Here is a 137540-nt window from a genome sequence, read left to right on the forward strand (position 1 = left end):
ATGAGCCCCATGTCAGGTTCTGCCCTGACAGTGCAGAACCTGCTTGGGATTCTCTGTCTCCCTCTCTCTCTGCCCCTCCTCTGCTTTTGTGTGTGCTCTCACTCCCTCTCTCTCTCTTTCTCTCAGAGTAAATAAACATTAAAAAAAAAAAGTTGCAGTCATCATCCCCAAGGGAAAGAAGGCTCTAGAATCTTCTCCTGGCAGTTGAAGGCACTGGCTTAGAAGCGATAAGTAATTACTTCCACTCTCAAGTCATTGGCCAGAATTAGTCACATTGCTCCATCCGAAAAAAAAGAGGAAGTACAATCCTCTTTTGTGCATTGGAAGAACAGAAATATTTGGTGAATTGCATAAATGATTAGCACACCACTTAATTAATTTACACCAGGAAGAAAAATGAAGATTCAGAGAGTAAAGAATTACCCCTCCCAGTGGCATTCACTAGCACAATGAAGCTTATTATGTTCCATTTTCTGGTGCTGCACAGACATGGGCAGATGCTAGAAACAAGGGGAACCTCTCCCCAGTTCAGATCGTGCGTTCGCTTTATTCACTCTCAGTTCTCCAAGTGGCTTGCCACCATGAATCCAAAATTACACAAATACGTGCTGAAGATGAAAAGGATACGATGAGTGTTTACCAGAGGGTACACTAAACGATGTACATGGCAGATGAGGGCATCAGAAGCCGAGCCAGGAATCTGAAAGGAACCATTGGAAGATGGAGACAGGCTGGGTGAGGATCATTGTTGCTGCTAGCTGCTAGCTTTCTGCATAAGGGGAGACAAAAAGGCCAACGTGACAATTATAACATCAATCTAACATGAAGCAATTAAGGCTTGGAGCAGAGTTTGAAGGAAAGAGACATGCGGTCTCAGAATTGGAGACTCCGGTGAAGGAACGCCAGACGTGATGAGATGATGGTGTGGGGAAGACGGAGACACTTGTTCTTGAATCCAGGAGAACTTCCGAGCTTTAGCAAGAACTCTGCAATGGTGGCAAGAAGCTGAGTTTCAGAAAATAGAAGGGCAGCAAACTCGTGTTCTTGTACCCTAGCAAATGCCACATATGTGCCCAGGGCAAAAACCAGCAAAGAAGTAAACCCCTAGTATGACCAATAATGCAGTCCTGAGACTCCATCTGAGCCTAAAGCAGGAGGGCGGAGGAATCTCAAAGATCGCTGTGCAGCTTGCACCAATTCCAGGGGAATAGGCCTGTGGGGTGATACCACATCCAGTCCCTCAGCAAATTCTATTGCCCTTACTTGCAAGATGTAACTTAAAGGGGACCACACTTTACCACCTCCACCTTCCTCCGAACACTCTAATCTCCTGCCTGGATTTCTGCAGTTGCCTTCCCAACTGGTCTCCTGTTTAAAGCCTTATCTCCCAATTGTCTATTTTCTGTGAAGCAGCCAGAAGGAACCTCTTGAAATGTAACCATTTCTCTGCTCAGCGCTTTCCAATGGCTTCCCATTCCATGCAGAGGATCCTAAGGCCTTCCCTTGACCTAGAAAGCCCTCTAGGATACCATCCTCTGAATCTCCTGGGACCTCTTCCCCCCCATCACCCCCTCCTCCAGCACTCAGCTTTGGTCACACTAGCATCACTGCTCCCTCTGCCAAGCCTCTGTCTCAGGGCATTTGCACAGGCTGTCCTCTCTGCCCGGAAGGCTCTTCCCTCAGAGATCTTCATTGGGCCTTGCTCTCAGACCTCCTTCAGATGCCACGACATCAGTAAGGTCTTTCTTACTGTTCCCAGCCCTGAAAGCCCAATCTCCTATCAACTATCTTTCCTTCACCAATTTTGTGTGAAATGGGTTGTCACAGGCAACATATTTTACATTCCACTTTTTGGTTCTAGTATAAGAGCCAAGAGGGCAGGAGGGTTTTTTGTTTGACTTGTTCACTGCTGTAACCCCAGCATCTAGAACAGGACTTGCCAGCAGTAGGAGCTCAATACATACATGTTCACTGAATAGACTGCAATTGATCACAACCTAACCACCACACTGACTTAAAGAGATATTCAAGGGACAGGCATTTCTTCTTCTTGAAATACCCTGTGAGGATTCAGGGCTGCCGCCTCCTCCTACCTGATGTCAGCTGCCATGGATACAGGTTTCTTAAAGGGGTCAAGGATGCGACAGATGCTTTACATTAGCTTTTATGTCCTCCATAAAATTAACAACAAGCAAACCTTGAGTAACGGAGCTATAATTCTGTCTTGCAATTCTGATCCAACACAGAGTGTAAGAGATTGGCTCTTGAGGCTAAAAGCTGTTTCCAGAACCCTCAATGGAATTATACCTCTGTAATTCATTTACTGTTATTCATTTTATATGTTTATAGATAGAGCCAAAAAAAAAAACCAAAAAATCACACAGCCAGCAAAACCAAAGCAAAGAAGAAAAGATAACCTAGTGGTTTTCATTTTTAAATTACAATCATTATGTAAGATACAGTATTTTGCCACACTATAGCACTTCTAGGCTAAATAAGAAATATACTTAACAACAGGTAAACCTAATAAGATAGCTTTTTGAAAAAATGAATAGTACCTTGCTCTGTCTTCAGGGATGCTATTTTCAATGGCAATATCAATTCACAAAGAAAAGTCAAGAGAATAATTATGGCTTTTTAGCCAATAGGACTGATATACGTAAATAGGATCTGTGAAAGTGTTGGATAATATCCTTGAAAGGCTCTAAAGTTATTGTCCCACTCCAGCTATTTGCAATACACGACCAAAAACAATCCAATAAGCCTTCATCACTTATGTCCAAGTTTCTAATGAAACAAGCCTCATGAAAAATAAACTAGCATACAGATGGGCTTGGAGAGATCTGGCAGCATATCTACCTTTTATATTTATTTTATTTTATTTTAAAGCCATTGAGGGTAACCAAAGTGGTTTGTTAGGAAGGAACATTGCAGGGGAAATTGCATTTTCCACTCACCAGACACAACCTAGATAAAGATACAACATAGACACTTTCTTCAGCCAATGAACTACCACTTCATTTGTGAAGGAACTGCAGGATGTAGCGGGTTTTCTTGGTGTGGATTTCTATCCACAGGACATTTGGCTGCCGCTTACAACCCATTGCATGTATAGGCTGCTGAACAGCCTCCAGATGGTGTGTATAAGGTTTTACAAATGTTTTTCTTGTTCCAATCAGACATGACCTTTCAAATATATAAAGCTGTACACACAAAAACTGCCACAAGACTTCTAGAAAAATTGAGCAAGTTCAATTCACAAATATCTTTGAGCACCTACTACGTGTGAAACATCATTCTAGGTACTAAGGGATATAGTTGTGAACAAAACAGATTTTAAAGCCCTGACTTAATGAAGCTTCTATTCCGGGGGGTGGGGGGGTGGTACACACACAGTGAACAAAATATATAAATTATATATTTTTAAGGTGATAACTGCTATGTGCTATAGAGAAAAATCAAATGGGGAAAATAAGGTGGGATGGGGGTGCAATTCTAAATAGAATTAAGGTAGGCTTTACCAAGAAGGAGACATCTAAGCAAATGAAGATGATGGATGCCAATATCTAGAAGAACCTTCCAAGCAGAGAAAACCACAAGTGCAAAGATCCTGAGGTGGAAACATGCCTGGCATGTGATTGGAGCAGAGTGAGCAACAGAAGAGCAGTGGATGAAGTCAGGGAGGTCATGGAGACTATATTCTGTAATGACTCAGGCTTCCCCCCCCAGACAGGACAACCATGGAGCAGGGTAGTAACATGATAGGACCAATGTCTTCAGAGCATCCATCTGGTTCTGTCCAGAATAGCTGTTGGGCTGGGAAGTAGGGAAGTGGATGGGAGGTGAGGGCAGAAGTGGAAGCAGGGGACGAGTTAAAAAGCCATAGCATTGCTGTCAGTATAAGAGGGAGGATACCACCCTTGGACCAAGGTGGTAGCCACGTGGATGATACAACGTGTTTGGATCCTGGATATATTTTGAAGATACATAAAATAGGATGGGGACAACAGGATTGGGCCACTCCCAAAGATTTCGTATGGCCACTTTAAGTATCTATGATCCTCTCCCAACTATGTCCTGGGCAGTGTTATTTACAACATCACTCACCCACCCAAAACTTCCTGGCATTAATGACAGTTTTGAAGGATAGTTCAGAAATGTGGATTCTTCGGGAAGTTTAAGAACCATGTTAGAATTAAAGGGTTCCCGAGTCAACAGAAGTGTCACGTCTCTGCTGCTCAGTCTGCACATGTGGGAGTGAGGGGGTTCACTCTGTCTCTTCTCTGGTTACCAGTTCTCTCCCTGCCTCATCGCTGTGCTGGGAGCTGAGAGTGACAGAGCCGTAGGGTGTTACCTGTGCACGCAATGAGTCCCAGACTAGCTGGGGAGATATGTGGAGGTATCGCCTCCTTTCTTGTTCTGCTCTTCACCTTCTCAGTTTCTCTCCTCCTGCTCTGCCCCTGTCAGATCTCTCTGGGTCCCTCAAGGCACCAAGCACCAAAGAGAAGCTGAATCACGCTCCTGACAATAGTGAACTCTACGGAGACTACCCTTATTTGCTTCTATGTTCTTGTCTGCTGTCTGATGCCTGTTTATGCACAGCTTCCCTCTCGGGAGTGGCGTGGCCCTGTCTCTGACTTTCTTCTGTGTTGTTGTTGTTGTTGTTAGCTCCAAGTTAAGAGAAAGCCGCCAAACCAAACAGGACCCAACCCTATCAACTCAAGAATCAGCTTAAGATGATTGAGACTGTGACTCTCCATGGGCCCTTTAACTTGGATGCTCGGAGATCTGCTCCTACCAGGTTAAGGCAAGAGTAGGGCATTCCTTTCTGTATAGCTGTGTTCCATCTTCCCAGTTACTTACTTGGACCTTTTAATAAATGAGCTCTCCCAGCTAGAGACCTATAGAAGGTCATTGTTGTTTTGGTTCCTGATGCCTTTGAAAATATAGCTAATGTTTTTTACTGGAGATGATGTGGGCTAGGAAACCAGAGTTTTACTGTCTATTTAATTTGTAAACCATGTCTTTTAAGCATATGCTGTGGCAGATGGTAGGTGATACCATGGTGTGTTTAGTTAGATGGGATCCTCACTAAAGTTCACCTGTCCCATCTGCATACTCTAGAGGCCAAGACATTCTAGTACCTGTGCTAGAAATCCATCAAAACCAAGAAGACTTTTTTAATGGTAAGTAATAGTAATGGGTCTGTGCTAATGAAAATTCAGAGCTTCTCCACCCAGAGTGGAAAAAACTGAACTGAACCCAGTATCAGCGATTTTCCAGCAAGGCTGTCACTGTGATCTGTGATGCGCTATCAAGATGAAATTGGAACCAAGTGTACTTTATTCAGGACATCTGCGAGATAAAAAATATAATGCTCCTTTTCTATCTTTGTGACATTGTTCGCAAAGATGTGATTTGGCTGTTAAAACCACTTGCGCTGTATCTCAAGGCTAAGGCTGACAATTCAAATAAAAGTCTCTCTCTCTCTTTGGTTTGTTATCTGAACCACAGTTAGCTGTCATGGCAATTCTATATACTGGGGCACTTGGGGAGGGGTGTGAGGTGTTTGACCTGCCACAGCTTCCCATCTGACTCTATGCTTCTGAGCATTTAATTTCCTGGAGTTCTAGGAAGTTGTTGTTTTTTGGTTTTTGGTGTATATTTTTTAATGCCTTCAATATCAGGTTCAGTGTTAAAAGACAAATAATGATGTTTAGTTTTTAATAATTTTATTATATGCACTTGGTAGAAAATTTAGAATACACATATTAGAAAATAGGATGCTACCACTTTAGATTAGTTCTGTGAATATTCCAATACATTTCCTTCCAGTCTTTTTTTTCTCTGTGTGTGTGTGTGTGTGTGTGTGTGTGTATGCATGTGTGTGCAATGTTGGCTTGTTTTGTTTAAAAAAAAGAGAGATGGGGAGAACTGAATGAATAATTTTGTGAACTCCTCATCAACAACTTATGACAAACATTTTTCCACTAACCTTTCATTCTTCACAGATGTGGACACACAATTTTTGGTTCTCATCATTAATGTGCAAGGAACACCATGAGTTCCTCCACTCAGATGAGTGTCTGTCTAAATTGTCATAAATCACTTTAGAATTTCCATCAAAAGAAACACTGTGAAATATCTCTCTGTCCTATAGGGATGCAATATTGCAAACAGAATCTTATCCAAAACATTCAGATTTACTGGCCCTGCTGCCTCTAGCTTGAGCAAGCTCTGTATTCTTGTTTGCTTAACCTCAAGCCTGCTCAGAACCTTGAGTCTACCTGATATGTGGGACCATCCTGGACTGCAAAGAGTCCCCCAAGATGTCCTACTTACTACCCCTTTTCTTACACGGGTGCCTCTGGCTTTCTGCAGAACCATTCATTCTTACAGCTAAATCCAAATCTCTATAAGAAGGCAACTTTCAGATAAATATATTTGTATATTTTCACTGGAGACACTAGGTTATAGAATTGGTGTTAGAAGTCCATTAGAGGCTTAAAGTACCAAGGGGAAGAAAGATGCACAGTTTAAATTCGAGAAAAGGAACATTAAAAAGCCATTCATCAGGATCTAGATTTGGCTGACAGCTATTCATGCAGCCCCAATATTTGGTATTCATTAGCTTGTGACATTGTCCTTTACTATGACACACTCCTATTAGGAATCCTCAGGGAAAACTGTAGTGGTTGAGGAGAAGGAGGGTGGCCTCCTTAAAAGAAATTTCACTTTTGGAACAAGAAAAGGTTTGCAGTGCACTCACTTGTGTTTTGTCCTCTGAGTTGACCTTGCACCAAATTCAGACCAACCAGAGTTTGGCCAAAATTTCCATCTTGAAGTCATAGAGGTTAGGACTAGCCAGGGGCTCCCATGTCAGCAGTGGGTACCAGAGACCCAACATTCACACTGAAACTTTCACTTGCCTATTTTCTTTTTTGTTTGTTTGTTTGTTTGTTTTTTGTTTGTTTGTTTCATTGGCTGTAGGCATCCATCTTCAATCACATACAAACTTTTCAATAACATACAAATCACATACAATCGTCATCAGCAGGGAATGAATAAAATCTGTTGTATTAAACTGTTACTAAATTCCTCATTCCTGGGTATTGGAAGATGAGGAAAAGGGATAGATAGTCAAACTTCGTTAGTACATTTAGTAAAAGTCTGGCTAACTGTGGTTCGATGGTTTCTCTTAGATGAAGCTACATATGTGTTCAATATAATATTTAATATGTGTTAAATAAGAAGACTGTAATAGTCTTCTTACTTAAGGGCAATCACAAGCCTGCATGGCCTTTTTGAGCCACCCAGGCACCCCTAGATAGCATAGCTTTCAACTATAAAAATATTAGGTTCAAGATCCAGGCACAAAAATGAAAGAAAATGAAGCAAAATTTTATTTTTACAGAACAGGTCAGGGTCAAGGGCACTTCCATTTAAAATAATATTCTCTAAATATGGAAATCAGCTGATTCTCAGGAAATGTTGGGAGATCTAGGACGAAACTTGCAGGTGTTGACATTTTCACCGGGCAACAAATGCTGACCACCAAGAAAATACACCAACAAATGTCTAACCTAGAAAAGAAGAAAAGGGGAACTCTAGAAGAGAAAGACTCATGTCCAGAGAGAAACCTGAGCAGTTCCTGGAAACTGAGGAAGGGAGAGGTCAGTGGGGAACTTGAGTAGAGAAGGAAATTGCAGAGTGATCATACCCAGCTAGGTGTGAAGGATAAAAGAAGTGGAGAACAGGAAAACTACGTGAAACGGACAAGCTCGCAAAACAGAAATCCCAAGGAATGCCTGTAATCAAGGGTGTTTAAAGGACAATTCGCGAAGGGAATTACCTGAGACACAAATGCAGGCACCTCTGCCATCACCTTGAGTGGAAGGCAGATTTTACACGATGGACTGGAATAGTCATTTTCATTTCATAAAGCCTACATCCCTGGAAAATTGGGTTCCATAAATTGAGATTTTTGTTACATTAAGCTTTATTACTAACTTTCCAGTAGTTTTAGAGATATAATTTATTTGAACTATTCAGAAGTATAGAAGTAAGATAAAAATGCGTCAAAAGCTTAAAACTTCATTGAATAAATCAATTGGATAAGTAGTCAAACAATACTGATTTTTCAGGAAAAACAAATTGCATATCAATTAATACACTTGAAATACAGTTTAATTTCTCTATAAGCAATTATCAATGCTTATAGAAAAAAGGCAGAAATGAGAAACAAGGTCCACAGAGAACTCTGAAATTTCATTCCCATTTCAATCTTTTCCCCCATCTCCATTTCAATCTTTCTGTTGAACTAACTTGGGTGTTAAGAAGCTTGTTTCCTTTCTAGTCATTAAATAAATATTTATTAATGGCCTATTCTATGCCAGACCTTCAACAGGGCATCTAGGAGAAAGGGACCAGGGTCAAGGGCTGACCAGGACCCTAATAATAACAGAGTTGATTTCAATTGTTTTCTGTTATCATCTCAGCAAAATGCATAGTATAAATTAAAATTAATTTTAAGATTCCCATAATAAATATGGGTATCCTTATCATAATCATGTCAAATAGTTTTTCACTAGCTCTCATTCTTAATTCTGATCTATGTAGGGACAAGAAAATGGCATCTAGGGAAAAACTGAGAAAGAATAGAAAATAGGAAAAAGCAAAATGAAAGTATATAAAAAATTAAGACACAAATAGAAAAGCAGAGTGTAATTCACTTACAAACAGTATTGAAGTTAATCCCAGTTTTTTCTGGTAGATGAAAAGTTGCAAAAAATGGATTTATAAATGTGAATGTCATGATTGACAAGCCAAAGACTTATGTGGAGAGGATGTAGGAGTGAGACAGAAATGGTGTCTATTCCAACAAATAGCTAGGAAAAAAAAAGGTAGCTGCAGAAATCAGTAAGCAGGAGCATTTGCTCCACATTCATTACAGAAATGACCAGTCAGGAAGTCTAGGATGCAAGGAGCCGGTCAGGGCCATTCAGGAGGAGCTCTTTCTACAAATCATTTTCTTACCTACTCATTCCACAAACATTTGAGGTGCATCTCATAAGTACTTTTTGAGCCAATAAACAATAGAAGAAAATAATGAATGATCAAGCCAATCCTTCAGAAAATCTACACATCTTTTAGCACCCGCAGCTTTCTGCTATTATGTACTTCCTTTTTTTATTATTTTTTTTTAATGTTTTTTAATTTATTTTTGAGACAGAGAGAGAGCATAATCAGGGGAGGGGCAGAGAGAGAGGGAGACACAGAATCCAAAGCGGGCTCCAGGCTCTGAGCTGTCAGCACAGAGCCTGACGCAGGGCTCGAACTCACGGAGTGTGAGATCATGACCTGAGCTGAAGTCGGACGCTTAACCCACTGAGCAACCCAGGCTATGTACTTCCTTAACCTTGGCTCCTGTTGGGCTCTTTCTCACCTACCTATAAATAAGGATTCTTAAATCACAGTTACCATGACTTCAGACTTTCATGGGCCACACCAACCAAATGATCTGGTCTATTAATTTTGAGGAATATGAATAAAGGCAGGCTGCAGAATTTCAAAAAACAAGATTAATGGTCTTCTTCCCAATTCTATCACTCATGGGCAAAATGGAAATATAAGCACTATGTTGCCAAATACCAAGGAGATGGCAGATGTCTTCATTGAGATAAAGAGATGCACCCCTAACTTGAACTCTCACACACAACACCATGCCTTTCTGCTGTAATAAGACATACACTATGCATGACATGATCTTGGCAGTGTTTACTAAGACATCCATGATGCTGGGTGGGATGACATTACAGGTCTTGACACAACTGCCTCCAGCTGTCTAATGGTGCAGCACAGGCTCATGCTAAAGTTTAGTATGTGATTCCACAGGTTGAGAAGAGAAGATGGGGAGCACTATGAGCTGAAAAATGTCATTCGAATACAAGCCGATGCCAACACCTGGGATAGAAGTAGCATGGACCCAACTTAACTACAGAAATCCAAAAGGAATTCTTCCAGAACCCAGTGCCTGATCATGCTGTCCCAGAAACCAGGGCTTAAGTAATAATAGTAAACTCTTGCATACTGACACTTGTACATATTTTGTCTTGTATTTATTTATTTACTTATTTACTCCAATATAATTAACATACAGTGTTATATTAGTTTCAGGTATACAATATAGTGATTCAACAATTCTCTACATTACTTGGTGCTCATTACGGTAAATCAACTCCTAATCCCCTTCATCTATTTCACCAACCCCTCCACCAACCTCCCCTCTGGTAAGCACCAGTTTGCTCTCTGTATTTAAAAATCTGATTTTTTGTGTGTCTCTTTTTTCCTGTGTTGGTTTGCCTGTTTCTTAAACTCCACATGTGAGTGAAATCATATGGCATTTGTCTTTCTGTGACTGACTTCTTTCACTTAACATTATACCCTCTAGATCCATCCATCTTGTTGCAAATGGCAAGATTTCATTCATTTTATGGCTGAATACTATTCCATTGTGTATGTATACCACACCCTCTTTATCCATTAATCTATCAGTGGACGCTTGGGTTTCTTCCATATTCTGGCTATTGTAAATAATGCTGCAATAAACATAGGGGTGCATGTATCTTTTCAAATTAGTGTTTTCATATTCTTTGGGTAAATACCCAAGAGTGGAATTATTGGATCATATGGTGATTCTATTTTTAATTTTTTGAGAAACATCCATACTGTTTTCCACCTTGGCTGTACTACTTACACAGTTTTTAAAGCTCCATAGGTGATTCTAATGAACAGCACCATTGCCATAGCATCACAAAAGCTTCTAATTCTTCTTTCTGCCTCCTCCATGTTCCATCATGAAAATGACAGGTTCTTAAAACATAAAAAAAAGTCACTAGATAAGGGTGTTTGAGAGTGTCACAAGACTTGCCTAAGACTAGATGTTTAGAGACATGCTTATCAATCTAAAATAAATGGGCGAATTTGCAGAGTAAAATTAAGTGGTTGACCGGCCAATGAAGTGGTGAAATATGGTCTATGCCTTAATGAAGAGAATAATGTGATCTCTTTGTTTTTATCCTAAGTTTTCCTAAGTTTTCCCCTACTGGGGAAAAAAAAACTTTTTTCCTTTATCCATCGTAGGTTCATTGACTAGGGCCCTACAAATTAGACTGAGAAAAAAAAAATTAAGAAGAGAAAACCAAGCAGAAGTATATTTTTTAAAATTTTTTCTTAATGTTTATTTTTTATAGAGACAAAGACAGAGTGTGAGTGGGGGAATGGGCAGAGAGAGAGAGAGGGAGACACAGAATCCGAAGCAGGCTCCAGGCTCTGAGCTGTCAGCACAGAGTCTGACGTGGGGCTCAAACCCACAAATCGCAAGATCGTGACCTAAGCCAAAGTTGAAGGCTTAACTGACTGAGCCACCCAGGCACCCCCCCAAGCAGAAGTTTATTAACATGTGCACTGCCCATACACATGGAAGTACTCAGCGATAAGTGAGTACTTATGGGGTAGTTAGAACTTGGGCTTATATAGCATCTTAACAAAAGAACAGTAAGTTTTGTAGAGAAGTGATAAGACAAAGGAAAAGGGCTTCAGGCTTTTAGGGGTGGCCACCTGTGGGAAGGTAACTATATGGAGACACTAATGGAAGATAAGCGTTGTTCTGGCAAGGTTTGTTGTATAGATTCCTCTGGTGCCTGCCATCTCTGGATTTAGGATTTGTAAGAGTCTAGAATTGTCTCCAATGATTCAGAATCATCTTACCCTTCCTGACAGAGAGGGAGAGGGCAGAGAGGTCTTTTGTGCCTGCTTTTTTTTTTCCTTCTTTAATGCCTTCAGCTCAAAATAATCCTTATGCAGAGTGGCATATTCTGGGATGGCATACTCTGAACTCCTAAACCCCTTTCAAAGCTGTTTGATGGGCTGGAAAGCCCTCTGTGAACTCCCCACTAAGTTACTCTCACTATATCATCACCCAGTTGATTTCTTCTTTGGCACTTGTCACTAAGTAACTTGTAATTACTTAGTATATTAGAAGTGATATTTTGAAAATTATTTAATTAGCTTTTCCTGTTTGCTTTTGTACTGCAGACCCAAGGTGTCCATCTGCCATTGGGGAGATTAGAATTTCTTATAGAGTGGTATTCACTTCTAACATGCAAAGTAGGATTATGCAGTAAAACAATAGCTTCGGTAGCCAGGCATTTGTGCTGAAAGGATTTTCCAAAGTCCTCTAATATCCACTTCATTAAGGGCCAGTAGTGGAGCTCTTCTGTTGTGGTGAGAAGCTATCCCTTTCTCCCTGTGACAGAAAAACTGGTGAGGTTTGTTGTTCAATATGGAGAGGATGTAGTGTAAGGGAGTAAAAAACAGGAACAAAAAAGCAAAAGCCTGGGAAAGACTCCGAGAGTGGAGAGAAAGAGAGAAAAGGAGAGAGAATCAAGAGACCAGCTTTAAACCCGAGGAGGGTAGTTACTGTAGATAAATGAGTATAATAAGAGTAACACCAAGGGCAAATAAAAACTCTTGCTCCAACTTCTCTTTGGGGCTCTGGAAAAGTTCACCCAAGTTAGCCCTGGGCTCCTGCAAATTAACCCAGCAGTGTCCTTAGGCACAGAAGGCGTATTGGTTAGTGTGCACAGGCTTTCTGCGGATACAGGTACCATTTCTGTCAGGTTTATTGAAATATTGAAAGTAGTTTTACAAAGTGAACTGTCGTGTCTGTACCCACTCCAGTCAATATTTTGCAGGATAATGAATTCTAGACACCTCAAGCAGGAATCAGGGGCCCTTTTCTATCAAGTAGCAACATTTCCCCAATCCCTAACACAGTGATTGTGAATCCGTTAAGTTTGCTTACTTATTAATCAGTCATTATTTATTGAGCACCACAATGCATCAGGTGCTGGGATAGATGCAGTCGACATGGAACTGTCTTCAAGGAGCTCACAATAAAGTAGGAAAAGGTGGTCATGTAAACACAAATTATAATACTGCTGTAAGTTGAATTGTGTCCCCCAGAAAGATAAGTTGAAGTCTTAACCACCAGTGCCTCAGAATGAAACCTTGTTTGAAAATAAGATCTTTGCAGATGTAATCAGGTGAGGGGTAGCAGAATATGCCACCCCAATATATGACTACAGGAGTTCAAGACATGCCACTTCAAAGTATGCCACTTTGGTTTGTCATATTGATTATTTTAAGCCACAGGCACTTGAAAAAAAGAGCAAATGCACGGAGAAGCTTTCTCTGAATTCCCTTTATCTACCTAAAGATGAATCCTCCAAAAAAGACTCAATCGCCATAAATCCCTTCCCAGGGAGCTGCATGAACCAGAGGAAACTGACTCTCATCATAGGAGACACAAAAAGTGCCCAGACAAACTTTGTCACGAACTACCATACCTCCCCTCTATGCCTCTAAGGGCTTGTTCACTAAAAACCCCTGACTCTCCCCTAAGAGATCAATATCAGCCTTCTCTTTTGTCTATTAAGATGGTATTTAATGCTGCATTCTAAGCCACCCCATGGAGTTACTCATTTTTTCTCTAGCTATCTCCCAAGTACACATGAAGTCTATATAAGAAACTTCTGTTTGCCTTCCTCCTGTGAACCTGTCTTTTATTAAGCAGTCTCTGCTGAGAACTCAGAACAGTGAGAGAAAATCATTTTTCCCTTCTGATGCCCTAATCCAGTGGGAGTGGTGTCCTTTTACAAAGAAGAGCATATGGGAGAGGACGCCATGTAAAGAATTAAACAAAGATTGGAGTTTTGGTGCCACAAGCCAAGGAAGACCAAGGATTTCTGGAAACCACTAGAACCTTGGAGACAGACGTGGAACCGATTCTCCTTCGGAACACCCAGTGGTTCTGAACCAACTCTGCCAACACCTTGATTTGGGACTTCCGGCCTTCAGGACTGTATAGGAATAAGTTTCTGTGGTTCAAAACCACCCAGTTTATTGTGATTTTTGACAGTGGCCCCAGGAAACTATCACAAGTACCGTGTGAGGAGTGCGTCAACCGGGCATCATATAGTACTGGGAAGCACAGAGGACTCTCACACAAAGAGTAGGATGTTCTGACTCACTGGAGTGGCACAGAAGAAGTTGGAGGCAGAAGCCACATGAAGTTTCTAGCTCAGCCAGAACAATGCAGGAGGCCTAGAAAAGAGACTCCTGCATACTCAAAAACTATTCAGTGGCTCTGAGAAGAAATGAAGCCCATGGTGGACCAAGGTGGAATTCAGTCTTAAACTGTAAGTTTTCCAATTGCATGGGTAAAGGAAATGAGGAATTCATGACAAAGCTTGAAAGCAGGCGATGGGGGGCGCCTGGGTGGCGCAGTCGGTTAAGCGTCCGACTTCAGCCAGGTCACGATCTCGCGGTCTGTGAGTTCGAGCCCCGCGTCGGGCTCTGGGCTGATGGCTCAGAGCCTGGAGCCTGTTTCCGATTCTGTGTCTCCCTCTCTCTCTGCCCCTCCCCCGTTCATGCTCTGTCTCTCTCTGTCCCAAAAAAATAAGTAAACGTTAAAAAAAAAAAAAAAAAAGAAAGCAGGCGATGGAACAATGCCTCTCCAAGTATGTGTGTGCTTTAGGGCCTTAAGTAAAGGAGCCCTAGGAAATGAGGCATCAGGGAGCAATGTAAATTCATAATCTGTAGATGCAGTACAGCCGGCCACTGGTGTTCTGTGGAAAAAAGGGAATGAAATGTTGCTCAATCTGTTTCTCAATGAGATATTATCATCTTTATTATTGTTACTTCCACCAAGTTGACACTTTATCTACCAAAGCTGATATTTCAAGAAAGGCTTTCTTCGTTGAAATGGGTTCCTATCTTTTTCTATCAGACTCCAAAAATAAATCCATACCCCCAAGACTATGTATTTGGAATTCCAAGGGGTTTTCTAGGTAAAAATCTACTCTGCCATCTTTTTAAACAAATGAGTTCGGTTGCACAAATACATTCATGCCAAACCATTTCTAAAAGAAATGTACTTCAAGTTCCATAGATCATGTTGAGTTTTTATTCCAGTATTAGATGTCATTGTAAATCACAGAAAGAGTAGAGGTGTAAAGGCTTGAGCTGTCATTGCACATGGAAGGAAATGTTATTTTCTCTTAATTCCAATTTAATTGAAATTATTTACCAAGGTAAATATATTTACCTTACAGGAAAATACAGAAAAATGTTTCAAGATACAGGTAGGAGGAGAACACATATATTTTTCTCAATCAGACTATTGAGCAGAATCTTTGGCAAGTCTTGTGGGGAAAAAAAAGATACTAACCTTCTATTTTTGGGGCGGCTGATTATCCAGGTCTATCTTCTTTCTTCTACTTTTAACTGATCAAAGCTGGGGAGAAATGATGGGTGAATCGGGAGCTTCCCATTTTCTTTTAAGTCCTTCCTTTTAGTACATTTACATTTTAAGCTTTACCTCTACTACAGAGTATTTCCTTCAGAAGGAGTTATTGCATGTGTCGTGGCCTAAAACCTCAGCACCCAGTAAGCAACATTCTCTTTCTCTTATGGATAAGGCCAGTTCTACAAATCCCAAACTGAAGTGGTGTTTAGAAAGAAAGAGAGAAGTGAAACAGAAAATGTACGTGCAATTAAGGACCCCAAGTCCAAATGGCTGGTTTTGATTAACATGTACCCTTTTCCTAATGCTAATTCATTTGTTCATTTATTGGATTTCAAAACTGCACCCTATGCCCTCCAGCCTCAGCAAACAAAGACATAATTTAAAATACCAAGACACAAATGTGCTATTTATTACTGAGTAAAAGAGCCATTATTACAGTGACTTATTTTTTTTCTTCAGGAAACTAGCTCTTTTCAAGTTATTTACCATGTTGTCAATTATTACCATCATTAATAATGATAATGATAATCACTGAGAACTAGCAATGTGTTGGGGGATAAATAGAGCACAGAGCTAGGCCTGGTCCCAACCCAGTGAAACAATGGGGATTTTGTTTCACCTCAGATTTCACAAAGTGAGGATGGTAAATATCAGGAAAGTCTTTACCCATAATCTTCCCTCATCTTTTTAGTTGCAAAGCTCCCCTTTTATAATTCCTTGTGCACACAGAGGGTGTGAATTCACAGTTGCCCTCTCATGCATGACCTGGCACGTGCACGCCCCAACACTTACAATTCTTCAGGCTGGCACTGATTGCCAGATTCTCCCAGCTGAGAGGGACTGCATGTTAGTACCACTGGATGCGCTATTAATGGAATCTGTTATCAAGTCACAAGACAAGATGCCAGTCTGGCACTATTCTACAAACTGGAAGTGCATGGGGGAAAACACAGACACCCTGTCTGTCGATGAATAGCTAAGCTGTGAAACCCAATGACTGGGCACCTACTAGAAATTAGCTTGTCAAAAGTGATTGCACTGTATGAGATGGAGCATCATGTGTTCGTGTGTCTGTCTGTCTATTTGCATGCATGTGCTTCCTTTGAAAATGCATGTGTAATTATAAGAGGAGAGTAATAACTGAAATTCTTGGGCAGTATCTTGCTTGGATTAATGTGTTCTGATCACATTCTGAATATAAATCTAAGTGAATTACTAGAGCAAGAGTAGAAGTTGTATAATAGCTCTTTTCTAAGGAGTAATCTCTTTGGAATAATTTATTCTCACTTTTTCATGTATGCTTAGAATGAAATATGTAATTTATTTTTATCATGTTATAGAGTTGACTTAATACAAACTTAAAGATAGACCCCTTCCCACTAATGTCAATGCTTTTCATTCCAAGTTTCTGAAGCTTTAATGCTTTAATTTAAACACGAGGAATAGGACTAGAAAAAAAGTCGTAGACCTTATTTTCCTTCTGCCCATTCCTTGGCTTCATAGAACCACTCCTTGTTCTGTAGCTGTCTACAGAACAGGGATCAGAAAGAAAACTAGGCAATGCTGGTGGAGGGAAGTACTGGTGGAATGTACCCTGGTTGCTGACATTTCTGTTTCATGGCCCCACTTCCTATTTATCCCACCTCTTGGCCACCTACAGATTACTAACTAATCAGAGGATCAGAAGAGAATCTCCACCTGCACGTGTATACACATAAACCCCTAAAACAAGCTTTTCTGAGAGCCACAGTAGAGATCATTTAGCAAAAAGGAGGTGAGTCCTCATCCTTTTAGCTCTAATTTCTACCTAGTTCTTGAAACGTTTCATAGGCAGTGGATAGAGACACAGAAACTACACACACAAACACTACATGTGGATACAGAACCATTCAGACATGCTTAAGACCACCTTCTTCTCTTGGGAAAACACATAGTATTCTGAGGTCCAAGTACAGCCCTCACTTTTGTATAATCATCTCAGCCAGAGTTATCTGTGTGTATCAAAGGGTGAAATTTGGTCTAGGCTATTTAAGTTTGTTTTCCTATTATCACTTAGATGCATAGAACAATATTTTCAAAATCTGTTTATCATGTTTTTAAGAAATAATTTTTCTCATAAACACTTATAAGTTAAAATTGCTCCGGTAAGGACTTAGTTGTCAATAGTCATCCATTTTTCCTTCATTTGCAGTTACAAACCAGCATCAGATTATTTCTGACAGAGAAGTTTCCTTCAGTTTTTTGAAGAGGGAGAAGGTGGGAGGAATATTGAGCTTTTTTATTTAAATGACCTGAGATTTGTGCCTTTAAACTTCCAATTACAGAGCCCAGATTTGCTGCTGAACCTTCTGTAAACCTATCAGTTAAAAGCCTGTGTAGTTTTATGGCACGTCACCTCTAGCCTCTGATTAGCAAATTGCAGGCCAAGCTAAAACACTTAAGCAGTGCTGCAGCTTGTCTCATTTTGGAGGACCAGATCATTACAGTTTAGTAATTTAGAGAAATCTTTGCAGTCTGTATGCCCTCCCTCTGTGGAGATCTGATGCACAAAGAAGGCACTCAGGGCCAAATTACACACTACATTTTCCTTATAAAAAAATACCAAAGAAATTTGCATCGGTGGAATTTATGAGGGGTTTATTGCATTCACTCTCTGAAATTATCTTGTTCACTTCCTCACATATGAGTTGTCTCCTCCTCCAAAATGTAAGCTCCATGAGATCACAGACCTCTTCTGTCTTGAGCACTGCTCTGCTGTATCTCCTGTATCTCCAGATTACTGCTCCGAGCTCAACGGATACTTGCTGAATGGATAGATTCATTCATTCATCCATTCCTCAAACATTACAGACGAGAAAAAATAAGTCCCCCACCTTTGAGAGATTCACAGTCTTTTAGAGGAGTCACAAACACTAAACCACTACAGAGCAAGTACATGAGCCAGGGAAGGGCATCAAACACTAGACATTACCTTTAAAAATACAAGCTACATATATGTTAACTAACTTGGATTTAAATAAATATAAAAAAATATATAAGCTACATATTACCTTTATGTTTCATATATATGCTATGATATGGATACAGACATATTCACTCTATTAGCCCCACTGCTTAGTTATTCATTCAGCAAATATTCTTTGAGCACTTGGGCAAGGATGCCATCCTTATAATTTGGAACCATGCCAGAGTATGAAGCTGGCAGTCACAGGCCAAGAGGAAGTCTGGAGTCAAAAGCAAGCCAGAGTAAAGTTGGGGCTGGTGAGCAGCTTACGGGGTCCCCACAGTCCATCTAATCATTGGCTGGAGTAGGCAACTAGCATTGGAATATTTGAAGTCAAGAGGGCAAAGTTCAATAAGTTCTATTAAGTTCTCAGATTTTGAATTCGACGCAAAGACCCTGATGTCTGAATCTCCCCAGGGATGCCCATGAAGGAAGGTTGTTCAGGAGATAATTCATCCATTTTTGACTTGTTATTTCCCAATTTAGGGCGTCTACTTTTCAGTAAAAAATTAGGACTTGGCCCAGAGCCCTGACATCAGAATGTCTTCAAGCCACCCCTGGCTTAAGTACATTTGGGACCAGAGACACAAGACTGGAGGTCCTTTAGATAATGAGCCACCTGGTACCAGAACAAGTAATCTCTATTTATTTATTATGTGCAAATTTATTTTAGCACGCAAATTAAATTACATCTGTGACTTTATTTGGACTCCAAATGATGACTCAATGCATGGTTGAAATAGTTGCTTTGTTGTTTAGTGGCTAATAAAAATAATAATACCTGTATTTATTGAGTGGTGATTATGTGCCAGGGCTCCAGACATTTTCCATTGACTAACTTATTTAATATTTATAACCACCATATAAGGTGGTTACTGTTACTATCCTATCTTAAAGATAAGGAAATAGGCCCAGAATTGTTGAGCTGAATTTGCCCCAGATCACACAACTCATAGAAGGTAAGATTAGACAAAACCCAGACAACCTAGCTCCAGAACCAGCAAGCCCCTAACCACTGATTATTGCTACTATTTATTAAATGCCAGCTATGTTCCAGAGGCTTTACATTTATTTTTATCTCTATAAATCTGTTTCATACAGCAACACGACAAGGTAGATGTTATCTTCCTCATTTGCAGACAAAGACACTTAACGGTTGGCCCAAATAAGTTCTGAAATCAGGATATGAACCCTGTCTGTTTGTCTGTCTCAAAGGCCTCTGCTCCATCCACTGTCCAGAGCTTCCTCTGCGACCTTGAATAGTCTCTTACCTGATTCTTACTTCTTCTATTCTTGCTTTATTTCATTTTCTCTGGTCAAAAACATCAAGAAGTTCTAATCAAGTGTTCATTAGGAGGTTCTGTGTTCCTTTCTTAGAGTTATAATCTTTTATATTAATATACCACTATGTATCTTTCCAATAATCTTCATTTACATGCCCTCATTCAATTATCGCAACAACTCTGAGCTATAAAAAGCCGGGGGGGGGCATTATTGTCCCTTATTTCTGAAATGAATAAGCCTTACAAGAGAGAGAGAGTGAATAACATGCCCAAGGGGCTTGCACCTGGCCCTGCTATACTTTCATTCACTTGCCTTTGTTTCTACTTTGTGCAAACATCCTGAAGCAAAGTTTGATAGGTGGGAGAATCAGACCAACAAAAGGAAATCTGGCTATCATCTCAGAGAGACCATATGGATTTTTACGAAACCATTCCTACCCACAATAAAATAAAAGTATCTGAAAAGCCGTTGGAAGGTTCCAGTTAAATTCAGAGAACTGGACACATGCATTTATTACTACATCTTGAAATTATATAAAAATGAAAGAAAATGTACTAAGAGAATAATCTCACAATAACAAAGACATTGAGAGAGAAGATCAATTTAGGACATGCAATATCTGCATAGTAGGAGCCCTGAAGAGAGAGAACAGAGGGAGATTACTAGAAAAATAATTCAAAATTTTTATCCATAACTGCAAGATATAAATTTTCAGATTGAGATAGTCAGTGGAATACCCAGCTGGAGAGATAAAAAAAAAGACCCATATATAGAGGCATTGTCATGAAATTTAAGAACACTAGGAATAAAGAGAAGATCCAAAAAGCATCAAAAGAGAAAAAAAAAACAGATGACATAAAAGGACTGAGAAGCAGAATGGCATAGAAGTTCTCAATGGTAACATTGAAAATGAGAACGGAACAATGTCTTTAAAAGTCTAAGTGAAGAAGAGAAAAAAATTCTGAAGGAAATTATTTCCAACCCGGAATTTTAAGTCCATCCAAATTATCAATCACATATGAGGTTAGAACAAATATGCTGTCAGATATTCATCTCAAGTATGTACTCCCAATATATCCTTTCTCAAGAAACTACTAGAAAATGTGCCTTATCAAAACAAGGAAATAAACCAAGAAAGAAGACATATCATGGGAATAAGGAAATAGAGCTCCTCCTACACATTCATAAGGTAGAGGGAATCCCCAGGGTGATGATAATAGGATTGTTCAGGAATACAGTTGTGTATCAGGACCAGAGAACAACCATCCAGGATCAGAAGAGGAAACAGTGAGTTCCAGAAGCAAGTCTCTAAAACAAAGATGAAACTGATAAACAAATACATGTTTGGCTGAATCGAAATGCAATTTATACGTAAAATCTTAGAAGTAAATTAAGGACATACAAAACTAAGCAAAGGAACAAATCATTCGGTGAAAATTAAAAATTTTAAAAAGAATATGTAACTGTAATATACTACATAACACAGCTTTGAATCATATTAACATGGCCCTAATAATATAAACATTGAGCATAGAGTGAATAAAATTATGACATAATTATGTTGGAAGAATGAGTGAAGAGAAGTGGTAGTGGTGTAGGCATAAGTGTACAAGAGAGGTAAATTTCTCATTTTCCATAATAAAATAAATAGATAGTATTTAAAACAAGAAAATACTTAGCAGCACAATGTTGTTGTTTTTGCCTAAATGTGAATGTTTGCCTGAATTCTAGGGAAAACAGATGAAATAGCTGAAAACAGTTTGCCTCTAGGAAGTGGGAATCGGGGTGAGAAGGAAGATGGCCCAGAGGACATAGTTCTTCTTAGAAATTTGGACAGAAATGTCGTTGCCTACCATTTTCCCCGTTTTTTTCTTGGTAATAGAATACTAAATTTATTCAGGAGAGCAGTATGCCCAGATAAAATGGCATGCTTCTCAATGACACTTACAGCTAGATGTAGCAATGTGACTTCATTCTGTCCAATGAGATGTAAGCAGAAGTTGTTGAGTATGACATGCCTTTTATCCTTCTTCTTTTTTTCTTTCTGCTGCCTGGAATGCAGACATGAAAGCCTGGACCTTACTGTGACTGAGGACAGAGAAGCAGAAAGCTAGAAGGAGATTATGTTTCTGATAATCTCAGACACTGTCAAACAAGCTCTGGACTATCTAGCACTAAATAGCTTTTACTAAGGGAGAATAAACCTTATATATTTAAGACATTGTCATTTTGGGTTTTTGCTAAATGCAGCTGAAACTAATTCTAACTAACACATATACTTTAATTATCTATCTTGTATATTAAACCATGTATGTGTACCTTGGATAAAAACTAGAAATGAAAGAAGGGAAGGTCAGCAAATGCATAAAGAGAAGAATTGCCAAATACTCATTTTGTAAAAGTTCTTTAGGACACTGATGTCCACCTGATAAGTAATGTTCCTTCCCTAATAAGCTTCATTGCCAAAGACAAAGCTGAGATGAAAAATACACTGGGTGGAGCCTGTGGCAGAACAGACATTATATAAAAAAAGATTAGCGAAATTAGTCAGGGAAAGACAAATAGCATATGACTTCCCTTATATGAGGACTTTATGATACAAAACAGATGAACATAATGGAAGGGAAGCAAAAATAATATAAAAACACGGAGGGGGACAAAACATAAGAGACTCTTAAATATGGAGAACAAACAGAGGGTTGCTGGAGGGGTTGTGGGAGAGGGGGGTGGGATAAATGGGTAATGGGCATTAAGGAATCTACTCCTGAAATCATTGTTGCACCACATGCTAACTAACTTGGATGTAAATTAAAAAAATAAATTAATAAAAAAAAAGATTAGTGACTTAAAGACATAGTAATAGGAATGATCTAAATAAAAAGGCCCAGAGAAAAAGGAAAGTTAAAAAACAAAAAGACCTTCAGTAGGCTGTGGGATATCTTTAAGAAACCTAATATTATAAAATGAGAGTCCCTGAAGGACAGAAATGGAAAAAAAGGAGGTGGACAAAAAAATATTTGAAGTTGAAAGTGGCTGAAAATTTTGCATATCTGGCAGAACCTATAAATCCACAGATCTTAGAAAAAAATTTCAAGAACAAAGCACATCAAATAAGATTGCTCAAAGTCAGGAGAAAGTGAAAATCTTAAAATTGGTCAGAAAGAAAAAAAAGATATGTTAGGTAGAGAAGAACAGTAAGGATTACAGCTGATTTCCTATAAGAAACAATGGAAGTGAGAAGACATTGGGAAAACATTTAAAGTAAAGGGATAAGAAAATATAATAATAAAGTAAAAGGATAAAAAACATGTGCAACCTAGAATTCCGAACTCAGAAAAAAAAAATCATTACATAATAAAGGCAAAATAAAGATGTTTTGTTTACATACAAATGCTGCAGTAATTCACCAGCAGCAGATCTAGACTGTAAAGAAAGTCCTTCAGGCAGAAGAAAAATGATAACAAGTGGAAATATATATCTACACAAAGGAGAAAGGGAGTGCTGGAACTGGTAAGCAATGGGCAAATATATAAAAACATATCTCCTCCTAAGAACAAAGCAAGTATGTACATTCTCACGACTTGTATTCAAAATTATCCTAGAAGTTCTAATTGATGCAATAAAGCAAAAATAAATAAATAAATAAATAAATAAATAAATAAGGCAACTGGATTTAAAAGGAAAAAGGAAAACTAATTTTATTTGAGACAATATAATTGTTCAGGTAGAAAACCTGATGAAATCTGCAACAAAGCCAATAAACTAATAAGTGACTTTCAGGAAGATTTGCAGAATACAGTATGCAAAAACTCAGTCATGTTTCTGTATCCTGGTGACAACCAAAAATTTAAATTTAAAAATAATACCACTCATTATAGCACCAAAAAAATGACATTCTTGAGGGTAAATCTGACAAAACTATGCCAGGCCTGAATACTGAAAACTGTAAAATGTTGCTGAGAAAAATTAAAGAACTAGATGAATTAAATAAGTCTTAATATTGTTAAATGTCAGCTCTCCCCAAATTGATCTATAGATTCAATGCAATCTCAATCAAAATCCCAGCAATGTTTTTATAGAAAATGACAAGCTGATTCTAAAATTTACATGGAAAATTCAAAGGACAAAACAACTTCGGGAGAGAAGAGCAAAGTTGTATAACTGACACTATTCAATTTCAAGTTTTATTTTAAAGCTACAATAATATAGTATTGTACTGGTAAAAAGATAAACCTATAAATCAGTAGAAAAGACTAGAGAATCCAGAAATAGGTCCGCACATATATGAACAACTGAGTTCTTCACAATGGCACAAAGGCAATTCGGTAGAGAAACTATAGTCTTTTCCACAAATGGTGCTGAAACAATTGAATGTCCATTTCAAAAGATAAGAACTTTGATCCACACCTTACACCAAACTCCAGAATTAACTCAGCATGTGTCATAGACCTGTAGATGACATGTAGGTGACATCTGACTTTCATTACATTGCCCTGAAAGGGGAGTGTGCAATGTGAGGAACCCATGCAGTTATAACAACTCTGCTTCTGACCCAGAAACCTCATGTTTGCTCTCAGGACAATGTATTTTATATATTAAAATATATAAAGAGACAGACATGAGCGGGGGTGGGGCAGAGAGAGAGGGAGACACAGAATCCCAAGCGGGCTCCAGGCTCCAAGCTGTCAGCACAGAGCCCAACACAGGGCTCAAATTCACGAACTGTGAGATCATAACCTGAGCTGAAGTCAGACGCTTAACTGCCGCTAACTGAGCCACCCAGGTGCCCCTATATTTACAACTTTTAAATCATACTATACACCCCAGCCCAGCTGATTTCATCATTTTCATGGTCCTAACCACCACATACCTTCTTAAGACTCCCAAATTCACGTTTTTCAGCCTAGACTTCTTGTTTTTCAGACTGGTATTTTCCACCAGCCCTCCATGTATCCACTTAGATGTCTCACTGACATCTCAAACTCAGTGTGGCCGAAACCACACTTGGTATCCTGTTCCCCACAACTGCTCATTTTCCTGTGGAGGCATCACCTCCCTGGAGTCACCCGTGCCAGAAGCCAGGCAATCACCAAACACACACGACAGTATAGGAGAGACAACTTTCATGTGTCATTTCAATGTTTGTGGCCAGAATGGCCGGGAGCACCGTTTTGATTAACAGAAAAAAAAGCCCAGAGAAGGAGCATGACGCTCAGAGGGGAGACGTTGTGGACATGTTGGCTTCAAAGTGCTGGCAGGGCATCCAGGTGGAGATTTCCAGCAGTCGGTTGGAAATGCCACTGTACATGACAGATTGCTGATCTTGGTTGCAGAAATGAAAGCTCAAGAGCTTTTCTGAAAAGTTTAAGCTGTGGTTTGACAGGAATCATACTGTTTCTAAGAGTGAAAACATTCAGAAGCATTCGGCTATGGAGGACAGACCACAGGGAGAGAGAGAAATGGAAGTATGCTGAGGAAAAGGGGAGCAGCGTTTGAAGCATGCTTTCTAGCCACCTAAAGGAGAGGCGGTACTGGTCAATATTTTTGTGGTAGGTCCTTTACTAGAGACTTCATGAATATATGACTTCTTTCTCCTTCTCTACCTGACAGAATCTCTTCCCTGTTTCCTGCTTCCTTTCTGACCCTATTTTTTTCTGGGCTAGGAATGCCTGCATGGGAGAATGCAGTGTGGAGGACAAGGGCCTGGCTGTAGGCTTCTCACTCCACTGCGTTAGGAAGGCAGACAGTAGGGAACAGGTTAGCAGGAAAAGTCTTAAGGCTCTGGCTGCCCTTTTTGATTTGTGCTTTAATGCTGGAGTTGACAGCTTGCCTGAGAGAGGCTGAAGGGACGTGTGTTCTGCATGTCTGGAATTTATTCCTTTGGCTCTGTAAGATGTGACACTGCATAATGGGCATGAAGAAGTAATTTTGATCCTGTGACTATCTTGGCAAAGGTTCCAGAAAGACATATGGACATAATCTTCTGGACATTTGTAGAAGAGCCCTCCCTTAGGGATTGTCTTTGCAGGCTTTCATTCACTTCCAGTCCTATGGCTTTCACCTCAGCTTTATTCTGTTTTTACTTAAGAGATAAAAAGCCAAATCACATTCAATTGAAAGAACTAAAAATATTAATGTAGAAGTAAGTCATCATTATGACACGTATCAATTTCTCACCTCTAAGGCAGTGCACAGAAGCAGGGCTCTGGTTATTAACCAGCCATGATTAGGGAAAAAAAAAAAAGGTCTGGGTAGATCTTGGTAGACACTGTGAAAATACGAATTTTCACCATGATAGGTTCTAGCATCTTCACCTACAAATTTGCAAAGGGTGACATAAACAGAAGAGTCTTCCTTAGAATGACAACCTGCTTAAATATCATTCTGCAACAAGCTGTTCTGTATCTAGGACCCTACATTCTTGGATGTTTCAGAAATGACTTATTTCTCATTGGAACAGATTTCAATCTATACACATTTCTGTTTTAAAATAGTTGAGATAGCGCAGTAAATCCAGCTAAGTGTACCCTAAGCTTCTGTGTGAGTGTGTTTGTGAACTACTTGTTCAATTTAAACTTCATCTACAGCCTTCATTTAATATTGATCATTGTTTCTTTCCTTGAAGAGTCTGACTAATACAGTGATAGAAAAAAATTCAGAAAAAACAAAAGCCAGACCCCAGTCCTAGGAAGATAACTGTGCCCTGGCCCTAAAGATACTCTTTAAAACTAGCTCCCAGAAGAAGAGGTCTTCCAGGAGCCAATATTTATTCATTTGCTAGTGTTTTTGTGAATCTTCTTTGAGAAAATTCTTTGGAGTTATACTACTGGGAAAAGGAGAGACTGAAATGTGGAGACAGATGTTCCCTGGGGTATGAGGTCTTCTTTGCTTAGACCTAAGTGATTTTCCCTCCAAGGGAGCACTCAAAATCACCTTGCTGCAAAATTGCCTTGGCTAATGGCCAGCCTTAAGGGAAAGGTTTTTTTCTATCTCAAGGAGTCACCATACTGTCAAGGTCTAAACAAATGGCTGTTCTATGAACCTCAACTGAGAAAAATGAGTAATCAGGAGATTTTCTGTATTTCTACTCATTATGGTTATAGAGGAAGTCAGCCTGATAGAATCTGATTATAGACCCAGAGAATTCTAGATCTTGAAAATGCTCAAGAGGTCATGTGATCCAACCTCTTGAAACTCAAGGCTAATGGATAGTAAGTAGCAGGGGTGCGGGGACACTATCAGGCCAACAGGACTTTAGATGATAACTTGCATATTTACAAAATTCTCCTGCACATGTCTGAGATAGGATGGAGGAATGTATGTTTAGCACATCAATGACTTTCTTCACATGGCTGGAAACAAGACTTCTGATAGGTGCTCAGTTTTAACCAATTAGGACAAACTTCTTCTCTTAGTTCTCTAGTTACAAAGAAACAAATAAAGCAGGAAAGGACTCTGATTGAACTTACTTGGGTCAGATATTCCTTTCCTCAGGTCAAATAAGCCGTAGCTGTGTGTGTATGTGTGTGTGTGTGTGTGTGTGTGTGTGTGTGTGTGTGTAGCAGGCCAGCTTCATGTGCATGCAGACTGTGCAGTGACACAGGGATCTGTGCTTAGAAGGATTCCATGCTTGGCTTAATGCTTTGATGTTTCCATCTATAAATTCCTAATAAGTTTTAATCAATGAATTCTACATTTTAATTTTGCACTGGATGCCCCAAATTATGTAGCCAGCCCTGACATGGAATTCTAGATCAGCTTGGCAATTCCTAACACAGTCATATGAATGGTGTGAGTGGGAAATAACCCTAGGATCAATGGGTAAATGGTGGCCAGTACAGCTAACAGAGTTCTGAGAACTTAAAGGGCATGAAACATGAAAGATATGGTCCTTTTACTCAAAAATCTCAGTCTAGTAGGACAGGTATGGAAATAACTTAAGTGTCCATGAATGGATAAAGGAAACACAGTTTGTATATATATGCACATACACACACACACACACACACACACACACACACACACACTGAAATATTATTCAACCATAAAACGAAAAGAATTGGATCTTGCCATTTGCAACAACGTGGATGAAACTGGAGGGCATTACGCTAAGTGTAGTAAACCAGACCAAAAAAAAAAAAAAAAAATGCTGTTTGATATAACTTAAATGTGGAATCTAAAAAAAAAAAAAAAAAAAAAAAAAAAAAGGTTGAACTCACAGCCACAGAGATAGAAAAGGGATTGCCAAGGGTTGGGTGGGATTGGAAATTGGGATAGGTTGGTAAAAGGCTACCAACTTTCAGTTACAATATGAACACAATCTGAGGATCTAATACATAACATGGTATATTATAGAATTTAAATTTGCTAAGAGTATAGAACTTAAATGTTCTCACCAAAAAAAGAAAAAAAAGGTAAATATGTGAGATGATGGGATGTGTTAATTAACTCAATTGTAGAAATCCTTTCACAGTGTATGTATCAAATCATCATGTCATACACTTTAAACATCTTACAATATTTTTGTTAATTAAACCTCAGTAAAGATGAAAATAATTTCAAAGAAAAAATGCAGGGAGAATGTCCACCTTCGCTTTCATTTCATAAAGACTGGTTTTATGAAACTATGAGTTCGTGTGTATGATTACAGATGGAATTAAGAGTCTCTTGTTCAACAACAGTGACACCATTATAGCAGCAATGACTTGCTACTACAGACTGCTAAAAATATTCTTTCTACAGGATCCATAAAGAATAGGACAAAGGAAGCCCTGGAATGATGCCTGTAGTCTTGTAAGGACTCAAGGAATACATGGAGAATAAATGAGAGAAGGAAGTTGAATAAAGAATAAAAGAAAGGAAGGGAAGAGAAGGAGGGAGTAAGTTGACCATGCTCAGTTTTTCCAGGTAGTCAGGCTGTCCAGGAAGACAGTAGTTGGAAACCATAAAAATAAAGGGTAAGCCATCTAGAGCAATAAATTTTATGAAATGTTAATTGGGTTTACTCTTAGCACTCTTCCTTTCATTATTATGTTTAACACCAAACACTAAAAAATTAATCAGGAAATTCCATCTGGCCAACAATTTTAATTTATGAAATTCCTTTTGCTTCTGAAGATTAAAAGCAATCTTCTGAGTGAGTTAGGCATTCTAAGAGAGCCCCAAACAGCCCTGAACAAAGACTCTAGAGTATCATTTCCTTTTATATTGTAACATCTTTGAATCACTTGCAATCTATAAATAAACTTGCATTTTACAGAAATGGCCCTACAAAAAGCAGTGCCATGCTGGAATTCAATAATACAAAGCTATTTTTAACAGAGTTTTGATTTTTAAAAATTAATTGTAGGCCCTAGATAACACAGGAGTTCTAACTTGACTTACTACAAGTTTTATGTTGTGTAACAACTCTTTAAAAATGATTCTCCTACATCTGTGCTTTAAGTGCAAGTCAATGCTAATTGAAAACTTTGTTGATTATGGCTTCCCTGTTCTATAGTGGGGAAAATGGAAGCACTGATATTCTGAAATCAGAAATTAATGCTCTTTACCTTTAAACATCTTCGGTGCTATGGTGCTCCTGTTTTTAGAGCTATTTAGTTTCCCCAGGTGCAATATAATAAGTTATCTGACATCAAAATAAATCTTTGAGACAAAAGCTGTCCTCCTAAAACCTGAAAGAAAAGGAAGGGGAATTTGGGGGCAACTTTTATCTTGGTAGAAAGGCATGTTCAACTGTAAATCTATGAAAACATAACATAATGAAATAATGAAAACTTAAGGCCTAGATATGTTTGTCTAACTGAGCTTATTAGTTTATTTTATATCAGAGGATAACAGAGAAGAAAGAATTCTTTTTTTTTTTAATTTTTTTTTTCAACGTTTATTTATTTTTGGGACAGAGAGAGACAGAGCATGAACGGGGGAGGGGCAGAGAGAGAGGGAGACACAGAATCGGAAACAGGCTCCAGGCTCTGAGCCATCAGCCCAGAGCCTGACGCGGGGCTCGAACTCACGGACCGCGAGATCGTGACGTGACCTGGCTGAAGTCGGACGCTTAACCGACTGCGCCACCCAGGCGCCCCAATGAGAAGAAAGAATTCTTGATGTGATGAGACATATATGAAACCACAAGCCTGGGGAACATTATAGCCTTTATCTTCTATCAAAAGGCATAGATCGTAGGAAATAGCAGTTGTAGTATTTGGAAATTTTAGGCCTCAGAAAGTAAATGATAACTTCTTTCAAGAGTCCGTGGTTTTAAAGTATAGGAAGAGGAGGAATTATTTCTGCCTCTATCTTAATTAACCAAGATTAAATGCCTAGGCCTCATCTGTTTTTTGCTTTAGAAAAAAAAAATCTTGGGTGGTTTTCTCCTAACATTTGCTTTGGAGAGGATCAGACATTAGCTATGGTATCTAGAGACAAAATAGGACCTCGGATACAGGACTCTTGTAATAAAAACTAATTGATTTTCCGTAATTTGACCTGTCTTGCAACATTATATTTCAGAGTGAAAATTATCACTTCCACACTTGCTGTTTTTTGACAAGCGAAAATAAATAACAGCACTTTTGAAAGAAGAAAGAGTAAATACAACATTTGAGTCAAAGGTGCCATAGAAATCTAACACAAGACATATAAATACTCAATTTTACTTTTCAACTCCATGGACAATGACTATTACACAGTAAGAAGCACAGTTCATGTGATCCACTGCACAATAGAACCAATTCAAATGGATATTATCACTTTGAAATAAGTGACACCTTAGATCTCTGTTGGGGAAAGAGAACACAGGAGCATAAGGAAAAGTCTAGTTGAAGTTTCTAAAAAAAAAAAAAAAAAAACAATAAACAATGTAGGCCAACAGCAAACTATTGGTTTTCCTTAGGGAAGTGAGCTACTATTCTAGAAAACAAAATTGCTCTAAGGGAGGTTGTTACATAGCAGAATGTCCTCTTGTCACAGATCCCAAGAGAAAGGCCCCAGGCACCTAAAATGGTTGCTAGTCTGGACAACTAAGCAAGACGAATTATTTTCTTTCCTAAACTCAAGAGTCTTCATTTTGGCGTCTGCTAAGGACACTAAACTCTGAGAGACTGTAAAATGTCAAACTGACCCCCATAAATTGTGAGAACATTTCAACAGATTATGTGAGTTTCAGTGTGGCAAATAGAAGGTAATGCATTTATTGAATAAATCTATACAAAGTTTTTAAAATCACAGGCTCTGAATCACTGCAAAATGTTTCCCAGAAATGCCGTATCAATGTTCTATGGCAGCCAAAATAAAGATAATAGCTTAGAGAAGGAACACAGAATATTAGGCTTGTTATTTGCTAGAGTGGCATTTTATATAATCTTGATTTCCTTTGCCTTGTGAAAAACGTGGCATCCAGCCCCATTTTTAGTATCATCTCTTTTCACTTTTACTACGTATGAAAGGGGTGAAAATACCTTTTAGTAACAAAGCTGGTCTAAGTGTGGAATCAGCATCAACCTGAAATCGCTGTTGGGTCAAATTATCAAATCTTACTGGTGAATTAAAATCTAGAGTCAGACTCCAAGGAGACAAGAATAATGTCTATGTTGGTCTTTCCCTCTTTAATTAGTATACATGAATCACTGGATTTTTTTTCTGTCTCTCTCTTTGCATTTATCTCAGTAGTTGTATCATTTGATTGCTAATGTGTTTGAATTGAGCTGCTTGATTTTAATTCAATCTGGCACCTCTTCATGGAGCACTAAATCTCCTCTCAACGGCCATACATTAAACCGTGGCGAGCCCTGAAGGCTCTGCCACCAACAAGACTTCAGCTTTTATTGCTTTGTGCAGCCCATCCATTCTTGGTTCAAGGGCAGCCTAGATGTAGAGATCCCAGTCCAGATACTCACAGGTAATGACACGGATTACCTGGCAGGATGTGTAAGATAAGCCTTTCTGTTCCCTTCTATACCACCCTGGTGGAGTCTGATACATCTTCCCTTCGATTAGCAAGCAGGATTTCATTCACTCAGGGAAAATTGTCATCAGAGCTCCTGTGTCTTTGGTGGAGTAGTTCTTAAAATTCATACTTTACTCCTTAAAATCTTCAGACTTAAAATCAAGAGAACCATCTGACATACAAAAAAAAATCATCTGTTTTGAAATTTAAAAGCTGTTCATCATTATAGGTACATGATCTGGAAATAAGATATTACTCAGAATGTGTGCGTGTGTGTGTGTGTGTGTGTGTGTGTGTGTGTGTGTGTGTAAGCTCTGCAACTTTGAAGGGTAAAGACCCAATTTCAAAACAGAAAAGAGACAGCTTCTTAGTGCATAGCAGGAATCTTACCACATGCCGAACATAGTTTACAGGGACACAGTGTTTAACATGTTCTACTACCCATTACTTGTGACTCAGGAGTCTCTTCTCTCAAGTAAATGGTGAGTCATGGGGATATGTAGAGGTGGAACTTCTTTCTTACACATAATTTCTCTTTGCTTCCAGGATTAGTCAGATTTCTAGAAAAGGACGGGGGAAACAGCAAACCGTCCCTTGAGACCAGAAACAAGGAAAGCCAGTGGTGAGATTACAGTTTATGGGCCAGGCAAGCCTATTAGCAGCTATGCTCTAGACTCATCTTCCCCAGATGGCACCTCATCTCTACAAAGACATTGGACAGGGTGTTCTATTTCCCTGCCTTGGAAAGGAAGAAAAAGTTATAGATTTCTTTGCCCTGAAGCAATCTTCTAGAGAAAGCAATTGTTCCCTTCACATCAGTATTTTATCAGAATCAAGACTTAATGGTAAAAATAAAAGGAAATGAATCCTGTTCTCCCAATTGTCCAGCATGTACCTATTCCCTGTCTTTCTTCTTCCCCTAATGACACCTAACTGGATCTTAAAATGTGGTTTTTCTAAGAAGGAAACTTCTATTTTCAGAATGGCTTTTCAAAAACAGGACTTCTTCCTTCTCGTGCCAGTGTTCTTCTTACATGAAAATAATGCTGTCAATTTCTGCCATATGTACATCATTCTAAGTTATATTTTTTTCCTTAGAGAATTTATACTTACCTAGCTACCCTTCCTCCTTACCACATAACACAAAATTTAAGAGAGCAGACTGGGCACTATAGCCATAGAACAGATAGAAACTAATAGTCCCACAGAGGAACTAAACTCACAACTGTGTTAAGAAATACTACAGCCAGCTCCATTAGACAACAAGGGGCATTTTGTTTATCAGTCTGCTAAACGTCTTTAAAGCACTGTTTTGTTTCCACAGGGAAAAGTAGTTATCAAAGAATAAATTGGTTAACACAACTTTAAGTTTCAAAATTATATACAAAGAAATTTTGAGATACATTGCCGTGACACATTATCAAAGTGAATAGTGAAAACTATCTCCTTTAAATTTTACTTGGATTTTAATGTTTCCATTAAAATCGTTTACTTCATTGTGAAAAATGATGCAAGTGGTTCTAAAAAATTAGAACCACTTGCACCATCCTCTCACATTGTACCCATGTTAGTCATGCAGTCATAAATCCTAGGACACCATGTTTTCACACCATTTCCCTCATCCCAAGCCAACAGAAGGATGAGAAAGGGAGTGATTACAGTCAAACACAACTTAGATTTGGGGGTGATGATTTGTGTGTAAAAAATCAATGTGTTTATATAGATACCTGGAGATTTTGAGTCAAACCCAGGGGTAAGCCAGTCTGATCCAACTCTGACATTCAAAGACTCTCTGAAGAATACTAAACAAAACCAAGCATGCTATTTTAGACATACTTTCTAACTATTGCCATTTATAAGTAACAACTCAAAAATCCTGCTCTGGCTTACATATCTTTTTTAAAACTTGTTCTAAATTTATTTGTACTGTGTCAATTATGTGAATAAAATAAGAGCTGAGAAACTCTCCCTAAGAAAATGTTTTTGCTAGAAACCCTGTCCTGCTACCTTCTGAGCTTCTTGAAAATGAAAATCTCTGTCTTCCAGATGACAGCCACCTTTTTGGTGGAACCAAAATAGCTCTCTCTGCTAGAGTGCTGTCAGTAAGAGTTCTGACAGATAACAGATTTGGCATGCAGGAGGAAGGTAAGAAATGGTCCCATGGTAGGGGGTTGGGTGGGAGCACCTACTAACTAAGGAGCACCTGACTAACAGGAGGGGTGCTTGGAAAACAGTGCCCTCCTAGACACCAGACCACGCTTGAGGAAACCAATGGGCACTTCTGGAAATGACACATAATCTTGGGGGAGAAGGGAACCATCGCTCTTGTAGGATTTTGAAAGGGCTATGTAATATGCATCCGACTGGAAGGTTTCCATTTGTGAAAGGAATCAAATATACTTGCATGCAGAGGATTTTCTCTCCCTCTAGTGGTAGGGCAGGAGCCTCTGAAGTGACATGCTATCACTGTATAATACTGCTTCCTAAACAAAGATGTGCATTTTGCCCATAAAATGAGTATTTTCACTAGTAGTGTGCTGCTCTCTCTTATGGTAGTTTTCAAAACACCCCCAACACTTCGTGTTAGGGAATGAATTGCCTAAGTATGCTCATTACCAGTGGTAAGGTAGCAAGGATCCCGCTGTTCTTTTGCTAAAAGATGCCTGTGCTCACTTCTGAGATACAGGATTCCCCTTTCCTCTACGTTCCTATCAAAGATGGAACCATGCTGTGATCAGAAGCAACTGCCCTGACACCCCATCTAGGCCAGAAAAATCTGAGGCACTAAATGAGAAAGAGAAAACAAACTTACCTAAAGAAAAGGTGGGCAATATGGAAATTCAAAGGAGAGATACTAATGAATCTGAAGAGTGATCTGAACCTGATAGGTCAATAATTAACCATGAATTTTGGAACAAATCTATTCCTCTACTTTGCAGTCTCTGTCATTTCTCTCATTTTCATTTTGGTCATGAATAAATACTTCCAGTGTAGCAATTTGGATCAATGATATGGGTGAAAAACAGAAAAGATGGAAAAAGTAAATAATGACATTTTGAAGAGAATGACTAAAATTGCCTCCAAAGAGGGATTAAACTGCATAAAATACCACAGTTGTACAAAAGTATTGGTGGAAATGGATCATAGATTAAAGCTGTCTAATCAATAGGTTATTTATCAATAACTGAAAATCTACCAGTGGGAGGTATGCAGAGTATGCAGCTTTTTCCCTGCTCCATACTCAAAGTCACGCATCCATGATGCCTACTTGACTTCTCCTCTTGTATGTCTCCAAGGCAACCAAAATCATGTTTTCCTGCAAACCTATTTCTTTTCTAGTTTCTTTATCTCAGTGAATAACTCCACCAGCCATCCGTTTTCACAAGCCAGAAATTCAGGAGTTACTTGACCCCACCTATTCTATCACCACCATATCTAATCCATCACCAAGTCCTTCAGTCTTACCTCCTAAATCTATCTCACATAGGTCAATTTCTCTTTGCCTCCACCACCACACTATTTCATCATCTCCCTCCTAAACAACTACTACTCTAAAGGGCATCCACTCCATTCTTTGTCAAACACATTTCCCACACTGCACTACTTTATTCAACAAATATTTTTAAGGGGTCTACTTTGTACTCTGAAAACACTTTGTTGAATAAGACAAATTCCCCATTCTCAAGGAGCTTGTGGAGACAGAAGATAAACATCAGATAGTCATAATAAGCACTATATAGAGAATTAAAATAGGGTGAATAATACAGAATGGCTGAATTGTGTGCTCAAACACAAGAAATCAGTGAGAGTTTCAGAAAGGGTTTGAGTTTCAAAGAAGTCCTTTGGGATGATGGTATCTATTAAGGCTTTTTCTCATGTAAGAAAAAGTGTTTCAAATACTCAGCAAGAACAAAAAGGAAAATAAAAATGTACCTGAAGGTACAATCTAGGTCTGTTTGTCTCTAAGCACCTCTCCTTAAATACAGCACTTATTACCTACATGAAAGTATCCTAGTTTCATTAACTTTTCTATATAGCTCCTCTCCCAATAACGTAAGTCCCACGAGAATAGTGGACGTAAATGTCTTCCTCGTTCCTTTATCGTCAGTGCCTAAGAACTGTGCCTGGCATATAAGTAGGCACCCAAGTGAGTATTCGTGGCATTAATGCACAAATTAGTGTGTGAACGGGCAGAGTAAATAGAGAAAATAACTGAGTGGTTTGGAACTTCAGGAAGTCTTCGCGGAGATGTCAAGTTCATTTACTTCAGCTGTTAAGGTTAACTGAGGTATAAGATCCCGCCAGGTTTCTTAGCTTTGGATCTCCGGCACCACCTGCTCTTACTCCAACTCATCTAGGCACTCCCAGCCACAAACCTCTCCAACTCCCCGCTAGGAGGAGTCACACCTCCCGACCCAGAAACCCTCCCACCCTCTCCTCTAGTTCTCCTTCCCTCCCCTCCCCGCCAGAGTTCCGGCAGCCTTCGAGTAGCAGTGCTCACTGGGAATAGTAGTCTTCCGGTGTGAGGCTAAGGAGTTTTATCCATTTCTAGAACTACGCTTCCCAGAGAGCCTCGCGGCAGAGGAAAGCTGTGTCACCTGACCAAGACTCTGGCGGGGCAATGGCGGCGCCCATGCTGCGCGGGTGCTGCCTTAGAAGGTGTTGGGCTTTTGCCTGCATTGACAGCGGTTCTTGCCACGGAAGAGGGGCTGCGACTGGGTTCACGTCCAGCGGGAAAAGGGGACAGAGCTTCGTGGCTCAGCAGCCCCTCCTCACGGCCCAGAAGTCAAGGAAAGGGTATACTATTTCATACCATTACTGCCCACTTAGGTGTGAGGTGGAACTGCCGGAGTGGGGAGGTGGTGACCACTACAGCCTGGCTTCAGTCTAGACGTTTTGTGGGCGGGGGGGTTGGACTGTAACCTGAAACCTAAATGAAAGAGCAACACGAGCCCTTTGTCAGCCTCGCCTCCGCACTAAATCATCAAATAGATAAGCATATTTGAGGAATTCGCGAGTGTAAAATCTCAGGTGTTTTCTTGAATGTAAAACTACACACACCGAAGTGTGGATTCAGTCACTTTACTAATAGCACTACCAGTGGGGTCCGTGACAATAAGCGGGATCTTATTTAGCTGACATTTATTTAGCGCTACTGTGGGAGAAGTGTTTTCAAAGTAGAGAGGGATCCTTTACCTACAAGCTCTGGATGGTGGTGGCTTAATATTGTCAGAAAACTCCACCTATCTGTGGAGGTGTTTAATGTTGAACGTTTTCTAGACCTAGGAGGATGCAGCCAATTCAAGAGATCTTCCTTCTGATTAGAGAGCTTTGCTTCGTTTGTTAAATAGCCTCTAAACAGCTGTTTATACTTTATAAGACTTAAGTAGTTTCTTTTTAAATACAGAAACAGAAGGCACGTGTTTGGTAATCACTATATCCTTTGAGACAGTTAAGTTGGCATTATATTTGCTTTTCTGTTGGAGCGACAGAAGGAAAATGTCCAGAAACGTTCAACTTCTATTCCTTTTATAAATTAGATCGTCCGACTGTAAATGGAAAGTATTTTTTCTGTCATGTAATGAAACTTAAAAAAAAAAAAAAACTTTTGAGTAATGTTTTAGCAAATGCAGACTTTCTGATGAGTTTTTCATTTAATTCCTCTCAGTAGCAGGCAGCGCTTCCAAACTTTAAAAGGAAGGACTTAATCTTCTCACAGTACTATAGATAGAGAACTTGTGTTGAAATGATTGGAACAAAACCCAATACATGCAAACAAAAACCTAGATAATATAGGAAATTGCATGGGAGCAAAGCAGAATAGGAACAGAACATGGGAGGAGTATGTGTAAACATGCATTGTCCAGGATGTATGATTTCAGAAGGAATAAGCACACTTACAAGAACCTGGAGAGATTTGTGTATGGAATGTTCATATAGACCCAATAGAGTAGGAGTGGCCAGATAGAGATTATTATAGCATTTAACAGCTTCTTAGATTTTGATAGCAATCAAGCATAAACAAACAGGAACCTGAAACTGTATCTGGGGAATTGAAAAAAAAACAAAGCCACATCTTACAGTTTAATGTTTTCATTTGCACAAAATTCCCAGGAAGAGTATGATTTAGTGATGATTTATTATATCTGTGTCACTCTTACCATTTTACTTGCAAGCCATTGCATGATGGAGAATTTCCTTTCCTTTTTAAATAAGATATACAACTATTTATTTATCATTATTTCTCTAGAAGTAAAAGCATAATGTTTATGTTAATTCTAAAATATTTGCAAGATCAGCTTTCATTTACTGAGTCATTAATTGGGGAAAGACAGTTAATGTAGAAAATGCTGCTTTTCACTGAAGTCAGCCAAGCAGATGTCACGTGATACCCATTTCTAAATTGTTTCAGGACGCCAAATTGTTTCTTCATCACCTTCCTTTGTACAATGAGTTTCCTTATGCCATGTTGTAAATGCATTTTATCTTGCTGGTCTTGTAGATGTTCACTATGGATTGCTTTTGATTCAGTGATCAATACAATATGACATATTTTTAAATATAAGGATCTAAAATTTTAATAAGTTAAAAAATATGAAATTAATACGTATGGTTTAGGGTTGTAGAAATTCATGCATAGTTGCAGATCCAACTACTTCTTAACCATTTTTTTTTTCTCTTTAGTGAACACAAATGGGCAGCTGTGGTAGGTTTGGAAATTCATGCCCAGATTGCCTCCAACTCTAAACTCTTCTCTGGATCTCAAGTCCACTTTGCAGCACCTCCAAATTCTTTGGTATCTTTTTTTGATGCATCTCTGCCTGGAACTCTGCCGGTAAGGTTTTTGTTTAATCATATTTCATTAGAAAATGCTTATGTTTTATTGGACGTAGATAACGATTTCCTTGTTTTAACATCTTGGCACAATTCTTAGAAAGTACTTGTTTAGAGATTTGGAGTGAAGTAGGATGAACTAAATGTTTTCTAAAGACCCATCTCTGTAATTCTGTTTCTAAATCTAAATGTCATCCATTTATTCATACATGTATTCACTCATTTCACACACATTTAAAAAAATTTTTTTTTCAATGTTTATTTATTTTTGGGACAGAGAGAGACAGAGCATGAACGGGGGAGGGGCAGAGAGAGAGGGAGACACAGAATCGGAAACAGGCTCCAGGATCTGAGCCATCAGCCCAGAGCCTGACGCAGGGCTCGAACTCACGGACCGCGAGATCGTCACACACATTTTTAAATGTCTACTAAATACCAGACCCTGTGCTATGAACTGGAACACAAAGATGAGGGGCATTCCTTGCCTTTGAGGAGTTTAAAGACTAGGTGGGGAGAAGTGTCTTACAAACAAGTAGAGTAGTGTGTGATTATGCCTGTGAAGGCGATATGAAGGACATGGTTTTGGAACCCAGAGTGGGGACATCTAATTTTGTAAGAGAAGGATTATTGTGAGAAATTGGGGTATGAGTATGATTGGAAAGCTTGTTGAAACAGGTGGTGTCTGAGGTATCTGAGAAGCCAGATAGGAGTTAGGTAAATGAAGGAGGAGAAGGACTCTGGTCACAGAAAACAACATATGTCACATGATATTATAGTGTAAGGTTCATAATGATTGTGATTATTGAAAATTAAGTGGTCAATAGTAGAAAAAGTCAACCACAGTATACATTGAATTAAGTACTTATTTACTCACTTTCACTTAAACCCAGGGAATGACTAGGTCCAGTGTACTCAGTCAGCAAGATTGTTATCATATAATTTCATACAGTTAAGTGGATTTTTAAGAAAAGGATGGAAGGAACAATATGAATATTTGAGGTAATCAATAAATCATAGTCTGTGCGGGATATACAATATCCACTGGGTGTGGGATTTCCTGCCATCCTTGGAGGGAGTGTGTATAGATAGATGGTGGGAACTGACAGGGAGAGGGAAGGATGGGTGAATTCTGCACTAACATGTGAATACAAGTGAAAGCTGGTTGATGTGACCATTGGCAGACTTGCAGAGATGGAGGTTTACTTTTCTCAGAGTCACTGTCCAGAGTAGAAGGTTATGGGCAATGCCTCCAATGTGCCTGCTATACCCTGGGCTTTGATTCTACTGGGCAGTGTCTCTTGTGCTTTTTGTTGTGGAGGACTCCCATCCCTGCAAACCCTATCCAGGCTCACCTTTGATTTGCTGTTGGGTCTTTCTGGAGGAAAGACAGATAAAGGGATGTCTGTCCCTCCCTCCCTCCGACTTAGAGTGTCTGTCTGTGGAAAAATAATTTTTGTTTGGGAAGAGACAATTTGTCAGTTACAAACGTATGAGTTCCTGTTTGGGCAGAGATGCAGATATAGTAGAAATAGAGTAATATCTGTTCAGACAAGTGAAATGGAAAGCAGTTCATCATAACACCTCTCCTTTTTTCCTTCTGAGCTCAAAACTTTTTTTCACCATATGGTAGTTCATTATCAAGAGGCTACACATAACCTCTGATTTCTTTCTAGGTTTTTGCAGCTGGGAATACAGAATCCAACAAAGTATTTATTATAGTGCACATTTAGAAATAGATCTATTTGCAGATAGGTATGTTTTCTATAAATAGGCTTTCATTTGTGGCTAAATGTGGTCAAATATTAGAGACAATTTAAAATAACTAAAATGTCAACATGCTTTGAAAGACTTCTTGCTATACACCAAAGAAGAAGGTGCTTGCCCAGTGATAAGCATAGCAAGAAAACAGTGAAGGTGTTTGGGACATTTAAGTGGGTGAAAGCAGACATGAAATCAAGGGCAAAATTTTTATTAGTCCTGTTTTTCTTAATATTGGAGAGATTTGAGAATACTTAAATATGTATGACTTATAGTCAACAATAAGATATTCCATACTTAAAAACTGTGTTAAGAAGGTAGATTTCATCATAAGTATTCTTACTGCAATAAAATAAAATTTTTAAAAATGCTGATGAGGAACCAATGAAGAAGAGCTAAAAACAGTTAGAGGCTTGAACATATGCATTGTAATCGGTCTCTCTCCCTACCCCAAAGAAACCCCACTGAAATTACAGTAAAAGAATTTAAAAGTTATAAACCTATAAGAGAGTGGGAGACCAGAATACATGAGAGATGGTAGATGGAGGAGGGACTGACTTAGCAGAGCTGAATTAAGTATAACCCAAGAAAGGGCCGCTAGTGAGGAGTGAGACGGCATGCCCTTCGTAGCCTCAGAAGTGGTCAGGATATGGGATCCTTAATTATTGTGGAAGGCCAGGGAGAGGTGGAAACAAGGGATTGATTCTGAGTCTGGATATGGAGCAGTTAGACTTAACGTCCTCTCCCCTGACCCTCTGTAGCTGCCCCACTCCCCACAGGAATCTATAGTTTTAGGAAAAATTCAACTGGTAACACATTCTCCCTGGGACCCCAGGCAGAGGAAAGACACTGATGTTAGAGATTGTCTACACTTTAGACTCCAGGGCCTGCCCAGTGCTTTTCTCTACACTGTTTGGGGACCTCAGGCAACCTTGTATAGCCATCACTCCCCTTCCCCAAGCAGGAATTTGCAGGAACTTGTTTGGAGATTACATGTCCCTGGAATGAAAAGCTTCAGATACTGAAATTTGGAGTGGTAGGGGTCTCTATAAACAAAACTGCCTGGTCACCTGATCGTCCTAGAATGCAGGCCACTGGTCAACAAGTCTTGGATACTTAGGTTGAACTTGTAATCAGCATTTTAGTACCCTACTTCAAAATACAGACCGATGGCCAAAAATCACTAGACTTTTGAGGAGATTCTCCTACATAATGGAGACAGCCCCAAATAAAAAGACTAAAAGAAATAAGAGGCAGCAGATAATGCACCAGGTAAAAGAATACCTTAAAAATTAAAAGCTTTTATAAATATCCTCAGATAAAAAAGGTAGCTGCACCTTTGAGATAAGAGCATGATAGTACTTTTTAAAAATAATCAGAACTAAAGCTCCAAGAAATTAAAATTATGATGACAAAAAAATCCAGAGGAGTTAGAAGATAAAGTTAAGAAAATCTTCCAAAAAGTGTAACACAAATACAGTGAACTGGACAGTTGGGGATAAAATTAGAAGATTAGAGAATCAGTCTAGGATGTCCAACATCTGATTCATAGAAGTTCCAGAAGACAGAAGAGAGACCATAGACAAGAAGAAACTATCAAATAACACAGATTAATTTCCCAGAACGGAAGGACCTGAATCTTCAAATGGGAAGGGCCTGCCAAGGACCCAGTGCGAGGAACAAAAAGAGTCTCACATATAGGCATGTCATCATGAAGTGTAGGAACGCCTGGAATAGAGGTAAGATACTGGAACTTACATAAAAAAGAAAAGAAAGGTCACGTGCAAAGGACTGGGAATCAGAAAGTCATCAGACTTCTATTTTTTTTTTTAATTTTTAAAGGTTTATTTATTTTGAGAGAGAGAGAAAGAGAATGAGTGGGAGAGGGGCAGAGAGAGAAGGAGAAAGAATTCTAAGCAGGCTCCTTGCTGTCAGCGTACAGCCCAAGGCAGGGCTCAAACTCACAAACCGTGGGATCATGATGTGAGCCAAGATCAAGAGTCAGATGCTTAACGGACTGGGCCACCCAGGCACCCCATAAAGTCATCAGAATTCTTAGAAGCAGTGCTTAAAACTGGAAGAGAATGAAATGGTATCTTAAAAAAAAAAATCTTAGAAAAAAATGGTTCTAATTTAGAATTCTGTATCCACTATCAACTGTGACAGTAGAATAATAATATTTTCAGACAGGTTCTCAAAAACTTGGCCTTTTACTATCATGAAAACCTACTGGAGTAATGGAGAGGTTCCAGATTGCCAGCCCTGCAGCAGGCCCCAGGGAATCTGGTGGGACAGCAGGATGGATGGCTCCAGAACAGAGCCATTTCGAGAAAGAATGGGTAGCTGGGTGGGAATAGCAAATATCTAATGTTTGTGTAGATACAAGATTTTACATATAGAGTCTTTGAGAATAATAAGCAATAAGTAAAGTGAAAAATATGAAGCAAATAATGAAATAAAGACTTGTCAACTCCAGAAAAAACACAGCGTTCAAGAAAGGAAATGTGATCATAGTACACTTACCAGCTTAGCCAAGAAACCCATTTACTTAATAATAATAGAAGAACCAACTACCGATTTAACAAAAGCTGATATAACTAGGATTTGGGGAAATAAAAGAACTAAATTCTTATCTACCATTATCAGAAGTCACATTCCAAATTGATAAGGCAAGAAAAAAATAAGAATATGCTCTAGGAACAGTTTTGGTCACAGATTCAGGGAGGCCCCTTTCTGCTTTCCAGGCCCTAAGTTGGTAGATTGGTTTTTGTTTTTGTTTTTTTGGCTTTTATTTATTTATTTTTTTAATTTTTACAAATAAGGCAATGAGTGAAAAATTTAGAGTTCTCAAGAGACAAATTAGTCAAAAGGGTTTTCAGTGACGTATTAAGAAATTTTATGTAAAAGTAATATTAAGTAATCAAATATTAACCTCTGCTGGTTTCTCAGCCTTCTGCTAGTGAAATATCTTTTTTTGTTCCCAAAGTCCAAATAGTGACAGACTCCCCCCCACACTCCCTACCTGTGATTCCCATCCTTACCATGCTTTTAGGAGGAACAGGCTCATCTATATTCTAGATTATTCATACCCAAATTTATGCATGTCGTGGGAGTATGTGCTTTCCTGGAGGTGAAGTGACCTACCTACCTACCTACCAGTTTGACTTTTTGGACTTTAACATTACTCAGCTCACCATGGGATTGGACTGAAGAGTGGCATATTTTGTTCCTGAATAGAAATGTAGTAAAATAGGAAGCATGGGTAAATTCTAAGAGGCAAAGTAAGATAAAAATACTGCAAAATATCTTGCCTTATAACTTTATTTAAATTATCTCCTGGGGGGCACCTGGGTGGTTCAGTCAGGCGTCCGACATTTGGTTTTGGCTCAGGTTTGTGGGTTTGAGCCCCATGTCGGGCCGCATGCTGACAGTGCAGAACCTGTTTGGGATTCTCCCTCCCTGTCCCTCTGCACCTCTCCTGCTTGCGCGCTCGCGCTCCGGCGCTCTCTCGCTCTCTCTCCCTCTCTCTCTCTCTCAAAATAAATAAACACTAAAAAAAAAAATTATCTTGTAGGAATGAAATTGGCCAAGTCTTGGGGCTCCATGTTCTAAAACAAGAACACCGTGTCATTAGGACAGCTATCAACTCTGTCTTTTCCCCAGATGAAGGAAGGATTGTCACTTGGCAAATGGCCAGCAGCCTTGGCCAGCAGGTGATGGATTTTTCCAAAGGTCCCCTGGCACTGCATATTACTTAAAAATAGGAAGATAAATATGACAAGACAGCTCAAAGATCTGAAAGTGGTGCTGCCAGGGAACAGGACTGGCGGGTGAGGGCAGCAAGAGCTGCTGGTTTTCATTATAAATTATTTCAAAATACCTGCCTGTAATAAATTGTTAAACAACTAAAAGTTAGTTGTAAAGGAGCAACATATAGATAAGAGGAAATTATTGATAGAATCAAGTTCCTGAGAAAGCAAGAAATATCTTCAGAGCACAGGAAGAAGGACAGCTTTCCGTCTGTAATCTCGCGGAAGATGGTCCCTCCAACCCATCTGTAAAGGCAACTTTTTAGTTTGGGTTGTGGAAGGTTGAGGAATCTCCCATCTGGTTTTTCCCTTTCCTAGCAAACACTGTTTCTTATATCTCACACTCCTTTTTGGAGCTCTTTCCTGCCTGAGTCAGTATCCCTTGCATTCTGGGTCTGTGGGTGATTCAGTCTCTCAGTTTTGCTGGGCCTCTAGTCGTTTCTAGCTCTTGAATGATAGCACAGAATTCTAAGTTGACAGTTATTTCCCCTCAGCACACTGAAGACATGATTCCATTGTCCTCAGGCATCTATTATTGCTGATGAGAAGTCTGCATCCTTTGTAAGTAATCTGATTTTTTTCTCTGATAGCTGTAGCCAGGACATGTCTAGGTGTGGATTTGTTTTTATTTATTCTGCTCAGTACCCAGTATGATTTTTCCACTTGAAGACTCTACCCTGGATTGTGGAGGTATCTCTGCGGGATGAATTCATGGCAGCCTCTACCAAGGCCCATTGGGCTTTATTAAACAAACTGTTTCCATGTTACTTTCTCAGCTCCTGAATATCACTCAGCTTGGATAGTGCCAACATTCAAGCCACACCCATGCTAGGTACAGGGCCAGGGGCCCTGATTTCTCAACACTTTCTTTTCACTTTGGCCTTGAGGCAGGTGGCCTGTTCCATATCCACTCCTATAGTTGGTGGCAGAACATTTTCTGCCTGGACCAGGATTTTGTGGTTCCCATCTCCCTGCCCCAGGTGTCTCACAACCTCGACTTTTGCTCCTAGGGCAGGGGTGGGGGTTAGGGGGGAGGGGCTTTAAGTGGCCAACATCTGGTATCCTCTCCGCCTGGTGAACAATAATGATAGTAGTAAAATCAACTGACATTTACCGAGTGCATGGTATGTGGCAGGGACTGTTCGAGGTGCTTTCTTCATATGTGTCAACCTTTTTTAATCTCATAATAACTATATCAGACAGTTCTCGTCATCATCCCAATTAGAAAGTAAGTGGAGAAGCTAGATACAAACCCAGTAGTCTGCCTTCCAGGTTCAAACCTGTAACCCCTTTGCCATCCTATCTCTTATAGTGACCCTTGGGTGATACATGGCTTTAAGCTCCACTACTGCCATGGAACCCCAGTTTCCTTTCTGGCTTTTGAACTTAGCTGTGTGTGTGTGTGTGTGTGTGTGTGTGTGTGTGTGTGTGTGTGTGTGTATTTATAAATTTGTACATTTATATAATGTCTGTGTGTATAGATACAGTACTTGTTTTCATCCACCATGTCCCCTCCAACCCCAGTGTATCTGTACTCCCAGCTATCTATCACTTAGGCTGCTATTTTGACCAGTGATTACAACCCCAGCCCCCTGCCCCTATTCTGATTGATGACTCTTCTGAATGTTTCTTAGGACCACAGGCATTTTATCTTCTTATTTTACCGTTAGTTTTAGAATTATATGGAATCCCATCATAAATCTTCAGACTGAAAAGGTCATTCAGCCCATTTTCTTGCTTATAGGCAGGATTACAGCTAAACTAAGGACAGCATTCTTTGTTTTTATTAGCAGGGATTCAGCCTCACTCATTACTTTGACCTAGTAAAACCTCTTACTCTGGTATAGAATCTTCCTTAACTTATTGAATAATTATTCACCTATAGAACTTAAGCGAATCTTAGGTTATCTGCCTAGAGTTTACTATTTCCTACTTATCAGTGTCATCTCGATTTCTCTACTTATAATACTTTTATGAGATGTGAAATGGGAAGAACAATAGGAAAGGAAACATACTTGTTTGAGAAAATGTCAAATTTACAACTCTTGTAATTTGCTAATGTTTCTAGTAAGGGTGAGATTTCATCAAGTTTGTTTGAAATTTGTGCTTGTGCAAACCTGCTTGGACACACACACACACCCACCCACCCTTCAGTCTGTTACTTGAAATGCTTGCCCCCTCCTAGTGTCAATCCCTATGCAGGAGAGAGCAAAGAGAACATTCTGCCTCTGTTGATGCCAGCTGGTAGGTTGCTCAGCTATGGCCAGTAGATAGCTACTTCTGATAATCAGGCTGCGCCACAGTTAGATTAATTAAGAACTAGTGACTCTGCTCTTGTTTTCCTTGTTTGAAAGCTCTTATCTGTACATAACACCGAGCCCCCTAGTAACTGTAAATGTCTATTGTTTCCAGAACAGGGGAAAGGGTTGTAAAAAACTGTTTTCCACACGTAGGCAAGAATATTCTCCTCTTTTCTCAGGATTAACCTGTCTAAAAAAGCATTTGAGGTTTTACATATCAAAGATGTTTGGAATTGGCTCTGGCAGCTGTGGAATGGAAACTGGAAGATTGTTTCCCATATTTTACAAAACTTTCTTTTATGCCTAAGAGTATATACAGTTGACCCCCAAACACAGGGGTTAGAGGCACAGAGTCAGAAATCCACATATAACTTTTGACTCCCCAAGAACATATCTACTAATAGCCTGCTGTAGACCAGAAACCATACTAATAACATAAATAGTCAAGTAACACATATTTTGTAGATTATATGTATTATGTGTTATTTGTATAATAAGTCTTCTAGAAAAGAAAATGTTAGTAAGAAAATTATAAGCAAAGGAAATTTATTTGTCATATTCTCCTGTATTTGTCGGAAAAATTCCACATGTAAGTGTACTTGCACAGTTCAAACCTATGTTGTTCAAGGGTTAACTGCATTACTATTAACAAGAAGAGAATGGAAGAGGGGGAAAGATATGATGTCAATATATCTGAGATGATGCCTGCCCTCTGGAAACTAACAAACGATGGAGAGATGATGCTTTATATTAGAGATTCATACTTGAACATGTATGCCACGTTGCACCATAAGGGATCTTGGCCCTTAAAGAAATGATGATGTGAATACTTTGTAAAATACTTTGAGATTAATTTAATTTTTAAATTTCTTATGGCATATTTATTTAAAGTTAGCTGTCAATATCCTAGCTCTCTGAACATAGCAGATACTAGTAATTACTTTTGTTTTGAAGGACCTAATAGATTTAGAAATACTTGACTAGTTCTAGAGAGCATTAGGCTGAAGTGCTTCCTGACTCTTAATTCTAAACGTAATTATAAAAGTTGTTAACTCAAAACTTCTAAACGAAATAGAAATTCAAGAACACAGCATTAGGGAAGTGTTTAAATGCATACATTTATAATCAGATCTATATTTACCTCTCTGTCCATTCATACTAGATTATGTTAAGTTATTTGACTAAGAAGACAAAATGTGACAGTTTTCTATTAAAATATTTTTCCATTTCAATGATTTGCTTTAATGTAATCTGTAGAACTTATAATTACATTATATTCTCAGTCTTTAATCTTGTCAGTCATTCTCAGAGTCACTTTGATGGTTTTCCTTCCTTCTTTTGTAAAATAGGGTGTTCCAGGGGTGAGGAGTTTTGCCCTATGACCCTTGTCCCTATAAAAGTGGTGTGTCTGTGAGTTCAGACACACAAATGTGGAAAAGTTCCCTTTCAGCTCCTAAACTCTTCTGATGGTCCAACACTTGCCTTATGATGTCAGTAACTGGCTATCTCCCATGAACTCAGATGACTCATGAGGGTGATGGACTCACATGTTCAGTAGGCAGTATGACCTCCTCTCCCCTCACGTCGGAATCATTTGACTCCTTCCCTGCCATGGATCTTTTCCCAGCTCTCTGTAGATTCTTGAAAGCCTCTCTCTTCACGACCATTTTCACCTCCCCTACCCTGTAGCAGTCTTACCTGCAGTATTCCCCACGTGAAGTCTGACTGTATTAATAATAAGGCTTCTACTTTGTATCAGTATATATTTGTTTTGTATAGTTGATTGACCATCCTTCTTGTGTATATTGTTTATAGCAATTTATGTGTTTGATTATAAGTTTCCAAAAAGCAGTTCATGGACCTTTCTTGGGATGCTTGACAGTACCTTGCATATAACATGTATATAACACCGTGAATAGATATTTCTCTATATAATTGCAGGCACATACATGAGGAGTCCATATGAAATAAAGTTCTAGGTGTCTAAAACCCTTTTGCCATTTTTTAACCTCTTTATGGGAATCTTTCTGAAGTATATTTTATACTTTCCCACTTTTGCATAGGGTATATTGAACATATAAGCTAACCTCTTGATTACTCAAGGTCATCAGCAACGTCAGTTATTGGTCAGTGTTGTAATATAATGCTGCCTTCAAAGGCTGTTGAGGTGTGTAAACCTATCTGATCCTACAGTAAATGGATCAGATACAGTAAAAGCCATCTTTTTAGGTTTCATATTGCGGTCTTTTTCCTTGCTATTATAGTTATCTACCCCTCACCTTTTTTTAAGCTGCTGTTAGTATATTTGACTCAAGGAGCCCCTTCTTGCTCATTTTCTGCTTGTCAATCATTGCTTCTCATCTGCTGTAGCCCAGAAAGCCTGATTATTCACTTGCTATTGTAAGTAAGAACAAGGCTCTACACAGAGATCTGTTCTACAATATAAACTACATGAGTGGTAAGAAGCTTGTTAGCTTCTTAAAGTTATAAACAGTAGGAGAATGGAATAGAAAGAGATCCTGGAAATTATTCAATTTAGTCCTTTTAATTTACAGATGAGAGAGCTGCTGTTGTGACTTGACCACAGTCACACAACTGCTTTGTGTCCCAGTCAGATTAGAACTCATGCTTAGCTTCCAGTCTATATTCCACCATTATCGGAATTGCTGGTAGGCATTGTTATTTTGCAGGTATTTGTATATTTCAAAACATAATACCATTGACAGATGTGTATGTAATATGTTTACATGTGCATCCACATGCTGATAGACAGAGAGGCATTGACTATTTAGCATTGACACTGATATTATGCACTGTTTCTAATGACAGTGTCCACTGGGTGAGAGATCTAAATCTGGAGAGAGAGAAAAGAGGGAAAGAGTGCTGATTCCGAAGAAGAAATGGAGAAAAGAAAATCTAACCTAATTAGTCTTTCTCCAGACCCACCATTAAGGGAGCAGCTGTAGCTCTGGGCAGCTCTCAGCTGTACATATCACCATGCAAATACTGATTATAATGAAACATTTTTTTAGGATCTTTACTATATGCTTCCTCCAGGAAAATTTTCTCTACATTTTCTTTTGGTTCACGAATTCCCTGTTATGTCTGCTCTGCTTTTCAATATATCCATTGAGGTTTTTTTTTTTTTTCTTCTGAGAGTATCTTCCATATATAGAAATTTGGTTTTTTCCTTTAAATGTCTCCTGACTTTTTAAAAAAATTTTTTAATCTTTATTTATTTTTGAGAGAGAGAGAGACAGACAGACCAACAGAGTGTGAGCGGGGGCAGGGGGTTGGACAGAGAGAGGGAGACACAGAATCCAAAGCAGGCTCCAGGCTGCGAGCTGTCAGCACAGAGCCCAACATGGGGCCCTAATGCACAAACCATGAGATCATGACCTGAGTCGAAGTTGGACGCTTAACCGACTGAGCCACCCAGGTGCCCAAATGTCTCCTTGTCTTTTAAAAAATACTGCCTTTTTTGTGTATTCAGTTTTTGAATTCTTTAGTAATTTCATGTATTTTTGAAAGGTTTTTTTTCCTTGGGAGAGAGAGAAAGAGAGCGCACATGTGCAGGAGAGGGAGCAGAGAATCCCAAGTAGGTTCTGTCAATGTAGAGCAGAGCCCAACACCGGGTTTGATCTTGCAAACTGAACTATGAGATCATGACCTAAGCTGAAACCAAGAGTCTCATAGTGTTCAGAGTACAGATCTTTCACCTCCTTGGTTACATTTATTCCTAGATATGTTATTCTTTTTGATGCAATTATAAATGGGATTGTTTTCTTATATTCTTTTTCTGGTATTTCATTCTAATAAAAACACAACCAATTTCCGTATATTAATTTTGTATCCCTCAATGACATTTGTTAATTCTAATAGTTTTTTGTTGGAGTCTTTAAGGTCTTCTATATATAGTATCATGTCATCTACAAATAGTGGCAGTTTTTCTTCTTTCTTTTTTTTTTTAAGTTTATTTATTTATTTATTTATTTATTTATTTATTTATTATTTTTTTTTTGTTTTGAGAGAGAGAGAGAATCCCAAGCAGGCTGAGTGCTGTCAGCACGGAGCCCGACTTGGGGCTCGATCTCATGAACCATCAGATCATGACCTGAGCCAAAATCAAGAATCGGACATTTAATGGACTGAGCCACCCAGGTGCCCCAGTTTTTCTTCTTACCAGTTTGGATGTCTTTTTTTTCCCTTGTCCCATTGCTATGACTAGGACTTCCGGTAATGTGTATTGATTATGATGTTAGCTGTGGGTTTGTCCTATATAGTCTTTATTATGTTGAGGTACATTGCCTATATACCCATTTGTTGTGAGAGTTTATCATAAATGGTGTTGAATTTTGTCAAATACTTTTTCTACATTTGTTGAAATGATCATATTGTTTTTATCCTTCATTTTGTTAATGTGGTATATCACGTTAATTGTTTTTTGCAGACATTGAACCATCCTTGCATCCTTGGAATAAATCCCATTTGATTGTGGTATGACCCATTAAATGTGTCATTGAATTTGGTTTGCTAACATTTTGTTGAGAATTTTTGAATCTATGTTCATGAAAGATATTGCCCTTTAATTTTCTTTCTTTCCTCTTTTTTTTTTTTTTTTTGTAGTATCTTTGGTTTGGTACTGAACTAATGCTGGACTCTCAGAATGAATTTGGAAGCATTCCTTCAGTTTTTTGGAATAGTTTGAAAAGGATAGGTGTTAACTGTTCTTTAAATGTTTGGTAGAATTTACCCACGAAGCTGTCTGGTTCTGGACTTTTGTTTCTTCGGGAGTTTTTGGTTACTGATTCAATTTCATTATTAATAATTGGTCTGTTCACATGTTCTATTTCTTCCTGATTCAGTTGTGGAAAGTTGTGTGTTTCTAGGAATTTATCCATTTCCTCCATGTTGTTCAGTTTGCAGGTGTATAATTGTAGTGGTCTGTCAAAATCTTTAGTATTTCTGTGATATAAGTTTCTCTTTCATTTCTGATTTTATTTGAGTCCTTTTTTTTTCTGGGTAAGTCTCACCAAAGGTTTATTAATTTTGTTTTATCTATTTTTTCTGTTTTTGTTTTTATTAAGACACATTTTTTTTCATAAATAATTTATTGTCAAGTTAACTAACATACAGAGTATGTAGTGTGCTCTTGGCTTCAGGAGTAGAGTCCCATGATTCATCACTTAAATGCAACACCCAGTGCTCATCCCAACAAGACCTCCTCCTCAATGCCCATCACCCACTTACCCCTCCTCCCCAACCCCCCCCCCCCCCCATTCCCCACATCAACTCTAAGTTTGTTCTCTGTATTTAAGAGTCTCTTATGGTTTGGGTCCCTCTCAGTTTGTAACTTTTTTTTTTTCCTTCCCTTCCTCTATGGTCTTCTGTTAAGTTTCTCAAATTCCACATATGGGTGAGAACATATGATATCTTTCTCTGACTGACTTCACTTAGCATAATATCCTGCAGTTCCATCCACATTGTTGCAGATGGCAAGATTTCATTGTTCACATAGCTGTTCAAGGCTAGCTGTGGGTGTGGCTGAGTGGGAGCAGTTTTGGAGGAGTATTAGTCTCAAATGAGCTACCTGCCAGTTATGGCAGGGTGGGAGCTGCTTTGGGGATTTGCTGGTCCTGACAGAGTCTGCCTATTGGGTATGGCAGAGTAGGAGCCATTATGGAGGGACATCTGTCAAGGCTAGCAGGTTGGGTGTGGCAGGTCCATGGAGGAACACAGGGGCAGGGTGAACAGTGCTCGCAAGAACTGGCTCTGGCCAGCAGTGGGCCAGCTAGGTAGAATCAGGGCAAGAAGAATAGTGCTTGCCAGTGCTTCTGTTCCTGGAGAATATTCCTACAGATCCCTGCCTCTTTCACATGCCCTAAAACTCATCATACATCTACTTCACATATGGCCCGGGTACTTTTCCATCTTCTGCCTCTGTGCTCAGTCTCCAAGCAAGTTAGCTTATGCATAGACCCTTTAAGAGAAGACACTTGGTTTCCTATATCTCTGGCTCCCTTGGAGGTAAGCCCCACTCATTTTCAAAACTCCTAGAGTTAAGCCCCACTGGTTTTCAAAGCTCAGCATTATGGGGGGCTCATCTTCCCAGTATAGTGCCCCAGGGTAGGGGGTGTCTGATGTGAATCTTTTTTTGTATTTATTTATTTATTTATTTATTTATTTATTTATTAAATATTTACTTAGAGAATCCCAAGCATACTCCATGCTGTCAGCACAGAGCCTGACGTGGAGCTTGATCTCATGAACTGTGAGATCATGACCTGAGCTGAAATCCAGTCAGATGCATAACCAGCTGAGCCACCCAGGCGCCCCCGGTGTGGATCTGGAACCCCTCACTCCTCAAGGAGGATCTCCACACGTGTGATATTACTCCCGCTTGTGGATCCCACATCAGTGGTGGAGGACCCAATACACATCTCTCCCCCTCCTACCCTTCTCGCTGTGGCTGTTTATAACTTTAGCTGTGGAAGAATGTTCTGCTGGTCTTCAGGCCTTTTTCAGAGAGGGCTGCTCTATGTAGCTGCATTCTTGGAGTGCCTATGGGAGGAGATGAGTACAGGATCCTCCTACTCCACGGTCTTGATCATCCATTTACCCATTGCTTTTAAAAGTTATCATTTTCCAAAAAGAATTTATCCTTTATCCTTTATCATTATCCAAAAAAAATTATTGAATAATTGCCTTCACCTTTGTATGGAAATGATGGTGCCATCTCATTCCTCTTAAGAAACAACAAAAAGTGGGGCACCTGAGTGGCTCAGTCAGTTAAGTAAGTGTCCGACTCTGGCTCAGGTCATGATCTCGCGGTTCGCAAGTTTGAGCCCCGCATTGGTCTCTGGGCTGACAGCTCAGAGCCTGAGGCCTGTTTCAGATTCTGTGTCTCCCTCTCTCTCTCTCTGCCCCTTCTCTGCTCACACACTCTCTCTCAAAAATAAATAAAACATTAAAAAAAATTTTTTTAGTAAATAAAAAAAGAGACAAAAAGCAATATGATAGAATTGAAAGGTTCAGCCAGCTATGGTGGGAGACCCATGAGGAAACTGAGGTTTTGTCTTGCCCTCCACCCCAACCTTGGGGAACCTGAGGAAAGTCACCTGGCCTTTTCCCCAGGTGACTCTCCTAGGCCTGCAAAGCATCTCTCTAACCCAGCCGTGTTTCCCTGCTGCTATCTGCTTTTTTCCTGATAAGGGAACATCTCTAGGCAGCATACTCGGTCTTCCCAGAGATTCATTCCTGAGGATGAAACCTTCAGCATTGTATTTGGAAAGGGATTTTCTCCCATTTCCACATTCCCTTATGCTGGTTTGTTTTCCCCTCAAAATATGTGCTTGGATGAGAGATTGCACACAGTAACAACGAACCCTTGTCAGAAAAGATGGTGCTATACTTAGAACACATAACTGTTTGTAATGAATTTGGTACACTACTGCACCAAAAAGTCTGTCATACTAGAAAGTGAGGCGGGGATATGTAGAAAATAAAATATAAACACATTACCAAAGATACCCAGGAGTATGAAAGCTTAGGGGTCTTTTGTTGATATAAATATATAGTAGTTAAAAAAATTACCTAACAGTGTTCTGTGACGCTATTTTTGTCTCTGACATTCAGGCAGCTCATACAGGCTTTGTACTGGTGATTTATACTAGCAGCCTGTAATAAAAATGCAGCCTGAAATCATGCAGCTGGGTACCATTCATTTTTCCTCCATGGACAGTACCAGAACTTAAAAAATTGCAGCAGACATGTAAAAGCTCTTCCCTCACAGGAAATGCATGCCCAGCCATGGCAGCTGGCCCTCCTGGGTTTCTTCTGCTTTATGGAGTCATTGGTGATGCTGTGCAGGTTTCTAGATTGGTTTTATGAGTATGAGAAAAGAATTTCCAGGAAGATATTATGTGGTTTTAGGGGGTCACTAAAAATAAGACCCCCTTCTCCTTTTGAATCAGAACCAGTGGAGAAATCAACACAGAAGTCAGATAGAGATGAGCATATCAGCTTTATTACAAATAATGACTTGATTGAAAAATGCAACCTGATACATAGCCAAATAACTTCTAACACTTTCTGCTTAAGTTGAACTGGCTCCCCAAAACTGTAGGCCTTTCACTTGTTGGGGAAGAGCCTGCTTCTACAGAAGACTTTTCAAGTGTCCACAGTGTACCAGAATATATCATCTCTGTGGGCATGCTGATCGGAAAGAGCTCATATAGCTTTGATGATTTATGCTAGAGGCCTGTAAAAAAATGTTCAGCCAGAGGGGCCAACTCCCATGTGCGTGCCTCCTTTTCCCAAAGTCACTATAGTCAAGTCACTCCTCTTTTGGGAGAACAAAGTATGGAGTAGAGAGCAAAATCTAGCTATGGTAACGTAGGAACAGGAGAATGGAGAATGCCCACTCTGCCTTCAAAAGCATGGGACAGTTTTATTGTGTCTGGCAGTAGATGTGAACTACTCTTTTTGGATAGGTTCTGTGGAATTCTTTCTCCATACCACAAGTACATATACACTTGTCATCTGATGCCATTGGGAGGGGTCTTTCTTACCTCGTCATTTCTGTGTGTATTTTCAGCTTTATATTAATATGGTGAGGGGGTGAGGTGGGGAATGGTTGGCTATTCTGTACACTGCAGCATCTTAGGGAATTTTTTTCCTTAGCTCTTTTTAAAATCTTGGCAAAGTTTGGAAGTCATTTTGCCATTGGCATCTCAGATGACAAACGTCAGCTTGGTGATGTTGGCATAGTTGGTGTAGTCAGGCTGGGCTTCTCTGAAGAGCATTCTGTTCCTTGTGGCAGAGCGTTCTTGCCAGTGAGCCTTCATGTTTTCCAGCCTTCCACCACTGGTTGCATCGTTATAACAGGCCTAGAGCTGGGACAGGAAGAGGAAGTGGGAATATCAAAAAGCATTTGCATTCCCAGGAATCTTAAAGTATTCTGTTCCAAATTCTGATGCATGAATCTTCTTTCACAAGTGTAAAAGCAAGAAGCATAATCAATCAAGGGTCTTTGTCATGCTCTGCAGCTTTCTTAGGAGATGCAGGCAGGAAATAATATGTGATTGTCAGTAGTGTCCTGAATTCTCAGTGATGTTTGCCAACTCATAGGCCACCCCAGTGAGCAAGGTCAGAGGCTCCAACCTCAGCCGATGGAAGAAGAAGCTGAGGGCTTTGCTGACTTGCCTTAGGGAGTCAGGGAGGTCAGGAGCCCAGTTAAAAATAGAAGTGAGAGAGTTGCCTGGGCCCCATTCTGCAGTATTTCTATTCTGCAGTATTTGCTAATTGTTCATTTCCAACACATAACAGGGATTTTTTTCCTTTATAGCTGGTTGTAAACTTTTAAGATGCCTGTCCTCACTCATAACCTGTGTTTTCTTATCATAGCTGGCTAGCTATCTTAGTTGCCTTCTTTGTCTCTTCCATTTTTACATCTATGAACATAGAGAGGTTAATGTATGTGAAAGCACTTCATGAACCCTCAAGGGGCATGTAAATGTTTTTGGTATTATTATGATACTCATATTCTTAACTTTGTGTCATTAAATTATAAATACTTGCATTTCATAGTGGCCAGTAGGTTTGGGCAAGGAATGGAGGTGGTTAAATATTTGTGTAATGCTCACTGAAATAGCGTAAGGTTGCACATGTCACAACAGCATGAATTTATTTAAGATGAGGTTCTTGACCATGGATGTCTTTCAGAGAAGCACACATTGAGAAATTTCATGTACATTTACATAGTGAAGCAACAGAATGGAAGCATCAACAGAAAATAAGATACCCACACAGCTTTGGGGGAAGCTGGAAGTATTTTCAACCAGAAAATATATAGTTGGGGAAAATAATTTACCTACCATGTAAAAAAACAATAAACAAGTTGTCTTTCCATATTCTTGATTGCAAACGTGTTGCCTATATGCAGGATTTATATACTTACATGTAGATGGTAGAGAATTCCCTGTCAACAGATTTTTCATGTTCCTGGAGGGTTGCACCATACTTCAGCACCTCTGTAGGGCCTTAGTATGTCCCACTTAATGTTGGCATAGGAAAGTTTTAGATAGATACAGTATCTAGAATGTTTTCCTTTCCACAGCTGATTTTCAGCAGCAGTGAATATAAGCCCCTGATACACACGTACAGTTTATGAGTTAGCATCAGTTTAAATAGCTCCTGTCTCCTCCAGGCTCTCTCTCCCTCTTATGGCTTGTAATATCTCACCATCCTCTCAGGTAGAATTATCTACTCCTTTCTCCTGCCCCCACACTTTTTATTTTGAAGAAATCCAAACTTATGAAAAAGTTGAAAAAATAGTACAGTGCACATCCATCCTGAACCTAGATTGTTTTTCCCTCTGGATGAGTCATTTGAGAGTAGATTGCAGACATCATGGCACTTTATCCCTAAATACCTTAGCATCTCTCTCCTAAGGAGCAAAACCCTCCTCTTCTCTGCTCACTGAGAACTGATCACAACTAACAGCGATACAACACTGTTCTCTAAAACACCGTTCATACTCAGGTTTCCACAGTTGCCTCAGCATTATCCTTTATTTTCTTCTCCCCAGGCCAGGATCCATTCAAAGATCACATACTGCAGGGGCGCCTGGGTGGCTTGGTTGGTTAAGCGTCCGACTTCAGCTCAGGTCATGATCTCACGGTCCGTGAGTTTGAGCCCCGTGTCGGGCTCTGTGCTGACAAGCTCAGAGCCCGGAGCCTGTTTCAGATTCTGTGTCTCCCTCTCTCTCTGCCCCTCCCCTGTTCATTCTCTGTCTCTCTCTGTCTCAAAAATAAATAAATGTTAAAAAAAAAATTTTTCAAAGATCACATACTGCGACTAGTTGTCTTGTCTCTTTGGTATCATTTCCTTCCTTTTTCTTTCTCCTTTCCCTTCCCTTCTTTTAAAAGTCCAGGCCAAGTTCTTTTGTAATCTATTCTTAAAGCAAACATGATTAAGGAAATGGGGTGTTTTGCCCTATGAAGGCTTGGCTTTTTTCTTTTTCTTTTACTTGTTAACTTCCAAGATTTCATGGCTTGCCATGAAGGCTCTAAGGAGATGTATTCCTGTTGGGTGCATAAAATTAAAGATAGTTTTTTCTTCCTAAAAATGTACATCCTGATAGACTCCTCCAAAGGCTCGCTCCTCAGGACACTCATCAGGGACTGATGAACGCAGCAGGTACATGTGCCTGTAGGAGTTTGCTTTTGGTATTCACAGGCCTTGTTCCACCAAATTCCCTATCCATCCCAGTAGTGAATACCCAGCTAGCATTTTTTTTTTTCCTCTTCAAATTTTTATTTAAATTCTAGTTAGGTAACATACAGTGCAATATTGCTTTCAGGAGTAGAACTCTGGGGTTCATCACTTACATACAGCACCCAGTGCTCACCACAAGTGGCCTCCTTAGTACCCATCACCAGCTAGCCCATCCCCCACCCACGTCCCTCCGCCAACCCTCACTTTGTTCTCTATCATTAAGAGTCTCTTATGGTTTGTTTCCTTCTCTCTTTTTTCCCCCTCCCATATGTTCATCTGCTTTGTTTGCGAAATCTTACGGTATTTGTCTTTCACTGACTGATTTATTTCACATAGCATAATACACTCTAGCTCCATCCATGTCACTGCAAATGACAAGGTTTCGTTCTTTTTGATGGCTGAGTAAAATTCCGTTGTGTATGTATACACATACCTATATATACCACTCCTTTATACACACACACACACACACACACACACACACACCCCATATCTCCTTTATCCATTCATCAGTTGATGAATATTTGGGCTCTTTGTTTTCATAGTTAGGCTATTGTAATAATGCTGCCATAAACATTGGGGTGCATGTACCCTGTATTTTTGTATCCTTTGGTAAATACCTAGTAGTGCCATTGCTGAATCACAGGGTACTTTTATTTTTAACTTTTTGAGGAACCTCCATACTGTTTTCCAGAGTGGCTGCGCCAGTTTGCATTCCCACCAACAATGCAGAGGGTTCTCCTTTTTCCACATCCTCACCAACACTTACTGTTTCTTATGTTGTTAATTTTAGCCATTTGACAGGTGTGAGGTGATGTCTCATTGTGGTTTTGATTTGTATTTCCCTGATGATGAGTAATGTTGATCATCTTTTCATGTGTCTGTTAGCTGTCTGGATGTCTTCTTTGGAAAAATGTCTAGTCATGTCTTCTGCCCATTAATTGGATTATTTGTTTTTTGGGTGTTGAGTTTGCTAAGTTCTTTATAGATTTTGGATACTAATGCTTTATCTGATATGTCATTTGCAGATATCTTCTTCCATTCTGTAGTCTGCCTTTTAGTTTTGTTGATTGTTTCCTTTGCTGTACAGAAGCTTTTCATCTTGATGAGGTCCCAGTTGTTCATATTTGCTTTTGTTTTCCTTGCCACCAGAGACATGTCTAGTAAGAAGTTGCTACAGCTGAAGTTAAAGCGGTTTGCCACCTGTATTCTCCTCTAGGATTTTGATGGTTTCCTGTCTCACATTTAGGTATTTCATCCATTTTGAGTTTATTTTTGTGTAAGAAAGTGGTCCAGATTAATTCTTCTGCATGTCGCTGTCCGGTTTTCCCAACACCATTTGTTGAAGAGACTGTCTTTTTTCCATTGGATATTCCTTCTTGCTTTGTTGAAGATTAGTTGACCATATAGTTGTGGGTCCATGTCTGGGTTTTCTATTCTGTCCCATTGATCTGTGTGTCTGTTTTTGTACCAGTACCATACTGTCTTGATGAATACAGCTTGAAGTCTGGAATCCTGATGCCTCCAGCTTTGCTTTGCTTTTCCGGGGTTGCTTTGGTTATTTGGGGTCTTTTGTGGTTCCATACAAATTTTAGAATTAGCTTTGTGAAAAATGCTGGTAGTATTTTGATAGGAATTGCGTTAAATGTGTAAATTTCTTTGGGTAGTATAGACATTTTAACAATGCTTGTTCTTCCAATCCATGAGCCTGGAATGTTTTTCCATTTCTTTGTGCCCTGTTCAGTTTCTTTCATAAGTGTTCAATAGTATTCAGCCCATAGATCTTTCATTCAGCATACAGACCGTTGGTTAGGTTTATTCCTAGGTATCTTACAGGTTTTGGTACAGCTGCAAATGGGATCAATTCCTTGATTTCTTTTTTCTGCTGCTTCATTATTAGTATATAGAAATGCAGCAGATTTCTGTACATTGATTTTATATCCTACGACTACTGAATTCATGTATTAGTTCTAAAAGTTTTTTGGTGGAGTCTTTCGGGTTTCCTCAGAGTATCTTGTCTGCAAATAGTGACAGTCTGAGTTCTTCCTTGCTGATTTGTATGCCTTTTATTTCTTTTTGTCGTCTGATTGCTGAGTCTAATACTTCCAGTACTATGTTAGATAGTAATTAGTGAGAGTGGACATTTGTCTTGTTCATGACTGTAGGGAAAAAGTTCTGTTTTTCTGCTTTGAGGGTGATATTAGGTGTGGGTCTTTCATATATGGCCTTTGTGATATTGAGGTATGTTCCATCTATCCCTACTTTGTTGGCAGTTTTTATCAAGAATGAAGGCTGAAATGCCTTTCTAGAGTTTAGTTGGTTCAGGCCAGTTGTTTCATTTCTCAGCAAGTCAGATCTGTCACCATAATACTATTCTTCTATACAAAGATGAAAGTAGATCTCATTCTGAATCATTAGAGCTTTTGACTCATGAACTTTCTTACCACTATCACTGATTACTCTCGAGATTTCAGTGATATGAAACAGTTTGTCATGCCACTAAATTTCTCCAGGTAGATAATCTTGTGAGTAAATTTTAGGATAGATTAGAAAAGACTCAGCAGTTTCGGTATGGGGTCAGTCTAAAATGAATGGGTTTGTGTGTTTTAGCCTTTTTGACATTAATATATTTATTCTTAAAAGTTATAAACAAGAGAAAGACAAATTTCAGAGTTAGCGGGGGGGGGGGGGGGGAACTTTCTCCAGTAAAGATTGTGTCCCCATCCCAAAGTTTTATTGAAAAAGAACAGTGATTTTTTTTCTTAAACATTATTCCTGTATCTACCTCATGCCTTCTTCATACATCTCTTCTCCCCAGCCTGTCTGCATTTCAAACATATTTACTGTCTCAGAAGACAGGAAGCCACAAATGTGTGGTGGACATCAATGAGATGACGGTAAAAATTGGCTCATTTAACTAATTTACAACTATTCAACTTGTTAGAAGGTAGCTCCTTTCATTTGAGAATGGGAGTTTTTTCCAGCCACAGGCATGCATGCAGTGTTATCCGGGAAAATTTTGGGTCACCATAAAACAGAGACAATGAAGTAATACAAGTTTCCTGAGGCATTAAGAAATATGGTCTCTGTTGCACTGGCGATAACACACTAATTATCACAAAAGGTGTTGGTTATCATTTAAGGGGGAAATAGCATGTTGACATAATACATAATTTCAGCATCTGTTGTGCCTTACTTTTGATTGTAAATCTAGAGTAATGGATCTATGGAGCTGTTTAGACCTTTTCTCATTAGAGTCTTTTGCCTCCTAGGAAAGCTTGCATATGAAAGATTCAAATGAGATGGGCATTCTGCCTTTAATAACACTTGAGTTCTGAAATCAGTATTTTCTAAATGTCTACCATGTGTTGAGTGATTTTGTTTAATTCACAGAACAACCCTGCAAAATTACTATTCTCTAACAGATAAGGAAACTGAGGCTGAGAGAGGTTAGGTAATTTGTGTAAGGTCACACAGCTAGTAACAGTAGAGATTAGATTCAGATCTTTCTGACTCCATTTTGTCCCAGATTGTCAATTAGTAAAAGTCTTCTCATAGATCAGTTTGACTGCAATGAGTAATGCCAAATTAACTAACTGTTGGAAATGTTGTGGGAAAGAGACCAGTTTAATGTATATACCCAATCTTGCTTTTTACTGGCTGTCAGTCCCTCTTAAGCCTTCCTGTCTGATTTGGCTAAGTGGCCAAGCTTGAGACTCCACAAATGAACATATAGTAGCTAGGCCATTGGCCTCCAACCCCAAAGGGAAGTCCAAGCAAACCAGGCTGTGCCCTGTGAGAAGTTTTAAGTAGGTTAGAGATGGGTCTAGAGTTGCCAAGGTTTTTTCTTCTTTTTCGTACGATCCACAGGTAAATGTCAGATCTTAGATGCCAGTGGTCTGTGGAAAAGCAAGAGAGGTTGCTCCAGCTCTAAAGACCAAGCTGGTCTAGGCTAGCCATAGCTGGTGGTGACTGTGGGCACCAGGTCCCCCTTGCCAGGTGGGCAGAGGCTAGAGGAGGATGGAATCCCACCTGAGGAGATTGGGCCTTCTGGCACTTTGGACCAACACAACATCCTTGCCTTTGATCTTGACCAGACGTCGGGAGTGGAATTGGTGCAAGAGGATGAAGAGGAACTTTGGAACTGAAGAACAGTCAAAACTGCCAAGCCACACCCTTCTTTGGAACAAGAATTGTTTCCTGTGAAGTGCATATTTGATATTTTTTCCCTTTTGTGAAAGAGGGATTTAAACAAAAGAAAATATAGCATTCTCTTTCTCCTTTTCCCTAGGCAGTGTCCATGTTTAGGCATAAATAATATATATTTATGTGGGTATATCCTTAGAAACATTGATATCTGCATAAAGCTAGTAACTTCTGATGGTAAAATTTCACTTTAAAAAAATTAACTGACCAGTTTTCACAAGCTTAATTTTCATAGCTCTCGTGAGTGTTTGTATTTGTTTTGGGTGATGATAAAAGGGCTTCGTGGTGAGAAGGGATGTGGAGATGCAGAAACGGGGGAACAGTTTTCTCTACCATAAGGAAAATTTATCTGTGTAGTAATTTTTTCCTTTGAATATGAATTAGAGGGAGTTCATGTTTTGAAATAAATTTATGGTTAGCAGTAAGATAAAGGCCCATTTTACTGCCTTATTTTTACTTAATAAATCTTAATTACTTTCTATCCATAAATTAAAGCATTTACCATGCTGTATCTTAATCATCAGTTTTGTCATATATAGCATTAATTTCACAGAATAATTGCCATTTGGGCTTTTTGTAAAACATCACCTTATAGTCTTCACTCCAAAAGAAGTGCTAACTAGAATTTCAGCGAGTACACAAGTCTTGTCATGTTACCTCCGTTTTTAAAGGAGGCACTGATACCAGTTGGACTAACTTCGGGGATCACCAGTTAAGGATGAAGTAGGAAGGGGAGAGAAGTGGTATGAATTACAGACTGTTATGAAAGGCAGTTTTATTTCTTTGAAGTGCATCACAAAATATTTCCTGGTATAGGTCCCAGGGACTGACTTCACTGAATAGACTTATTTATAATTACTAGAATTCCAGGAAATTCTAGTGAATATTATATTGACTTAAGTGCATTATATAATCTTCTTCATTCAGCTTATTTGCTTAGCAAATCCTTTCCTAATAGTTAGTATATAGACTTAGAGTTTGTTCCAGCCCAAGTTGAATTATCACAGATGTTCCTTAGAAATTAGTAGCATTTCATGATTTTTTGGCTCCCAGTCTGTGAAAAAGGAGTCCACGAAATTTTCAGTTTTATGTTGATTGGATAGACGTGAGAGTGGCATCAAATATTAGCTATTATCAAAAGTCACAGAAGTGAATATAAAAATGTGTGTATTTGCTGTGCAGTTGTGGCCCGTGTATCCCCATATCACACCTCACTGTTCCTCTGCTCTGCTGAGTATCACTGGGGAACTGCCCACACACACTTCTGTTTCTGGTGCCTCCGCTCAGCTGGTAAAAGACCAGAAGTGGGAGGAAAGGAGCCACAGGGTATTTCTCCTTCCCTAGCCTCCTCTGGCAACACCTCTGGTAGTGGCTGGGTCTCATCCCTGGCTCCACCTCCCAGGAGACAGGTCTGCTGTGTTTCTGGGGTCCTCTGGGTGCCCTATGCCCCGGATCCAGTGATGCTGCTTCTCCACACCCCCATCCCTCCATCAAGGGGTAGAAATGGCTTCCTGCTGTTGAGAGTCTCTTAAATTGCATTACTGCGCCCTCTGTGATGTCCCAGCTGTTTGTCATCTGTGTAATAAAGTCTCTTTTTTCAGGTGGTTCTGTTTTACATACTAAGGGTGGTTTCTTTTTCTTGACACATATATTTTATAGAACAATTTTGCTTTTATTTCATTGCTTATAGTCTTTTGGATGTTGATAAAGGGAATGTTAAATTATTCATTACCTCGGTTAATGTTTAATCAGCTTGGTATTGCATTTAGGTGGGGGGGGCGGAGCAAAGAGGAATAAGATAAAACGATTTGACTACCCTCAGGGAGCTCAGTCTGCTTGGAAGCTGGTGCTCTACCAGAGTGCATGGGTGCTGGAGAAGGAGTACCTAGACTGCAGTGGGGGCAGGACATCCAAGGCTTGCCAGGTGCTGAGATCTTGTTCAAGTGGATGAGAATACAGGGCATTACCAGCAGAAGCAGCAGTCTGCACAAAGGGTGTCAAATGCATGTTTGCATGAGGGTCTATGGGATTAGGGACAGTGGAAGAAGAGGAAGCTAGAAAGGTAGGGGTTAAATCATGAAGGAAATAGGAGACTCCCCCGAAGACTTGCACTTTATCTTTACAGTGATGAGAAGTGGTGAAGAAGGTTTTTAAGTAGGGGCATTGCATGGACACATTTCCTCTTTAGAAAGATTGCTTTTGAATGGGTGTGGAGGAGATGTTGAGAGCTGGAATGGAGGGAGACAAACTTGGCCAAGGTGGTTTGTGCAGAAATCTCAGTTGGAGGGGATGATGCTTGAATAGAGGCCTGAATTAAACCAGAGGATTTGAGAGGAAGGCGGGGTGGTGGGGAGGGGTGAGTCAGGATATACTGAGAAGGTGGAATATGTGCAGCTTGGTGAATTGGGGCGGTTGGGGGGGAAGATGTGTTGGTAGTTGTTATTAAATGATGATCCATTTTACTCAGAGATTAGGAAATGCTTGCTTAAAACTAGAAGACTGTTTCTCAAATTGGGGTCACAATGTGTCCTTGGAGGTCTGATGCATGTTTCTTCTACCTCTGCCTCTCTTATTTTCTGATTAAATAAAAGAGCCTCTCCACTTATTTTATAAATCATTTCGTGGGTACTTGTGTCTAAGGGTTTCAGAAACCTAGAAATAGAACATCCCCTGCTAAAGGTCCACTCATCACCAAATCTTCCACATGCCAGAGACTGTGTATTGTTTTACAAATTGAAAAGAACACAGTGCTTGCTCTCTAGGAGTTCAACCTCTGAAAACAAACCTAGAGAGAAAAAAACTGCTAAGAGAAAGATGTTAGAAACGATACCTGCCTGAACTTATCTACAGCGGAGTTTGGTTTAAGTTGCTGCTCCAGAGTTACAGCCAGGTATTTGCAGTTTACATAGCTATCAGTACGCTTTATTCTTTGAAGATTCAAAGTAGAGTGTCGTAATTGAGAGCCGGAGTTCCAGGGGTCTGACTTCCTGGCTCTGCCACTTATCATATGTGTCACCTTGGCCAAATTACTTTATCTCTAGAACCCCCTTCATTACCTGTAAGATGCCCTATGATTACTGAAAGGGTTAAATGGCTAACGTATGTGTTGTGCATGGCACACCTCCTGACACAATGCAGTGTGCAATAAATACTCACCGATGATCATTCGCGAAGCCTCTTCTAAGACTCAGTTGAGACCAGTGTGCTGTGTGAGTTCCAAGGATTGTTACTTTCCTTCTGCATTAAAGCTGTTGGGGCTAAACCTGAGATCCTTTGTAGTCACTTTATGTTAATTGTAAAGAAAATCCTGGGACATACTTTCTTCGGGAGAAGTTAACTCTTTGGATTTTTAAGTTACCTCTTTGATCCCATTATACATGATTGGTTTTTGCTTCAGGAAACTTCTAGAAACCAGTGTGAAGGCCTGGAGATTGAGACATCACTGCCTCTCTGAAACCTTGCCTTGATATGCATCACCTCCATCCTCATTGGAGTTCAACACACATTAATTGAGCACCGCTATTTTTCAATTCCTTATTAGGCTCCAGGGATGCAAGGATGAACTGATAATTCCCATCCTCGTGAAAATTAGTCTAATGGAAATATATGTAAATAAGGTCAGTCCACTGTATTACTAGCACAAATGGAAGTGTGTAGACGATCAAGAGGGGTACAAAGGGAAGATTAGTAAGGAGAGTTTCGCAGGTTTGGTGACATCTCAGTAGATTTTGAATGGAATGAGAAAAGGGAGAGTCCACAGGTCAGCGTGGTTTGTATAGGTGATGGACCATATGGGGTGGTGGGGAGCGGAATGTGACGGGAGATGAAATTGAAGATGGGGGGTGGGAACTGGATCTTATAAAAGCTTAGCCTGTGGGCGTTGGGAGCTATTGAGTGATTTTAAGCAATGGAATGCTGTAGGATTTACATTTTTAGCAAGATCTTCCCAGTATAGCAGGTGAACTTGAGAAGGATGTTGGAGATGCTGGCACGTTCATGTCCCCACTACAGATTCATTGAGGCCAGTGACAGAGTCCTATTTACCTTTGTATCTCTAAAATCTAGTACTTTATAGACACTTCAGAAGTTCCTCAGAATAAAGACAGCCCAAGTTGAATTTTCCAATTCTGCATCCCATTCTCGCAACATGCTGACCTGGACCTCCATCTGTCATAAGCAGCTTGACTAAGATCATAATAAATTCTTTTTTCTTGGCATTCTTTTAACTGGCACTCTCTGTTTACTAGCCCCTCTGTGCAGCTATAGTGTGGAGATGATTGATGCTTATAATTCTGACCCTGAAGTACTTCAAGTCTTCTAAATCATCAAAAAAAGATTAAAGTATATTCAATATTGCTGTAATGTTTATGTGTTTTCCTGCATTCTTATTCTTTGGAAATTGATGGTTTCTCAAATGCCTGCATCCTCTTGCGCACACAGGCACAGTGGGAGTCTGTGATCACCCACAACCCCTCACTCCCTCGCAGGGCCAGGTACAGGGAGTTTGTTAGCAATGCACGTGCAGAAATGAGCAAGCAAAACAAAGCTGGGTTCTCTTCATGTCTAGAAGGAGGAAGCAGGTTGGCCCCCCGAGGGGCAGACCGGACAGAGATGAGAGAGAAAACAGTGGGAATAATAAAGCAAGAACTGGTACAGATTAGCAAGACAGGCAGTTTACAGCAAGCCCCCACTACGGTAGAGCCCAGGAGGAGCAGGGCTCCGGGCTGGGACACGAGCTTCTCATTCTTGTGTGCCTTGACCCAAATCATCAGGCTGGGATTTGGCAGTGTTCTCTGCCATCTATATTTGTATTACAGTAACAACTGTTCAGTAAAATACCAAACATTAACAAGTGAAAACATCAATAATTAGAGAGCATCCTGTTCCCGGGCCCCCCCCCCCGCATCTCTTCATGAAAACCATTATTACTGCAGAGCTAACAATATTACTTGCCCCAGAATGAAGAAATCCAAATAGAAGTCCATTTTGTAACCTGGTTTCTGAAGAAAATGCATATAATGATGTTACTAGGAGGGAGATTCACTGTTTGAGTTCTCTTTAGGGGGTGGTATATTGCAGTGGGTAGAGACGCCTCTTACCTTTCTGTTGTACAGATTTGTCTTCAAAATCTGTGTTTGATCAAGTTCTGCCTGTGCTGGAGTGCCCCATTCATTATTCCAGCCTGGAGAACCGGTCCCTAAACCACAGGGATTCTGTTTGTCACTCACTAGGCAAGGGCTTGTGTGGACCTTAGAGCTGACTTTACCATTTGCCAACTCAGTGATTTGGGTGACTCTTAGGATCTCTGGGTCTTAGTTTTTTCTTTACTGAAATAAAATAATACAAATTCCTTCTTTACAGGGTTGCTGTGAAGCTGTGAAGCTGATGTGGAAAGCCCTATATAAATAAAAGTATACTAAATATACTAATGAACATCATAAATATTCTAATAAAGAGTAGAAGTATGTTTCATTAGCAAGTACAAAAATTTTTCATCTTCAAAAATTTTCCCGAAGCAGAGTGGGGAAATGAACTAACTAGATAGGGATTTCTTACTATGGAGTAGATGTTCTGTCTGTTACTTTATGCATTCTGCAAGATAGGTATTAAACCCTTATTTCAGAGATGAGGAAACTAAGTCTTCACACACTTATACATAGCAGAAGTGGGGTTTGGACCTGCTTACTCCAGAACTTAATGCTTTCACCTTATCTCTAGTTGCCAGTCTTATTCCTTACCCCACATCCCCACCCCCCGAAGTTCTTTAAAAAGCTGTTCATGTCCTTTTGGGCTGGGAAGTTTGCTAGCCATTTCTTGGTCGTTCACTCCTGAAAGTGGGGTAGGGTGGGATCTAGAAGGAACCTGTGAGGTACGACAGCCCCTGGAAGGACAAGAGGCTCAGGAAGAGTCGGGGTGCAGGGCACACTCGGTCTGTACCTCTAGCGAGTCCGCCAGGCCTGGACCGAAACTGAGGAGGCAGGCATGCCCCATTTCCCAGCCCTTGAGGAAATGGCTGTGGCCGTTTTTCCAGAAGATTTTTCCCGGAGTTTCCAGAAGTTCGTTCTTCCTCTGGCGAAGTGTTTTCCAACCTCGCTGAGGTGGCTTGGTGAGCTGCTTCTTGGCTCCTCCTCTTAGGAATCAGTGCCTCTCCTGTATTCTGACCAATTCCTCGTTCTGTTTTAGGATTAAGTTTATTCCATGTAACCCTGCTGGGCTTTTCTGGGTCCCTCCCTGTTAACTTTGATGTGGCAGTTCCTGAAGTTCCCCGTGGAACCCACCACCGCATGCATTTTCTTTTTTATATAAAGTTTTCCCGGTTCCAGAGGATCAGAGCCTACTTGCGAACTGGAGCTGCCCACACAGAGAACCAGAGATAATGCCTGTTGAAGGGCCAGATTGAATATTCAGGGAGGATGTCAGTGTGTGGGAGAAGCATTTGTTCAGACTGGATCATAGAGATGCTGTGCGTCGTGTCTCCATAGGTTCTCAACAGGAGATGCGTCGAAGCGGCGGTGATGACAGGCCTGGCACTGAACTGCCACATAAACAAGAAGTCCTTGTTTGACAGGAAGCACTACTTCTATGCAGACCTCCCTGTAAGTACGCTTGGCGGCCCGCCCTGTGTACGGCCTCAGAGCTGGGGGGCTTGACGCGAGGGAGGGGGGCCGCGCCTCTCATGTTTTCAGTCAGAGCTCTGTCCGTGTCAGCGGGAGGTTCTGCCTGGCCCTGATGAAGGCAGGTGCCCCCCGATGTTTACTAGATTGGATGCAGTTGTCCTGATTGCTGACTCCTTGCTTAGCCTCATGCTTCTGCCGGCTCCCTCGTAATTGAACAGGGAGTAGAAGCCAGCGTTCTCGGGCTCAGCCCAGCCGCGGTGTTTGGCGCTAATTGCCTGTTAGGTCAAATCTAACTCTGTGGCTGATGCAACAGTAAATGCATACTGTAGCTTTGCAGATGGAGTGATAGCTTCCCTCTTTGAAGTTGAAGTTACCAGTAATAGGACTGTCTCCTCCAGGGACATTTCTGTCATCTCACGAGGAGCACATAAGTGGACAATAGTGAGCGGAAACATGAACCAGAAGCCTCGGCTAACGACAGTAATTGTCTGTGCAGTAAACCCAATATTAACCTGCTTTTTCCTTAAAATTATAGTTTCTTCTTTAGGAGAAGCCAGGGTGAAGTAGAGCCAGTTTTTCATAATGTTGAACTGAACCGAAACTGTAACGTTGAGTGGGTTTCCCAAAATAGTATTTCATTTGATCTGAGCCTCTGATTAGTAAGTGTGCCCTTTCTTCAGATTTAGAAAAACGATAGCGAAGATATTGCTTCCCGTTATTCTCCTTGAACTGAAGATGAGGGTGAGCTGGTTGTTAGTGGGTGAGGGTGGAAGTGCGATTAAATACAAAATGCGACTGGAACCTTATTTCTCCAATTGCTTGCTTGCTGCTTTCCCCTCTGGCTGCCACCCGTTAGCAAATTCTATCGCTTGGTAGGACGAAGGGAATGAAACTGCATTTTTTTCCATCTTTTGAGAGTGCTAATCAGTTCGGTTAAGGTGGGAGACTTAGCATGCAACTAAAATGAGATGTTTTAATTATCTGTGGCTTTCTGTTCTTTCTGGCCCAGGTGGCTCAGATAACCAGAGTTTAGTCTTGCCAAATTTTACATGGAACATACTTCTGTAAAACGTCTTTGTTGTTTATCTGAATAAACAGTTCATTCAAATCCAAATATGACTGAGCATCCTGTATTTTACTCAACAACCCTATTCAGAGTTTAATTTTTATACATTGTGACTTGCTATTTCAGCACAGAGTTGACCCAGTGCAGTGGTTCTCAAAGGGCGGTCCCCGTGCCACTAGGATCAGCATCTCCTGGGGACTTGGTAGAAATATAAATCTCAGGTGCTGCCCCAGAGCTGCAGAATGAGAAACTCTTCGGGTGGGGCCAGTCTGTTTCGACCAGCCTGCCAGAGGACTCCTGATGCAGAGGAAGTGTGAAAAATGCCAGCCTGGTGGCTAAGAGCAGAGTGTGGAGCCAGACCATCCGGTGTTCAAATCCTGACATGGATACTTACTAGCCCTGTGGCTTAGGACAAGGCACTTAACTCCTTCCCTGCTCCGTATCTCCCTCATAGGGTTGTCGTGAGGATTAAATGGTATGAAGAACTCAGAACAGTGTCTGGGACCCCATAAGCACTGCGGGGGCTTCAGCTGCTACTCTCTGTTCTCCAGTTCTCCATATCAACCTCCTGTCTCTTTAATGTGTGCTGATGCATGTGTGCGTTTGGAAGTCCTTCCACCTCTACTTAGGAGGTGAGGGAATCCTTGCAACATCCATCAGTATTTTAGTACTACATGTTTTCTTAGCCGAGTGTGAGTGTCACAGCATTTTCTAGCGAGGGAAATGGGAAGTTGGGTCATGGAGGGCAGCTGGCATGATTGGTTCCCTTAAAGAGCAGGAACAAAACAAGCGTAAAGGCACTAGCAACTGCTGTCTCCCGCGCTGAGAGTAGATGGCAAAATGCTTAGCCAGCACTTCCTAATAAGGAGGGTCTGTCAAGAGCCCAGTAATCAGATGCAGGGTTTAGGCTAATGAGCTAAGTGGAAACAATAAATTCTTCTCTTAGAGGCCTCTGACAATGAGATTATTGTTATTCCCCAATTTGTAGGGAAGATGGGATTCGTGTTTATTGCATTATGATTGGGGGTTGGGGGAGGTTCAGGGAAGGTAAGGGAGGGGGGAAAGCCAGATGAGGCCAGGTTAAATTACAGCTAAATTGCCTAAACTAATTTTCTTCTCCTTTTCCTTTTTTTTTCTGTTTTTAAGTAAACCTCTAGTCTTAGTGACATAAAAAGAAATAGTGAACTGGACTCCCGCTCACATTTATGGCCTAATCACTGTGTAACTCATGTTGTGTGCAGGCAGGCTACCAAATTACTCAGCAGAGACTCCCGATTGCTGTGAATGGGAGCCTGGCATACAGTGTCTGTGTGGGGAAGAAATGGAGGCAGGTGATCACCAAGACCGTGAGGATCAAGCAGATCCAGCTGGAGCAAGACAGTGGCAAAAGCCTTCACGATGAGCTGCGGTCTCAGACACTCATCGATTTGAACAGGGCAGGTAGGCTTGGAGATTTTCTCTTGCCTTTCCTTCCAGCCAACCCTCTTCCCCCCTAGAGTTTTCCCAAATCAGTTGAGGAAATAGGCCCAAGAGTTTCACAGATCCAGATCAAATATCAGCGTTGGTATTGGCACAACTGACTCGAGAACTCAGCCTGAACTGTGATTACCATTGGGCTTGCTAATAACCCACCAATAACTGTGATTATCTTCAGGCTTGCTAATAACCTATCCCTAAAATGTGATAAATGTAGCCACCTCGTCACCGACCCCACAGCTCGATCTCTCAAGCAGACACTGAAAGAACCAAAGTTAAAAATCAAAATTTGAAGGGGAGGAGAAACCATTCAAAGGCTAGAACCCGTGTTGAGAGTCCATCAGTGATGCAGGGTTTTCCTGAGACTTCAGCCTGATTTATCTGGAGAGCTGCGGTCGGGCTGACCCTGCCTCTCTTTGGTAGGAGTTGGCCTTCTGGAAGTGGTGCTGGAGCCGGACATGTCCTGTGGAGAAGAGGCAGCAACAGCCGTCAGAGAGCTGCAGCTGATACTTCAAGCACTGGGGACCAGCCAGGCAAATATGGCAGGTAGAAGCCACAGAGGAGCTGTCGGTCGTGTCCCTCCTTCTTGTTCTTTTTCCGCTTCCCAGGTGTCTTCTCACTGGAGTGTTTTCTGCGTCAGCTGCATTGGGGTTGTTTACGTGTTTTGTCAGCCTTTAGACCTCTGGGGTTTTTTTCCTTAGAGTTTTCCTTGGGTTCCTTAATGAGCCCCTAGTCAAAACTAAACACACCAACAGCAACGGCACCAAGGCACTGAGCCCAAGAATATGAGATTAGGAGTTGTTAAAAAAAAAAAAAAAATTCAGCTGAGTAAATTTGAAGATGAGACTGGCTTTATTTAAAGATTCATGAATCAGGCAGCGTCTCATCTAGCTAATAGGAGGTAGCTCCAAGGAGTTGTACAAAATGGAAGACTTTTATAGAGAGAAAGGAGTTATAAAGGAAGTTTTTTAGCAGAGAGTGGATTGTTTCAGGTAAGGTCACCTTTCTTTGGGGGGCGGGGTCTGTCATGCAGATTACCTCTCTGGTGTTGATCAGGAACTTCCAGGTCAACTGGATAAAAGGTCACGGTCCTGGGAGAGGCTGAAACTGCACTTAAGTTTTGGTTTGCTATACTGGGGGTGAGAGACTTTTCTTTCTTTCTTTCTTTCTTTCTTTCTTTCTTTCTTTCTTTCTTTCACAAAGGACTAGATGCGACTAGATGCTTTCTTCTGGCTTCTTCTATCCAAATGTTTTGCACCAAAATTAGGGTCAGTGAAATAGTGTGTTTGAACAGTTTTATCTTTCTCAGAAGACATTATATTTTCCAGAATAGCTCTCAGTTTGTGAGTCTGTGCAGGTAGCACTTAGTTGCTACTTGATGATTTTTATGTGTGTCTTTCATTTTGTGGAATTTTCATCCAACTACAGCTGAAGCCCAATTACATCAAGTATAAGGCGAAGTTATGATTTCAAAATATTTGAACTTTGGGATAATATCAACTTCATTAGAAATGTAGTAGGAAATCAAACAAAAGAAACACCTGTGCCATTGGGACCAAGCAAAATGTATGTTTTAAGTGTTTGCAAATTGGATATAAAGATTACAAGTTTGGGGGGCACCTGGGTGGCTCAGTCAGTTAAGCGTCTGTCTCTTGATTTCAGCTCAGGTCATGATTGCAGGGTTGTGAGGTCCAGCCTAGCATCAGGCCCTGGGCTGGGCGTGGAACCTGCTTAAAATTCTCCCTCCACCTCTCCCCCTGCCCCTCCCCGCCTCACTGTCTGTCTGTCTGTCTCTCTCTCTCTCAGAAAAAATAAAGATTACAAATTTTGGTCAAACTCAATTTCTTAATGGTTCCTCTCATGGCCCCTTCCTAGCACTCCTTTTTTTTTTTTTTTTTTAAACTTTATTTATTTATTTTGAAAGAGAGGGAGAGAGAGGATGCATGCAAGCTGGGGGAAGGCAGAGAGAAAAGGAGAGTGAATCCCAAGCAGACTTCGTGCTGTCAGCATGGAGACTGATGTGGGGCTCAAACTCACACACTGTGAGATCATGACCTGAGCCGAAATCAAGAGTGGGATGCTGGATCAGCTGAACCACCCAGGTGCTCCTCCTGCCCTTAAGTCACCAAAAGCTAGCCTCGCCCATGATTGCCCTCTATTTTCTGTTCCCAGGGGCTTTAAACAAAACTCTTGCCACTCAGCATTCCTTGAGTAGAGAAAGGCAGGAGTGGAGAAAAGATACAGATTCTGCATATACAGTTGTTAATTCATAGTTCAGTAGTGTATTAGAGTACTCCAGTGAGACAGAACCAATAGGATGTGTGTATATGTGCACGTGAATGTCATATGTATGTATGTTTATATATGAAGAGATTTATTCTAAGGAACTGGCTGATGTGATTATGGAGGCCAGCAGTCCCATGATCTGTAGTCAGCAGGCTGCAGGAGGGCTGGTAGTATAGTTCCAGACCAAGTCTGAAGGCCCGAGAACCAGGAGAGCCGGTGGTGGAAGTTCCAGTGTGAGGCTGAATCCGAAGGCTGGAGGAGACCAGTACCCCAGCTCCACGACAGTCAGGCAGAGAGAGCAAGTTGCCCCCTCCTCTACCTTTTGTTCTCCTCAGGCCTCCAGCAGATTGAATGAGGCCTACCCACAATGGCAAAGGCAGTCTGCTTTATTCAGTCTACCAATTCAAATGTTCTCTCCTCCAGAAGCAGCCCACAGACACACCCAGAATACCGTTTAACCAAATATCTGGGCACTTCGTGACTCTGTCAAGTTGACCCATAAAATTAACCATCAGAAAGTGGTCACAGTGGATGCCAGTAAATACCATTTGAGGATGATGATTCATCTCCTTGTTGGTTTATAATACTATTTACCAACCTTTTGATGTCCCACATTATATTTGTGTGTTACAAAAGGACTTCTGAAATTGTAACGCCACATTTGTCACAGAGAACATGTTACAAGCAACAAACTATAACATTGGAGCCCCATACAAGTTGAATTTGAAGACAGAACTTGCCTATTTAGTATCTACTTTAAGCTAAACACTGGAAAAACACAGCTACATGAGTCTGCCTACAACTTGGCTTTATAGAAGCAAGGCTCTGTTGTAGGGTAAGAGAACTCTCCATTTCAGATTTATGGTTCACGCTGCTTTTTTACCCACAGAACATAAATGAAATATGGGCAGGTTGGATGGTTATCCATTTATGCACTAAGTGTTGATTCTCTATCACTTAAAAAAATTTTATTATTCCATTCTTCCTCAAAATAACTGTGATTCCTAGCAAACCTATGGAATAATAAACGGACCACCTGTTAGCTGAGAAATAGTCCCATCTGGGTCCTTGCCAAGAGATAAACCATAACGGCAAGAACTCATCAGTCGGTGACAGCTGAGAGGGTTCATTAAATCTCATTTGTTGTGACACTGTTTGTTGCTTTTAAATACAAATCCAGCAGCTTTGCCCCTAGCACAGCAGCAGAGCGGCTGCGGCTGTTCTGAGTGATATGGGGAGGGAAGGTCCGCATAGAGTCTGCAGGGGTTGAGCTTTTTGTGCTGTTAGTATTTTATCAGCCCCAACCCCTTTGATCCTTCTCCTGCCCCACCACCGTAGGACCACTATGCTGGCATTGGAGACTGCAGTCTGAGAACTGAGGACCACCCTAGAAGGGACCAGTGGACCCCCAGGGTGTTTTTGGAATGAAGCTTCAGTTGCTCTGGACTGTGATTCAGTGAGTTCCTGATAGTTTTGCTAATGAGCATGGGTCAGCTCAGCCTGGGTTCCTGAAGTCATTTCCTTCTCAGTGGACGTTTGCCACTGTTGAGATCCTCAAAGCCATCTGTAGAGTTGAGTGTGCACTGAAGTAGACATTTGACATGGTTTCGGTGATAACGTCTGCCATTTTGAACGGCTAGCCTGTGCTCATCAGCTCACCAAGCATTTTTAAAAATTACCATCTCGTTTAAACTTTACGGCATTCCTGAGAGATAGGTGCTGTCACGCCTGTTGTATAGGTGAAGAGGCTGAGGTTTAGAGAGGTCGTGTTATTTGCCCAAGGCTCACAAGAAGTGACTGAGCTGGGATTTGAGTCCAGGTGTGTCTGAGCCCAGGAGCCCTTCCTCTAAACCCCGCATCACACTGCTTCCTAGAGGCAGCCACAACGGTGTCACAGCCATAGATGACACCTTAGAGAGGCAGGATGGCAGAGCATGGGTGCTGAGGATGCTAAGGTCCCAGCCCTGGGTTGGGGCCCTGTCCTGCCTCTGGTGGCCGAAAGAACCTGGGCAAGGGGTTTTGATTTCTCTGAGCCTCACTTTCCACATTTATGAAGCGAGTCCCCAGATACTTGTGTATGGAAAGGGAAAGGTCATCACATAGGGCTGGGCAGCTGGGTGTGGTGTCACTGTGCACTGAGACATGGAAGACAGGGAGAAAATCTGGAATTCCATCTTGGGTATGTGAAGTTTGAGATGCCCAAAGGGTGTCTAAGCGGCTTCATCTAAAGCTGCATCGTAGGAAATGAATGTGATAAAGTGTATAAAACTTCTCACAAGCGCTGACAAGTAGCATGTGCTTGGTAAACGTTAGGTGCTTTTATTAATGATAGTAAGTACTGTTGCTTTTACAGAACCACCAACTCACTTTGGGTACATAAGCTTTGCGAAATATGTTCAATAAAATTTGGTCAGTGTGTGTGTGTGTGTGTGTGTGTGTGTGTGTGTGTGTCAACTTGTTATTTAAGTCCTGGAGAGCATCCAGTGATCAGAATGAGATAGCTTAACAGACCTCTGTAAATCCTCAGGCCCCTGCTGTTTACAGAAACAGTTTTCTGTCCTGATGGTATATTTCTGATGTGTGAATGTGTTCTTAGAAAAAAAATATGTAACTGCACCATATCACTGCGCTCAGTGGTATCGTTTTTTAGTTTTGCTGTTACAAATCTCTGCTTCTGGAGGGCAGAAATCGAGCTTGATAATGCTCTCATGATGTGTGAATGAAGGCCCCTCACTCAGTGCTGCAGAATGCATTGAGGTAAACCTGACTGGTAAGGCTTTTGTGCACTGGAGGCAATTTAACTTAATTTGTTTAAAAGGTATTTTGTCTTCACTGGATAGAATGTCTTTTGTTAATGCTTGATACTATATTTGAATCCAGGCTAGTGGACTCTCTTTCAACACTGCAGGATACTAAATGATTCCTCTCAGACATTTATGTAGCATGGCCTTCGCCGGGAGAGACTGAAATTCATGCTCTTGTTCCTTATCCACGTTAAAATTCTAAATTGCAAAAGATGGTGCCATTTTTAAAAGCGGGTGAAGTCCCACTCAGGGTTCCCTGAGTTCAAAAAAAAAAGTTGTTTCCCAAGAAGTGAGATTTGGTTGAGCACAGCTCAGCATCCTTTAGAAGTTTTCCTCTGAGCTGAATAGGCCTTTCAGATGATTCCAGCTGTAGATCAGTCCTATTCAGACAGAAGTTGAGAACTTATCAGGAGCCTCTTGTGAGACAGTAACCAGTCTGCTTACTCATTGCTCAGGAAAATACCAGAGTTCTGGCTTCTCCAACAAGGTATTAATTTTATTGAACAGTTACCTTCTGCCAGATCCAGCTCTAGATTCTGAATATGGCAGTGAAAAAGACAATGGCATCAAATAAGACTGAAAAGAGTTGACAAGGGATAGATTACCAATAATGAGAAGAAATTTGGATTTCATCCCAAATACAGTGGGAAGTCATTGAAGGGCTTTTAAGTAAGGGAAAGGCAGAGTCTGAAGAACGTTGTAGAAAACCACTCTGGCTGCTGTGTTGAAAGTGGATTTCAGATGAGTAGGAGTAGAAGCAAAGAGACCAGGAAAGAAGCTCTTATAGTAGACCAGATGAAAGAGGATGCTGTTTTGGACAGGGTGGCATCAGGAAAGATGGAGAGATCAAGCTGAGTAGACTCAAGGTGGATTTTAGAAATAATGGGATTTGTTAACAGGCTGGTGTGGAAATCAAGGGGCAGGAAGAAATCAAGGATGTCTTCAAAGAAGCTTGAGGAGCTAGGTGGTGCTGTTGGCTGAAACTGGGAAGATGAAGATGAGCATATTTGTGGAGGGGAAATCGGGATTTAGTTCTGGAAAGTGAAATGTCTGTGAGATCTCCAAGTGGAAGTGTCAGGTGGAGGTAAGGGTGGGGCTCAGAGTAGAGGTCTGGGCAGAAGAGAGAAATTTAGGACTTAGCAGCACATTGGTGGTATTTATAACTATATACCCCTCCAGAGAGAGTGCAAGAAGAGGGTCCTGAATTAGATGGGGAAGAAAATACCAGCAGACGAAATGCAAGTAGAGTGTCCAGAGAGGTGGGAGGGAAGCCAAGAGCATATAAGGTCACGGCAGCTGAGAGAGGAAGGTAGTTGAAGAAGGAAGGATTAGTCGGTATGTTGCATGCTTCCGGAGTGTCCAGCAAGGGGAGACAGAACAGGTCCTGTTCTGCATTTGGCAGCCAGGAGATTGCTGGTGACTTTAGCGAGGAATTTTCAGAGAGGCGGGGACAGAAGCGAGACTGAAGAAGGTTTAGGAGTGAACGGGAGGTGAGATGGTAGAGACAAGATGTGCAACAAGCAAGCAAAACCTGTGGGAGAGGATTTGCTGGAAAGGAAAGCAGAGAGGCAGCTTAGTAACTGATGGAAAGCAAATGGGGTTCAAGGAACTAGGGTTTGTGCTTTGTTTGGTTTGTTTTTGTTTTCCAGGAGCGAGACTTTCTGCGTGTGTCTCTATTAGAAGTACTGCCGAGAAAGCAAGGGGGTTGACTGATGTGGGAGAGAGGAGGTAGCTGAAAGAATGATGTTCTTGGGAAGGAGGGTGGGTGAGGATTTGAAATCCAGGGACAGTCCTAAAGAGACTTCCATTTCGGTCCTAAGGATAAGATTAATTCAAAATAGACTGTAGTCATGTGCTAAGTTCTATGGTATTGACCGTGTATATTCTAATCATTCAGAGGAGCCACCAGCGGAGGCAAGCTTATTGATGAGAGCTTCTAGGAGGAGAAGTGGTAACACTTAAGTGGGATCTTGGGGGATGAGCAGAGGCTGAAGAAGGGACAGTAATAGTGATAAAGAGGACGTGCAGGAGCCAGTGGAGTGGGCAGGGGCTCCTATGCAGAAAGCTTCCCTGACTGGAGGAAAGCGTTCTCATGGTCTGAGTAGCAGAGAAAATGTGGGTCGCGTCAGCCAAGACTGGATGACGGCTCTTCAGTACCAAGCAGAGGAGACAAGATGGTCCAGCAGGAGCTGGCCCTGCACATGAGCAAGCAGAGAAAATGATGAAAGCCACATCATAGCAGGATGAAAGTCATAGCCACATTGTGGGTGACTGGACAAGGAGGGGTTGCTGAACTACAAGTCGGGATGTGATTCTGAAACCCGGTCTGACGTTCCAAGCCCTCCAGCGAGGATGGCCGCAGTGGAAATAGAGAGGAAGTGACAGATGTGAGGGAGGTTGGGAGAGAAGAACTGACAGGATCTAGTTATCAGTTTGGACGTAACAGGAAAAGAAAACAGAGGCAGTGTAGATGACTTCAGGTTTCCTAGACCACGAGTCTAACGTCAGGAATAGTTGGGACTTCTTGATGTTCAAGGAGGCACAAATTGTCCAAAATGTTGAGAAGTCCGTGCTAGAGACGTAGATTAATTTCTGAGCCGAAAGCACCTTTTTCCCTGACGGTCAGCATGGGTGGCACTTGGGGTCGCAGAGTGGGGGAGCTCATCCTTTGTTCTGGGGGAACAAGTGGAGAGAGTAGGGCAGGCAGTGGGTGGCTGGTGGTCTCAACCTTGCAGGAGGTTGAGCCCCACATCAGCATTTGGGGGAGCAACAGAGACTAAGACCATGGAATTTCTTGGCATGGAATTTATGTATCCTGTTTCATTATTTTAATATGCTTTTGCTGCGGAGTCTTGGAAAATGAATCTCCTGATTCAGCCCATCACAGCCCTCAGGTTTGGCACGTCCTTTTTAAATTTAAGAACCTGCCTAGGAAAACAAAAATCCAGCATTTTGCCCTCACGTTCTGTTCAGTTTTGAATATTGTAAATGAAACTGGAGAATAGAGAATCTGAGTTTTACTTCGTAGGGTATAAAATGTGATTGTTTTTTATCTTCATCTACCTATTTGTCTTAGGATTTTGTCTCTGTCTCCTCCTCAAGGGCCTCTTAGTCCTCTCCACAAACCACCTGCTTCCTTAGGGGTTATTGCTCCTTATCTGAAGGGGCTTTCTGTGTCAGAGAAGGGCCTTCCAGGAGGGAGGTAGTCCCCTCTGAGTTCCTCCACAGACTCACCCCTTCATAACAGCACTGTCTGCTGCAGCAAATCCTGACAGCAATCAGGAAGGGTTCAGAGTCCTGTTTGTGGAAAGAAGAGATGATTGCAGTACCCAGAGGAAGGAGGAGGGGAAAAGCCCAGGTTTCTGGTATTTGCCCTTCAGCTGTAAAATCTCAAGGACTCCCTTATGGATCTCCTGGAATCACTGTTGGAAATCCACCTTCCATTGGAGAGCTGTGCAGGGTTATCAGATGATCATTTCTAATGCCTTCCTGCCAGCTCAGCTCTCACACTTTGGATAAAAACTCAGGATAAAACTACAGAGTAATTTTCCATTTTGACAGTGTTGTTTTTCTTATTTGGCAAAAAATTAGATTTCTGCATCTGGTACCTCCAGAATTTCTCCTGTCTTCTGCACGTGCACAGGGGCGTACAGATATGCACGCACACATAAGCTCACACCTCAGATGCCTTAGGACTGTAATTCTCGTAAGTGGGCAGAAGAGCTTCGGGACCAACCATACCTTCTCTAAACTTGGGTTGCCATAACTGACTAAACAGCAAGTGGAATTAAATATTACTTGCCGGGAGACTTCAAAAGACCACGTTGCCTCAAAGAATTTCTAAAGAGTTGTCTTTTTTCTCTCCTTCCAGAGGGCCAGTTAAGAGTGGATGCCAACATATCTGTGCATCATCCTGGGGAGCCTTTGGGCGTTCGAACTGAAGTGAAGAATCTCAACAGTGCCAGGTTCCTGGCCAGAGCAATAGGTGAACGTCAGCTATTACTTTTAATCTTCCTTTTGTATCCATTATCTATTGCTTTGTAACAAGCCACCCCAAACCTTCGTGGCTTATACAGTCACCATTTCAGTTTTCACAATTCTACTGATTAGATCCTGCCTCAGCTCATTCATGAGGCTGTGGAAGCTGGCACCTCGGCTGAAACAGAGGGTCTAAGGCGACGCCACTCACATATCAACACCTTGGTGCTAGAGGTCTGCTAGGCTTCTCTTTCCTTGTGGTCCTTCTTCATTCGCTTGCCTAGCCTGGACTTTCTTGTTTGGCAATGGGCATTCTAAGGGAATGAAGGCAGAGGCCTCAAGGCTTCTTGAGTCCTAAGCTCTAGAACTCCTATAGTGTCTCTCTCTTCCAGCACATTTGATTCAAAGCAGATTCAAAGGGAGGATCCTTTTTATGGGAGGGTCTGCAAAATACCGTAACTCTGTTTTTCTGTTTACCACATTCTTTCTGACCTGCATGAACTTTACAAAGTCATGTTTATTCATTATACATTGGCCATAATTTGACCTCACTGGTCAATATATTTTTCTGCTTCTTCTATTTTTACTAATAGATTGCATGTGCCTATATAGTCAAGTTTTGGTCTTATTGGAGCTCATACAGTCCCATGACATTGCTGACTGTGAAGACATCTCAGAGGCCTAAAATATTCTTTAAAACCAAAAGTATCTGTAGAGGAAGAGAGAATGTAGGGAGGGATTGAGTTTAAAGTGCATTCCTTCAAGGATGCACAGAGCACAAGCTATCTGGATACATTGCTGTGTGTTGAGTAGAGTCTTGGGTCTTGTTGAGAAAACCATTGGAAACAATAGAGCAGAGATTCTCTAGTCTTGTGTGAAACCTTATCCTGAACCTGAAATGATCAGCCTCAACAAAGATACTGTGAGTACAAATTTTCAGAAAAACGGCATCCTAATGGTCAAGGGGGATAACTTACTCAAGGGAAAGGGGTAAGGGAAGGTTCCCACATGAAGATAGACCAAAGAGGTGGGACTCTTCTGTCTCTAAAAGGAGATACAGTCCATGTTTATGAAGCCATGAAAGGTTTGGGTCAGGGAAACCCTTACAGCGCAGTGTTATGAAGGGGAAGCTTGGCAAAAATAGAAGAAAGCTCTGCCTCACCCTGTGAATAGTAAGTGTTCTGGAACTCATTACTCTAGGAGGTGGTGATGCAACCTAAAAAAACAAGCAGCAAGATTTTAGGTAGGTTTATCCATAATGATTTACAAAGGAGCTCCCGAGACAGAATTCTGCCTGTGTTCTCACTTGGACCGGAAGAACCTCAGATTTACTATGATGGGCTTAATTCTCCAAGCCCATGATTTTTCCACCCCACGTTTCTCCCTACATCATGCCTAGTAGCTATCGTCTCAGTGGGGGAGATGGGGAGCAGAAACTGACACATTTTGGTGTTGCTGCTGCTTGTCAGCTCAGGTAAAAAAGTTTGGATTCGGGTGCGGGAAGGTGGTATTTGATGGTGTGGGGAGTAAAGGGGAAGCTTAAGCTGCTTTCAGAAAGAAGCTTAAGAGTTGTGGCTGTTTCTTGCTTACCACAGTCTGCCTGGTTTGGTGGTGAGGGAGCATGGCATAGAGCAGTGGCTCTTAATCGTGTGGGGTCATAGATCCCTATGAAAATTTTGGACTCTGTCTCCAAAAAATGTACAAATGCACACACCCACATTTTGTGTATCATTTCAGGAGGTACCAGAACCTCTTGAAGTCTGTCCATGGATCCCTGGATAAGAACTCTTGATTGGCAGCAGTCCCTGATCTGGAGTTAGTTGGCCTAGATATTGGTCCTAACCCTTCTTCTACCAAGAGCTGTAAACTGGACTGGGTCACCATGAACCTGAGTTTTCTCAGAAAGTGAGGAAGCAGAACTTCCTAAAAGGCCCTTTCCGGCACCATTATCCTATGATTGCAATGCAAAAATATAGCCTATCAGGGAAGAATTATTATGAACACCTCTCTTGATTATTTTTGACTTGAAGATTGAAAAAGATTTCTAATTATTGCTTGATTGGATTAAAGGAATCAAAATATGATACTAAATTACTATGTTTTTCTTAGACTATGAAATTCAGAGACAAATCAACGAACTTGAGAATGGATGTGAAATTCTGAATGAAACTCGTTCATTTGACTACAAGCTAGGGTGAGTTTGCTTTGACAAGCATCTTGAACACAGCTGGGTGGGGCTCCAATCCAGGCTCACCACAGGCAAGCCCTGTGACCTTGAAGAAGGTACTTAGCTTCTCTGCATGAATGCTTTTCTCACTAGTGCAATTGGGAGAATACTGTATGCTACAAGGATAGAATATCCTGTAGGGCTGGCAAGAGGTTGAAATTGAACCAGACTTGTACATAAGTACTTATTATGTTCTGGCCTTTCATTTGCTTCTAGTTTACCCACTTTATGGCAAGAATTTCTACTTCCTTAAATTCTATCAGACTTAAGCTCTACCAGTTCAAGCTAGAGGTAAAGAGAGCTTAGGGTTGGTTACAGAGGTGTCCTTTGTTTTGTTTTGCTTTGTTTTGATAACTTTGACTCTGATATTCTGACTCCGAATTTTGAGGATTTTGTGCTTTTAGCAAGAGACCGAAAAAAGCTCAGAAGACGAGAGTTTGAGCTGGTTAGAAGCCGGAAACATTGAAGCAATTTCTTCTCTCTTTTTTTAGTTAATCTAAATATTTCTCTTCCATTAATATAATTTTTTCATGGAGTCACGTAAGTGTCTGCCAAAGAAGGTGAAAGAGCTTGAATTTGCCCGTGGCTCTTATTGATAGGGGTAACCCATTTCCCTTTGCACATATGTTAGGTGGTGCTGCACGCAATGTTTGTGTAACGTTTTCTTATTTAACCGTCATAGGTGCACCGTACCGATGAGAGACAAAGAAGGAAAACAAGACTACAGGTGGTTACTCCTCTTGTCAAAGTACCATTACATGTTTGGGGTCAGGGGCGTATTTCAAATCCACTCGCAGAGTACCATAATGATCCTGGATAGTTTTTAAGAACCACTTTGTGTTTGTATTGTTGCATGATGGAAAATCTGGACTTCCTATTTTATGTGTATACTGAGAGAAAGAATGTTTTCTTCTTTTGGTAGCCTCAGAGTGCCTGATTTGACGAAATTCAACTGTTGGAAGACACTGTTGACTCACCTCTGTGTGAGAGTTGTTGAGCTAAGAGGGTGGCAGTTGAGGATGGGGCCTAGGGTGTTCTTATATTCAGTGATAGATAAAGTAACACACTGAAGATCCTTGAGAAGATATGGGGAAAAAAAGAGATGCATATGTCAGTGGCATTTCCCTTCGTATCTCAGGTGATGCTATTTAATTGATAAACTAAACAACTTGTACTTAATATGAGATCCAGAAATAAGGACAGGCTTAAGGTAAATTGAACCTCTTGTTTTTTTCCCCACTGAGTTTAGCAGATTTGAAAGATTGAGGTTTTAAGCGACAAAGTTGTTGAGGTTAGCCCACTGTTCCTCCACAAAATGCAGGAAGTGCAGCTCTTGCTGTGGATGACAAGCATCTTGAACAGAAGTAGCACTGTGATGTGGGAAAGAAACTCCTAAACCCTTAGAGTGAACCTCCCCTGAAGGGCTCCTCTCCTGTCTGTCGAAGTCAAGATTGTTTGAATCACTGTGATCTCAGTTCAACCTGTTCTTCCCAAGAGCTTCTTTGTTCTCCAGTGTTGCCGCCCTACTCTGTTTGTGCTGCTTTCTTAATCAGCGTGGAGTTTGGCTTTTAGGTCAGCTAGTGGCTTTGGCTCAATCCCTCAGGTTAATAGGCGGGATTCAGGAAGCCTCCCTTTGGCTTTCCTCTTGCCATTGGAAGTCAGGCTGATTCACAGCACAGATTTGGCATTGAGGTGATGGGTTGTTTGCACGTCTGATCTATCACCATGGCGCCACCATTTGCTCTGCATTATCCTTCTACGTAAGCCCTTTGACAAGTATAAGCAGAGAGAAAATGTTGGATGCTGGAATACAACAGAGGGAAAGACATTATATGCAATGGTGCAGCAGAGAGGTCCCGTATGCTCCTTGGCATGTACCGTGTGCTCCACGTCACCCCCCACAGTTTCCCCTGACAGCATCTTGCGTTCCTGTGTGATTTGCATCTATTCCCCAGGAAATGTTGAACACTCACTAAACACACTGGTACAGTACATTTGCTATAATTGATGAACTGATACTGAGATTTTATTATTAACTAAAGTCTATAGTTTACATTAGGGTTCACTCTTTACGTTGCATGTTCTGTGGGTTTTGAGCAAATGTATAATGACGTACATCTACTGTTACAGTGTCCTAGAGGATAGTTTCACTGTCCTGAAAATCCCCTGTGCCCCGCTTACTCGTCCCTCCCTCCCCAATAGCTTCTACATTTTATTTAGGCAAAATCTTACTGATTTCTTCCACATCTCAAGGTTTTCTTTTTCTTTGACTTTTCATTTATTTCACAGATACTGCTAAAAATAGTGAGAATTTTTAAATGAGGGAAAGTCTTTTTTTCTGCCTAATAAGTAGATTGTTCTCATTTGGTCCTATTTTTCGCAACCTATGTCTTTATGAATATGTACTTTATCCACAATTAGAAATCGCAGTGTGGCATCAACCCTGCGTGGTGCCTTTTTTGCTCATCATTCGTTTATAAGCATGGACGCTGGCAGATCTGGTGGTCTTGACCTGTAGAATACACTTGTCCAAAGACTCCTTCCTGGGAAACAGGGAGAATTGATATTATGGGACATTCGAAGACATTGGCAATTTTAACACGGCAGCTAAACATGAAACTTTTGATGCTAGGAGTTTTTTCCCGTCAAACGAAACACTTCCGAGTCAGACCCCATTTCCTCTCTGTGCCTAGGTTTATGCCCGAACCCAACCTTCCTCCCCTGCTGCTCTATGACACTGCATCTCTGCCTGCTGGTGCAGACCCACAGCAAGTGATCAACATTGACCGGATTCGGGAGCAGCTCCCTGAGCTCCCCAGTGAGACCCGAGAGAAGCTCATTCAACAGTATGGGATACTGCCAGAACACAGCTTCGCCTTACTGGTAGGTATTGATCAGAGGCTAAAATAAACCCAGCTCAGCAGTTTAGGGTAGTGCTCTACACTGTGGGCTCTGAGTGGAGCAGGCAGGTTGCTTCAGTTGTACAATAGATGCTTCTGAGAAGAACAAGGTGCGATAACCTTTGCTCACCACCCTTTACGGTAAATACTCCTCAAAAAACCAGAAGATGAAGCAGAATCTCGCGTCAGTCATTTCTTCTGTGTAGAAATGAACAGCTGCTCACAGCAGCCGTGGAGGCTTCTTGAAGACAGTCCAAATGTTATGGATGAATGTTTTCCCATGTGTCCGCAGGACAAAAGAAAATCAATGTATAGGGTTTCTAGATGTCTAGCAGTATTGAACCATGACAGGGTCTGGCAGGAAGTTCGGTTCTCAAAAGCCAGCCAGCTGTTTCTCCAATTGTAGAAGAAAAACGTTTATTCCACACGAAACGTTGAAAACTCCGACTAAAAGTATCGGCCCTTTGAGGCTTGAAGATGCATCTTAAGGGGCTGTTAGAGAATCTGACACCACTGAGACCTGCTTAGGGATTTTCCATTCTTTTCAGAGCTGCCCGGGGCTTTGCTGTTTTCTTTGTCATGGCAACATTAAAGTGATACAGGCTCAGTGAGGGTAGGGTTTTGTCACAGTTGTCTCCTGCGTGCCTGTTAGGAAGTAGGAAGTTTTGCTGCTGCACGGTTCAGGCACTGGGGATATGCCACACTTTAGCTTTTGGAGCAGCGGAGTCTGCACAGACTCTGGATTTTTGGATTTTAATTAACCAATAATAACTACATAGGGATGCTGGAATGCACATATTTATATACTTCAGTAACAGCAGCCCTGCCGTTTCTGGTACAGGGTTGGCAAGTGGATATTTGTTGAGTGAACGGCTCTCTCTTTATAAATCAGCTAATAGGAAAACTTCCTGGAGAATCTCACGTGAAAACTCCTCTTTTCCTCCCGGTAATGATTAGGCGTGCGCAGATTTTTTTTCATACTCCAGGCAGAGGTGACCACTGCCTGCTGTGGGCTGACATTGTGTCTTAGCCATAACTCTGTGATGGTTGCGGTGCTAGATTTTAATTATTTCATAGTGTGACTTGTTCAGTGCCTTGCAGGCAAAGGCTGTGTCACCCTCTCATTCGCTGTTCCTCAGCACAGATTAGCGCATCAGCAGTGCTTAATGCCAGATCTTTGTGTGAATCAGTTAGCATCTTGGACAGAACAACTTTTAATCTGAAACCTCTTACAACCCAAGTATTTTTCCCTAGGTTGACATAACCAAACTGAGTTTTAGTCCTGCCCATCTTCCCCAACATCTGATCACTTGAATTTCCAGCCCACCAGACTAAATACGAAATGCCACGTTCTGGTTCTGCATTTTACAACTGCCACATTACACAGGGGGCAGGAAGACTGGGACGGAGCCCACTGGGTCTTAGCCTCAAAGACCTCTGTTACCTCTCTTTATTTGGCCTTCCGCCAGGTGAACACAGGCAGCCCTTGGAGGTAGCAAATGAAGAACCTAGGTTTCGTGGCCATTTAAAAAAGAATTTTTTTAACTTTTATTCATTTTTGAGAGACAGAGATGGCACAAACAGGGGAGGGGCAGAGAATGAGGTAGACACAGAATCCAAAGCAGGCTCCATCCAGGCTCTGGGCTCGAACCCACGAACCATGAGATCATGACCTGAATTGAAGTCAGATGCTTAACCACCTGAACCTCCCAGGCTTCTCTTGGCCATTTCTTTGCTCACAACTGCGATTTTAGAGAAGAATCCACTAAATATAATGTTAAAAGTTATTTTTATATATCAACTTCCTTTATAAGAGAGGTGAAAAGATCTCTCGGAAACTCCTCTCAAGATTATGGCTATTTCTCTCCAAGGCACGGACTGCAAATATACACTCCCTTTGAAGAGCATCTCTCTAGCATTGTCACACTTGGCCTCCGACAAGCATGTGATGGTGGGGAGCGTCTGCCGTCCCTTACTGAAAGAAGTCCTCTGAGGGCAGGGAGGTTTTCTTGTTCATGTTTCTGACCCAGGCTCCACTCGTGTGTCCTTCACAGGAAGCCTTGAATAAAGGCTGAGGGATGCCTGGTGAGTGGGTGTATGTTTTCATAGTTTAAGGTCCTGTTTAGGGGAACCCACCTTTCATCTCTTCAGTCCACCACTTTTATTTTCTGTTGCATCTCCTATGTAGTGGGTACTCAGAGGCAGAGATTAAAAAAGAAAGTGTTTCTTTGCTTTCCAAGAGTTTATATGTATACACACACACATGACACAGCTAAGCAGCTAACCAATAGATGCATAATGCAGGATGGGAGCCCGGGGAGGCAGTGATTACCTTGATCAGAACAAAAGGGAAAAACTTCAAGAAGGAGGTGATTTTTGAGCCAGTTTTGACGGGACTGGTCTTTTAATAGCTTAAAAATATGCTTATTTGTATAGCTTGCAGCTAATGTATTAGGTGATTCATTGTTTTTTAAAGGGCCAGCCCTTGAAATTCCCAAGATGAGCGCAAAGAGAACTTAAAAGCAATGGAAAGAGAATGAGTCAGACAAATTGTTTTCCTGAAAGTAGGCATCCTGAGCTCTTTATGACTTTGTAATCATTGAAAGCTGAGTTACTCAGACCCGAAAATGATATGTTCATGTTTTTTCCTGCCTTCATCAGAAACACAACAGATTGCTGAGAAGGGCGGATGCACAAATCTAATGAACCATCTTTCAATTTAAAGAGTGCCCAGGAGTATTCATTAAATAAATAGCAGTAGTGGAGGTGTGCTTTGCTGAGCTTCGATTCCATGCTTTGTGCCTTCAGATTGCTTATTAAGTTAAGCATTTAAGCACATACCCACCCTCACACACATGCCTTACAAATAACAGAGACTTCAGAATTTAACTCTGATCTTTATCTTATTTTATTGTCTGGTAAGGACTGAATTATGTATTGATAATTTAGGCTTGATATTTACAGAACCCTAATATTATATTTTAGCATCTCCCACCATGTCTGGCATGTAGTAGGCACTCAGTGAATATTTATTCAGTGAATGGACAGACAAACAAGTAAGCACGTGGGATACCATTACAATACTCATGGAAGCCCTGGAAGAAGCAGCATTCCTGACAAAAGCATCTCTGTTTCTAAAGATCAGATACATAAGCCAGTCTTGACAACCTAGCAAATCATGGAACGATACCTGACTCCTTGAACTCGGGGTGAGAAGACCTGGATCACCACTCTAACCACCCCAGATCCTGTGTTCCAGTGCAAATCACTTGGTGTCTCTGACTCTGGTTTTCTAAACTGGTTTTGTCAGGACATTAAGTCCAATCTATATTCTGGTTTTCTCTCATGAACCTTCCTGACAGTCACCTCCGAACAGAAAATCTGTATTACTGTTTTTTCCTCTGGCCACATAAAAAGTATCTTGCCCGACGTGAAACTTTGACCTATTTAGTTAACCTTGCTTCCCTTTCATAAGTCAGATTGCTCGATTGTTGACCTCCTTTGTAAGGATTAAGGAATAGAAATGTAGAAGCTGAGATCCAGGTATTAGGATTCTGAAAAATACGAGGTTCTAATAGTGTAACAAGTCCTTCTCTGAGTCAGCATATTCCAGGAGTAATTATTAGAATGATCTAGATTATATGCATGTGCCGATAATCCCAAAATGATGTCTGTGGGGGTATCTCTTCCTAAATCTGCCTTACCTGATTCAGAGAATGCAAACAAATTGTAGTCATTTGCCTAAGCAGTACATAAAAATGGCTACTCGCTGACAGAAGTCTCTTGTGGTTTATAGTGGTCACTTTTTAATTTACCCTTACAACAACCCTCTGAGGTCGATATTGCTGTTCTCCCCATTTTACAGATGAGGAAACATAACCTCTGCGGTTGAATGTAAGACGTTAAGTAACTCAGCCAAGCCTGTGGGGACTTCAGAGCCCAGGCTTTATTTACATGCCGAAGCTCTGTTGCCTGCCTGTACATGTAATATGTCACAATGCCAAACAGGAATAATGTGTCAAGTTCATTGCTGTTTTGGATCACTTGATAGAGAAAATAGAATTTTTACGTTTGTTAATGTTTTATACAGTCCCACTAATGCTTCAATCAGGCACAGTCACAGACCATTGATTCAATTCGAACTTTTGACCACTTGGTTTTTAAGAGGTCAGACTGCCTTATAAATAAAAAATGCTGTCTACTAAATTTAGTGAAAATCAGTCAAATCCGATGAAAAGCAGATATTATGTCCATTTTCCAAGTAGGAAATTTAAGTCACCAAAAATAAATGTAAGCTCTTCTCTGCAACTTTGTTTCTCAAACTTGCTGCCTCAGGTTCTTGGCTCCTTCTGACTAAATCATCGTAAAGGGTCTGCACAGAGTGCAGAATATGTGGAGTTTGTGAGATGACTTTGCCTGTTGTTGGCCTCGTGTCATGCACCCTGGCACATGGTAGGCACTTGGTGAGGAACAGATATGAGCTCACAAGGTGGCTGGCTGTGTACGAAGTCAGTAGATGGAAAGATGTCCATCTCATCAAGATTTCATTGGAGGGGGGCGCCTGGGTGGCTCAGTCGGTTGAGTGTCTGACTCTCGATTTTGACTCAGGTCACGATCTCACAGTTCAGTTTGTGGGTTCAAGCCCCGCGTCGGGCTCCGTGCTGTGAGCACCGAGCCTGCTTGGGGTTCTTTTACTCTCTTTCTCTCTGCCCTTACCCTGCGTGTTCGCACGCTCGCTCTCTCTCGCTCAAAATAAATAAATAAATAAACAAACAAACTTAAAAAAAAAGATTTCAGTGGAGGAATGGCATAGCATCCCCAATTTAGTATTTCTTGAGGGCCTGCTATATGCGCCACAGTGCCTTATGCTGTTTTCAGATATAAGAACTTTATCTTTTCCGTGCCACTTTTAACTCTCCCAAGTAGCCCCACAGGGCAATGGGTTGAAACACTGACTAAGAGATAGTCTTGATTTCAGATCTCACCTCTGATGCTTTGGAGGGGAGAGCTCTGCAAAGGTGACTGGAGCTATTACCCTCCCCAGCTGAAAGAGGGGAGGGGATGATTCACTCATCCTAAAGATGATTGACAGAGAAGAATCTTCACTGAATCTAAAAGAAGCCTAAATGCAGCCAAGCAGACTCCCTAGAATGAGTTGCCGGGGAGAAGAGCAGTGGCACCGAACAGCTGCTAACTAACACATTGATTTTAGCTCATCAAAAGAATGCACTTTCCCACCATTCCATTATTTTATTCAGTACCTGCCAGCTGTTCAAAGGTTCTTAACATATTAAAAATGTTGCATTTTAAGAAAAGTCCAGCATGGCCCCAGTAAGACTGCAGGAAAAAGTGGTCGTGACCCGCCAGATTAGTGACCTATGCTGCTGTATATGGCTGTCTTTCTTTGTATTCAGCCTCAAGATGTGTAGTCTTACTTGAACCACTTCATTTTCCCCAGCTGGTTATTCCCCACTTAAAGTCATAATCCTTTGTTTCTGACACCATGAAAAAGGTTAAAGTGACTCCAGGGGACCAAGAAACAGAAAAGATATCATGACTATGGTTGGTCGTTAAATGGATTGTTTTCCAAGAGTTTTGCTTTGAGTTTCTAGTAAGCTTGAAATGGCTTGGTTTGGATGAACTGCCTTTAAAGTAATTTCCCATGATAAATATCTGTATACCCATAGGTAACACTGCTTTAAAGCTAATAGTTTAAAAAGGCGTGTGAAACCATATTGACTGGTTTCAGACTGCTTAGATGTACTGAGGAGCAAAGCACTGGTCTTCTAACTGCTGCTGAAGGAAAATCCATTTGGTCAACATCGTCGCTCACCATTTCAGCTCCATGTAATTTTTGAAATTGATTTTATTCTTCATTTTATAAAATTATACCCAGTGCTTGCCAGCTTATGGGTGCTTTTACAGTTAGTGTATGCACTAGAAACATAACCAATATTTTCTCCTGGTAAAGCTAAATAAAAGATGCACCTTCTAACTTCACTCCTGCAAAACCAACAATGCATTTATTTTAGATACAACTAACAAAGGACTTTCGGAGATGAAGATCCTCCGGGCTCAGGGTCATTTGACCCCTCAGGGACACGCTCATTGGCCCAAAAGTACAGGGAGGAGTGAAGCCCCGAGTGCCCAACCTTGGGGATTCACAGGGGCTCTCTCCTTAATCCTTCCTGAAACCTGGTTTCCTGTTTGTGGAATGATTTCCTTTTGGGGACAATTAAAATACATTATTTCAGGTTTCAGTCAGATCTTAGAGCCAGTGAGCAAGCACTGCCTTGAAGCTTTGTTGCTGGTTTTAAGCTGCAGCCAGAAAGCTGCTGTTGACCAACACAGGTTCTCTCCGTGTTGGGCCCATGTGACAATGGTGGCTTTAGGCATGTTGAAATGTGATTGTAATCAGAATTGATTTCTTGACAGCATACTTTTTATGGCCCACTCTTGCAGATACAGTTTTCTAATTATACCAATCTACTGTCAATGTTTATTACCTAAATTATTTGGGTTTTAATTATCCAAGGAAAAGTCTTATTGCTATATAGGTTTCCCTCCACATCCCTCCTAGAGTTAATATATCTTGGAAAACGTACACTTGCTTTCCCGTTAGTCTAAGCCAGATGTAGGTGTGAACCCTCCCCGAACGGAACCATTATCCTGAGTTAAACTCAGATGTGTTACTTCCCGACTCTGCTGGGAACACAGCACGAGTGAAATTGTTGGCACCAGAGTTTTGCTCAGATTGTAGGGGCTTCCAGACCCACTGGAAACATGACCCAGGAGGAAAAAGTATGAAGACCAAAATAGGACTGTAGCTCTTTCTAGTTGCGTATTTTATGAGACAGACTAGGGAGTATACCCTTGGTGTTTCTGGGCCAGTTTCAGAGCTGCTTCAGATCTCCATGTTCTTGAAAGTGGCCGTGATGGTTCAGGATTCTGACTTCGCCTGACACACTCAAGGGAGAGTGGTGTCTCCTGCACTAGTCTCACACCACCAAACAGCTGCCTTTAGTTTTTCCCCATCCAAGACTCCTCTGGATGATCGTGTGTGTGTGTGTGTGTGTGTGTGTGTGTGTGTGTGTGCGCGCGCGCGCGCTCACTGCAGGATTTCCACAGCCACTTCTTGTTTCCATGAAAAGCAGAGGGAGGGCTCCTTCACATCACAGACCTAAGCCACCACCCCACTGAATGTCAGTCCTTAATCTAGCCATAACTTCTGCTTTCTTCCCTAGCACCACCACTCAGGCATCCCTAGCTAGTTTCCATTTCATCCCAACACTAGCGTTTGATGCTATTTTTAGGGCTGCTTTTCGCAAAGTTGGTGGGTCTGCATTCTGTTCCCACTTTGTGAGAGCGACCGAATTCACAGGAATAAAGAGGGAACAGTGGAGTCCCCACTGACCCACAGATGCTGGGCCCTCTTACAGTGTTTGCAGAAAAGCTCAGTGGCCGCTCACCCCAGCACCCCTGCCACGTGGTGGAAGGGTGCGGTTCCAGTTTGTGTCTCCACCACATGGCACGTGAGCACCTGGCTCAGTCTACAGATGCAGGGTCTCCTGTACAGTCAGCCGCTCCCACCACAGGAATGGCCTGCCCGGCTAGGTGTAAACCCACGCACAAGTTCTTCGTATTAGAAGAATTAGAATGCAGTAAAATGCAGCATGCTTGATACCAAAACTATGTGAGCAGTAATGGGGTTGGTTTCGTAATGTCAGAAGGGGCATCAGAATTAGGCAGTGTCCTGGTTGAGGCATATACATACCCGCTGTAACTTCTCTGAGGAGAGGGTGCAGAAGGGGTGCAGAAGAGAAGCCCCGCAACTCTGGCCACCCTCCTGTCCCCTGGAAGCTCTGTATGGCATAGGGTGGGGGGGGGGGAGGGGGGTTGAGTGTCTTCCTCCCTGATCTGGGGGCAGGTGTGTGTCAGGCCACGGCGGAGAGTGCCAGGTGGTGTAGATGTACATTGGCAGAGGCAGAAAGAGAACTTGCCATTTTCTCCTAATTTCTCAGTTAATTGCTAAGGGCCTTTGCAACATTTTTAATATGTTAAGAATCTTTGAACAGCTGGCAGGTACCGAATAAAATAATGGAAGTGGTGGGAAAGTGCATTCTTTTGATGAGCTAGTTGCTTCACGTTGTGCCTGGCACTGGTAGGTGCTCCGTCTTGGTCCCCAGGAAGGCAGCAACATGATAGTTTCTTCCTCAGCGGTGGTGTAGCGTGGAGATAAAGAGCACAGACCACAGGGGTTCAGATCCCAGTTCTGCTGCTTTCTTGCTGTGGAACCTCAAGCGAGTTCATGCCTCCGCGTCCTTGTCTGTGAGAGAGAGTTCTGCTAGGATCCACCCAGGGTTGTTGTTAAGAATTAAATGAGTTAACGCAGAGACAGCACTTAGAACAGTGCCTAGCCCCTCTTGTTGTTACTAAAATGTATTATCATTGCCAATGGCGGCGGCAGCCATGCACAGCTCCCCACAGGGCTGGCCGCCGTTCTCCATGTCTAGCAGCTATTCTGGAAATATTCCTGAAAGCCTCTTAACTAGCCCCGGATTGCTAATCTAAGGTCCCTTTAGCTGCCATGTCACTCCCTGCCACATAATCAGCTGTTCCTCAGCTTGTACTTTGTAGGTTTTTTCTTCTCTGAAGTCTGCCACTGGGCAGCTGTCTCTGTCAAGTTTCATTCTACTTCTAAATATAGTCCAGCTAATTTCTGCCCTGTCATCAAGTTCAAAGGCTGTGTGACTTAGAACAAGAATGGTGGTTGGGAAGGCAGCCCTCATCCTATCCCAGCTTCATAGTCTTCTGACATTTTGTCGTCTCTGAAGGTAGAATGTAAAAAACAGCATTGCAAAAAGACGTTGCTTCCAGAGCCCGGCGCAAGGGTAGATCGGGGTTCCTTTGCAGAGCAGACGGTGAAGGTGAGGCGATCCCTCTGCCTTGCCTCACAGCCACATTGACCAACTGACAGGTCCATTAGTGGTGGAGGGTTCCTGTCAGCCTCTACGAGGCTGACCTGGCATTGGCGCCGGGTGTAATTGAATGCTTTGGGAAATTTGATTAAAATGTGAAAAGGATGCTTCCGGGTCATAGAGCTACAAAGGCTGTCTGGCGTTACACGAAAGGCAGGACCAGTTAGTTGTCCCTGCTGCGTTAGCTGCAGCTGAAGGAACAATTAGTGTTACATTCAGCCAGGAGACTTGACACCCCGTGTAGCTAGAGTGTCGGCTCTGATGTAGGATAGGTCAGTCCGAGTCGGACGCTTGCATGTCGCCTTTGAGAAGGAAGTTGGGGTTTCCCTAATGCAGTGGCCTTTTTGTGTTGCTCTTCATACGGTTTTTATGGAAAGGAATTACCAGCGCACTGTTTTCCTGAGAAAACCAGATGGCTGCACTGCCACGTTCACCAGGGCCTCAGAGATTTGTGCCGAGCTTATTAGCAGTTGCCGACCTCCTAAGAAGACCTTATCTAGAATGCTTGAAATGCGGGCTTGTGATCTAAAGAGCCAGAACAGGCAGCCCATGTGTGACTTTGTATTGATCCGTCATTCCCTGGGCAGCAGCGGCTCAGCCTCGTGTAGCTCGCCCCATTACCATCACAGATTTTCACATCCGCTTCCAGTTGTGTGCCGGAGCCACGTATCCCCCAGCGAAGTACGGTTCCAGCTTGGAGAGGCTTCATCACAGCACTGACACAAAAAGACAAACAGAAATCTGACTTGCCATGTTATCCATCCAATAAAAAAACCACCCAAGGGTAGAAGAATAGATATTCATCACGTCCCAGCAACTCAGCCAAGCCTGGGAGTTCAAGTGCAATATTTCTAGGTGGATTTAGAAAACCTTTCCTTGGCAAAGCAAAGAGCTCTGCTTCTGACAGCTCTTTTCACCAGCGGGCCAGCCTGTCTGCGTTAGAACAAAGGGAATCCTGCCTGTCTGATTTGGGCCAGATAGTGGTTTTCTACTTCCCCAGCGGTTTGCTGTACCATTGTGGAAGTTTGAATACTTTTCCTAAGTTAAGCAAAACTTCCTCTTCATTCTTCCTGCATTTGCCTTTATCTGCAGTCAAGCTTTGGCTGCTGAGGCGGCCTTTGCCCTGGTTTAGCATGAGCAGAATAGTAACATTGGCTTGAAAAGAGATTCAAGAGATGATTATGGGATTATTCAGTAGGCTTGTCACCAGAGAATTTATCTGTTACAAAGGGCATGTAGACTTTTTTTTTCTTATGGAATTTCTACTTTAGCAACCGTGTGCCTGTGTGTATATTACAGCATCTGCAATAGCTGAGCTTTCAGAGGACTTTTGTTCGTATGTCTTGCTTCTTCCCAGTATCTTGTTTTTCCAGAAAGTTCTTTTGCTTAACGAAGGTTCTCTGAAAGGGCAAGGGTTCGAGAGCCTTACCCGCAGTATAAAGTGAAAAAGACCCATTTCGGGGAAAGTGTGGTTTTATTTGCATTTCAGCAGGTAGGAGAAATCTACTAAAAATGTGTTCCCTCTGCATTTGGAAGCTTCAGCTTCCCCTGTGTGAGGGGAACATGTTTTTATCTTTCTTACTGAGAAACAAAGGATGGACTTAGCCGCATTTTTTTGGTTCTGCCAAACTGCTCTGAGCTGGCAGTTAGCTATAGTAGCTAAGGCACTTTGATGAGTGCCTTGGGGTTACTCTTATGCATAATTGTGGCAATTCTAATATTTAAAGGTGAACATGGTATGATAAAGAATGAGCATTCACATGTGATTTTTTTTTTTCAATGTACATGGTGATGGCAGCAGACATTAATTCCATCCGTGGATATTTACCATGTAGCTGCCATGGCCCAGCACTGACTTAGCTCTATTTATTGAGTAAACAGGACAGAATGGCCCCTGACTCACAGAGCTGACAGTCCAGAGGGGAGACATAGTAGTCTTCTTCACATGTCCTTGTTGAGCCCACCCAGGCGATTGTTTTCACAGAGCAAGAGGAGAGGCAGGGTTAGCTGTGTCTAGTTTGGCTCCGAAGGTCCGGAAGCCACTGCTGCCTCCATCAGCTGTGTGGTCTGAGTCGGTCACATGTGCCTGGGTTCTTCCTCATTTTGGAAACATTTGAGAACCATTTCTGTCATTTTGGGGATGATGTGAAGATGAATACAGTTACGATCCACTTTTGGTTTTTCAGAGGTAGAATATTCTGTCTGTTCCTTCTTCATTCACTTCTTTTCCTGCCTTCTTATTCTCACAATCACTGGGACTTCCAGCAGAGGATAGGCCTGGAAAGAGAAAAGACAGTGAAGTGAAGCCAAACTTCATGGGCCCGAAGATGAAGGACGCAGCTCAAGGGTAAAGGGTGTAGGGTTCACAGGGCTGACGGTGAGAGGGCGGGTGAGTTTGGGGGACAGTGGATTTCATTGCCCTCTGGTTCACCAAGCCAGGCTTTTGGAAATATGTTGATTCCTTTGACAAAAAGCTATATAAAAAGCGCCATGACAGTAGTAGAAGTCAAATACTTGCTGTTTACTGAAAGTGATTAGAATTTTCTGGTGGCATTTCCATGTTTAGGAAAGTACAGGTAGGTGTCTCAGAGGAGGCAGAGGGTGACAGTTTCAGATTTGCCTTCAGAATGCTGATCTTTCATTTTTTTGGAGATATATATATGAATTTTTTTTTTTCTTTACAGAATGAAGTTGGCCTACTGGAGTTCTTCCAGAATGTGATAAAAGAAACTAGGGCAGAGCCAAAAAAAGTAACTAGTTGGGTCCTCAACATTTTTCTGGGTTTTTTAAAGCAACGGAACCTTGCTGTCAATGAGAGGTGAGTAGGGTCTGGGGATTCTTTCTTCCTTTATGATGAACTCTGTGTCCAGAAGCAGTTTAAGTAGGGCAGGGCTGGTGTTTTGTTCTCCGTCGTTCCCCTTAAGATCTCCTAACAAGACACAAACACCCTTGTGAATTCCAGATTCTAAAGCTATCCGCCATCACCTCTGAGATTTCATTTATTTGTTCCAATCTCTGACTGTCCGTACTGCCCTTTGTACCATTCAGGGCTGGGGCCTGAAGATGAGTAAGACCAGGAGTCTACAAGCTGGTGGGGAATACAGATCTGTAAGAAAACAGACATTCACCTCAGTGTGGTCCTGTTAGGCCGGAGGCACACAAGGTGTCATGAATGAACACCAAGGGGGCCTGGCCTGAGGCCAGAAGATGACAAAGGTTTCCCGCGGAGGATATGCTGGAACCAGGCCCTGAAGACCTAGTGGGAGTTGCCCGGTGATGGGAAGGATGAGGGGATTCTGGGTAAGGGAGTGGCCATTGGACACTCAGAGACGAGCAGGCATGGAGGCTTAGGAAACCCAGAAACTTCGGGGTGCCAAGGGGGCACGCAGGAAAGCTCAGGAGAAAGCTGCAGAGACCACCAGAGGCCACCGTGCAAACACTTCTGTCAGCGGCCCTCAAAGCTATAGATCTCCAGCACACTCCAGTTTCACTCGGAGGGGTGGAATGAAAGAACAGACCAGAAGCAAGGAGCCTGTTGGCAGAGTGCCAGTAAGAAATGCCATGGGCCTCAGCTGAGGTAGGTGGGAGAGCAGTTATCTCACATCGCATGACTTCCAGTTCTTACTCGGACAGCGGAGCGACATGGAGGATAGTGTTTTTCAGCCTGGCGAGAGCTAGAGGAGGAGGAATGAGTTCAGAGGGAAGGGGCGGGGCAGGATGCCATGGTCCATTTTGGACGTGCTGAGCTGGGCTGCCTGTGGGACAGACATCCCCCTTACGGGCATAACCAGGAGGCAGGCAGATATATGATCTACCACTGACGGGAGATATCTGGCAGGTATAAATCCTAGAGTTCTCATTTGTTCGTTATTCAGCACATGTTTATTTAGACTCTGTGCAAAGCACTGTGCTAAGCATGGGAAGATCAGTCAGCACACAGATATAGTCCCTGCTCTCTGAGCTGACAGTCTAGAAGCTGGTGGTTACAAAGCAGTGAGCTAGCAGGTGCCCTGAGAAGGCGAAGGTAACAGTAAGCTAAGGCCTGAGGGAAAGATGAGTAAGGTTAGTCAGGCAAAATCCAAGAGGTAAGAGTGTTCCAGGTATAGGGAATAGCACGGGTAGAAATCTTGAGGTAAGTTCAGGCATCATACTTCTGGCAATGCAAGTGCATAGTCCAGTATGGGTGGAACGTGGATTTCGTGGCTTATAGATGGTACTTGAAGTTGTTAAAGCAGAAGAGAACTGTCAGGGAGGGTACGGCCTGATAAGATGGCTGAGGAAGGAGCCGGAGATGCTCTGGACTCTTAAGTGAGAAGCGTGGGCAGAGGAGGAGGCAGCCGAGAAGAAGTGGCAGAGAAGAGGAAAAGTAGGACAGAGTTAGCACCACAAAAGCCTAAGAAAAGGAAAGTTTCAGGAAGGGAGGAGCAAGCAGCAAACTTAAATGGGAGAAGGAGGGAGAGTGAATTCATCAGGAACCCCAGGCTGATGGCCGGGGCCTGGCAGGGTCCCGGTGGAAGGGGGAGCCCAATCTCAGCAGGTGTGTCATTTGTCTCAGCAGCCTCCCATGGCCACGAAGAAGTGGAGGAGGGGGGACAAGCATATGTTGATACATGATTCTGAAAAACTATTCCCTCAAAGGAGGTTAACACCATACAGTGCCAGTTTCACATCCAGCCTCTTGCTTGCAACGTGTATATGTATGTTGTAATGTGGCATTTGGGATCAATTCACTTCCTCACTTAGCTCCTTACCACCAGTGGCCTTGGATGAGTTCCCCTCTATGACCCTCCATTTCTTCTCTATGAAACAAAAATGACAGTACCTGCCTCCAAGGGTTTTTGAGAGGAAAATGCACAGTGCCTGGCACATAGTGAGCCCTCTGTGTTAGTTTCCTTCTCTTTGCCAGGTCGGTATACCAAGTACCAAAACAGTGGCCACCCTCAGTCCCCTAAATTCCTGTGGCATCTGTGGCCTTTTTGTCGTTCATTCCTGTCCTTTCAGGTTTGGCCTCTCTTCAGAAACTCCACTCTACACTGAAAATATTGTGGCCTTCAGTGAAGACTGGAACCATCTAGAAGAGTTTATGGAGGAGATACAACTGTATCTTAAGAATGGCCTTAAAGAACGGATAGGATTTGGTGAGGCAGAGGTCTGGGCAGCACCTGTAGGGAGCCAAGGGTGGAATGGCAAAGAACTGGCATGTTTTTAGACCGAGGAGGAGCATAGCTTACAGGAGCAGAGAATGGAAAACGGCACTGCTTCCTGTATGGTTGGAGCAGGGCTGGAATCTGAGGGTGTGGGAAGTCACAGGGGAGGTTAGCTGTGAATCCAGTAAATACGTGTAGAGCACCACTAAAAGGACCCCATCCAGGCCCTCAAGGAATTCTCCATCTCCTGGGGAGGACTAGACTCATGCATCAGTATTTTATTTCAAGGCAGAAAGGGGTGCTTCCTGTTTTAGAACTATACACAGTGCAGTGAGAGCAGAGAGGAGGGAGATTGATGTTGGCCAGGAGAAGCTGGGAAGGCTTCAAGGTGTGGTTTGAGCTTTTGGAGGAGTTACCGATCTGATCTTTAAATGTGTGGTTTTCCATGTTATTGGCTATGATTCTTAAAGTCACTGACTTTTCTTGGCAGAGACCTTAGATAACCTTTGGTTCAGCTCATTCCTTTAGCAGACAAGGTGGCACACCTCAGGTGGCGAGCTGCTAAGACTGGAAGCCACGTCCCCGGACTTCCGAGCTAGTTTCTTTCTATATTGGTCTATAAAATTAGGGGTTTGCTCGACAACCATGTTGGTAGCTGTTAAAGGAGCTAAGGTTAATAAATTAGCTTGTCAAGTGCACTTGGAGCCCCTGGTATTTACCCAAACAGTTCCTATGCACTAGAGTTTTAAGAACCCAAAGGGTACCCCGTTCTAAATAAAAGTATATGTAACTGTTCCAAAAGCAGGTAAAGAGGAAGCTAAACAATAGCTCTATCACACAATTTATGTAGATCAAGAGCTGAGGATCCAAAACCAAGCTGTAGGCAGCCTCTTTCTACACAGTTCAAAGAACCATTAGCTGGGCTGGATACACCAGCCTCACCTTGGAATAAACAGTAATTAGTGCACAACTCAGCTGCTGGGGCTAACATTTCCAGAGCTTAGAACGGCCGTAGCTGCGGAGCTTCGCAGTAGTCTCATGATGACCCCAGGCAGGGAACACTCTGGAGGTCAAGTTGGTAAGAACTGATTTTGCAAATTAGCACTCATCTTTAAAGACCTGTCATGGTGTTTAAAGGGTCCAACCAGAAAAGCTCTTGTTGAACTCAGCTTTTTAATTATTTTGAGCATATTGCTTTGAAAGTTGTTTTTCTGTTAACTCCTTCTAAATCTCTATTAATAACAGGTTTGATGTAGTTAAGAAAGTGGAAATTACAGATACCCTGGCCAAGCATTTCGTGGTGAGATCAGGCAAGCCCCTCCATCCAGTTGTCCAGTCTAGTTGAGTGCCCCAAACTTCAGGTCAGCCAGGGGCAGCGGTTCCTGAGGCACTAGCAGATCAGGGCAGGCTTTTGAGCCAGGAGGGGCTTGATGGTGAAGGGAAGGGAAGTCCAGCAGTGTGATGCATGGGATAGCATCCAAGTGGGGCTTCAGGGTTCAGAGCCTGTTAAAGATCATTCTGGCGGGCCTGTGAGCGAACAGTGCGTATGACTTCTTAAACCAAAACAAAGAATATGTGACAGAAACCATGTGTGGCCCACAAAGCCTTAAATACTTACTCTCTGGCACTTCCCGGAAGAAGTTTGCTGACCCCTGGTTTAAAACACATTTGGTGAGAGCTGGTTGAATCTCATGGTGGAGAGAATTGGACCCCGAAGAAGCAGCGGCAGTCTTGGGAACAGATGTGCTTCCTTTCCCTGGCAGCCTGAGGTGGAGGCAGAAGACCATGTGGGAAAGAATGCTCATTATCGGGCATTAATGGCCGGTGCTCATTATCGGGCCAGGAGTGAATGAGGGACAACCAGGGAGAGGGAAGAGATGGGAGGCCCAAGGAGAGGAGTTTTCACAAAGGGCTTTAAATGTAGCCCAGAAGTCAGGGTGCAGCAGAATGGGGAAAGCTGTTATGCTTGGCAACAAGCGAGGAGGGGTGTGATTTTTAAGAGAACATCCTCTGTAGAAGGGGAGGATTGGTGCTGGAATGGCACATGCTTACGAGGACAGATAGTAGCCACTAGTGCTAGATATTTATCCGTAAAAGTAAGGTAAGAGACCAGGCTTGCAGACTCCGAGATCACTTGCAGACATTTTCAAGATAGGAAGATCTGAGCATTTGTGAGGGTGCATGGTTAAAGCCAAGAGAGAGGAAACAAACATGCAGACGGGATCTGCAGGAGTGGAAAGTAATGGGATAAAAGCATGGGTTGAGGGGTTTGTTTGCTGGAAGAGGAGGAGGAGGGCATGATAGAAATTTCTGAGTCGTGCATCATGAGCTGCTGTCCTTGTGAAGTGAGAGGTGGGGGCAGGCGCTGAGAAGGGAGGTGGGAAGAAGATGCCGTGGCTGTAACAGTTGCTTTGGTGGGGCCACCGGATAGGGGTGTGGGGAATTCATCGAGAGGAACATAAGGATTATTGAGCAGCAAGAGCCACCTGGATGTCCAAGTCCCAGTGTCCTCCTCCAGGAGCTTCCTGTGTCCCATCTTAGCAGAAGTAGAGAAGGTGGACTTTGGGCTTGAAATGGGTGCAGAGATGGAGATGGGCTGCTCATTTCTCTGATGCAGGGAGGGGGCAGGGATGTGCAGTTGTAGAGGTGGCAGTGCGTCTGCTCCCGATGCAAGCTGGAGGTGGTGTCATGACCCTGAAAGAGTGCTAGCCGGACTAGAGGAAGTGGGCAGATGGGAAGGATCCCTTTGTACCTACACTGGCCTCAGGGGATTGGAAGCTGGCATGCAAAGCTTAAGCGTTTAGGTGTCAGATTCTTCTTAGTGGAGACACATTCACTGTCCAGAGACTGGCATCTGACAGCAACAAATCAGTAGCTTGTGCCTCGGCTGCCAATATGTTGCAAATCTGATGATGGTTTATTTATTTAACTGAGGAGTGGGGTCTTTCAGGATCCGTGTGACAGGTACTGATCTTTGTCATTGTCGTATTCAAGGTTAGCCCCGGCATATCTGGAATTAATGTAGGCGGTATACCAGATAGATATCCCTGTTGGTGGGAAGAGTTCTGTGACACAATTTCTTACTGACCGACTGTGTGTCAAGCATTTGTGGGTACAGAAAGATGAGTGAGAAATCTCAAATGCTGTTAGGTCAGTGGAAATGTTTTATGGTGTACATTTATGACCTAACTAACGAATTAAGGTCATTAGATGAAAGGCAAAGTATTTTTAGTTACGTCGTGTTCTATTTCTATTCTCCATCTCCATGTCCCTTATATCATCAACTCATATGGGAGAAGGGACCTTTTCTTTTTTTCATGCTCTAGAAATCCAGTTCACCCTCAATGCTTATTATGGGTTCTATACACTGTCTACACTCTAATCAGCCACTGTATTTTCTAGGATTGCAGAGCATCCAAGGAACCCACATTTTTAAAACAAACTGATTCTTTATTACTTGTCAGTAAGGTAGAAGGCTGGAAAGGGGGTTTATCAGTTTATTTCCCAGCCCTCTGTCCCTCTTGCTGCTGAGATTTAATCAGGGTGATTCACAGATGTTCCGAATGCCAACTTAATAACACCAGACAGTCTCCAAACTTAATTTCCACTTGGAATTACCTCTTATCCATACTTTGGGATAAACAAAGACTTTAAGGATGATGGTCTGCCTCCGTGTGTCAGCTGCTTCGAATGAACAACCCTAATGAGGTTTCACTGTGCTTGAATCAGAGTCCAGTAAGTCAGAGCTGGTAAACTTGAACTCAGTTGGTTTGGAATGCATGGAAACTGGATGGGGGCTAAGTGGCAATTTCCTTTTTATTATCTAAAAGCACGCAAAGAAATTAATTGTGATTGATGAAAACTAAGACAAAAGGTGTTTTCAAGTGGCGTTAAGCACTTCAAAAGTTTTAGCTTATACAGACATACTAACGTGCTATTTATAAGTCATTCCTATTTAAAACTAGTCCTCTAATGACCTCAGATAAACAGTGTTCTTTTAGCCTAGTTGCTGTATGTGTTTAAAAGTAGCAAAATCAGGGGTGCCTGGGTGGCTCAGAGCAGTGGCTCTTGATCTCGGCTCAGATCATGATTTCGGGGTCGTGAGTTCAGGCCCCGTGTTGGCCTCTGCCCTGGGCGTGAAGCCTGCTTTTAAATAATAAGATAGCAAAATCACATATTTTAAAAGAAATAGTCTAGGGGCACCTGGGTGGCTCAGTCGGTTAAGCATCCAACTTCGGCTCAGGTCAAGATCTCACAGTCTGGGAGTTCGAGCCCCACATCAGGCTCTGTGCTGACAGCTCAGAGCCTGGAGCCTGCTTCAGATTCTGTGTCTCCCTCTCTGCCCCTCCCCAGCTTGTGCTCTCTCTCTATCAAAAATAATAAACATTAAAAATCTTTTTAAAAATAGTCTATAGTTCAGTGTTACTTTTCACTAAGTCACATCCTAAAGGTATAGATATAATGGATCCTGGGCCCTTCTGTGGTGAAAGCTCTCAGAAAGCTGTTGTGAGCCTGTGGAGGAGAACAGTGTCTGTGCAGATGCCCATGGGGACAGTTAACGAAGCGGATGGCAGTCACTGCACTCTCTTAAGGAAAAGCTCTTACAATTAAAAAGAATTTATATTTGCATAAAAACACTCAGAAAAGTAGCCTTGTTAGCTCTTTTGTTTGAAGTAATTTTTAGACTGATCTTGCATTCGAAAATATTTAATTACTGAGTGGTAGGTTTTTTGTTTTTTTGTTGTTGTTGTTTTGTTTTTCTCTTGTCATGGTTCATGAATTTTGCAGCCACTCCTTTTTTTTTTTTTTTTTTTTTTTTTTTTGACTAATTAAACTGAGCAGTTGTTGCTACAACTTCTGCCAAACGGCCATTACTGTTGTGTGGTAAAACAACACTAGTCACCGAAACTTGTTATATCCTAACCTACAAAATAAATAGAGCCCCATTGCCCTGTTATTTCCATTCCTGGGTGTGTTATTTAAACCTACAAAATCGAGCACTCTTCTTCTCAATGGGTGTATGCTGACAGTGTGAAATGTACATTTATTTTTCTCTCCTTTTGGGGGCTGCTAGTCCTGTCACACCTTCTGTGCTGGCTGAGCTTCTCAACCTGCTGGACAGAAAAGTAATTTCTTCAGCAGCAGCTAAACAGGTATGTCCCCACTTCCTAAAGTTTCTGACTGCTCTGCTATTCCAGTAGATGTTATATGTGAAATTCAAATGCCGTCACTAACTGAATTTCATAAAGTATTAAATGCGTGTAAGGGCTGTTTTCATACTGAAAAGGTAGAAACATTTCAGTTAGCAAATGAAAAAAGGCTGGTATGTGCAATGCAGGTAATGTGCTTTCCATCTTTGCTAAGCAGGTGGTTCCTGTGTGGTCTTGCCTGGAACGTTTTCCAAACATTTGTTTATGTGAAAGGCGGGACTGTAGCTTTTGGGGGCTTCGAAGCACATGCACTGCCCCTGTGACCCCCACGAGGCCGAAGCCAGAGCACCTTCAGCACTGCTCCCCGGCCCTCTAGTTCTTCTCAGTCCCCTGCAGGCTCCCAGTCAGTGCTAGGGCCTTATTTGTTTTCATTGCATGATTGCCCCCTGAAATTTAGTCTTCCAGCAAGGAGGATGAGGTCAGACAGACTGCCTCTTGTTTAGTAGATAAAACTTTATACACGTGCGCAGTGTATGCAAACTGAGAAAAACAGCATCGTCATCAAAGGTGGCCTCTGCCTCGTCTCCTTTCCACCTGACAGTCATAGGTGGGTGAAAGGTTCCTGGAATCCAGAAAAGTCTTAAAGGATAAAGAACACCAAGGTGGCTGCCTTATTTCGACTTTGGGTATCAAAGCCATCAATGCTTCAGCCAGAAACTTAGTGTGACTTTAATGGTGCCTTCTGCATTTAATATTTATACCACATCAACAGTAGTGGCAGGCACAAAGTGAGGCTTTGGAAAAGCAACTGCTTTTGGCTAATTATGAGGCGTTGTGGCACTCACACCCAGCTCTGTGCAGTGAAACTGGAGACAGAACTAATAAAGTCTCTGTTTACCCACCGCCCAGTGAGGCTGTCGACTACAGGGACCATGGCACATGTAGGAAAGGATTTGAGTTGCCTGGATGTCAGAGGAATACAAATGTTTATGACAGTGCTCAGCAGTGACAGAAAGATTAGGTGGCCTGAGGGCATCTATATATATATATGTATGTATACATAACAGCAGATGAATTGTAGCATTTGAAATGAAAGAAGGGAAAAAAAATCTTCCCCTTCTCACTCATCCTGCCCCACCAGACAAGGAAAAGGGAGGAAACCTAGTGCAGGGAATGTGATTGGTTCGGTAGGACCAATGGAAAATGCTAGAAGATGCTGATGGTTGGTTCAGATGTAGGTAGGGACACCTTAGATTGTATCAACTTTCAGCATGCTCAAAGGAAGCAGGGTGCATCCTGGCTGCTGTGAGGTAATCAAACTGAAATAAAAGTCTGACTAGAAAGGTGTTAAATGTATGTTGCATGAGGGAATCTCCTGTGTATATTATTGCCTTGGGGGTTTTGCTTTATTTATTTTTCTACTTTGTTTTCTGTATTTAATAAAATCATGTATGATTTTCTGGTGGAAAAAAAAGGTATTTTTTCATTATAAAGAATTTAAGTAATATAGAAAAAGATAAAGATCTTCAAATTTTACCACCTTGAAATAACTACCATTAATATTGGGTGGACACCCTTCCAGGCATCCTTCCATGCACATGTACTATTAGAAGGATGGATTGATGGGATGGACAGACATGAAGTTAGAGAAATAAAGACTTTAGAAAATAAGAAATAAGAGGTTATAGTGATTTTTTTTTTTTAGTTTATTTCTTTATGAGCCAGGCAGTTCATTGGCTTTTAGTATATCCACAAACCTATTCAGCCATCACCCTATCTAATTCCAGAACATTCTCATCACACAAAAAACCAAACCATTAGCAGTCATTCCCCCACTAACCCCTTGCCCTAGGTTACTACTAATCTACTTTCTGTCTCTGTGGATTTGCCTATTCTGGACATTTAATGTAAATAGACTTGTACAGTATGTGGCCTCTGTGTCCGGCTTATTTTACTTAACGTGATGTTTTCAAAATCCATCTATGTTTTAACATGTGCCAGTACTTCATTTCTTTTTAAGGCTAAAGAATATTCTACTGTAAGTATATGCCACATCCGTAAATGGACATTTGAGTTGTTTCCAGTTTTGGGCTCTTATTGAACATGCTGCTTTGAACATTTGTGTTCAGATGTTTTTGTTTGAGCATCTGTTTTCAAGTTGGTTACGTATAGACCTGTACGAACGGAATTTCTGGGTCATATGGTAGTTGTACATTTAACATTTTGAGGAGCCGCCCGACTATCTTCCAAACTGGCTGCACCCAGTTGCATACCCATCAGCAATGTATGAGGGTTCCTGTGTCTCCATATCCTTGCTAGCACTTGTTATTGTCTGTCTTTTTGATTATAGTCATCCTAGTAGTAGGTGTAAAGCGATAATCTCACTGTGGGCTTGATTTGCATTTCCCTAATGACCAACTACGTTGAGCATCTTTTTGTGTCTTTTGTAGGGTACTTTTTTAAAAGGAAAATGTTACAATTAACTTTTTACTGAATTTTTAAAAAGAATCCAAGTAGGTCTTGGCTTCTAGAAACCCTGTGAGCCGGAGGGTGCTCCAGTAGAGCAGACTCTCTGCTTCTACTCCTTCTTGGTGTTTCCCTCTGACGGATTGGGGTTCTATTAGTAATTAGATGACCAGGAGATGAGGAAAAAAAAGTAGACAAAGTAACTGACTCCTAAGGATGACAGATATGTAGAAAGAGCCATCCTGTCCTTAGAACACTCTGAGTTCCAAAGAATCTCCCACTTTATGTCTAATTTACTATTAACCCATCACTCTCCCTTACATCATTGCCCATTATTTCATCCCTTACACATTTCACCGCCCCTTCCTTGGAGGTACTCCGGCAGTGCTCCTGAGATTTACAGGCCTCATCCCCTTGGCACCCCAGGGGCAGGGATGTTGACAGGTTGCTATGATGCAGCACTCCTGTTTTTCAGAAACGGAAAGAGAAAAAGATTACTTATCATCATGAGCAACCTCCTGGTAACTGTGGACAAAAGCATCTCGATTCTTGTCACAGGATCTAGTTCTAGCTGTTGAAGTTGTGGGTAGCTGCCCCTGTCTCCCTCACCAAGGAGAGGACCGTCAGAGTCACGGTTCACCTGCAGACCTGCACCCTGGGATCCTGAACCTCTTGTGAGTCAGAGACCCTGGGTGTTGTCCACAGCCAGCCACAGCCCCAGGGGAAATGGTGTGGACTGTGTGCATGCCTCCTTTGTGCACACTGGAAATAGATGTGGCTTATCCACTGTCTCTTGGGGATTGTCCGGTTAGCATTTCTAGTGGAACCAAGCCAGGTTATGATTCCATAGCAATGGAAATTGAATTTTAACATGTTAGGTATGCCACTTAACCCGTCTCCTCTTGTCTACTTAGGGATCTGCTTTAAAGAGAAATCACCAACCCCTTTTAATGCAGAAAATGTTATATGTAATGCAGTAAAACTGTTACAAATGATGTGATGTCTTTTTCTCCCTTTTAGTGAGTGCTTCAGTTCTATGTGCATTTTACTGTGCCCTACTTCTTTTCAGGGCTTGGGCTGATGTTTGTGCCTTTCTAGAAGAATGACCTTTCACAGTTCTTGCCTTTGAGCAGAGGGGACACCCCTTTCTGTTCCTGTCCCGGCCCCCTCCCTACCTTCTCCTTTCAACAGGCCTTTCCTCCACACTCTGACCCTGGAAACCCCTGGACAGGTGAGAGGCCCAACTGCTTTCCTTCCATCCTTCCTTCTAGATACTTTAAAAATAGCTTTAGCGAGACACAATTGGGTAGTAGTTGAAAGGGTGTGTGAATTCAGTCCCCAGGGAACTTAAGGCTGCCCTATGTGTCGGAGCCGGCTCTGTGGTCAGTGTGTGATTGGGGGTTCCCAGGTTGCGTGACCCCATGCTTTTGGTGGCCATTTAACACAGACGGCCAACATTACCCTAAGAATCCTGTGTTAGGGACTTTGATCTTGGGTGGGCAGCGGCAGGGCCTGGGAGCTGCACTCCTAGCCAGAAACAGTTGCACTTCGATAGCACTTCCCAGGGTGGTGATTAAACACAGACAAAAGCTGAGGATTTATGCTGCAGCACGAGGCTGGCAAGTACAGAAGCCATTATGTTTGCAGCAAGAGGGCTGGGGAGCCCTGTTGAGTCTGGCCTGGAGGTGGAAGGCCCCTTCAGTGATTCTCACCCTGCTGGGCTTCGGCCAGGAGAGCACAGACTGTGTCTCAAACAGGAACGAGCAGAGGATTAGACAGCTGGAGTCTACTGCATCGGCCCAGGGGGCTGGGGCTGGGCTGCGGTGGCCACTCGACCAATTGAGGAAGTTAATAAGCTGGTATGTTTTCACTCTGGGAGTAGAGAACACCCCAGACGCAGGGCTCCCATTTGTTCCTGGAGGCCGCTGAAATGTTTCTCCGGCGTCACTCTGTATCCCCGCCCTACCTCGCTCTACTTTCTCGGGGAGCAGCCAGCCCCTGCATTTAAAAGTATCCATCCCAGCACTGTCTTGCGTTTCCTCTTGAATGGTGTGGTTTGGCAGCGGTTCCCGAGCTGCCTCACATCGCCTCTGTTCTGGTGTTTTTGGCTCAGGCTCATCCAACCAGCGTTCGAGCCTGTCGGGTCCCACTGTATTAGGTGCCAGGCAAAGGCTGAGCCCCTGGTCAGCCTGCTCGGGTCCGCTGTGTGCTGTCAGCCACGGTGGCTGTTGCAGGCCAAGAAAAATGATGCAGGCCCAGGAGCGGCCTCCTGGGTCGGCCAGGTGTGCCAGCTTACGATTCCCAGGCCCCAGGGACCGCCCACGTCTGCTGAGCTTTCCACCGCATCTGCCTATAAAGAGGTGCTGCATAGATTCCTGAGTCCTCACAGGTGATTGCACTTTTGAGCCAGGGATCTAGATCCCTCTTGAGATTTCCACATTCTCCTGCTGAATGTTGGACATTTTTTAGGCACTGTTTTAGGAGACTGTGCAGATGAACAAAATAAACACTGGTCAAAGTCTAAATACTTACCAGAGGGCTAATTTAATCATATTATAAATATACTTAATGGATTTAATTTTTTTATTAATATGAAAAGTAGTTCTGTAGCAAGTAAAACAAAAGCAGATCACAGACTGTATATATGTTGTGATTGCAACTGTGTTCTCAAAGAAAAATAGGGGAAGGAAAAACCCCAAAATACTAACATTTATTATCTTGAGGGAATGGGAAATACAGGTGATTTCTTTTTATCGTTTTTGTATTTCCTTATTTTCTATAGTGAACATGTTTTTAATAGAAGTATAGTTGACACATAATCTTACATTAATTTCAGGTGTACAACTTAGTGACTTAACATTTATGTACATTATAAAATGATCACTATAACTCTGATTACCATGTTACCAAAGTTTATTATTGACTATAGTCACTATGCTGTACTTTGACATCCCTGTGACTTGTTTTGTAACTGTAAGTTTATACCTCTTAGTCCGCTTCACATATTTCCCACAACCACCATTTTGTTCTCTGTATCCCTGAGTCCATTTGTCTTGTGTTTTTTAGATTCCACATACAAATGAACTCATATGATATTTTTATTTCTGACTTATTTCCCTTAGCATAGCACCCTGTAGGTCCATCTATGTTGTCACAAGTGGCACGATTTTCTTTCTTATGGCTGAGTAATATTCGTTTGTATATATATACCACATCTTCTTTATCCATTCATCTTCTGATACACACTTAGATTGCTTCCATATCCTGGCTATTATAAATAATGCTGCAGTGAACATACAGATGTATATATCTTCTCAAATTGTTTTTTTTTATTTTGTTTGGATAAATATCCAGAAGTGGGATTACTGGATCATACGGTGGTTCTATTTTTAATTTTTTGAGGAGCTGCCACACTGTTTTCCAGAGTGGCTCCATCAGTCTACATTCCTACCAACAGTGTATGAGGATTCCTTTTCTCCTCACCAACATTTATTGCTTCTTGTGTTTTGTTTTTAGCCATTCTGACAGAAGGTGGTACCTCATTGTGGTTTTGATTTGCATTTCCCTCAAGATTACTGATGTTGAGCATCTTTTCATGTGTTTGTTTGTCATCTGTATGTCTTCTTTGGAAAACTGTCTATTCAGGTCTTCTACCCGTTTTTTAATCAGATCATTTGACGTTTTTTGGTGTTGAGTTGTATGAGCTCTTTGTATATTTTGGATATTAACCCCTTACTGGATATATCACTTGCAAATATCTTCTCCCATTCAGCAAGTTACCTTTTCATTGTGTTGATGGTGTCCTTTGATGTACAAAAAAGGTTTTTGGTTTGATAGTCCCGTTTATTTTTGCTTTCATTGCCCTTGCCTGAGGAGACAAATCCAAAATAACATTGCTAAGACCAGTGTCCAAGATTTTACTGTTTTAAGAGTCTTATAGTTTCAGGTCTACATCTCCGTCTTTAATCCATTTTGAGTTAATTTTTGTAAATGGTGTAAGAAAGTGGTAGTTTGATTATTTTGCATGTAGATTTATTATATTGCATTATATTCATTGACTCCTTTGTCATAGATTCATTGAACATATCAGTATGGTTTTATTTCTGGCCTCTGTTCCATTGACCTCTGTTTTTTTTTTCCCCCCTTTTTGCCAATATCATACTGTTTTGATTACTGTAGATTTGTAGTACAGTTTGAAATCAGGGAACATGCTGCTTCACACTTTGTTTTTATTTCTCAAGATTATTGTTGCTATTTAGGGTCTTTTATGGTGGTTCCGTACAAATTTTAGGACTATTTGTTCTAGTTCTGTGTAAAATAATGTTGGCATTTTGAAGGGGATTGTATTGAATCTATAGATTAGTTAGTATGGACATTTTAACAATATAAATTCTTCCAGTCAGTGAGGATGGAATATCATTCCATTTATTTGTGTCATCTTCAGTTTCTTTCATCGGTGTCTCATAGTTTTCAGAGTACAGGTCTTTCACTCTGGTTACATTTTTTTCCCCCAGGTATGTTATTTTTTTTGATGCAGTTGTAGATGGGATTGCTTTCTTCTCTTTCTGGTATTTCATTATTAGAAAAGCACAACCAATTTCTGTATATTGTATCCTGCAACTGAATTTGTTTATTCTAATAGTTTTTTGGTGGAGTCTTTAGAGACTTCTTAGTATCATGTCATCCATAAATAGTGACAGTTTAACTTCTTCCTTGCCAATTGGATGCCTTTTCTTTCTTTTTCTCCCCTGATTGCTAGGACTAAGCTAGAACTTACAGTACTATGTTGAATAAGATAGTGGCAAGAGTGGCCATCCTTGTCTTGTTCCTGATGTTAGAGGAAAAGCTTTCAGCTTTTACTGTTGAATACGTTAGCTGTACGTTTTGCATATATGGTCTCTATTATGTTAAAGTGTGTTTCCTCTCTAGCCACTTTGTCATAAATGGATGTTGAATTTTGTCAGAGGTGGTTTTTTTTTGCATCTACTGAGATTATTACATGATTTTTATCCTCATTTTGTTAATGTGGTGTATCATGTTGGTTGATCTGTGTATGTTGAACCATCCTTGCATCCCTGGAATAAATCACTCTTGATCATGGTGTATGATCCTTTTCACATACTTTTTAATTCAATTTGTTAACATTTTGTTGAGGATTTTTGCATCTGTTGTTGATCATGAATATTGACATGTTATTTTATTTTTTTAATTTTTTTTTGGTAGTGTCCTTGGTTTTGTTATCAAGGTAATGCCAGCCTTGTACAATGAATTTGGAAGTGTTCCTTCCTCTTCAATTTCTTTAACAATTGTTTGAGAAGTATAGGTTAACTCTTTTAAAAATGTTTGGTAGAATTTGCCTGTGAAGCTGTCTAGGCCTGGACTTTCGTTTGTTGAGAAATTTTTATTACTGATTCAATTTCATTATTGGTAATTGGTCTGTTCAGATTTTCTATATCTTCCTGATTCAGTTTTGGAAGATTATATGTTTCTAGGAATTTATTCATTTCTTCTAGATTGTTCAGTTTGTTGGCATACAAGTTTTCACAGTTGTCTCTTACAATCTTTAGTATTTCTCTAGTATCAGTTATAACTTCTCTTTCATTTCCTATTTTATTTGGAACCTCTTTTTTCCTCAATGAGTCTGACTGAAGGTTTGCCAATTTGGCTTATCTTTTCAGAGAAATAGCTCTTGGTTTCATTTATCTTTTCTATTTTTCTTGTTTTGTTTTTTGGTGTCTATTCATTTCCACTCTGATCTTTATTATTTCCTTGCTTCTACTAAGCTTGGGCTTTGCTTGTTCTTTTTCTAGATCCTTTAGGTGTAACGTTAGTTTGAAACTTTTCTTGTTTCTTGACGTGGGCCTGGATTGCTGTAAACTTCCCTCTTATGACATTTGTGCTGTATTCCATAGATTTTGGAATGTATGTTTCCATTTTCATTTGCCTCGAGGTATTTTTATTATTGCATCTTTGATTTCTTTGTTGACCCATTGGCTGTTCAGTAGCATGTTGTTTAGCCTCCATGTTTCTGTGTTTTCCAGGTTTTTTTTCCTTGAAATCCGTATCCTTGAAATACAGTCATGGTCAGAAAAGATGTTTGATACGATTTCAGTCCTCTTAAATTTATCAAGACTTGTTTTGTGGCCTCACATGTGATCTGTCCTGGAGAGTGTTCCATGTGCACTTGAAGAAAATATGTATTCTGCTATTTTGGGGTGGTAGGCGTCCATCTGGTCTATTGTGTGATTTAAGGCTACTGTTTCCTTATTGATTTTCTGTCTGGGTGATCTTTCCATTGCTGTAAGTGAGGTGTTACAGTTCCTTACTATTATTGTACAGTTGACCCTTGAATGACACAGGTTTGAACTATGCGGATCCACTTACACACAGGTTTTTTTTCAACATATATTAGAAAGTTTTTATTTTGTAAATATAATTTTTTTCATAATGTCTTTTTTTTTTGCTGTATACATATAACAGTGTTTTGTATAAGACAGTATTAATATAGGTACTGACATGATACTTGTACATTAACTTATGGTATTGATAAGTACAGTAATATATTTCTCTTATGATTTTCTTAATAACATTTTCTTTCCTCTAGTTTATTGTAAATATATCTAACATACAAAATATAATACTTTATAATATAAAAGTATATAATATATCTAACATACAAAATGTGTTAACAACTGTTTATGTTTTCAGTAAGGCTTCTGGTTTACAGTAAGCTGTTAGTACTTAAGGTTTGTGGAGTCGAGAGTTATATGTGGTTTTTGACTGCACAGGTGATCAGCACCCTTAAGCTCTGTGTTGTTCAAGAGCCTGATGTATTACTGTTAATTACTCCCTTTGTGTTAATATTTGCTTTGTATATTCAGGTGCTCCTGTATTGGGTGCAAAGATACTATAATTGTCATCTTGTTGGATTGATCCCTTTACCATTATGTAGTGCCCTTCTTTGTCTTGTTATGGTCTTTGTTTTCAAATCTATTTTGTCTGATATAATCATTGGTACCCCAGCTTTCTTTTCATTCCCATTTACATAGAATGTCTTTTTCCATCCCTTCACTTTCAATCTTTGTGTGTCTTTATGTCTGAAATGAGTCTCTTGTAAGGTAGCAAATGTGGGTCCTGGGTTTGGCGGGGGGGGGGGGGGGTTGTTGTTGTTTTGTTTTGTTTTTTTAATTCATTCAGCCACCTGATGTTCTTTGAATAGAACATTTAATTCATTTACATTTAAAGTAATTATTGGTAGGTATGTACTTACTGCCATTTTATTAGTTGCTGGTTGTTTTTGTAGTTCTTTTCTATTCCTTTCTTCTTCTCTTGTTCTCTTCCCTTGTGGTTTGATGACTTTTAGTGTTATGTTTGAATTTCTTTTTCTTTTTATTGTGTGTGCCTATTACAGGTTTTGGTTTACGGTTACCATGAGGTTCATAATATAATACCCTACGTATATGGCAGTCTGTTTTAAGTTAATGGTCACCTAAGTTCAAATACATTCTACAAGCACTATGGTTTTCCTCCCCTTTCCATTGTTTTGATGTCATATTTTCAGTCTTTTTGTATATTGCTTAACTAATTTTTATAGATTAGCTGATTTTGCTTTTGTCTTTTAACCTTCATACTACCTTTACTGTATGTTTGCTTTTATCAGAGATTTTTTCCTTTCACAGTTCTCTTATAGTTGTGGCCTTTCCTTTTTTGTTTCCAAAAGCCCCTGTAACATTTCTTCTAAAGCTGGTTTACTGGTGATGAACTCCTTTAGCTTTTGTTTCTCAGAAACTCTCTCTCCTTAATTCCAAATGATAACCTTGCCAGGTAGATTTGTGGTTGTAGGTTTTTTCCTTTCAGCGCTTTGAATATATCATGCCACTCCCTCCTGGCCTACCAGATTTCTGTGGAAAAATCAGCTAATGGTCTTATGGGGTTTCCCTTGTCCATAACTAGGTGCTTTCCTTTTGCTGCTTTTAAGATTCTTTTTTTCTTTTTGCTGTTCATCTCAGGGGACTTCCACTACCCTGTCTTCCAGATGCCGATTCATATTTGCTCTTGCTTCCTTCTACTGTATTTTTCATTTCAGTTATTATATTTAGCTCTCATTGGCTCTTTTTCATATTTTCTCTTTGTTCATTTTTCTCCCAAGTTTGGTAAGCATCTTTATGGCTGACCTTGAACTATTTATCAGGTAGATTGCTGACCTCCATTCTGTTTAGTTCTTTTTTTGAGGTTTGTCTTGTTCTTTTGTTTGGAACATATTCCTCGGTCTCCTCGTTTTGCCCGACTCTCTGTATTTGTTTCTATGTACTAAGCAGATCAGCGACATTGCCCAGTCTTGAGGAATGAAGAAGGTATGTGCTGATCCCGACTACTCCCCAGGGGTGGTGCACAGGAGCTGCTTGGAGGGGCACCTCAGGGGAACATCTGGGTGGGTTGAGCAGTGCTTGCAGGGTAGATGGAGAGTATCAGAGATGGTGCCCACCAGTGCTTCCATTGCACGAGAAAGTTCCCACAAATCCATGCACCTCTGGCACATACCCTAAGGGTAGTCAATAAATCTCCTCCTTATATGGCCCAAGCGCTTTTCTTTTTTTCTTTTCTTTTTTTTTTTTTTTACCTTTGTTTATTTTTGAGAGAGAAAGAGAGAATGCAAGCAGGGAAGGGGCAGAAAGAGGGAGACACAGAATCCAAAGCAGGCTCCAGTCTCTGAGCTGTCAGCACAGAGCCTGAACTCACAGGCTTGAACTCACGAACCACGATATCATGACCTGAGCCAAAGTCGGACGCTCAACCTACTGAGCCACCTAGGCGCCCCAGCCTGGCACTTTTCAAACGGCTGCCCCTGAGCTGGGTGTCAGAGTGAGTTTGTACTCCAACCTTTTAAGAGCAGAACCTCATTTCCTGTAGCCCTTGTGCTCTCCCGGAGCTAAACCCTGCTGATTTTTAAAGGCACACGTTACTGGGGGGCTCATCTTCCCAGTACAGGTCCCCGGGGCAGCAGCGCCTGACGAGCCTGAATCCTAAACTCCTCAGGGGGGACCTCTGCATTGATTTCCCTCCTACTTGTGGACTGCCACGCCAGGCGTGTAGGTCCTGACTAGACCACGTCTCTGCCCCTCCTGCCCACCTCACTTTAGGTCTTTAGTTGTGGAAGAGCTGTTCTGCTAGTCTTCAGGTTGTCCTCAGAGACGATTGTTCTGGATGTAGTTGTAGTTTTGGTGTGTCCTTGGGAGGAGACAAATTCAGGATCTTCTTACTCCGCCATTTTCATCCTATCCTCCCCAACATGTATTTACTCATATAATTAGAAACAATGTTTTGCAGTTTAAGAAATTTAAGAAATTTCTAATCTAAGAAGTAGATGAGAGAAATTCTTCAGACTTGCTTTTCTGCCTTACACATTGTTCCGTTATCCCTATGCTGCTGATGCTCCACTAAGAAGTTTGTTGAAGGCAGGGAAAGTTCTTACCTGTTTTTGAGCCCTTCTCCCTCAATGCCTCACCCATTTTCTGGCTGAAAAAATAGTTGAAAAGTTGGTTGGACGCATATATAGTCCGTGTTTTTCTAAGAGCAGGGACAGGTTTTCTCTAAGCAGCCAGGCCTGTGCAGCAGTAGCCAGAGGGGTGCCCTGCGGGGGGGCTTCTAGGAAGACCCACCAAAGACACCGCTCAGCCACAGTCACCGTGAGTATTCTGATAGCTGAGCGGAAGGTGCACGGACCATTGTAGCCACGGTAAATATTTGTGGTTTGTCTTTGTCCAGACTGGGGAAACCTTTGAGCCCTGCAGAGATACAAAGCATCTTCCCCTTCATTTGCTTTGCCCTGTGTGCTAATTATTGACAAGCTCCATATTTCTGGGAGGAATGGCTCCTGGCTGGCCTGTCCTGAGCCCGAATGTTCATAAGGAACATCCAGTGCTCAGTACTGACTGCTGGCAGAGGTGAAGGAGGTGCCGCAGGAGACTAACAGGGGAGCCCATACCCCACCCCTTGCGTTTACACTAGAAAAACAAGAGGAAGGAGGAAAACTACCGTAGGAAATGCCTTCTTTAAAAATGTATTCCTTTCTTCCCCAACTTTGATAAGTTTGGGGATTTGTTGCTGTTATTTATTTATTTATTTTTTTTTTAGGTAGAAAAATACACCATTAACATTCGTTATCGTAGCCAGATTTGGGTCTAGCTCCACCAGTAGGGGATAAACGTGGCATGGCAGAGGCCCCTGTGGATTATGATTTATGTTTTTAGTTATTTTCCCTTTTGTAACTTATTATGGGGCCACTTTCTTGCCCCCCTGAAATCATAATTCCCAGCAGGCTGAGCTTTCTGGACTTCATCTCAGTGCAGTGGTTACATCCCTCAGCCTGTGCTGCCCCTGCCTTCAACAGAATAATAGCACCTCAACTAATTTATGCAGTGGGCGTGAAGCAGAGCTGGCCCTGGCCCTCTGACTCCTGGCGGCAGGGGCCCTGTGAGTCCTCAGCTCCCAGCTCCTTCCAGCCTCTCCCGGCCATGTGGTTTGAGTCCATGAGTGGGAAGGGCCCGCTGTCCCCACGGGCCCCGTCTCAGGCTCTGTTCTATGGGAACAGCTCAGCCTGGGTAGACTCTCCAGGTGCTTCAGGAGAGACAGGGAATTCCCATGGGGCAGCCCCGCACATCTGGGAATTCACTGAATCTGCTCTACCTCAGCTCCGCTTGTCCTGGCCGTGGCAGGTGGAGCAGGTCCTCACTTCTCCGTCCCTCTCTCCCTCCTCTGGCCCCTAGGTGTTTGAGGAATTGTGGAGGAGTAAAGGGAAGACTCCATCACAGATTGTCTCAGAAAGGAAGCTTGAACTGATGCAGGATGAAGAGGCACTGGAACGGGTGTGCCACGCCATGATGGAGGGGCATCCTCAAGTGGTAATTAACGGTCACCACAGGGTGGAGAGGGTCTACTCTCCTGGTCAGGCCAGGCCAGGGCCAGCCTGAGGACTCGGCCAGGAGCCTCTCCACTGCTCCCTTTCACCGCCCAGAGGCACTTCCTAATTAGGGCCGGCCCAGCTTGCTCAGCAGTTCCCTAAAACACTTTATCCGTTTTTAACTAAGGTCAAGAGCTGAAATTTGGTGACTATTAGAAAAATACCACATTTCCTAGAAGGAAAATCCACCCCTGGAGTTTCATCTCATGCAGTTCAGTTTACAGGGGTGTTTATTGGGCTCACCGGATCCACGTTTTGACCTCCCAGCACGGCACCCTCTCCCAGGGCGGGCACTTTGAGTCTGTTACCACTCACTCTGCTTTATAAGGAGACCGCTCACTAACAAGCCAGCAGGCATGACTGCAGAAAGGGAAGAAAGATGGGCAAACACTTTAGCTCCATGCCTAAAAGAGGTGGGAAGAAAGGCAGAAAGGGAAATTACTTGTAAATTATGGAGAAAATCCTTGACAGGAGCGTAGCTGAAAACCAAGTCATTCTGTGTTCTGAGCACAGAACAAAATATAAAAGCGAAAATGAGTGCCATCCCTTCCTCCCCAAGTCTAATCATACTGTCCAGAGATTTTTTAGTGGGTAAAAAATTGCTAGCATCTCTTTCAGAATAATACCCACCCACCCATCGGCTTGCCGGGGACACTAACAGCTCTGAAAAGAGCTCTCGATAAGGAAAATGAGCTTGCGCTGGGTCCAGCAATCTCCGTCTTCCTGCCTCATCTGTAGTGACTGATAAAGACACACTTTCAGTTTCGGACTCGTCCTGCGGCACTGAGTACAGATGCCCACAGACGTTATTACCCATCAAGATGCCGCAGAGCCAGAGCTCGGGGTGGGTGGCCCTGACAGTCAGTGGCTACTTGATAGGAAGCTGGCGCCTCCTTCTTTTGTTGTCCCCATCCTGCCCACCACAGTGCACTCCCCAACCCCCGTGCTCCGGGACAGCTGCCATTTTTCGGATTTGTCTTCTGACAAACACGTGTCCTTGGCAGGCAGTGGGGGAGAAGGAAAGCCGGGCATCTCCGTGCCTGCTGACCACGGGAGGATTAGAGAAGGACCTCACTCTGACTAGACTAGATCGTTCATCTAGAGTTACCCCAAGACTGAGAAGCTCTGTGTCCCTGTGTCACTGTGGCACCCAGGAGAGCACCCTCGTTCCTGCATTCCAGCTCCCTTGCTGTGGACAGTCCCTCGTCATGCACACAGCCCTCTCCTTGTCCGCTTTAATCAGAGAGCACAGTGGCAGACATCCCTGTGACGGGAGCCTAGAAACCTCCTCAGAAGTTCACACCTCCCCCCTTTCCTTTTCTCATTTTATATCTAATCCTAACAGGAAAACAAAAGAAATGAAGTTTAAGTGTCAGCAAACATAAACCTTAATTTAGCATTTTTAAGTATGCATATCATTATTTTCTCCTCTAAAACAGTTTCTATCTATCTTTAAAGGTAATGGACATGAAGAGGGGAAACCCCAGAGCCATAAACAAACTGATTGGGTTGGTACGAAAAGTAACTCACAACCGAGCAGATCCTACGGTGATAAAGGAGATCCTGGAGAAGCAGTTGTCGTCATGAGATGTTCTGGGTCCGTCTCTGCCTGAGGGACAGCAGAGCGGCCATGACTGAGAACCTGAGCCCGTGAAACCTGACAACCAGGGGCTCAACCTGCTGGCGCCTCCCAGTCTCTAGCCCCAGCTAGAGCTGTAGGCCACCCAGGGCCAGACCCGACTCTGCCCTGGGATGCTACCTGCACAGACCAGCAGCGACAGCCCCGTTTGCCTCATTGACCTGGAAGTGGTTCCAGGATGGCCGCAGTGGTGCTGAAGGAATAGCACGTTCCAGGCCTTAGTAATTCTAAACTAAGTGAAACACACGGTTTCAAGTGCTGTCACTATTCTAAGAAAACTTCCCATCCCGCACTTCTTTAACAGGTATTTCTGAGTAAGTTCCAAAAGCCAGGCACTGCTCTAGGTGCCAGGCATGAGCAGTGGTCAAGAGGGACCATGGTCTGGATGCAGTATTTTAGACCTGAAAGTAGATGAGTGGAGATGAAAACCACAACAGGACAGACATGCCAAGCACACTTTTGTCTAGACAGGCCCTGCGGGGCTGGGAAGGAGGGCATTAGTCTCACTAGCCCGCACTCATGCACGGAGTAAAAGTGACATTGCCCACCTGCTCAGCTCCCCAGGGATTGCCGGGAGGTCTGAGAGTAAATGAAACATTATTTGTAATAAACAAAAAAAAAAAAGTTTTCAAATAAATTTAATGAACAAAATATATACTGAAATATCACATAAAAAATTAACTTACACGTCAAAGATTGTGCAGCTGACAAGGACCCCCGCCCACCCCACCCTCAAGCCGAAAAAAGATTAAAACAAAAAATGTAACATTAAATTGATTTGTTTTCCCTGGAAAGAATAAGACTATAAACTAGTACATCAAAATCTTGACCTTTAGCAGTAATTGTGGTGCAGTTAACCTCTCCGTGAAGGCTGGGTTGCCTTCACCCCTGTTCTCGTGACAGTAATGCGGCTTCTGTGTAACGCACCGGAGCACCCCTGTGTGCGCCGCGTGCCTTTGTTACCTCTGACTCATGGTGCTCAAAGACCACTTTCACAAATGCTGTCTTGTAACGTGTCAAACCGTGGCATAAGAGAACGGGCTCTTCGGAGGCTCTGATTTTACATTGGCTTCTCCAGCGTACCAAGAAGAGTCCAAGCATTGCCGTCATGAACGGTGGCAGCTGGGGAACCAGAGAGAAGCAGACCTTCCCCATCGCCAGGGTGACCATGAGTGGTGCCCCAGGTGCTGGCAGTTGCTCAGGACTTCCCGAAGCATCCCCCCTACCCAGCCAAAAGAGCAGGGACAGAAAGGAAACCAGACAAGAAGAGGTAAGGTTTTTAAAAAATTGTGACAGGGGCGCCTGGGTGGCGCAGTCGGTTAAGCGTCCGACTTCAGCCAGGTCACGATCTCGCGGTCCGTGAGTTCGAGCCCCGCGTCAGGCTCTGGGCTGATGGCTCGGAGCCTGGAGCCTGTTTCTGATTCTGTGTCTCCCTCTCTCTCTGCCCCTCCCCCGTTCATGCTCTGTCTCTCTTCTGTCCCAAAAATAAATAAACGTTGAAAAAAAAAAATTGTGACAGAATGGCTCAGAATTGTGCGAGAATGTGTTACCTCACGCAGCAACCACGTGCCTGCTCCGCGTGCATTCTGTTCCAACACTGACGACCTACTGGACCTAGAAGTAGAATATTCTCTTTTCTAGAGAGAGAGGCTGAGTCCAACTTCTCTCTGCACTTTGCAAGTCTGAATTACAAATGGGGCAGGACAGCCTGAGCCTGGATTCTGGCAGGATGGTTTTCTCAGGAATATTACGGTTCAGTTTTGTCTTAAAAACTCCCATTTTCACCAAAGGTCTGGCTTCTTGGTAACCAAATGTTACAAAAGATGATACTGGAGGATCTTTCCAGACCCTTTTAAATCAAGGCCTTGCTAAAATGGGTGATGGGGGAGGGGAGGCAGCCAGATGAAGACAAATCACCAAAATTATGTCCAGTGTAGACTGTATTATGGACTGATCATTTCCAGAGAAAAATGCCATGGAGACACCTGATCTTTATAGTGCTGTCTACCTCTGACAACTGCCCGTGGTCTTGAATGCCCACTTCTGAAATCCCGAGAATTAGACAGCTATAACTGCTAATAGAAAAAGTAAAATCAAAACACAGCTCAGATTATCTTACTCGGAACCTGACTATATATTCAAAAGACCTATTTGCATAACAGAAACTCACAAAGTATGGCTCTACTCATAAACAGGTCTCAAGTACAGTTTTAAATACATCGTTGCATGAGTGAGAATTTAGTCTGGTTCACTGCTGTTCCAACGAAAATCACAAGACGTGTGAGTTGGTGTCATGTGAAGCCACTGCCATCTGTCATTGGAATCCACACACCTGTAGGCTGGGCGGGAAACGTGCTGGAAAACTGGCTCATCCCCAGGACGGCATGAACCAACCGGACCTGGTCATGCCCAAACCATGTGTTCTGTTGGTTGACAGGGAAGTTGGCTGGTTGGTTGGCCGGCTGGTTCTGGCAGAAAGGAAGCTCAGCCTCAACACTTAGCATGGTACCTGGCACAGAGTAACTTTAGCGAATGCTGATTAAGTCTATAAAACCAAATGAGTGGACAGCCTTTTAGAATGAGAGGCTGGTGCTGCCAACAAGTAGGCTTTGAATTCTGGACATGAGTCTAGGAAGGAGCTTCTTGACTCTGTCCAGGCATATGCACCAAGGTGAACTTCTGTTCCTGTCTCTCAAAGTATACATGCCTCAGAAAAAAAGCTAATCGTTATTTATAACAAGTTTAACATGTTTTAGCTGAGCTTATACACACACACACACACACACACGCCCCTCTTTTCTAATTATTGCTTATCTGCAAGAAGGCTATGAAATTTTTGAAAGTACACACCCTCCTGGAGCTTTGAATTAGTTGATTAATTCAGTACACAGCTTATGGGAATAACCCACAATTCATACTGTGTTTTTCATTTCTACTGAATTTGCTGCATTTCAAGGACTCTACCGAGTGCTGCGGGGGCAAAACACTAAGTCTATCTCAAAGGTCATGTTATTTACCCATTACCAAAAGCAGCGTGGAAATGGCGGCCATGCTTCTCTGGCAGATTTCAGACAAATGTATTCATGGATTATTTGAACACAGATGACCCTAAATTGAAAGATGGCTAGAATGTGATTGAAATCCTCTCTCCTTGCCTCCCTTAATCAAATAATTTAGCAAAAAGCATTTAAGATCAACACTAAATTCCCCCTTAAAATATCTCCAGGCCAAAAAGGGGCCTTGTTACAAGCCTTCTGCAGACTCGTCCCAATAAAAAGTCCATAGACACACTCAGAAGCACAGACTTCTGCAGCCTCAGCTCCATGAAATTTATAATCTGGCCTGAGAGCTTCCATCACCCTTGTCAGGTTCTGAAATGACATAGTAAATCTAAGCTCCCCAAAAGATGCCTGAAATACATATCGAATGCATACTGACAGAGCTTATTGGCAGTCTTGTAACCGGTGTGGCTGACAATGAGTTAGGTTTACTCTCATGTCATAAGACAGGAACAAAATTCACAATGACCCAATGGGATGGGAAGGGTCAGTCCTAGCCAAAATCATCATCTGTCTTCAGATCCAAAGTGCAGAGCCAAAGAACTGAAGACTTACGCCACCCCCGCCCCCAACCCTGTCCCTGTCTTCTTCCCCATAGAACGTCACCAAAAACCTTTCACGAAAGCCCTGTTTATCCAGTTAACGAGCTGCCAGGATAATCTGTCCTCCAAAACAAGTAATGGCCTAATAAATGCCTGAGCGTGGGGAAGATTTACTGAGGCAAAATTATCCCGAAAACAATTCTTAGTCTTCCGAGAGCTCTTCCTAAAGCATTAGGTTTATGATGGTCATTCAAAAAGGAAAAAAAGAGTCCACTCCATTTTCTTACAATGTTTCCTCAATGATGTGATTTAAGGGTGGAGTATACACTGGTCTGACAGTGTTCTAAGCTGTGATTTGATGGAGAATTAGTGCCGCGTGATTTATAGAATGATGGCTGAAGCGAGAGGGGCCTGAGAATATCTTCTCAATGACTTAAAGCTGGTGTGGCCTCAGCCCCCAGAGGACCGCTGCCTCCAGGAAAAGCCAACACTGCAGAGCTGGCTGAGCTTCGCAGCAAGCCACAAATTACACTGGTCTGGGCCAGTGGCTTGAAGTAGCACGTGCAGTAATAGCTGTTCTGCAATAAAGCATTTCATAAAAATGGCAAGCTTGACAGCCACTTCCGTAAACACAGGACTGGTAATGAGCAATTAAACTGTACTGCCCTTAAATGAGAGCTGTAGCTGATGCTGCACATCCTTAACCTCACACCAGTGACACGGCCCACCCCAGCCAGGGCAGCGCTTCCCTCACGAACCTAGACACGCCCGATCCCGATTCCGAATGAGCGGTGCTTCCACGGCGCAGAACCTCCAACCAGATCTGGACGTCAACCCACATGACCGTGGCATCCCAGCCGATTCAGAGACCATTTTCAACCCTGAGTACCACTGGCCACCCAAACTGAACAGGCAACCCAAATATTCTCGTATCCTGTTTCTGGAGTCTATTTGTAAGGGGATGCTCTCCCCATAATTCCAAAGCTCTGTGAGGTCTTTCTTAATGGACTGAAAACCAACAATTATGTATGACCTAAATCAAAGGCACTTGCTGAGCAAAAGGTACTCCCGAGGACCCAAAAAAGAACTGAGTGCATCCTCCCTACATGTGACAGAGACCTCAGTTCCAAGCCATCAATACGTCAAAGTATTTTCCAAGCCAGTACTGGGTAAAGAGGGGAAAATCCCAGAATTCCTTTAAATACTGAGGAAAGGAAGTTATCTATTAATAAAGGAAATCAAATCTCTTTAATTGGTTACTCTGGGACCCCCCTTTCATGGCTGGGAAATTGTTTATACCCCAAAAGCTGTACGTTAGCCTAAATTCACCTGGAATTTGTTTATAATTTTTAAAATTTAGTTGGTTGTTTCTAAAGATCTATTTTAAATATCCCAGTGCACACATATACTTTGAATCATAAAATTCACTCCATCTGGAACTTTACCTCAGACCCTGCACTGGGAATTGAAAGGCATGTGTGATGTTCCAGGAATCCTCAAGTTGTTTTCACTGCCCAGGACCATCAGGCTAGACACAGGGACTCCGGTCTCAGGCCTGCAGCAAAGGGTTTGTGCCCACTGTGCCTGCCAACAGGTAGCACAGCATCTGAGTGGGAGCCTGTCGTATGGAGCAGGGACCACACTCTCGGACCACATTTTAAAGCACGCCAAATATCTTTACAAATTTTCCCTACATTACAAAAAAGAATTTCTGCAGGCCCCACTGACTATGATTTTTACCATGATTTTTTTCCCACCAAGGAATTACCATTGTCACCCACCTACGGTACAGTATCTCCATATCTTCCTAGATCAAAGTTCATTCCTCCAACCCCCCCTCTCCCCCCCCCCCACCATATTTGCTTTTCTCTTATTTATAGCCCCAGGACTCTGCTGTTTTTCCTCTGGTATGTCCACACTATTGCCACAACCATCCTTACCTAAGCTACCTGGCTGTTTCACTCCACCGTGTGGATTTTCCAGTTCTCTATAATGCATTTCCAAGTCAGATTTCTGACTTCATTTTGAAAACCCCTGAACACAATACTGTGGAGGAGTCCTATAATGGATGCAGAAAGATGAACCAGTTTCCAATTCCAAATAGGGTTATCATGTGAGTTTGCTACCGGCACCCCACCACGGGAGCTAATTTTACTGTCTCCCACCCCCGACACTGATCATCTCTGCCCTTCTTTAAGGTAAGTCTAGTACAGTACCTATTTTTAAAAATGCTAAGAGGCACAAAAGCAATCTCTTTCCAAAAGGGCACCCTCTACACAGGGGACTACAGTGGTCTATAATAAAGCAATATGGACTGAAGAATCAACACCATCACCAGATAATGGAGAGAAGTGTAAATCAAGCCAAAAAGCCAATGAATACACTTTCCAGGTATGACTGCAGCATTTTCTGTACCTGTTCAGTCCAAACTGGTAGGTAAATACTTGTCCAAAACGAAGCTAGAGGATAATAAATTACAGCTTACATTCCATCTTCCTGTTCCTCTTTCTTAATCTACCTTGAGCCACCTTCTTTTCCAGTGGAGACCTGGGGGTTTGCGAATACAAGGCTGTGCCAGGAAGCCAGGCCAGTCCGCTGGGCCTCATACATTCCTGCGGCTGTACCATAGCTGGGCAAACCATTTTCCAAGACAGACAAATGTGAAGTCAGAAACATACAATAGGTCAACATCTTTGGTTTCTTGCTTAGACTTAGAAACACTGTGAGGCTGGCCGCTGAGAGCCTCCTTGCCCAGGCCAGGTCTCCTGGGGCCCACATTCCATGGGCTGGCTAGCTCTCAATACAAAGCTGCTTCAAGAACCGTGAAACACTGAAGGGCAGCCTCTGCTCTGCAAGGTCTCAAATGGGATTCTTTCCTCCACTGCCCTCCTCTGCTATGGGCCTGATTAAAATCATACCAGTCCTCCTGAGGCACAACCGCCAGACCTGTGGCTGCCCCCAGGGCTCAGCAGCGATGCCCACGAAGAAAACAAGAACTGGGAAGAACTGGGACTTCCCGTTTCCCCCCAAACAGGGAGGCCCACCCTTGTTATGTGCTCCTCCCCTGCTCAAAATAGAGGGGAGTGGAACTGAATGTCCACAAATATCAGCTGTTCATGGTCTCGTTTTTTAGCAGACAGTTATAGTGTGTGTTTCTCCCTCTTTGGTGGTTTAAGGAGACCGGTGGCGCTAAGTATAATTATGCCTGGAGCAGGCTGCAAAGCAGCACAGAGGCACTAATACATCGTGTGGGGGCCTTCTAATGAACCCCATTACTCAGAAGGCAGCATTTCTGTGTGTAGTGAGTCACCAGCAGGCACTTGGCTTCGCAGGGCTTCCTGTGACCCGTCTGCATTTACATTCCAGGTCCCAAAGTGTACAGTGCTTGTTTCTCTACAAAGTGCAACATACTAGAAAAAGCAAACAGGATCTAAAATAATTGCCAATGTTTTTATAGATTTCATTTAGTTCACCTTTATCCTTTCCCCTGCCCCATACTCCTCCCTACCCCCCCAAAACCCACTGTGAAATAGCTTCACAAAATCTTTTATAAAACACAAAACAATGATACCCGAGTATATGATACCCCACTTTCTCCATCAGATCAAACTTCTAAAAACCAATGTAACGGTTTGCCTATGTAGATTTCATTTTGTGCAAATCTTACTAAAATAAAACTATTTCCTGTGTTTAGGAAGTGATACACTGATTAAAGAAAGCTCTCAAGCAACAAGAAAATTTCCCTGCATTCCAAATTATCCACAACGACATCTGACTTCCCAGGCAAACAGCTGAAACCAATGGATTTGCCTGCAACATAAGGCAACACATGTTGGGCAGAGTGCAAATCTTGGAAGATGCAAAGGGACACCTGATACATGCTTGTGTGATAGAGGAAAGCGGGGCCCCATCTTTATTCTTCCCTTTTAGAAAAGGGAAACCAAAATGCAGAAGGCAACCGGAACAGATGTTCATTCATGTGTTATTTGAAGAGCTGAGCCTTCTAACCCGGGGTACTTCCAGAAATCATGGAACCCCAGTATTTGCTTGGTGTGATCTAAGCTCTAAGCTGCAAGATAAGTGACTCAAAGGGATGGGAGAATACCAAAAAACTGAGGAGTAAAAAAGAAAAGAAAACCTGCCCAAGGAGTTACCAGCTTATGAGACTTACATTCTAGAGGAGGTGGAAAGACCCGGCTAGAGAAAGAGGAGGTACACAGAAAATTTCCCTCCCCACAAATCAAGTATTGTCAGGAAATATCAAAGTAGAAATTTTTGTAAGCAGCTTTGCATTTAACATTCACTCAAGACGCTAAAACCTTAAAAACAAGAACCTCTATTAAAAAAAAAAAAAAAACAAAAAACTAACAACAGGAGTCCTCAAAGTCACCCAGGATCTTGTAGCACAGAATGGAGTGTTCCTGGGCCAAGGCAGCCAGTTCCTTCAGGAACTCTGGGAAGAGGGCAGCGGCCAGCATGGTGTTCCTCACCGGCAGGGGCAGGCTTGGGGGCACCCCAGCCACCTTGGCTCTGTTTGTCAGGAAGGGCTGAAGCACTCTTGGGGGACCATCCAAAAGGTTCTTGCCAATTCCTGTCCTGGAGGCATCCTGAATGGGATCTGAAAGCAGAAAGAAAACTGTCAGGGCGACCCTCCACAGGACTTTATGTCCACCCTCTTAAGTATGTGTGTTTGAGGGGAGGGGACTGGTGGACTGTCTACTCGTGGGTTCAGTTCCTAGAACCGAAGTCCGAAGACACAACCCTTGAACATGTACCTTCTCCGCCATGTGGCGCACACACACACGTGGCTGGGTTGCTGTCCAGCAGATAACCTCCAGCACGAGGTATGTAATGGCGAGAGTTTTATCCCAAATCCTGTGTAAAGAACTTCGTGCAGCAGTTGTGGCAACCCTCCATGCCCAGGACATGGTGAAAGGAAAAAATGAAAAAGGTGTCTCCTGCCACTGCATCCAAGTGAAGACTTAACTCACCACGTGTTATCTGGGGACGTCCAGAGGCTCCACCTGCTCTCCTGGTGTTGGGGGAACCATCCTACCTTTACCAATTAAAGCAGAGCTGCAGGAGGCAAGCTGAGCTAACCAAGCCACTCCATGCTCTCTGTAGCTCCGGCCTCAATGGCTCCCTGAGGACCCCCAGCTCCTGGCTGGGATCTCCAGCCTTTTTTGAAGAAAAGAATGGAAGAAGCCTTTTAAAGGTTGGAAATAACGGAGAGGAAGCTGGGTGCTAGGAAGACCGACCAGATTGGAAACTTCCGACCACCATGGGCATCTAGTGGCAGCAAGTGGCTTAGAAGCCTCCATCTAAGAAGGGTTTTCAGGGGTTTCAATCTCAGCTTCAGTAACACGGGTCCAGGATGAGATGAGCCCAAATGTGAACATATTCAAATGATTTGCATTTCCACATCAAATCAGTTTTACTAATTAAAATGGTTCAACTTTCCCCACTATTTAATTCTTAAATATCCCCAGCCTTCATATATTTATAGGAATTATTTATGCGTCCGTCTGCCCCTACTCAAATAGGCTCACTACTCTTTATAAATCATTATATTCAAGTTCTTCATTATTTTGGCTGCTTTTTAGAATTCAGTCCCATTTTTCAACACTTCTCAGAGTGTCGCTTAACTACAGTACTAAAAATTCTTGACATTTATAGTACTTTCCACATCTCACTACTATAGTCTTTAGTGTGAAAAAAAAATCCTCTGCTTTACTGCTTTAAATATCTTTTAGATTAGAGTTTATCACACTTCATTCCATGAAGAACTGGAAAAGTTGTAGAGGATCTGTCTGCTGCCACCTTTCAGCAGAAACACACAACATGTCCGGACAAGAAAGTGAGGACAAAAGTGTTGAGATCACTGAGGTCCATGGCCAGCCTTGGAGACCACCCCCTGGGACCCTCACGGGAGTCCTCCAGCACCGCAGCTCTTCAAAGGGTCCAGCAAAACTCACAAAGGAAGCTGGCCTGGCTACGAGTGAGGAATGGGACACCCATAGGCAGTAATCCCAGGCCAAGACCTGCACAATCCATGGAATTCTCTTCCCCATATCTCTGCTCCTCTAGATCTCACTAGCCTCAAGAGACCCCAGTGCAGTGGTTAAGAAGAGCACACACTCTGCCACTTAGTGGCTGAGTGACATCAGGGAGGTTGCTTCACCTCTCTGTACTTTAATGTCCTCATGTGTCAAAAGCTCACAGAGTTGTAAGGATTAAGTGAGTCAATAGGAAACTCAACCCCCAGAACACAAATAATCCAATTAAATATGGGCAAAAGACCTGAATAATGAGACCACAATGAAATCTCACTTTGCAACTGTCTGCATGGCTAAACTCAGAAACAAGAAATGACAGGTGTTGGCGAGGGTGTGGAGAAAAAGGAACCCTATTGCACTGTTTGGTGGGAATGCAAAGTGGTGCAGCTACTGTGTAAAACAGCATGGAGGTTCCTCAATAAAATTAAAAATAGAATTATCGTATGATCCAGTAATTCTACTTCTGGGTATTTACCCAAAAAGAACAAAAACACTAATTTGAAAGATCTATGCAGCCCTCTGCTGCATCATTATTTACAAGAGCCAAGATACAGAAGTAACCTAAATGTCCATCAATGGATGAGTGGATAAGAAGATATAGTACATATATAATGGAATATTACTCAGCCATAAAAAAGAACGAGCTCTTGCCTTTTGCAAAACGTGGACGAACCTGGAGAGTATTCTGCTAAGTGAAATAAGTCAGACAGAAAAAGACAAATGCCGTATGATTTCACTTACATGTGAAATTTAAGAAACAACACAAATGAACAAAGAAAAACAAACAAAAAAAGACTCTTAAATATAGAGAACAAACTGACGGTCACCAGAGGAGGGATGGGTAGGGAGACGGGTGAAACAGATGAAGAGGATTAAGAGATATAGACTTCTAGTTATAAGACGAAAAGTAAAGCAGAGGGAATATAGTCAATAACACTGTAATGATGTTGTTTGGTGACAGGTGGTGACTACACTTACCGTGATGAGCACTGAGTAATGCATAGAATTGTTGAATCAATGTTGTACACTGAAAACTAATATTGTATGTTAATTATACCTCAATAAATCAATAAACAAGAGGTAAAAAAAAAAAAAAATGAGCCAGTAGGCATAATGTACACAGGGACCTCTTGATGGGTCATCCATCATATCATCAGCAATTCAGCTGCCACTGACTTCACAGACTTCCTGTTTCCTGCCCCAGATGTCGTTCCCTGCTCTAGCCTCCCACCCCGTTTTATTAACCAGCAAAGGCCAATGTGGCCCTTTAACCTTGTATTGTTTGTTTTTCCTCCTCTATCAGACCTTGAGTTTTCTGAGAGCTGAGCCCCTAGGCGATGTGTCCTTCACAACACCCGACCCACTTCGTTATTCATAGCAGAAGCTAATAAACATTCGCTGAATGAACGAATGAGGGAAGGAACTGACCAACATCAGCTCTTCCCTACAACTGATCTCCCTGGATGGTTCATTTTCCTCATCTCCATCTTTCTCTTTCAAATTCACTCCTCCTTCCTCCCAAAAAAGGGTTTTTGTGGTTCATTATTCTAGCTTCATCCATGAATTCAAAAAGTGTCATGACTTTAAAAAAGTGTCATCACCAAGGCTCATTTACCCACTTGAATCCAAGAATCAAAATTGTCTTCACTAATAAGGCAGCAGCAGAAGCGTGCCCAGTGAGGGAGACCTAAGATTTGCAGGGAAACCCTCCCAGCAGGCTGTGCTGTTAGCACAGGAGTGGCCTCTCAGAGTGTCACAAAGCTCCATCAAGCTCTCAGTTCAAAAGCAAGGAGAACCAAGTTATGGTTCCTACTTGGCAACTAGCTTATCATATAACGTCTCTGTTTCCTTTTCTGTAAAATGGAAATACCACCCACCTGACCTCCCTCCCTCCCAGAACTCATGATCAGTGAAAGGACTCTGAAGATAACTAACTACAAGCAAATACAACCTCTGTGGTTTGGAAAGTATTTGAGGGGAAGTGGCTGATCCCAGAGATCAACAGTCTCAAGGATGACAAAGTGACAGCTGGCATAGGAAGTCTGTCCCTATTTGAAGCCATTAGTGAGGAGGTTCGTTTTTTTGTTTTATTTTTTTTTTAATGTTCTAATTTATATTTGAGAGGGAGAGAAAGTGCAAATGGGGGAGGGGCAGAAAGAGAGGGAGACATAGAATCCGAAGAAGGATCCAGGCTCTGAGCTGTCAGCACAGAGCCCAACACGGGGCTCGACCCACGAACTGTGAGATCATGACCTGGGCCAAAGTCAGACACTTAATGGCTGAGCCACCCAGGCACCCCTTTGGCTCGTTTTTTACAGGGCTGTCAGGAGGCCAAGGGAGTAGAGCACCTGCATGATGGGGGAACTCGCTGCAGGCACCCAAGTTCCACCCATCATCAGAGGACTCAGCAAGCACGCACAAGCACCTAAAGAAAAAGGCAGGGAAGAAGAGAAGTATAAATAAATGTCAGAATTGGGCGTGGTTTTCTGAAATGCTGCCCTGGGTCTGAAAAGCTGCAACAGAGGGCTTTCAAGACTAATACTGGCAAGATTTAAAAGTCAGGTGAGAAATCTGTTACAAGCTCCTCCCACCCACCTCGTCCACAGTGCTAGACAAAGTACACAGCTCACAAACATGGAAAACCCCAGTGTCTGGCCCATTACCATGACGCTCGAGCTCCTGGATTCAACTCATTTAGAGGCAATCGCATCACACTCAATGCTTTGGTGGTCAGCTTTGTGCAAGGGGACAGACACCTTTCTCATTCTGTGAGAAAGTTTAGAGACTTTTTGAGAGGAGAGTGTCACTTTGCCAATATGAAAGAAGTTGGAAAGTTTACCTGAACAATTCTGTTAAAGGAAAAGTCTTCTTCCCCGAGAGAAGCTTCTCACAAGTCAAAGCCCCCTGAACATTACAGACCTTAGAAAGCATCAATTATGGCTCATTTGACAACTGTACGTGGTGAGAACAAGTTCCCCTGGGCACATACCTGGCATCCACAAGCCAAGAAACAGTCTGAAGCCAGGACATAGCACAAGGTGTGAGTGAACCCCGCCACTCCCCACCCCACCACCCCTCACCTGGAGTGTGTGGGTCAAGGAAAGCCTAGGAAGCCAGCCAGCGTCTGTGCCCTGGGCTCCACACACTGGGCAAGACAGGCTCAGGCACCTGAGCCTCATGACCCTGGCGGACTACTCCAGACACCTAATTTCGGCTGCCTTATACGAAAATGAAGCCAGTAGTATCCTTCTCGCCCACTGCACCGTGCTATCTGAAAACAAGATTGCCTCAGAAAGCACGTTACAAATTGAAAACTACAAATGAAGACCAAGCATGGAGTGTAATGTAAGAAGAGGCATGCCACCTTCCATCTACAGATTGTAAACATGCCCACAATTCTTCTAGCCCTTGCCATGGAGAGGTGGAAGTTTGGCTCCATTCTTGAACCTGGGCCGGCCCCATGACTTGCGTTGCCCAACAGAATGTAGCAGAATTGACCTTGTTTGGGTCCCGAGACAGAGCCTCAAAAGATTTTGTACAATCCTGCTCTCATTCTTGCAAACCTACAGCTGTGATGTTGACGAGCTGGGGCGAACCCTCTGGATGATGAGTAATACAGACCCCCACGATCCCCATCACCCCAGCCAGAAACCACCCATATGAGTGAGGCCATCCCAGACATCCAGCCACCCGCTGACAGCCACACATAAGCAAGTCCAGCCAAAATCAGCCGAGGCTGGCCCAGATCAGAAAACCCGGGCAACCACACAGACTCGTGAGCACTCATAAATGACTTTCTCTTAAACCACCGAGTTGCTGCAGTGGTTTGTTACTGAACAAAAGCTAATGCTCACAGGGTGAGCTACAGAGGTGTGCTCCAGGTTCAGGAGGAACACAACTAACAGACCAGTAGTCCAGGAGCTAGGAGAGGCCACGCGGGCCCACAGCCCACCTTTCCACAGAGACGTGGGGCTACTCCCCCTCCGTGAATGGCCCGGCCCAGCTTGGACTACTCTTCTCTAGGGCCAAAGCTTGGAGCCTGCTCCCTCATCTCCCAGTGGCACAGGCCCACCTGTCTTTCAAAGTCTGCCTTGCAGTGCCCTGAAGGCTCTTCACAGTCAGAGCTCTACAGCCAAAAGGACTTGAGATAGAAAACAAATTCTTCATTTAAAAGTCAAGGAACAGGAGGCTCAGTGAGGCCCAGTGACCAAGAGGAAATAGCTACACAGAGACAAGGTCAAGCCATCAGAGTTCTGGGATCTTTTCAGCTCCCTTCTCCCAGTCCAAATGAATAGTTTTTACCTTCCAGAGCCCTAAAGCACATTTATTTGGGGCCTGAGAGTCTCTGAAAACATAATAAAGAGAACAGATGCCCTCCTCAGGGCAGGACTGGCCAAAAAATGGTTCAGGGTATGCACATAATGCCTCTTTCTGGCCCACACACGCCAAGTTATTTATTTTAGCCAAGCAACAACACGCAGCACTCCTCCCTGACCACTGTCGGGGAGGCAAGCAAATGTCCTACTAAGCCCTCCCAGCCGGGAGCAGGCCAGGTGCAAGCAGGGGAGACTTTTCTTTAGGTTTCAGAACGCGAAGAGGCGGCTCTCCCCTGTTGGGGAAAATGATGATGTATTTAGATCCTTTTAAGGCCCAGGAGCCAGCACAGCATCTGTGAGCCCAAGTCAGGAGGCTGGGGAAATGGAAGAACATTTGGAGGAGAGACACAGAGGAGACACCTGACTTACCTTTGGTTAGTGACTCAGGGGTCATGTCAGACATGTCCACTCGGAAGAGCAGGTATTGCTGGGCTTGTATGAGGAGCCCCGGGAAGTCTCTCTCCACAGAAGCAAACTGCTCAATCTTGTTTTTCACAGACGCAAGGACCTGTCAAAAGCGACATTAATGATGTTAATGCTTCACAATGGAATCCCACCCTCAGCTATCGATACATCTTTCTGGTACAGCCCTCGCTGCCGGAACTCTTATGATATCAGGCGTTTGCTTGTTTTTAACTGCCTGGGTGTTCTTGGTAGGGCACCCTCGAAACATCAAGCTAAATGAAGCTTTGCAGTTTGTCTAGAATAATCCACACAACTGGTGTCATAGGACGGGGAAGGAGAGCAAATGAATTAGAACCGAGGGATTTTAGAAAAACAACAAAATAACAGAGGAAAGGTGAGAAGCAGCCCTCTCCTTAGCACCCAGAAAATCAACAGGTATGGATATGGGCTCAGCTAACGTACCTGATAGAGGGAGCGGACACTTGGCTGGAAGACCATGTTGGTGTTGAGCAGAAAGGAGCGCAGGAGAGGCTGCGGGTAGCTGGCTAGCTGAGTAATGATCCCGATAAGCAGCAAATTAACATGTAGAGAGTTCTCCAGCATGTTCTCCAGCTTTGACAGGACCACGCTGATGAACGGGCCTGCAGGAAGAGCACAAGGCGTCAGGGCTGGCTCGGCACAGATGACATCTTTCCTTGACAACTCAGGAGGCACTGGGGCCACCGCTCCCAAACCACGGGTCCGCCAGGTGCAGATCAAATACAGAAACAGCAAATTGAGCCAGATCTTCTCCTGCCTCAAAGCAGAACATGAAGCAAACCACCACCACCAGGAGAAAGCAGGGATACGTGCATGGGAGCTGGTATTTTGACTCTATGAGCAGTTTTGATGCTTTGAAAATTATCACAGACCTTGAAAAAAGTCAGAGGAAGCATAATTTTAAAGATACACTTCGGGGCACTTGGGTCCAACTTCAGCTCAGGTCATGATCTCATGGTTCGTGAGTTTGAGCCCTGCGTCGGGCTCACTGCGGTCAGTGCAGAGCCTGCTTCAGATCCTTTGTCCCCCCCTCCTCTCTCTGCCCCCTCCCCTGCTCAAGCTTTCTCTCTTTCAAAAATAAACAAACATTAAAAAAAATTAAAATACGGGCTCTGTGCTGACTGCTTAGAGCCTGGAGCCTGTTTCCGATTCTGTGTCTCCCTCTCTCTCAGCCCCTCCCCCGTTCATGCTCTGTCTCTCTCTGTCTCAAAAATAAATAAACGTTAAAAAAAAATTAAAAAAAAATTAAAATATACTCCATAACGTTGCCGTATTTCCAGAACTGCCAGAGCTCAAAACCATGATATTCAATCACCTCATGAAGACGCATACTGTAGGGCTTCACACAAACATCAGAAACCAGCAAAAGTTTTAGTAACAAAAAAACCTTTGTGTCAGTAAAGAATAGCACACACACAAACTATGTTTGCCAAGTAGCAGCATGTGAACAGGGATTGTCTATCCACAAGAAGCACCCAGAGAAAGATCCCGTCTTGTGAAATATCACCATGTGGAAGAATCGGAAGAAGAGAAAAACCAGGGGTGAATGAGGCCTGGGCTGTAATTTTAATGGCATTGGGCAGCTGGGTAACAATACTTTAATCTTCAGGTGGAGCAGGCAAGGGAGGGAGAAGAGGGACTCAATTTGGGGAGGTATAGTTTGAGGTGTCATAGGTTCCTCAAGAAAGAAAATCTATACGACTGCAAAAGTAGTTCATAAATAATTAGGCAAAAGGAGGCTTTGACTAATTTGGATGGTGAGAAAATTAATGTGCTTTATGTGGGAATTCATTGAAGACAGGGAAAATCAAAAAAATTAATCTGGCATTAATAAAATTACTTGAAGACATTTTCCATTTTTACCATAAAAGCGGTCCATTAAGCAAAATGAATGAGAATTCTGCATTTCCCCCAGTGGAGCTATTGATGATGCTTCTAAACCACAGCATCTTTATAACAAAAGCACATCACCCTTGATGAATAAACGTGCCTTACGAAGATTTCACCAACATTAATACGAGTTTAACAAAAACATACTTTACCACAAGATGCTTTATTCAGAAGCCTTGGTGGTGTAAGACAGTAAAACCCTTTGCAAGAAAAGAGAAGCCATCTGTGAGAATTGGGAACACCAAACCTAAACCCTTTACCCCTGGACGATGGCGATATTCCTGTCGCTGGGGTTGCAGAGGATGTTTCTACTGGGGCCTCAAACAGAAAGGCACTACCCCCTCATGTATTTAGATGAGCCTCAACTTCCCCATCTCTGGGATGGACAGAGCTCCTCACTTTCCACAACACAGCCGTTCAATGAACTCTCTGAGTAGAGAGCCTTCGCAGAGGCCCTGCTCACAAAACACAACTGGGAGTGTGCCAAACACATTCAGAAACTGGATGAGAATCCCACTTTGAAAGCACCTTAAAGAGGCTTCATCAAAAACCCTGGAAACGTCACTAGTAACTCTTCTGAAGGCATCACAACCCACTTCAAGCTTTTCAGGTAGAGGTACAAGGTGAAGGCTGCTGCCCTCATCCTCCCCGACTCCCGACTCCCGGCCAGGTCTTCCCTTTCTTCCCCTCCCACCCCCTCCCCCGCTGCCCTGCAGTCCCTGGCTCAGCATCTATTTTCCTCCAGAGGAAGCCAAGACAGGTGAATCCAGTCCCTTGAGGTAGACAGAATCCCCTATAAACAAACACATGTCCTTAATGAGAGTCCAACCCTGCCCTCCCATGGCCCGAGACTGTACTTTGCCCGTGTAGCCATCCAATGCACATGAGATGTGCCGACCTTGCAGGTGCCCAGGGCAGAGCAGGTACAGTCTACCGCTACTACAGGGGAGGGAAACAGACCAGCCCCCTGTGGAGAGCGAGTGGCATCACCATCTCTGTTCTGAATGACAGAACGTTAGGTCAAGACCAGCAACTGTCATAATCCACTAATGACATTAATTACAACTTCTTAGGCATGTGCAAAAAGAAACATCAATGAAACCCTTTCAAATTCCTCTTTTATTCTTAGTTGATTTCTAGCACTTAAAAAAAAACTGCTTGGCAACAAACAGTTGCTAGGGGAAACTCTTAAGCAGCTGAAAATCAGAAAAAACTCAGCTACAATTTAGAAAGCCACAGGTGTGTGTGCGGGGTGGGGTGGACAGTGTGTTTTTTCTTCCTCTCTTCTTCTAGGAGGACAGGCAAACTCCCCACCCAGCAAATACTCATTTCTCAGAATAACAAGACAATGTGTCATTCCCGTCTCTCCCCTCTCATGTGCCCTCTTCCCCTGCCCCCACCTACCCGCCCGCTCCTCCTCTTTTCTCTAACTCCAAGAATGGAGCGGCCATCAATTCTGTGCCTCGGCTCTGCTGGTCCCATGCTGGAAATACCTCCTGAATGTGGGCCTTCACTGCCGTCTCTCTGCCAGCTCTGCCTGAGGTCTGAGTCCCATGGTTGCTTGTCTTGACTCCAGCAATGGTCTTTCTATTTTAGTAGAGATTTAAATGATTTTTTTTTTTTTTTTAGTTTTCTTCAAACAGTACAGAACTATAAAATAAAGAATAGCCTTCGTCCCTGGAGGCAACCC

General features: G+C 42.2%; 2 protein-coding genes across 8 annotated transcripts in view; one reads left to right on the plus strand and one right to left on the minus strand.

Annotated features, from left to right (window-relative positions):
* The first annotated feature begins 36191 nt into the window (after positions 1-36191).
* Positions 36192-120215, plus strand: GATB (glutamyl-tRNA amidotransferase subunit B). 4 transcript variants are annotated; one of them, XM_040472468.1, is made up of 13 exons: positions 36192-36402; positions 38290-38440; positions 68272-68385; positions 70714-70912; positions 71372-71494; positions 79910-80023; positions 82126-82210; positions 82926-82985; positions 84937-85126; positions 96806-96939; positions 104343-104421; positions 117651-117749; positions 119303-120215. In XM_040472468.1, exons 1-13 carry the CDS (start codon positions 36227-36229, stop codon positions 119429-119431), a joined length of 1653 nt encoding a protein of 550 aa, XP_040328402.1. In that variant the 5' UTR covers positions 36192-36226; the 3' UTR covers positions 119432-120215. The 4 variants fall into 4 exon arrangements, with proteins under 4 accessions (XP_040328402.1, XP_040328389.1, XP_040328395.1 ...); XM_040472455.1 differs by having other exon boundaries at positions 36193-36402; positions 117651-117785; XM_040472461.1 differs by having other exon boundaries at positions 36193-36402; positions 82926-82970; positions 117651-117785.
* A 6744-nt stretch (positions 120216-126959) lies between these two features.
* FHIP1A (FHF complex subunit HOOK interacting protein 1A) overlaps positions 126960-137540 on the minus strand; it is a 247738-nt gene continuing 237157 nt past the window's right edge. For 2 of the 4 annotated variants that reach the window (XM_040472424.1, XM_040472431.1), the window contains 3 exons: positions 134384-134562; positions 133886-134024; positions 126960-127702 (listed from right to left, as the gene is read on the minus strand). In XM_040472424.1, coding sequence (XP_040328358.1) covers positions 127449-127702; positions 133886-134024; positions 134384-134562 — 572 coding nt within the window. In that variant the 3' untranslated portion in view covers positions 126960-127448. Of the gene's footprint in view, positions 127703-132377; positions 132913-133885; positions 134025-134383; positions 134563-137540 lie in introns of those variants that run through there. The other 2 variants (XM_040472446.1, XM_040472439.1) reach the window with 2 other exon arrangements.

The sequence above is a fragment of the Herpailurus yagouaroundi genome, unplaced genomic scaffold, assembly GCF_014898765.1.
Source record: "Herpailurus yagouaroundi ecotype Mexico unplaced genomic scaffold, PumYag 28, whole genome shotgun sequence".
In the NCBI taxonomy this organism is placed as follows: domain Eukaryota; kingdom Metazoa; phylum Chordata; class Mammalia; order Carnivora; family Felidae; genus Herpailurus; species Herpailurus yagouaroundi.

Coding starts and splice junctions, on each gene's coding strand:
- GATB (XM_040472455.1), top strand. CDS start 36,227: ATGGCGGCGCCCATGCTGCGCGGGTGCTGCCTTAGAAGGTGTTGGGCT. Junction 71,495..79,909: donor CAGCCAGGCAAATATGGCAG/GTAGAAGCCACA, acceptor CTCTCCTTCCAG/AGGGCCAGTTAAGAGTGGAT. Junction 82,986..84,936: donor TACAGGTGGTTACTCCTCTT/GTCAAAGTACCA, acceptor CTCTGTGCCTAG/GTTTATGCCCGAACCCAACC.